The sequence below is a fragment of the Gouania willdenowi genome, chromosome 16, assembly GCF_900634775.1.
Source record: "Gouania willdenowi chromosome 16, fGouWil2.1, whole genome shotgun sequence".
In the NCBI taxonomy this organism is placed as follows: Eukaryota; Metazoa; Chordata; class Actinopteri; order Blenniiformes; family Gobiesocidae; genus Gouania; species Gouania willdenowi.
The window spans coordinates 7,426,239-7,566,769 of record NC_041059.1 but is presented as its reverse complement, the minus strand read 5'-3'; the positions used below and the strand labels follow the sequence as shown (position 1 = coordinate 7,566,769).

General features: G+C 36.5%; 6 protein-coding genes, 2 long non-coding RNA genes and 1 pseudogene across 12 annotated transcripts; 4 read left to right on the top strand and 5 right to left on the bottom strand.

Annotated features, from left to right (window-relative positions):
- Positions 1-473: 473 nt before the first annotated feature.
- ethe1 (ETHE1 persulfide dioxygenase) lies at positions 474-12,141 on the bottom strand. Its single transcript, XM_028469882.1, has 7 exons — positions 11,806-12,141; positions 9,671-9,815; positions 8,420-8,568; positions 6,760-6,889; positions 5,958-6,047; positions 4,112-4,228; positions 474-2,342 (listed from the first exon to the last, which is right to left on the bottom strand). The coding sequence occupies exons 1-7, from the start codon at positions 12,013-12,015 to the stop codon at positions 2,296-2,298; spliced, it is 888 nt and encodes a 295-aa protein (XP_028325683.1). The 5' UTR covers positions 12,016-12,141; the 3' UTR covers positions 474-2,295.
- Positions 12,142-13,745: 1,604 nt separating this feature from the next.
- LOC114477819 (transmembrane protease serine 5) lies at positions 13,746-31,243 on the bottom strand. The gene is made up of 9 exons (XM_028470440.1): positions 30,991-31,243; positions 22,502-22,594; positions 20,908-21,036; positions 18,401-18,572; positions 17,156-17,334; positions 15,920-16,015; positions 15,485-15,610; positions 14,025-14,167; positions 13,746-13,925 (listed from the first exon to the last, which is right to left on the bottom strand). Exons 1-9 carry the CDS (start codon positions 31,241-31,243, stop codon positions 13,746-13,748), a joined length of 1,371 nt encoding a protein of 456 aa, XP_028326241.1.
- A 5,237-nt stretch (positions 31,244-36,480) lies between these two features.
- Positions 36,481-70,324, bottom strand: drd2l (dopamine receptor D2 like). Its single transcript, XM_028469869.1, has 8 exons — positions 70,124-70,324; positions 57,472-57,846; positions 51,786-51,895; positions 46,822-46,958; positions 42,560-42,777; positions 40,266-40,349; positions 39,728-40,082; positions 36,481-39,036 (listed from the first exon to the last, which is right to left on the bottom strand). Exons 2-8 carry the CDS (start codon positions 57,817-57,819, stop codon positions 38,840-38,842), a joined length of 1,449 nt encoding a protein of 482 aa, XP_028325670.1. The 5' UTR covers positions 57,820-57,846; positions 70,124-70,324; the 3' UTR covers positions 36,481-38,839.
- A 9,369-nt stretch (positions 70,325-79,693) lies between these two features.
- xrcc1 (X-ray repair complementing defective repair in Chinese hamster cells 1) lies at positions 79,694-105,239 on the bottom strand. Of its 3 annotated transcripts, none has more exons than XM_028469858.1 (18): positions 105,042-105,239; positions 104,781-104,877; positions 104,600-104,692; positions 103,436-103,543; positions 103,189-103,347; positions 102,101-102,178; positions 99,865-99,988; positions 99,636-99,742; positions 98,299-98,455; positions 97,999-98,230; positions 97,057-97,173; positions 90,539-90,635; positions 90,352-90,451; positions 85,831-85,873; positions 84,357-84,499; positions 82,695-82,785; positions 82,523-82,598; positions 79,694-80,144 (listed from the first exon to the last, which is right to left on the bottom strand). In XM_028469858.1, exons 2-18 carry the CDS (start codon positions 104,829-104,831, stop codon positions 80,037-80,039), a joined length of 1,884 nt encoding a protein of 627 aa, XP_028325659.1. In that variant the 5' UTR covers positions 104,832-104,877; positions 105,042-105,239; the 3' UTR covers positions 79,694-80,036. The 3 variants fall into 3 exon arrangements, with proteins under 3 accessions (XP_028325659.1, XP_028325661.1, XP_028325660.1); XM_028469860.1 differs by having other exon boundaries at positions 97,999-98,209; XM_028469859.1 differs by having other exon boundaries at positions 80,037-80,144; positions 99,865-99,985.
- A 3,779-nt stretch (positions 105,240-109,018) lies between these two features.
- Positions 109,019-111,385, top strand: LOC114477818 (E3 ubiquitin-protein ligase Topors-like; annotated as a pseudogene).
- Positions 111,386-112,943: 1,558 nt separating this feature from the next.
- On the bottom strand, positions 112,944-119,116 carry LOC114477524 (B-cell receptor CD22). Of its 3 annotated transcripts, none has more exons than XM_028469866.1 (8): positions 119,063-119,116; positions 117,210-117,611; positions 116,094-116,405; positions 115,755-116,018; positions 115,167-115,442; positions 113,983-114,094; positions 113,733-113,898; positions 112,944-113,450 (listed from the first exon to the last, which is right to left on the bottom strand). In XM_028469866.1, the coding sequence occupies exons 1-8, from the start codon at positions 119,097-119,099 to the stop codon at positions 113,310-113,312; spliced, it is 1,710 nt and encodes a 569-aa protein (XP_028325667.1). In that variant the 5' UTR covers positions 119,100-119,116; the 3' UTR covers positions 112,944-113,309. The 3 variants fall into 3 exon arrangements, with proteins under 3 accessions (XP_028325667.1, XP_028325668.1, XP_028325669.1); XM_028469867.1 differs by having other exon boundaries at positions 113,983-114,088; XM_028469868.1 differs by lacking the exon at positions 117,210-117,611 and having other exon boundaries at positions 119,063-119,112.
- A 3,709-nt stretch (positions 119,117-122,825) lies between these two features.
- Positions 122,826-130,336, top strand: LOC114477541 (uncharacterized). Its single transcript, XR_003675725.1, has 7 exons — positions 122,826-122,940; positions 123,847-123,917; positions 124,402-124,716; positions 124,854-125,167; positions 128,488-128,778; positions 128,913-128,990; positions 129,815-130,336. It is a non-coding gene; the product is annotated as an uncharacterized LOC114477541 (long non-coding RNA).
- A 1,586-nt stretch (positions 130,337-131,922) lies between these two features.
- LOC114477532 (free fatty acid receptor 3) lies at positions 131,923-133,230 on the top strand. The gene is given in 4 exon segments (XM_074783830.1): positions 131,923-132,021; positions 132,106-132,361; positions 132,363-132,536; positions 132,539-133,230. Coding segments are annotated over 3 exon segments (912 nt in total). The 5' UTR covers positions 131,923-132,021; positions 132,106-132,112; the 3' UTR covers positions 133,028-133,230.
- A 1,030-nt stretch (positions 133,231-134,260) lies between these two features.
- Positions 134,261-136,717, top strand: LOC114477542 (uncharacterized). Its single transcript, XR_003675726.1, has 3 exons — positions 134,261-135,067; positions 135,153-135,247; positions 136,445-136,717. It is a non-coding gene; the product is annotated as an uncharacterized LOC114477542 (long non-coding RNA).
- Positions 136,718-140,531: the final 3,814 nt, after the last annotated feature.

Genomic DNA, 140,531 nt, shown 5'->3' with positions numbered 1-140,531 from the left:
TGGAATAATTTTGTATCTTATGTTGACATTTTGGGTGTTTTTTTACAGTTGTTTTGTGTATTTTTCTGTCATTTTGTGTATTTTTGTTGTCTCCTTGTGTGTTTTGTGAATGATTTTGTCCATTATTGTTGTCATATTGTAATTTTGGAGTCTTTTCTGTTGGTGTTTTTAATCATTTTGTGTGTTTTTGTTGTCATAATGTTTGCTTTTGGAGTAATTTATGTGTCCCATGTTGTCATTTTCTGAATTTTTGCAGTTATTTCGTGTGTCTTTCTTGTTTACTTTTGGGGCCGCACAACATCGTGTGAGGGCTGCATGTGTCACCAGTTTCCCACGTCTGCTCTCTGTGAAGTGAATCAGTTTATGGTGTTTAATGAAGTATCAGATCTTTAATAATCTTCCCTGGTGGTGGTAATGCACAACAGCAGCTCTTTGTCATGGCAGAGACAAATAAAAGCAATGGCATCGTTTGCTTCAACTTTAAAACAATTTATTCAGTCTGTTCCCAAAGTACACAACAGAAACACACAGTAGCTGTACAAAATCCACTTCTACTGAAGCATTTGAATCCCGAAAAGCATTTTTTAAAATTATAAATACAGAAAACAGCAGTAGAGCATTAACAATGTACAGTAGTCAAATTCACCTTTAAAGTCATGGGAAGCAAAGGTTTCTCACTGTCTTTCAGGCACGTTTTATTTCGATACTGTGTCCAAAAGCTGCATCCAAGTCATTTGTAATGGATATTATCAACTCTGAAGTGTTCTCACCAGCAAGATGGTCATGTGACTGCATTCAGGATTTTTCTACAGGTTTATTATTATATAACAAACACCGTTCATCTCTCTTTATTCACATAATTACAAATCAAGACTTGCTAAAATATTTGCTTTACTTTTTCCCTATTGTGTTTTTAAAGCCCACATGTGATTGTTGTGGTGTTGCAAGTATTAATAATTCTTTTATTATGTTTGCATGACATTAAAATCTCTTGAATCTAAAAGCGAAAGTGTTGCATGTATTGGAATATTCAGAATAACTTCTGTTGTATCGTCACTGAAAGTGAAGGTTGGGTTTGTTTGGCCTTCACATGAAAAGTAAAGTGAAAAAAATTGGTCCAAAGACAAAAGAAAAATAAGAATCCTATAGTTAACAAATGACAGAGGGCTTTGTTAAAGTTTACATTTGTATAAAAATATTTTGATGATTTAAATAAAGAGCAATCGCAGGTTATCAATAGAAACATCGCGTAAACATTCTTGGAAGTGCTCCATTAAATTTCATCAGAATTAAAACTTCTTAGACTTCTTTGGCTTCAAAAAACAAGTAGATTTTTAAGCTGTGAAACAGAAACAGCTTTTCCAGGTGATACAGGTGTAAGTTTCCGTGTGTGAGTCACAGTCTGGAGCTTCTAAACAAACCAGTCTTACTGGCTGAGGAGCAGCGTGAACAACACACTCACACATTAGACTGATTTAATGAAGGCGATGATGATGAAGATGAGGCAGTGGGATGCAGTATGAGCAGGGTACTTTTTGATGTTTAGTGCAAATAATAATCCTGTGTGTGGAAGAATCGTTCGATTTATGGATTTTAACCCTCGTATTATCTACAGTATTTTACCCTTTGGGATCAATCTGACCACAGGGATATTTGCCTCTAGAAAACTATTTTTGTTTTAAAGTAAGTGTGTCTTGAAAAACCTATTTTCTCTCATAAACATATGTATTTGCTTATTTTTAGCTCCTTATTGTAACACATTTGTGGTTATTAATTATAAAGTTTTCTGTCTCAGACACATTCTCCTCTATGTTCCACAGCTAAAACAGCTTGGGTTCAAACTGACCCCAGAAGAACACCAATGCGTGCAATATGTGTTCAGCACATTGAAAAAAATAAATCGTCATTAATTGCATGCATAATCAATTGTGCAAAACAAATAAAAAAAAAAAATCATGAAATATGAAGCAAAAAATTAAAGTGAACTATTATTTTTTTTAATGATAAATACTAAATGGGGTCAAAATGACCAAGAGGACAATAGGAGGGTTAAAAATCTACAATACATAAATCTTTATATAAATTAATTCATGTTTAATAAAATATAAAAATAGAAATTTCAACTAAATATACAGATCTATTCGAAGTGCATTTTACACAGATTAAATTTTCTCTTTAAGCATCATTTCTGTGCAAGTAGTTGTGATTTAATGACAGCTATGAAAAACATCTTGTGGTTCATCGTGTTGGATTAAATCTGTGAGTGATGCTGTTGATTCCCCATGTGAAGGATATTCAAACTTCATGTAAACCACAAACAAGATTAGCAGGAACTGAGATATCTGCAAAAGGGAGAAGAGGGAACAGTTTTCAGTTAGAGCAACACCATTACACATAAAGGGTAACAGTTTCATTAAGTGGTAGAGATGGAGGTGATTGGACAATAAAAGGAAACCACACAAAAAGTTCTTATTAGAGATGGGCGATTTTTTTGGCCGATATTTGCCATAAAATGTATTAATTTTCAATTTTCAAAATGATTCCAGTAAGTTCTTTTTGTCTTCTTTTTGAATAATATGTTGTGGTTTCATTTATTCAGAAAAATATTTTTCAGGAAATGTACTTTCGACTGTCAACAGCCAGTCTTCTTTAGAAGTGTCTGCTGATTGCTTTGATGTTTCCTTTGATGTTTCCTTTGATGTTTCCTTGAATTCCGCATAACAATTCCAGCAAGTTCTTTTTGAATATGTTATGGTTTCATTTATTCAGACAACTGTTTTTCAGGAAATTGACTTTGGTAGTTGACAGTCAAAACATGTCAGGAGATCAGTCTTCTTCAGCGGCGTCTGCTGATCGCTTTGATGTTTCCTTGACTTCCGTGTAATTAATCCAGCAACTTCTTTCTGTCTTCTTTTTGAAGACTTTTTTTTTTTGTTTGAAGACAAAAAGAAACAAGCAGATGCCTCTGAAGAAGACTTCTCAGAAAAACAGCTGAATAAATGAAACCTTAACATATCATAGGTATGAGTTTTCCCACAGATATTGAAAACCGTTGTCTAAAGCTGTGCGCTATTGGATTTACTTTTTTTTTTATTTATAGTAAAAAGAAAAAAGTGCTATCTGATAGTGTAAAAGAATATTGTTGGAGTTTCCACACCTGACCTTTCAATATGGGTAATTTCCTCTCAAAACAGGAAGTCCCAGAACGTATTCCCGTCTAAAAAAAATGACTTGTTAACCTCTATTCTGTGTGCTAAACCACAGTCTGTCAGTGTTTTCGGTCAGTAGACAGTGTTTATGATCATTTTACACATAATGTAGATTGTCATTTCCTGTTTCGTGCACATTTAAGTAGCTCACAGCAAACAACTACGGTAAAGCTAATCTTCAAATTCACTGGCTATCTTAATTTGATCTGCACCTGATATAAAAACTATACAACAAAAGTTATACGTGATATATTTGTGGCTAAATATTGAAAGAAAATTTTAGTTTCACATTAAAGATGATAACGCTGTTGTTTAAGACAAAATATTAAAAAAAACAAAAAACAAATTTTCCATTACTGAAGTTTATGTTGCAAAGATTATGTTTATTTGTGGAATATGATCAGTGGGACTTTACCTGTTATTTATTTGAAGATATGTGTATATATATATATATACACATATATATAGTGACCCAAAATTAGGTTGGGGGAGGGGGTCTGTGTATATATCAGTATAGATTAATATCAGAAATCTAAAAACTAAATATTGAACGTCTCTAATTCTCATGCTTTTCATGGCCCAAGACAAAATTGAACAGCTACTTCAGACATGTTGGACTTTACCAACTTAATATTTTCATTACAATATTAAAAAAAATACATAAAAGTTTCCAGTAAACGAACGATCGCATAAACTCCTCAATCTTAATCCTTATTTTGCATCACTTCTAAGTTAATTTAAATGATCATAACTATTACTATTCCGAGCAAATAATAACAGCACCATTTATAATCAGCCAGAAGTTCATGTATGTTGATGTTTTGACTACTAATCACCTACTGTTCCACTTGTTTTTAGCACTAAATCACATCCCCAAACCTAGAAGATACATCAATTCTTACCTATTTTTGCAGGTTTAGGGAGATTCAAGTTGTTCATGATTTTAACAAACTCCTCCAGGCTTTTGGTGAGGCGTGGGTTGAACATGCGTTCCTCACCCACTGTGGAAACCATTCGTCCTGACATGGAAAAAAAATAGTACCGTCAGCTCTATAAAGTGTCGACTACAACAGATGTAACGACAGGAAGTGTCTGGCACTGCAACGAAAAACATGGTCGCTGTGTTAAAGTGGGCTCAGTAACGCTTCACTGTCAAACTAACTACAAACATCCTAGGAGTTAGTAGGAGAGCTCAGAGGGAGAGGAAAGGATAGAAAATGGCGAGATAGAAAATGGCGCTACGAGAGTTGATGCTGAAGTTCCCAGCAGCTCACACTCGACCAGAGCATGTGTGGAACCTAAGTGGACTATTGAGAGAGTGATAAAAAAAAAACGGGGCAAGTGGTGACACTCGGCATGTCCGGGAGGAGGAGGAAGTTGCGTGTGTGGAGAATGACGGGGGATGGACTTGGAGGAATGCCAAAATACAGTAAAAAATCCATTCAACTCTGACCCATATAGCAAAATAATAATAATTTTGCCATCAAAAGCCCGGTCTCAGTGTTGTTTTTGTAGTTTTATAGAAGGAAACCAATGTTGAAATGTCACTAAAGCAAAAAAAATTGCTTCAAAGTCACTAATAGGTTTTTTCAGAAAAAGACATTTTTCTCGGGAACACTTCAAATGTCCGAGCCCACTTTTTTTACGGCATTACCGAAAACTAAAAGAAGCCGAACAGCTGTCGCTAACAACATACAATCCATCACATTACTAAACTTTATGTTACCAAAGGGAGTACTCTGTTTACTTTTGTAGTCTCATAAAATTCAGATGTACTTATTATTTATAATCAGATGTGTTGATAAATGCCGTGGGTACTTAAATATCATATTTTATTTTCATATATAATATAAAATGCTCTTAAATGTTTACTTTTGAAGCTATTCGGTGGGTATCCATGTTTACTTATTTGAACAGAAATTAAACAGTTAAATATTTACTTCTTTTGGTGTTGATAAAATGAGATTATTATTATTTTTCTTATTTTGTTTAAGAAAGAGTTTTTATTTTTGGATGTTACTGAATTGTTACATTTTGTAGCCTCAGAAACGGCTTTATTTTATTTTATTTAAACTGCAAGGTTAGCAAAATAAATGTTACCTGTTTGTTTAAAGTTTGCCTCTGTGTATTTCATATTTTACAATCACTTGATTGAACCTTGGAAAGCAGCATTTTCTTGAACATAATCAGTTTTCATTGTCAACTTTTGTTACTAAGAGTATTGATTTTAATCGAGAATGGGTTCTGAAACGAATCCTCACCCCAAGAATCGGAATTGAATCGTGAGTTGTAGGAAGATGCTTTGCCACGGTTCCCTTGCATACAGTAAACATCTCATGTATAAACTTAAAAAAGAAGAGACTATCCAGCATTAAAGGAACTGAAGTTATTTTCCACAAAGGCATCTGTATAAAATAAAAGATTTGTCAAAAAATAAAATTCAAATTTTTTTTATAAAGAAATAAATAAATTCTCAGGCTCTAAGAATAGCTAAATTTATGAACTCTAAAACTGAGAAAATAATATCCATTTAATGCTGTTTTGGCACCGTGCATTAGTTTAATCTGATTGGTCGGTTATGATGTGATGCATTTGATTGTTGTCTGGTCATTTCATTTTTTTTATAGTTTCACAATGTCCGTTGATCATTTTAAAACAAATAATAATAATAATTTACGTAGTAACGGTAAGAAAAATATGCAAAAAATAAATACATCTGCATTAAGTTTGCATAGGATCATCACCAACCTGTGTAATCATGGGCTGGGTAGATGAGACAATGCTCAGGCAGGGTGAAGATCTTCTGATGGACTGACTCATAAAGCCTTTTAGGACATCCTGATGGAGAGAAAAGATGCTTTGTCAACAGAGGTGAAAGTAATGGATTACACGTACTCACGTTACTATAATTAGACTTAGACTTTCTTTATTGTCTTTCAAACTTGAACTTTACACTACAGATAAGAACAAAATTTCGTTGCATTGGCTCGTATTGCAGGAAAAAACAGAATAAAAAAAGAGAAGCAAGTATTTACATAGAGTAAGTAGTATTTAAAAAAAAAAACAAGGTGCAGATATAAATAGATAGCAAGAGGAAAAGCTATGTGTAAGATTCCTATACAAATAATTAGGTTGCTTTTATGGGTACTTGTATTTTTTTGGGTATATTTGGTGTTTTTTTTTTTGTTTTTTTTTTTAATTGTACATTTTGACAAACCTTTTATTTTATACAGATGCTTTTGCGGAAAATAAATTTACTGTATGCAAGCGAACCTTTGGCAACAATTATTACCAAAAATAAACGTAGGGGGTAAAAGTAACTTTAACTACTATTCAATTAAGCTACTTTTTACTTGTACTTGAGACTTTTATGTATGACTTACTTGTACTTGAGTAGGATATATCAGTCCTCTATATACTCTGTCAAGTGCTGATAGAAACAAAGCTACACTCACGCCCTCTTGTGGACATTAGGAGGCACTACAGAATTGTTTCTGTGCTTGTTTTAAAAGATAAGTGGATTAAGTAAAGGTGTGTGTGTGTGTGTTACCTTGCTGAAAGTCCGTCCTGCCACAGCCTCTGATGAGCAGAGCGTCTCCAGTGAACGCCATCCTTTGGTCATTTGACACCAGCGTCATGCATCCATCAGTGTGTCCTGGTGTGTCCCTCACTGTTAGATACTGCATGAGTGACAGGAGAAACCTCATGTTAATATATCATCATTATTGACACTAATGAAAGACATTTTTTTACACATCAAACCTTTACATACAAACAAACACACTGACTGAATTTGGTAGTTTAAGTCAGTGGTTGCCAAACCGAGGTACGTGTACCTTTAGCATTGTGGCGTACAGGGTATGGAATTAGGAAAATATTATATATAGATTATCATAGTTTGGCCTCGTAGGATAAAAAATGGGGGCATTTTGAAAATGATTGGGGGCCATGGAAATATTTTTAGTTACAGCTTAGATACTTTTATAGATTACGATGTACAGTAGCTTCTGCCAACGCAAATAAATGAAAAGCACAGCCTTTATTTTTCAGAGAGAAGTTAACAAATAGTACAATAGTTATTACAGAAAGAAAACAGATGTAGGGAATTATTTAGCTTTTAAAAACCTTTACATGTTACACAAAACAAAACAGTGAAATGCAGACAGAAGTAAAATAGAAGTTTAATAAACCTACAGTTTCTGAAGAAGCTAAAATACGATATATTACATTATGTATTTATAAGGTTTTTGGGAGCATTCTTGGTTATAATTGAGGACCAAATGGCCCGTGGCCCTGGCTATTTTGGGGTCAATTATACTGTAACTGTAATCGTGTAATAACTGTAATTTAAAAAATCTGTTGCTGTCATAATAGTAATTACATTGTAATTTAGTTATAATGTAATTACAATAATCAGATAATTGACTTTGTAACTGTATTTGTTATGAAAATTCTATTAGAATTGTAAATTTAAATTTCATGCAAAACTGGGGAATCATGCTACAGTTCTATGTCCAGTTCTACACATATGTAAACATTTACTAAAACAGGTTTCATATCAAGCTTTTCCACATTTGACCATAAAATAAAATTTAATTTGAGGGGTATACTGACACAAAAAAGGCTTAGACACCCACACCAAAAATATTAAAACCTATTTTTTCATTGATCAGGGTAACCAATATATGGGAAGAAATTAGATGATAGATAATTGTTTTTAGTGTATTTTAAGGCTGCTTTAGGACATGTGATCAAAATAGAGGCTAAGAGAAAGCTAACACAAGAGGAAGGTTAACTTTCATTAGGTTATTTATTTCAGGCTCAGCAATTGTAATTAATTGTAATTGAACTTTAGCAATTGAGAATGTATTTGTAATCGACTTTCTGATGATAAAAAATAATTGTAATTTAATTGTAATTGGAAAAAATACTGGTCACTGTAATTGTAACTGAATTGTAAGTGAATACGGGTAATTAAAAACATAATTGTAACTGAAAAATGTAATTGAGTTCAACCCCGATGGTGGCATTTCTCTTTAAAATTCATCAAAAGGCAAAGTTCACAATCCAAAACATCAGAAACAGACTTAAATCTACAGTAAATGTTGGACAAGACGCAGGAAAGCGTTTAGATGAGTCTAATAAACGATGCATAACATGAACTAAGGAGTCCTTGAATGATATTGGACAAAAAAAGCTAGTGCTCCTACATGTTTTCCAAATGAGATTTTGTCTCCCTCTGAGAGGTGGATGTCTGCTGAAGCCCCGCTGAACTTAGAGATCGCACTTTTTAGTCCGACCACTCGTTTCTTCATGAGTCCAGTGCTTGTTATGTGGTCTGCATGGCAGTGAGTGTTTACTGTAGTGAAAAAGAAGAAAAAAAACAAACAGTTGCCAACACTACACATAAGGGTACTTTGTAGTAGTTTAAACCAGTGGTTCTCAACCTTTTCAGCCTGATACCCCCAAAATAAAGGTTCCAGAGAGCGGGAACCCCCACTGCACCTGAAGGTGGTTGAACAAAGACATGAACATTGAAGGACAGTATGTGGAGACAGGGCCATTTATAAGGGGGAATAAAGGGGAGAGATTTTTGGGGTTCATCCATAAAGTCACCAAATGATGGTCCATTGTTCTATGAATCTGTGATAACCACATTTATTTACTGATCTGAATAATATCCACTGTTAACCAGGAAGTTTATTATTATTATTTGGGCCCTAGTATATATTCATCTTAAAGATGCAAATCCTTGTTTTAATCAGAAATAAAAGAGGTCAAAAGTGACCAGAAATAGTGGAAAAAGGTGGTAAAAAGGGTTTATATTGGGTCAATATTGGCCTAAAAGTGGCAGAAATGGGGTGAAAAAGTCGGAACAATTAATTTAAACTGACAAATAATGAGCATGACAAATCGTGAATGTGGTTAAAGTGGCAAAAATATGGTGAAAAGAGGTTAAAAGTGACAATAATGAGTCAACATATGTGACATTAGGTGGGAAAAGTAGTGGTAAGGGTTTATAAATGCCAAAAATGTCTTGAAATTGGAAAAACTGTAAAGAAAAGGCATTGAAATATGATGGAGAAGTGACAGAAATCGGAGTAATGTAGCAAAAATACATTAAAAGGAGCAAAAATATGGCAAGAAAAAGTGATGAAAATAGGCTGAAATATGGCATGTTTGTTGTAGTTGTAAAAAAAAGGGGAAAAATAAGCAAAAATGGGCTGTAATAGTTTTTAAAAAAAAAAAAAAAAACTTAGTTTCTTGAAGGCATCTGGTGACCCCCTCCCAGTGTCTTGCGACCCCAAGGTTGAGAACCCAACACATGTGATTCATCACAGTTGACGAGGAGTAGCACTCGACCCAATATACATCAATCTGGTTAACCAATCTATTTTATGCATATACAGTATATACATATATATTTAATCTTCATTATGATGGATTTCCTGGCCCTGTACCTGCCACAGTAAGATTGAGCCCCAGTTCATTGATAAGCTTCAGGTCTCTGTCAATGGTTTCCAGCACAGGATCAATGAGGACGGCGTCTTTAGTCTCAGCGTCTGCCAGCAGGTATGTGTAGGTGCTGCTCTCTGACTCAAACATCTTCAAACAAAGAGGGAGAAAAAACAATAATCACATTTACCTTTGAATAATTAAGGAGACTATTTGTATTTTTTATTTATTAGGATAGATTTTTTCCCCCCTCTCATTTACTTTCTTGACGAAAAAAAAAAAAAAAACATTTCTTATTTCCTCATTACTGTGCAACAATGGAGTGATCCACATTTTACTACAAGTTGTATTGCGTAACCGTGTACGTGACAGATGAAGAGACACTCTTTTGGCACACACACTGGGAGCTCTTTGGCCCCGCGGGTTAAGGTTAGCAAAATTAAAAATTGAAACAAGATCATCAACATGGTTTATCCGTGTGGAAGTCACACATTAAATACATTAAAGGGAAGTTGGTGAAGAGTATGGCTGTACGGCAAAACAAGGCACATTCTTAACCAAAAAGCAGAGTTACTGTCTAATATTCCAGTAAACAATATATTGGTTCCTTCAACGAACAGTGACAACATTTCTGTGAAGACGTACCTGCACATTTTAGTGAAAAAGCAGAAAAGGTTTAAAAGAAATAAAAAATAATCATTTTTAAAAAAAAAAATCGATACGTAGCGCGAGCATATCGATAATCGATTGTGCGTAAAAAAAAATATCGCGATATATCGCCGTATCAAGATATCATCACACTTAATATACATTGAATGTATATTGTAAAAGTAATAATAAAAGATAAATATTTTTTGTGTGTGATATTATGTAGAGAACCTTGTTTTGTTTTGTTGTGATGGCGTAGGTACAGTATAAGCTTTGCATCAACCTACACACTTTCGGCTGAAGAATTACACAATTGAGTGTTGTTTGTTTTGTACTTTTTTGTTTTTGTTTGTGAAGATTGCCAGAATAAAATTCAAATTCAAATTCAAACACGTCGACGAGTGGAACAGGCTGTTGTCCAAACAATGGTCATCAATATACTTGAATAGAGTTGATGAGAATAATGGGTGACAAGTTGTCAGACATTGTAACATCTATTATTTATCGCCTGTATTCTGGAATATACAAAACACCAACTTCTACGTTGAATCTTTAACATCACAAGCTCCAAATATCAGCTTTACACTTTCTACTATCACAATATTATAGCTTACAGTAACAATAAAAATAATGTAGTGCTGAAGACATTTTTAAGTAAAAGTATTTTTTAATGCCATTTAAATGTTAACCTTTTTTTTCTACAAATATGCGTAGAAGTTTCAGAATCATGATTATTTTTTTAGAATATAAAAAAAATACTTTTATTAAATTATCAAGAATGTAATTATTATAAATACATTTAAAATAAATTGTTATGAATACATACATTATTAAAAATAAATAATTATAAATAAATACATAATTAAAAACAAATATTTAAAGAACAACCATTTAAAAAGTCAGTTTATCATCTATGATGAAATGTAAAATCAAAAATTGCATGAAGATTTTACTAATTTACTGGCCAACTGTTGATAATACCAAACTTGTTGTAAAGTCCTGGTAGATTAACCTGCTTCAAATAAATTGGGGAAATGAAAGAAACTAACAGATGTATTGAAATAGCTTAATTTGCATATAATAACTCTTAATTTAAATTAAGAAACCCCACTTTAGAGCTACTGCAGTATTTTGGCATTGTGTGTTTTTTAATACTTCTCTCAGTTATACTCAGCTGAGTACTTTCCACTTTCCAGTATGACTTGATTATTATTTATATCTCATCTCAACCTTGATAAATTCATATTATTATTTGATATAAATATTCCATTTAAAGCTTTATTAAGACTGTACAGTAACAGTGTTGTTAAAAACTGATTTTTTTGTAGTTTAGTTGGGAAGCTGACGTCAAAAATGTAGATGCATAAGGCAATAATTACAGCTGTCATTATGCTACACAAGCTAAAATTCCTTTAACAACTGTTAAATGAGTAAAATCGACACTAAACATACACTGAGCAGTGAGCACTAACAGAAAACAGGTTCAACCCACTTGTCTGAAGAGCAGTCCATCTGTCGTTGCTCTCCTGGAGCAGAACCGTCTGCTGGGAACATCCAGCGGACCAACGCCGACTCTGGAGCCGAAAGAGAAGCGTCTAAGGTCGGGTGCAGTCAGCCTGGTCGCCTCGGTGACTCTCCAGAGACGCAGAGTGACAGCCAGGGCCTGCTGCGTCGGCTTCAACGGACTCAAGAATGCAAACATATTGATATTTGCTAAAGTTCTGTCACAATTTCAAACTCCAGACGACTTTAAATCCCGATGACTACGTGCGATATGTGCCCGCAAAGGTATCTGCGTTCCGCTTTGAATGGTGACCGTTTGAACTGGTGACCTACTTCCGGCTGCATAGGCAGTCCCGGAAGTACACTGGATTTCTACTCAAAATAAAAAATAAAATAAAAAAAATCTTGAATTAGCTCGTATTTTGATGTTATTTTACAGAAAATTCCCAATTTAAAATGGGGTAATTATTTATATATACAATTAGTTATATCACTTTTGAAGTGTTTATCACTTATTAATGTAGCTTGTGATCTACATAAGGTAAATAATTCAACTATAAAACGAAATGCACAGCAGCAAAATGTGCTTTTGAAACTTCTACACTTCTACACAAACATCTTTTGCTACAATTGTGCCCACTACACTTCTGTCAGAGATGGTCTGTCATAAAGTAATTTAACCCTGGGAGAGACAGCAATAATGGGCATATGCACACACAGACAACAAACAAGTTAATCTTTTATTGCCAGTTATCTTTATTGGTTTTCTGAGGAGGTGTTCATCATGGCTGTTGTTGCCATTCCCAATTTCTCTTGTTTGACCTATCGAACATAAAAAAAAAAGAAAAATGAAATGTCAATGTCATTTCAATGATTGATTTTAAACTGCGGCAAATGTAACAAACAGGAGTTTTAAATGATAACTGAACTTTATGTTCTGATTTTTCACTTTAATAGGAGTTATTATTGCACATTTTTTTCAACCAGATGTTGAACTTTTAGCAATATTCTCTAAAGATGTCAGTAGCATGTCCTTCAAATACATTTTTGCTTTTGGAGTTTGTTTAGTTTTCTGGTGAAATTCAAATAACTATGGTCTATGAACATATATGTACAAAACAACAACAAAAATACACAAAATGAATCCCCAAAACTCACAAAATGGCAACTAAAACACATAATGTTACAATAAAAAGTCACAAAAAGGCTCCCAAAACACAGAAAACGACAAAAACACAAAAATAACAACAACAAAAACACCAAAAAATGACAACTATATCACAAAATACACATAACGACAACAAAAACACAGAAAATGACACCAAAAACATTAAAAAAAAAACCAAAAACCAAAACAAGAACAGGAATATACAAAAATGAAAGAAATAGGAACAACAAAAGAATGACAAAAAAACACAAAACCCCTTTGCTATTTTCTGTATTAATGCTTATATTGGTCATTATTCCAAATGCTGACATGAATGTTCTAGTTTTAATGTAAAAAAAACAAATATTGCATGGTTTCTGTGTGAATATTATATTGCGTTGATTGTTTATTCACATTATAGTTTTCAAAATGTTAGTTAATTGAGTCTTTGTTAACGTTTAAGTTAGGAAATCTACAAAAAAAAATTAAAGGGGTATAAGATTAGATATGTTTATACTTCTTCTGACTCCATTTTGTTCATGTAAACTGATCAGATGCATAAGAATTTGAAGACGCAAGATACTGTTTTGTTGTTATTTCTTGATGCTAATTTTGTTTTAAAGTTGTCATTTACTTGATTGAAATAAATTAATAAATCAAAATCAAATCCAATGTCGATAACGAGTCGCTCGGACCAGACAATCACATTTTTGTGGCCCCGCTGTGATAAAAGTTGCTGATCATTAAACTATTTATTTAAAAAAAAAAAAAAAAACTTTACATCAATAAGTGAAATAATCCTGTACCTGTGTGTGTGTTTCAACCCACTGCAGAAAGTGTGTCACTCTGCTGTACACTCCTGGTTTATTAGGCCGTGCACAGCCTTGTCCCCAACTCACCACCCCCGCCATCCTCCAGTCCCCGTCAGCTGTCTCACACACCAGGGGCCCCCCACTGTCCCCCTGAACAGGAAACAATCATGAAACATCTCAGTCCAGACAGTTAGGAGGTCATGGATAGTTACATATTCCTCATCAACCTGGGGTTAGATTTAGTGTCACCTGGCAGGAGTCCACGCCACCGCCCATGCTGCCAGCACAAATCATCCGAGGAGTGATGAAGACCCCGTAGACGCTGTGGCTGGAGCAGATGGATTGAGCGATTACCTTCACCTGAGCCTGCCTCAACTCATCTGACACGGAGCCTGTCACAAAAAAGCAGGAGGCATGCTGGGAAAACACATTTAGGTTCAAGTCGAGCAAGAATTTGATTGAGATTTAAATTTTTCATCACTGTTGGTTTATGTAGCAGTAAAAAAGGAAAAGCACATCAATGCTTTATTATCTCCTTTTATTATCTGCAGGTTTCACCTTTGATTTTTATTGTTCATACTAACTTAGGAAAGTCATGGTCAAAAAGTGAAGGATTGTGATGTTTTTAGTTATGCCTTGAATTCTTCAAAATACTTGATTATTATCCTCAAACATTAGGTACACATTTTAGGTAGAGATATTTGTCTCCAGAAAAGGATTTTCAGAAAATTGTTGACCAAGTTTTTGTGTCAGGCACTTTGTTTATTTGTTGAATACATAAATAACCCCTTCATAATGAAACCTTGACCTGTTCTCTAGCTCCATCATTAGGCCAAACTTAAATTTATCTTGAATAGTTTTCATCCAAATCTTGTCAAATTTAGTGACATTAATTTACCACAAGTGTATGAACCCTGTTGGTTGTGGTGATGATATTTGCAGCGCCACCATCAGGTCAAACTTTCAGTTTTAAGGTGTGTTCACATCGAACATAGTGGCGCTTTTTGGTCACTCCTTCACTTCATTGCTCCAGTGACGTGATGACCAGGGCACAGTGTGTGTGTGTGTGTGTGTGTGTGTGTGTGTGTGTGTGTGTGTGTGTGTGTGTGTGTGTGTGTGTGTGTGTGTGTGTGTGTGTGTGTGTGTGTGTGTGTGCCGGTGACAGGAGAGAGAGAGGGCCGATCACTTCTTCTCTCCACCCAGAATGCAGGCTTATTCAAAAAGTTAACTGCTTTAGTTTTGCTTCGGTAAATTGAGGAAATGTACAGCCACAGCCCTCCGCTGCAGCGTCTCTCTGTAGCAGGAGGGAGGGGCTACTGCCCCAGCACTACAGACAGTGATGTCTGGGGGAGTTGTCGCTTGAAGTTGCTTAAAAAGTTCACATTTTTCCACTTTGAGCAACTAGGTTGTGCAGGACCGAGTTGCCAGAATCGCACAAGTCGGGTCGCATGAAGGGAGGTCACTTGAAGTCGCGTCATTTACGTTGATTTTGAATGTAGTCGAGTCGCTTCAGTTGCGTTCGTGTGAAAGCACTTTTACACTTATTGTATCTTGAAAATCTTTCATTAGAATATTTTTTTAATTTGGGGTGCACATTCATGACTCTCACAGAATGAACCATATTGATTGATGTTGATGACCCCTCCTTTCCTCTCATAAACATATTTATTTACCTATTTTTAATACCCCATTCTTCTCTGCATTTTTACCCATTTTCCCTGGGGTGGCAGTGGGCTGCCGGCTGCGGGCACCCGGGGAGCAGTTGGATTGGGGTTGAGGCCCGGGTGAGATTCGAGCCAGTGACCCTCTGATTGCCAGACCGCTGTCCTCAACCACTGAGCCACCACTCCCCAGGTGTAGGGATGTGAGGTCAAGTTTTACACAGCTAAAACAGCTTGGGGTCAAACTGACCCCAGAGGAACACCAATGTGTGTAATATGCATTTAGCAGATTGAAAAAAAATAATTGTGGTACTTTTATGCTTAACCAACTGTGCCCATCAAATTAGGAAAAGTCACGAAATATGAACTAAAAAAGAAAAAAAAGTATTTTTATTTTTATTATTTTTTGAATGATAAAAATTAAATGAGGTGAAATTGACCCCAAGGATAATAAGATCAACTGATAACAATGGGAGTGTATACCTGCTTCATGAATAAATCCCCAACCGGTGATCCAGCATCTACTTCCAGGGGGAAATGATGTATTTGGACTGGGTAAACAGACCGGACGAACTCCTCCTGCAGACATTACACTGTAATCACATTTATATCTTTGACTTATAGTAAAACAATAACATTTACAGCCGTGTGGTGGATAGGGGTCACAAAAGCAAAGAATCTTTTGGAAAGTATGTTAAACTTTATTTATTCAGACAACTGTTTTTCAGGAAGTTTGCTTTGATCTCCTGACATGTTTCGACTGTCAACTGCCAGTTTTAGTCAGAGGCGTCTGCTGATCACTTTGATGTTTCCTTGACTTCTGCGTAGTAATTTCAGCATGTTCTTTTTGTCTGCTATTATTCAAAACAAAGAAAAAAAAAAGTTGCTGGAATTACTACGAGGGAGTCAAGGAAACATCAAAGCGATCAGCAGATGCCTCTGAAGGAGACTGACAGTTGAAACGTTAGGAGATCAAAGTAAATGTTGTGAAGAACAGTTTTCTGAATCAATGAAACCTTAACATATTATTCAAAAAGAAGACAAAAACAACTCGCTGGAATTATTACGCGGAAGTCGAGGAAACATCAAAGCGATCACCAGATGCCTCTGAAGAAGACTGGCAGTTGACAGTTGAAACATGTCAGGAAATCAAAGTAAGTTTTGTGAAAAACAATTGTCTGAATAAATGAAACCTTAACTTAACTGTGTGGACTCTTAAAAATCACTTGAAGACTTTGCTTTTCAGAAAAGCTTTTGGTTAAATGGATTTTTTTAACCTTTATTATTCTTTTTATGATGTTGCACCTGTTGTTTTAACTTTACCTCTGTTCTGTACAGCACTTTGTCATTTTTATCTGCAAAAAGCGCTCTATAAATAAAAGGTATTTACTTACTTACTTACTATTTTATTATTCAGGCGCTTGCCTTTTTATTTATTCTGATTTAAATGTTGAAGATTTTCCTTGTTAGTTTCACTATAGGCTGAAAGGCTGTTTGCATAACATATATATATATATATATATATATATATATATATATATATTTGATTGCTCTACATTAAAAATTGATGCTAATTGTCTGCAGCTCATCTTTATTCAATGTATTAATGGTTTCCTGTTCCCCTCTTTCATCTTCTTCTACCCCTGTAATCTCTTCTTAATATCAAACAGTGCTAAAATAATTATTTTTAATTATGCTATAATTACAGTACTCTAGTACCTGACATGTCCATGTCAGTGATGGTTCTCAGCAGCCCCACATCGTAGTCATTATTGTGGATGTTGAATCGAGGATGGTGAAGGATCTGCAGAGCTCTGTAACGACTCCCCAGAGAGTTTTGTGCGATGGTGACTGTTCCCGCCACCACCAACCAATCAGCTGCCTCGTACCACTTGTTCCTATGGGATTATAGCAAAAGTTTGTGTCTGGGTTCATCTCAGGCAGCTCATTGAAGAGCATTGATTTCTGTTTGATGAAGTGCCAAAAGCCTTTACATAATCTCATACTGTGCATTATTACAAAACAAAGTTTTGTCAATTTCAAGCATATGAAAATTGACAAAGTCTTAATTAGTTTCAAATGGATTATTGAACGACTGGGACCAGTGATAGTTTTGGTTCTGAGAACTGACCTGCATTCATCTTTCTTTTCACTATATTTTGACATGAGCTTTCAAACCATGTGTGTCTTCTTTTTGTTACACATTTTTGGGCACTCAATTAACAAAGATATCCACATTTGGTACAGTAATTATGGGTCATTATAAAAACCAACAACAAAAAAACCAGAGGATCAAGGATAAACTGAATAAAGTCAATAATAACAGTAGCAATGATAGTAATAGTAGGAATGATAGCAACAATAGCATTACAGAAATAGTCAAGAAAGGCAATAAATACCCATAAGATTAATTTGGGCTGTGCACTTTGTAAATATGTATTTATGTCATTAGTGTTTGGTACATTTTAAATTATTAAGTTACTTAAAAAAATAATAATTTAAAATTAAAGCTTACTTTTGCACTATAAACTGTACACAATATTGATCAAAATAATCATGATTATCATTTTGGCCATAATCATGCAGCCCTAATATATGTGAATATATATGTATATATATATATATATATATATATATATATATATATATATATATATATATATATATATATATATACACATATACATGTATAAATAATAAAGTGAACTAAATTTATAAAATTAATTTAAAAGTGAATAAATGAAACACACAGCATACTGATATTTAAAATAAGTTGACCAAATTTTAATTATACAATAAATAAATAAATAATATAATAGCTGGGATAGGTCAGATTGTAAACTGACCTATCAACATTGGTGGATCTACTGATTTAAAAAAATAAATAAATAAAGAAGACAAGAAAAAACCAACAATGGTTTTATGAATGGGAATGGATGTGAACCATGTGTGTGTTGTTCTTACTCAACGAAGCAGTGAGCTGCAGTGATGACCCAGTGAGAGGAGATGATGGCACCACCACACACATGTTTGCTTTTCCAGTGAAGGCTCACTTGCCAGCCCCATGAGTTCTCTGCCGCTAACACTCCTCCAACAATACGCCGACCATCGCTGTTCAGAAACGGGCAGTCAAGATCTGAAAGGTTTAAACAGAGCAGGGGTTCTCAACTTTGGGGTCAGGACCCCATATGGGGTCACGAAGCACTGGGAGGAGTTCACCAGATGCCTTCAAGAAACTAGAAATATTTGAGCCCATTTTTGCTTATTTCTACCCTTTTTCAAAAATACACCAAACTCACCATTTTTTAACCTATTTTCATCACTTTTTCTTGCCATATTTTTGCTCCTTTTAATGCATTTTTGCTACATTACTCCTATTTCTGTCACTTCACCATCAAATTTCAATGCCTTTTTATGCACATTTCTTCCAGAATTTTACAGCACTTATAAACCCTTTCCACCACTTTTCCCAGCAAATGTTATATGTTGACCTATTATTGTGACTTTTAACTTCTTTTCCCCATATTTAATGCCTTTTTTTTTTTTATAATTTAACCACATTCACGATTTGTATCGCTCATTATTTACCAACTAATTGTTGATACTTTTTAAATTACAGTAAACTGTATTAACAATGATTAGCATAAATTTAACAATTTCAATTTAATGTAGCCAATCAATCAATAACTTTTACATTTATGAAAACACCATAAGATAGTGGGAGTGTCGTTATTATTCTTTACGCCTGGTTGGTAAAATCTGACAAAATTTTGGGGGACATGTTATCGTACAAATATCTGTAATATAATTACACTAATAAAGTACACAAAAAAATAAACATCCTCACTTTATTTTCATAAAACATACCGGGCACTTTGAAAGATTAATGTGGTTACTTTCTTTAAATAAAGAATTTGAGAACTTAACAGAATCAGAATCTGTTGTAGAAAATTTGAACTTTTTTTGTAAAATGTCATTTGACAGTTTGATAATCATATCATTTGTTTTTAATATTGGTACGTGAATTACAGTTAGTTTTCATTTACTTGTTCTTGCAAGTTTAAAAACAATGAAATAAATTGTGTTTCATACAATTTTGTACTTGTAAAGGTGACATTTGTAATTATTGATATTGCGATATATATATCTTGATGTATATGTGAATTGTATCGTATCGTCAGATTAATGGTAATGAACACCCTAATAGTAACTGTAGTAGTACTGCAGGGTATATGGCTATATATGATGACACTATGTGTTTGATTAACATTCTTTAATCTATAATTCTTGACGTTGACGACTTCTTAAACCTGAGAACCTGCATGTTGGATCATCTCTACTATTCAGAGTGCTTAATCACAATCATCTGATACTTTTTTTTTATTGTGCTTTTGATGAAGAGCAAAATGAAGCTGCATTTGATCTGATAAATAGATGATTGAGTTGAAGGATTGGTTGAGGGATGTGTTTTTAATATTTTTTTTTATTCTTGTTTCTCGTATGTAAGCTTTCAAATAGACTTTAGGAATGTTCTTTTAATAGTCATGCTGCAGCAAGTGTACACTACATCAGTGTTTCCCAACCAGGGGTACGCGTACCCCTAGGGGTACATGAGCATATTGCAGGGTGTACATGGAAAAATGAAGAAATCATTTCCAAGATAATGAAAATCATTCTCAGTCATTTCATAAGTCCGTCAATAAAATGGTACGTGTGCACAATGACTTGTTTTTAAAGTTTAAATGCCTGTTTAAAGGGGACATATTCAAAGATGCTCCTTTTGTGATAAATGTCGTAAAAGTTATATATAACACAGGCAGGTTAATTATTTGTTTTGTATTTATTTATTTATATGATTTTTTTTTCTAATTTCAACTTTATTATTTTTCTTTAATAACAATATTATCATAATATATTAGTATTAATAATACAGTATTATTAATACAAAAGTTTACTATAATATTATTTCTTATATTTATCATTTTTATTGCCTTAAAGGAAACATAATTTTATGTTTAATTTGAGTTAAATAAGAATATAATGCCTGAATATTAATTGTTCAATTTAAGAAGATGAAATAAAATAATTTAAACATGTGTGAGTGAGGGGGTACTCATGGTATGACAAAAAGGCTCAAGGGGAACACAAGACAAGAAAGGTTGGGAACTACTGCACAACATGGCTGAAATGTTTTTTACACGCAATTTTGTCCCATTTTTAAATAACATTTATTCCTTATGTTTTATTATGTGCTTTTTCTTCCATGTTGTGCCTCGATTTGAGTGATTTTCCACCATTCTTTAACTGCACTAAGTGATGCAACACTGACTTTTATGGATTATCAGTCAAAAAACATCTTTACTTGTTATTATTATCTCATTGTAAGCATCTTACCAACTCTGCTCTTGCTATTGTGTGTTCTGTACTTATTAAGTGGACATTTATCTTTTGTTGTTGTTGTTGTTGTTTACCTGCTGTGATGTTTCCTGTGTGGTTCAATGGATTCTTGGACAGAAAAGGCGTCTGAGTTTGGACACTGCAGCGCTCACACATCACAGCAGAAGAGTCTCCGAAATCCGAGGGGAACAACAGAAACTTGACTGCAGTGAAGAGACAAGAGAGACATTATCTTTATAGCTCATCATACACATTTAGATTATTTCCACCATGGGATTGATTAAGAAAAAAAATATTATGAATCATTTCTGGGCTTTTGTTTTCAGTGAAATCAATCTTATCTGTATTTCCAATAGTTTTCAGTTCCTAAGAAGATTATTTGACCAATACTCAATTGGCTCAGATGTTATTGTTTAAACCAGACATAGGCAACTGGTGGCCCCGGCACCAAATGCGGCCCTCGTTCTAAGTTTGAGCGGCCCCCAAAGTAAACGCACAAAATGACTCCAAAACAACACAAAATTAGAGAAAAAATGTCTCTAAAATTACAAAATGACAACAACAATACACAAATTGATTTATAACACACAAAACAACAACAGAAAGTGCAAAATGAGAGAAAAATACACAAAACGGCCACAAAAAACAAACAACAAATGACCAAAAATATATGAAATGACAACACAACCTCATTGTTCTTCCCTGTATTAATGCTCAGAACGGTTTTTATTTGAAATGCTGGACATGAATGTTGATAATGTGGCCCTCACATCAGAAAAATCACATTTTTGTGGCCCCGCTGTGGTAAAAATTGCTCACCTCTGATTCAAACCCTAGTTGTTAGTTCCTAAAAAGATTATTTGACCAATTCTCAATTGGCTCGGATGATTTAAACCAGACATAGACTGAAAAAAAAAAAAACTCATAAAAAAATGACAGAAATATGCACTGGACAACATAAATACACAAAACTGCAACAAGACAAAAAACAGCAACACAAAATTAGAGAAAAATTACAAAACGACACCAAAAATGAATACCCAAAATTACAAAATGACAACAATACACAAATTCACTTATGACACACAAAACAATAACAACAAAAAATAAAATGATCGAGAGGAAAATAAGCAAAATTACTTCAAAAACACACAAACTAAACATAAATGATTAAAAAAACCACATGAAATGACAACACAAACTCATTGTTCTTCCCTGTATTTATGCTCAGAATGGGTCTTTATTCTAAATGCAGATATTAATGTTCATAATCACATTTTTTGTGGCCCCGCTGTGGTAAAAGTTGCTCACCTCTGGTTTACACCCTCTTCAACTGATTTTTAAAATATTAATTAAATTGGATTGTAATATTGTAACACAAAGAAGTTCAGTCAAGCATAAATGGGAGTGTGAAGTGTTCAGAAAAGCATTATGTAAATAAATGGTTGGATTTTAATTTTATTCTCCTTGAGAAATTTCAATAATGTTTGCACAGTGACTTAGCACCAACAGTCTTTCATTTAGAGACTTTAGCGAATGGCTCAGTGTAATAAGAAATGCTGAAAGGTTTGCTGATGAGTGATGAGATGATGAAAAGACACTCAGGCTCTCAGTGTAAACCAAAGATTAGTGAGCTGTTCATGAGCGCTTTCTTTTTTTTTTTTTTACCTAAGAGTGCCGTAGTAATGATCAGTTTAATGACTACAGGAACTCCAATGATCACCAACAGCTCACGGGAAACGCAGGGCTGAGAATCCTGCTCTGTGAAATAAGAAAACATTCAGAAACATACAGTATCAGGGTCATTTCAACATCAACACATTTTCAGCACATCCAACGCACTTTGGTCTAAAAAATTCTGACATTTTTACCAATAGTTCCTTAAAAATTCAATAGGCACTGTACATTTTTAGTTTGGTCTGTCAAAATTAGAATAAAGTCATGGTTTGGGGCTGGAACATGTTTGGGCCTTCAGTAAACAGCTTTGCATATGTCTCAGCTCTATGTAGTTTCATCAGCTTTGAGTTATGTACATAGACTGTTCACATCACTAATGTTTCGTTAGATACACGTATTGGTTGTTGGGTGACAGTCTCTTGAAATCTGAAAAAATACTTTTTGTTTTGCTATTTTCATTGGTCCGAAATGTGGGTTTGTAAGAAAATATCTGATATCTGTTTAAATTTATGGTCTAAAGATGACTCTTTCTTGGGATATTAAACAATTTTTCTTTATGTGACTTCTTCATTTTTATTTTGCACTCCAATTTTGGGTTATTTCACCACCCACAATTATTGAAAATTCTTTACACGAGGCCATTGTAGCTTGCCAATTGGCTTGATATTGTGCTAGAAAATACAATTCCTCCTCACTACTTGTATGGCCTTTACTGACAACGAGGGCAGGGTAAAGCTTACACAATGGACTTAAGTGGGACAATTATAAGACTTTGTTTCCATAGCCATTTGAACAATATAATGACATGAATTCAGTTAGAACACCAGAAGAAGAAAAAAAGTCACCTACTCTATAACATTTTGTAAGGTATTTGTCTCATTGGCTCTTTAAATGTTTTATCCAAAGATAATGTTTTAAACATAACGAGTATTCTTCATTCTCCCCCCATTTTATTAAAAACAAGAGCACTCTGAGGGGCGGATTCACTAAGATCTGAAAAAAAGATCTGGTGACGCAGTTTTTTCACCTGCTGTGAGGAATTCACTAAGATTGCAGCAATGATTAGTGCACGTGCAGAAGTAGTGCCGACCACCCCATTTAAATGAGCTTTTGTCAGGCGTAGTATTTTTTCCGTGCTAAAATAATCACAGCAAACAGTTCTAGATTTGATAAATTGCATTTCTCCCACTGCATGAATTTATTTGCATGTCCTCCTCCCATTTTTCTGCGCACCTTACGAGATCCGCCTACTATACATATTCCTCAGAGGGAAATGCGCGAAATGGATTGAGGGTGCATTCTAATGCGCTGAAGACACGCAGTCGTGATTCCCTGGAGTTTGTACTCCTTACTAGCACGTGGAGTGTCGCTGGCACACGTTTTAATATCACTAAACCTTAAGTAAAGAGTTTTTATAGTAATTTTTGTGTTTTTCTGTCATTCTGTGTATGTTCGTTGATGGCTTGTTCATTGTGAGGCCTTTTGTGCATTTCTGTAGTATGTATGTGTATTTTTCCTGTAAAATACTGTATATGTTTTATAGAGTCATGTTGTTTTTTTCATTTTGCATTTTTTTTTTTAGTAATTTTTGTGTATTTCTGTTGTTGTTTTGCTTGTTTGTTAGTACTGTGGGTTTGCAGAATCATTTTTCTTGTCTTTTTGTGTAGTTTTGTTGTCATTTTCAGTGATTTTGTATATTATTCTGAGTAGCTTTGTGTATTTCTGTTGTTGTTTTGTTCATTGTTGTAGAAGTGTTTTTGGAATGTTTTCTGTGTTTTTTATTGTCTTTTACTATATTTTCCTGCAATGTTGTAATTTTTAGTGTATGTATTCTTGTCATTTTGTACATTTACTTTGGGGGCCGCATGAAAATAGACAGAGGGCCAAATGCAGCCACCGGGCCAAAGGCTTGGAAGAAATTTATATTGTCATTAACAGTGATAATGTTGGTCAATATGTATTGGGCACCCCTGTATTTTGCAAAATCGCAATGAAATGCACAATTCAAATCCAATCGGGATGAAACTTGATGGATTGATTGAGGAACTAACCTGACATAACTGAGTCATATTTAATTGAAAAAAAACAAAAACAAAAAAACAATTAATTATGAACTAAGATGATTTTTTGAAGTTTCCCCAATGATGAAAGTTAGGGATGTTTGCCATTGCCACTGATCTAGAATCAGTATAATGATCGGGATCTTCTCCTACATTAATTGAAATATTTCATGGTATAAGCTCTCTTGTTATATTTCTTCCATAATCAGGAATCCAGCAGCTGCTAACAGATAAACAAAAAAACCTTGGTGAGAATATTACCTCATTGGCAGTGCATTAAAGTTCTCAAACAAAAACACAAAATGATTTCAGCAATTTTTGAGTCTCAGACAGAAACCTTGAGGCCCTGTTTTCCTCTAAAAAGAGGCTCGAGAGAGGTTTTACATCACAGAAATGTCTAAACAAACAAGGCCAACAAATACCGACACACGCACAAGCACACAACTGAAATCAATAATTTGTCAGGCTTTTTGATATAACTTCGCATCTACTTTTTTTATAACACATTTCAACAAATACTTTCCCGCAGCTCTTCAGCTTATATTAAAGCCGTGGTTCTCAAGCTTGTTTCACCCTTTAAACCAGTGGTTCTCAAGCCTTTTAGCCCGCAAGCCCCAAAACAAAGGTTCTAGAGCCCGGGGACCCCCACTGTACCTGAAGGTGGTTAGAACACAGACACAAACATTGAAGAACAGTCATGTGGAGACAGGTCCATCTATAAGGGGGAATAAAGGGGTGAGCTTTTTGGGGTCCATCCATAAAGTCAACAATTGATGGTCCATGAATCTGTGATAACCACATTTATTTATTTATTTATCTGAATAATATCCACTGTTATCCTAGAAGTTTATTATTATTTGGGCCATAGTAATTAGTCATCTTAAAGATGTAAATCCTTGTTTTTGGGTTAAAAGTTACAAAAAATGGTGGAAAAGGTGGTCAAATGGGATTTTAAAAACCACAGAAATTGGTAAGAAGTTGCAAATTAGAGTGGCCAAAACTGACAGAAAAAGTGGTTAAAAAAAAAAAAGGGTACAAAATGTCAATAACAATTAGTATGAACAATTAGTTTAAACTGGCAAATAATGCATATGACAAATTGTGAATGTGGTCAAATTTGCAAAAAATAAGCATGAAATATGGTGACAAGAGGTTAAAAGTGACAATAATAGGCCAACCTATGTGACATTAGGTTAGAAAAGTGGTGGAAAGGATTTATAAATGCCGAAAATGTATCGAAAGTGGAAACAAAGGGGAGTAATGTAGCAAAAAATATATTAAAAGGAGCAAAAATATGGCAAGAAAGAGTGATGAAAATAGATTAAAATGGCAAGTCCGTAATTGTAGAAAAAGGGTAACAATAAGCAAAAATGTGCTGAAATTGTTCAAAAAGCATTTGGCGACCCCCTCCCAGTTTCTCACGACCCCAAATAGGGTCCTGACCCTAAGGTTGAGAACCCCTGCTTTAAAGAGTAGAAAGTTTTCAGGTGCCCCCAACCCAAAAACTATTTCAGAAAAATCAGTCTAAAAGTTGACCTTTATTAAAAAACAGCTAATAAATATATATAACTATTTTTCTTCAAACCATATATAAATAACATAGAATGTGCAACCACTTATTTTAGAACAGTAATAATAAAGTAATAATAGTAAATAAAGCCCCATATTTTGAGAACCACTGTCTTAGAGGAATCATTATTTTCTCTTCGCTACAGGCATGACCTCAGGTGCTGCTCAGCTGAGTATATGTGACCACAATGCATTATGGGAAAAAGGAAGCTAGCAGAAGCAGTGCGATACTCTCCAGTATCATGTCATTAGGATGAATGTAAATTAGTTTGTTAAGCTCAGTCCTTCGATAGACAGTAACTCTTTTAGTTCAGAGTGTTTTGAGGAACCTAATAATGTGAAGTTGTTGACGTGTTAAACGGAGGATAGAGCACTTTAATAAAAGAAAGAAAAGTTAAAGCATGAGTGGCAGACACTGCCCTGTAGATAAGAACAACACAACAGTTATTTATTAAGGTCACTGGAGGCACCGGAGTGGAATGTGTAATATGAGTCTCTCTATGGTTCTTTATGAAAGCCTTCTGACAAAGATCAGCTGAAGGAAAGACAAATGATTGTGTTGATATTCTCAGAATTAATGCAGCATTTTGATAATTAGTTTATTCAGTTTAGCTTTAATATTCTTGTGAGTCAATACAAGCTACTGATAATTATAAATATTGAATTTGAAGGATTCCTGTTCACATCAGATGTGTTTATGCTCATTCAAGTCTTTATCTGAAGACAAATGTACAAATATACATATATTTTCTTTACATATGAACAAATAAAAATGATTTCATACACTTTCCTATCTTGGATAAACTCTAATCCAGAGGTGTCAAACTGATTTTAGTTCAGGGGCCAAACAAGGAACAGTTTAATCTTAAATGGGCCACAGACTTTATGCAGAAAAATGAGTAATTCCACCATTATTGTGCCATAGTTTACAGTTCTACGTATACATAAAACACAAAATATGTAAGAAACTGACAATATCCAAGCAATAAGTGATAGATATCAAACAGGATCTTCACTTAGTTAATTTTGTGACAAATTTTTATTTAATTAATTTGAAACTTTGTAAGAATTTTGAGTTTTTTCAACAGTTTAACATTAAAAATGATAAGAACTATAAGCAATGGGAAAACTGTTCACACCTGCAAATATTGTTGAGTTTCATTTTAGACAATGATTCATGTTTTTTCTGTCATTTTTAGTTTTCCCTGTGGGCCAAATTGGATGGTCTAAAGGGCCACATTTGGCCCCCGGGCCTTGAGTTTGACACATGTGCTCTCATCAGTTAATATTAAAAATATAGGTTTGATGTCACTTTTCCAGGCTGTATGAATGATTTCATTAGATTAAATATATTTGTCGTAGAAACCAACAATACAGATATCAATGCAATAAAATGTTCTGTGTTAAACCTAAAAAATAATAACTGTGTATTTTCATCTTCCTCAGGTTCGCATAACAAATAAAAATCAAGCATAAAATGTACGTTGTTCAATGTTTAAGTCTCTCAAAGTATTTCAATCATTTGGTTGTTCTTTTTAAGTAATAACTTTTCAAACATTTAAGCAAAGTCATGTTTAAAGAAGCATTTTTAATCGGTACTCCTTGTTCATTCACTGAATAAAAACAGATATGCTTTTGTTTTTCCGCCATTTTTTATGAGCTGGTTATGTATATAAAAGGAACACCCGGACAATAATACCGCTGTCTAATTAGCATCTGGATATGCCGCACACGTGAGGTGGATGGATTATCCGTCAAAGGAGAAGTGCACGTTGACACACATTTTGACACATTTATGAACAATATTTGCAGTAAATAAATAAGCTTTTTAGGTGTTTGAGTAACTTCAGCTGATGAAAAATGGGAGCAAAAACTAAAGTGCTTTGTTTATGTATTTTGTTGCGAGTACATCGGATCACTCTGGTCTGACATTGTTGTGTGGAAAGCATTTTAAATGACAAATGACAGAAAGGGAATTGGCACCACCCTGTTCGGAGGTTAAATGAAACATGTTCACAAACAGCCAATTTTTCACTCTCACACTGTCTATTCTATGATGAATACAATCATTTCCCTCGCTCGGCCTGCAGCTCACTTCCTGATACATAATGGTCAATAGGGGCAAAGTATATACAGTGAGGTCAAACTTCAATAAAACAGATTACACAGCAACCAAATCCCAAGATAAGAAATTATTACAAAAACTACAAAGAGCTTCCTAAGCACTCTGTGGGGAACCAGTGAGAAGGAAATGACAAATGCTCAGACTGGGATTCGGTTTGCTAGCGTGGTGATGAATGATCCAATGTTAGGATGCCATGCATCACAGTTGTATCCAAAAGAAACGATATGGAACAACACCAAGAAATCATTGGAAGTTTTAGAAGTAGACATGATTGGATACAGTGGACACTACAGACCTGCAGTGGTTACTTTCTTTTAAAGACTGTGTTTGAAGATCTTTGGAAGGTGATGGACCAACAGACATTCTCACAACTTCCAAAAACTTATAAAGCTAATACTTATTATATTACAGAACAGGTGTCACAACTCAAACAGGACACTCTGTTGTTGTTTGCCTATGTGGAAAGGTTACCATTGTAGTTCTAATCCAACCCAATTGAAAATGGTAAATGGACTTGATTTATTAAGTGCTTTATCCCTACACTGAAGTAGTCCCAAAGCACTTCACATATCAGCTCATTCACCCACTCACACACCAATGGGACTGAGCTGCCATGACCACTGGGAGCAACTTTGGGTTCAGTGTCTTGCCCAAGGACACTTCGACACAAAGACAGGTATAGACTGGGATCAAACCCCGCAACCTCTCGATCAGAAGACGACCCCTCTACCACCTGAGCCACGGTCACCTTAAAATGTTGGCTTCGTAACCCTAGAACACTGTTACTTAAATTGTTAATACCATACGCAGAGTTTGCGGGAGGCAGGGGGATCATTGCTTCCCCGTAGTGGTCAAAATTTTTCATTAGTTTTCCCAAAATGCATTAGAAAAAATGCAATTCTTAATATGATGTATATAATATACAATTATTTTAAGTGCCATAAAACACAGTGACGACACAAAATATATGAATTCATTTGGGAACTTTTGAGACTTTAGGTTGGTTCTTCTTGTGTTCCACAGTTCTTCTTCACAATGCATAAATGAAGCAGAAAGCAGGCGCCGGCCTGATTTTATCATGAATTTACAACATTTAATGACGCGTCAACGCAAATTTTTGTAGTCAACATTTCAATTATGTTACTAATCATTTTTGCATTATTGTATACAGGGCTTTAAATTAACTTTATAGATCACCAGCCAGCATGGCTAGTAGATTCTTAAAGTTACCAACCAGATTTTCCACCAGCAAAAAAAAACTACATTATGAGTGCCACAGAATATATTTAGGCATTTGTTTTTCTTTAAATAGTTTTAATTATTTTTAGTTGATTGCAGAAATATATTAAAATGGTAAAAATATGAACATTTAATTTAAAAACAATGTTATAACAATGCCTAAAAGTTGCAATATGGAACTTTGGGTGTGTCAGAGAAGTGAACCTTTTATAAAGTATATTCTCATAACTTGATAAACAAACTTGACTCAGATGAAAATTGAATCCCTGGAACACTGTTTGAAGTTAGAAACAACAGAAGTAATCAGTACTAAGAATTACATGTACTGTAGAGAAAACATGTTTTACTAACATGCATGCTCTTCAAATGTAAACAAATCCCACTCCCCACAAACTGTATAGTTTGCATTTTAAAGGTGAACAAATGGTCGATTACCAGCCACTCACCCGACATCCATTTAGTAATAAAACTCCTCAATTTTTTCTTCATTTCAGACACCTGATAAACATTTCCACGTTTGTTTGGTTTTTTCCTAAATAATTTTACAACTTAATTTCAGCTATTATTGTTTGTTTTGTGACACAGTCTATATAATTAAATCTCTTTTTTCTGTCCAGATATAATATACCCAACTCAACAAAAAGTACTTGTCATCAAAATATAAAAAATACCACAATACATGACTAATAAGAGTAGTAAACAATATAATATATCCAAGAAAAAGTGCTATATTTTGATGACCTGTGGCTACTTTTTATTGGGTATAAATCATGGTTACCAATCTTTTTTTTTTTTTTTCCTTTGTCTGCACATACTGTCAGAGGTCAACACTACAAGAAGTGCAATCTTTTTGAAACAGCAATGCATGTGTTTGCAATCTTAGTCACGAGTCCCTGGGTAGCTTTAGCCTCATCTTTAACATTTGCTCTCTATCACCATTGAAATTTCCTCTTGGGTGTTCCCTTCCAAGGACGCCACAGCGAATTTAATGAGAGGTTAATGTAATAAAGATAAGGAGAAACGAATCAAACAAATAAGTAAAAAAAACAAAAAAAAAACTAACAGACTAAACACAACATACAGAAACAAAAACTAATTTAAGAAATGAAAGTACCACTGAGGCATGTGATATTTATGCCTGAGATGTAGCTGTATCTCAATGTCAGGCCCAGTCATGAACACTGGTACAAAGACGAAAAATGTTTGGACAATATCGCCTTGGGACAGTCATTGTCAATGTTTTTTCCCTCTAAAATAACTATAAGTCACTGTTGAGTTTGGTCTGTTTGCTGATTTTGGGGTCTTGCCTGAACAAGTCATCAAAACTAACCGATTATTATCTGGATCTGTTTCAGCATCTGGAAAAGTGATAATAAAAAGGAGGTTTTTAATGAGTATATAAATAATTTAATTTATATACCTTCACCTTTAGATTGCTTAGTTTATACAATCAATGCAATGTCAAGTAATGTAACACATTGCGATACCTTGTGCTTCACCATTGTGCTCTTTGGGGAACATGAGACTTATTGATCCCTCCTCCAGTGAGACTCCATCAGATGGTTTTTTTTGCCTAACTTCTTCAGCATTTTCGGCACTAGACAGTGTTGAGGTCAGGAAGTTTTGATCTTGAGACTCTGAAGAGAAAAACTGAGGTAGCTGATCTTCTGAGGTTGGATGAGATGAAGATGGAAGTTCTGGATAAAAGTTTCCAGTCGGTGTGGGTTGACAGGTGGGCATGATCGTAAGCACGGTAGGACAGACCATAGAAGAGACGCTCCACACCTCATGCTTCGCTTGACTTTGATTGGATGTTGGAAGGCCGTGTTCATTGGATGAGTGATTATTAGACAAATCCAGGGAGTTTTGGACTTGTGGACTGTTGGTGCTGCTTGTCTCTGTATGCATACTTGCAATGTCATTGGCAGCAGTCAGAAACACCAAGGTGTGGGTGAAGAAATGATAGCTGTGCCGACCAAAACTTCAGCAGAAATCTGCGTGAGAAAAGATAAATGAAGATAGTTTAGACAGGAGCAGTATTGTTCAAAGGAAACTGTTGATCAGAGAAGAATTTCCCTATACCGCAAAGTGACTTTATTACTTTAAGTCAAGTGCTCCATGGTCCTAAAAATACTGGTTTAGAGAGATATCCTAAATGTTTATTGCAACAGTTCATTTGTAAGAGTTGCCAAAAAAGTTGGTCTCCCCCCTGCAGATGTACTTTTGCAAATGAAATAGAAAACTGGATATTGCAAATTGCCTGGTTTAGTCTTGCAGGTAGTGGACTGATGCCAATGCATGATGAATTAAGGGCAGATCTATGGTTCAGGTACCTGATTGGACACCTAAAGTTATTCTCTCCACTTTCCACCCAGGAGATTGAAACATGATTACATGCTGTTGCCTAGACAGATGCCCCTTCAAAATGTTTCTAGGAAAATGCTTACACTTGATTCTTGTGAACAAATTTCAAATCTTAATCTAATTTTGACATGGCAATGTCTAACAACATGAAAGACTTTTATTTAACATTACAATCTTGAAGCTACACACTTTATTGTATACTGTAGGACAGAGGTGGGCAGCTTGTATCACAGCAGGGGCTACGGACATGTGTTTGTTTGATCGAAAGGCCACATTATCAACATTCATGTCAGCATTTAGAATAATGAGCAAATTGAGCATTAACACAGGAAATAACAGTTTTATAGTAATTTTGAATGCATTTCTGTAGTTCTTTTGCATGTTTTTCCTGTAAAAAATGTTTTTTGGAGTAATTTTGTGTATTTGTTGTCATTTTGCATTTTTTGGAGTATTTTTCTATGTATTTCTGTTATTGTTTTGCTTGTTTGTTAGTACTCTGGGTCATTTCTGTGGTAGTTGTTTGTGTTTTTGGAGTATTTTCTGTGTTTTTCTTGTCTTTTACTGTATTTTCCTGCAATGTTGTAATTTTTTGTATTTTTTTTTCAAATGTAATCTTTGTTTTGTGTATTTTTTTGTTACTTTTAAACTTTTAAACCCACCTGATAACACTTTGGTCAACCATATTACTAAAGTCTAGTTCTACCACTGCTTTCAATGCCAACTTTGTTAGTTAAAAAATCCTTGGTGGTAATCTCCTCTGGCAATTTGTGTAAAAGGCCAATTGTGTGCAAATTGAGGGAACGCCACTGTTTATTATGCAACCAATCCTTGTTCTGATTCACTTCTCAATAGTTAAGTAGAAATGTAGTCAAACTATCAAGGCAACTCACCTGGTCATCAGCTGTAGAGACCTGTATTCACCACATTCATTGATTAGTCATTCACCTCAGTCTCCTCCACTTATTCAACCAACGGACACCAAAGGTTGGAGAGGGAATGCATTATGGGAGCATCCTGCAAAGGCACCCAAAAGCTCCAGTGCATCGTTAATCCACAGATGTCTCTAACTGTGATCCATTGTCATCATCATTTCCACAACTTTCGGCAGTTTCTCAGCAACTTCCCTCTTAGCACTAAACACCTGATGCTGCCATCATGTTTGACCTTTTCTTTCTAGTCTTTCCATTTTACCGTACTCTTCTTCCTCTGGTCAGAGACCAGTGAAGGCAGCGGCAGTCGGGTCAGTAACAGATATCTGTGCTCATTATGGCTGGCCAATAAAATATGTATAGGGTCAATTGTGAGCTTGGGTCAGAGTTTAAAAACAGAGGGTAATGTACACCACAAGCACAAAGAAACACAAGGACGCCCATGGGCATGAGCTCATAGAGTTGTGTGTCAAACCGCTGCTGGATATGTATTCAATAATCATGCTTTCATGATGAATCTGAAGGGGTTACTTAAATAAGTAATACCATCACTAACGCCGGGTGATTTTTACCTAATATTTCCAAATTAACAAAAAGTCATCAAAAAATATCACAATACATGACAAATTAGAGTCAGCGTTCCCACACTTTAAAACTTATCCAAAATATTTTACCAAAGTTCCATAACTTTGTTCTGAACCACTAAGATCTCTTCTACCAAAAATGGGCGGGCCTTTCCAGTGTATAGTGTAGCAGAGCTCTGCGAGTGTGCCGTGGTTAGTAGCAAAAATGTGGCACAGGGCATGCAAGTTGTGTCCATAACTTATCAATCATTTAGCATCGTACAATGGTCCAATTGCTCTTGACACCCATTTTGCAATATTTTTTGAATAACGATGCATCAGCTCTTTAATGTAACATTAAACAACAACTAAGTGCTACCATGTTTAATTATAAGATTACAATTTAAAGTAGCAGACACGTTTATCCAAAGTGACGTACAACACAATGTGTTAGGGTTAAGGGACTTGCTTAATGTCCCATAGTAATAGCGAAGGTTGGATTTTAAAAATTAAAATAAAATAAGCTATATTTCCAAAACCTTTCCAAAACAGTTAAATTATTCCATGACTTTTCAAGACTGGAAAATCAGTATATCATATTACCATAACTTTTCCAGGAATTTCATGGGGACCCTGTAGAATAGTAAACGATAGAATAAAAAGTGCTATATTTTGATGACCAGTAGCTGCTTTTTATTGGGTATAAATCATGGTGATACTAATCTTAGCCATGGGTGCCTGGGTAGCTTCAGCCTCGTCTTTGACGTTTGCCCTCTATCACTATTGAGATTTCCTCTTTGTTCCCTCAAGGACGCCACAGCAAATCATTCACATGGTTAATTAAACCAAACATGTGCCTGTTGAAAAAAGCAGCTTATGGAGTAGGGAAACACCCACGCCTTCAAAGACAACGCTGAAGCTACCCGGGGACTAATGACACTCATACAAAAGCAACATAATTAAAATCATTTCAATACATTTGCATGGGTGAAAAACATTCTGGAGTTAAAAATAAAAAGAATGAGGAAAAACTAATTAAAAGTTAAAAACTAACAAATTAAACTGTATTTCAATGACAGGCCCAATCAATGACACTGGTACAACGACAAAAAAAAAAAAGGTTGAACATCATTAGCTGGGTTTCCATTACAGATTTTTTGCAAAATAAAAGTGATATTTCCAAATGTCGACAAAGCATAACGCTTTTTGAAAGCGTTTCCTTTGAATGTTGTTTTGAGCAGGAGCCTCGTAACTCCCGTGAAATATCCTTATCCTTATCTAATGTAGCAGTTATCATTTTATAGTATAATGCTAAGAAGTATCCCGGTCTTCTCTGTTTACATGTACCGTGTCATGTTTTCTCCGAGATCAGTGGTCATGTGACACATTTCAATCTCAAAACGTCTGAAATACCTCCTCATGAAAGTGTCAAAACTTTTTTGCAATATTTGAGTGCTTTTTTGAAATTCAGGTCTTTCCATCACCAGTTTTTATTGCACTATTTAGATTTTGCGCAATTCCAAGAGTAATGGAAATCCAGCTAGTGTCAACGTTTTTTTTTTTTTTCTAAAATGACTTTAAGTCACCAAAGGCAGTGCTGAGTTTGGTCTGTTTGGTGATTTTATGGTCTTGCCTGAACAAGTCATCAAAACCAACCAATTATTATCTGGATCTGTCTCAGCATCTGGTTATAAAAAGAAGGTTTTTAAAGAGTAGGCCTATATAAATAGTTGAATTTAGATATCTTGCAGTTTAGATTGCTAAGTTTATATTATTAATGCACTGTCGAGTAATGTAACACATTGCGATACCTTGTGGTTCACCATGGAGCTCTTTGGGGAACATGAGACTTATAATGGGGCGTTTCCACTGGCGGTATCGGCTCTACTGTCCTTTTTACATTTTCCACCAGGAAAAAGTACCTCCTCCGTGGTACCTGGTGCTGCCTTTTTTAGTACCTCCTTTGTTGAGGTTCCAAAAAAAGCAGCCCTGGTGTAATAATGTGACGTAGGCACAAAGCAGACACTGATCGGTTCAGAGAACCATCACAGGGTAGAGTCATTAACTTACACAGAGAGGAAGCATTTGGCCACCATTGATTTGTAGCCGTGTAGACATTTTTCATCTGTTCTCCAGGAGGTTTTCTTTGCTTAACTTCTAAAGCATTTTCAGCACGAGACAAGTTTTGATCTTGAGACTCTGAGCTGAAAGTGAATGAGTGTCTGAGTCTGTGTGTGTGTGTCCTCAGTAATCTCACAGCCTTTCCCATTCCCTTTACAACTTTATGAGACAGTGCATTTGGCCTGGAGCAAAAAGAAGCCCATCATTGGATTTCTTCTTTATGCCTCAGTGGATTAAACAGGCAATAAAAGTCAAGTAGGCATCATCAAGAATGTTGTGGCATTATATTGCCAAGTGTGTTCAGCCATCTGCCTCCACAACCACATTACAGTCATCCTAATCAGTTCTAATCCCCAGGGCTTGATATCGAATTGGTAAACCTATTGCAGCTACAGGGAAAATGCTCCAACCTTTTTTTGGAATGATTTCCACAAGGTTAAAGAGTGTCTATTTCCTCCAGGGACTCTTTTCTGATACTGATGTTGGAGGATGTTTAAGGTCAAAGAACTCTGGCCCCTAATCTCTGCTATAACTCCTCAAAAAATGTACGTGATTTAGTTGAGACAAGTTCCTTCTTTGGCAACTCATTTATCAATTTTTTGGACCTTTCTGATGAGCATAAAGAAGAAATCCTAAAACGGTTGAAAATTTATGAGAAATATTTTGGTCAGCTGAAACTGAAACAAAGGAATGTTAATTAGTATTTAGTAGTAGTGGGACTTGATTATTATTGTTTTTTAATTCATTAGAGACTTAATCTCAATTAATTGCCTAACATTACTATTATTATTACTAACAACAATATTTGACATGAGAAGCAACATTTTCCAACTGTATGACTGAATCAATGGAAACACAATAAATGAGCTTAAAGAACAAAATTGTGTTTATTATTTTCACTGAGTGCCAACATGACTTGCAATTTGAATATAGAATATTATGATTGCATTCTTCACAAAGCATAAACTTAAATTTAAGGTACGTTTTTTTTTGTAAACTTTTTAAAACAAATGTTTTTGTGTATTAAAATAAAAACACAGCACTTATTACAGAACATTCCAGAGAAGTGGAAACTGCAAAATAGTTACAATATCCGTGGCATGAAATAAATAGACCAACTTATGTAGGGTTAGCCCTGATTCTAGCCCCACCCACATCATCCTCTACAACAGAGTGGTCGACTGTCCACTACAATAATTCATTCAGTGACTTTGTTCATTTATCAGTCATGGACTTATTCATTTTGGCTCCGAACCCCGTCATCACTTGAGTGTGGAATGACGACACTGCCTACTCCGACTAGGACCGTTGTCCATGCTAGCTGCTACATGTTTAGCATTGAGATGGTAGCGAAGGCTGAAAGGCTGCAGGTGGAAGAGCTCCGGTGATCTGCAAACTCTTTCTTGCACAATTTGCACACAACTGGGCTTTTGTTTTCCATCCGATGTTGGTTTTTTTATAAACTAAAATGAACGCCCACGAAACACAGGAATGAATTATCCTCAGTTTCTACTGTTTCTTGTGTTGTGGTCCATGCATCAGTATTATGGATATACCAAGAACTCGTGCAATAAGAAAGGTATTTTTCTTTCATGATAAAGTCCCAGCACTTGTACTTGTTTACACTAAGATATTTTTTCATGTATGTATTTTAACTGCAAGCTCTATTAACTGTAGGTTTAGTCTGGTCATTTTCTTTGACCTTTCATTTAAGTCCTTGTAGAGCATCCAGGAAGAACAAACCTGGTCGTCATGGAGACATGGTCACTACCATGTTGCTCAACTCAGACGCCTGTAGCAACATAATGACCTTGCATTAGCTGTGCCAGTGACTCACTGTGTTGTCCATAGTAATATATAAAAACGACCTTAAAGACAATGTGGAGAAAAGCATAACAAAAACATACACAGAAAAGAAAATCAGCGAGATCAGGTAGGAGACAATGTCGACACTGCACCGCAATCAACGAATCACATTCGGCAAAACATGGCTGCTCCCAATGACATATTTTAAGGTGTAATCATTCCAAAAAATACTTCAAATGAGTGTTGTTGTTTTTTTTTTGTTTTTTTTTATAAAAGTGCACATATTTTGTTTATTGGTAATACATTAAACACATTTTATGTTATAAACGTGACTAGTACAGGTACCCTCATAGTATTTGATGACAGCGGTGAATTGAACACCTTGCACACCAGTTTAAAGCAGCAAAATAAAAAACATATCACTGATTAAAAATCTGGGTAACACTTGAAGATTTATTCATAAAGGCTGACATTCCACTAGCATTATTATGACATGAAACCTGTCAATAGTATGACAGTTTCTGGCCCATCCTCATCCGCATATGACAGCTTGTTTCACTGTGTAGTGGATCAAACTGTGACATAGTATGAAAATGTAACTAAGTCCATATTTCTAGAGCAATATAATGTTTCACCTTATCGGAGCGCTGCACTTATTCCAGGGTTAGAAGTGGGTAAGACGAAAATTTCAGGGCTACTCCACCCACAGTGCATAACTGGGATGAAGGCGCGCAGCGACTGACTTAAGTACAGTGGGAAAATAGCGAGCAGCCAAAAATAGCGCCACTGTGCGGCTTTTTGGACTTAAGCACATGAGAGAATAGAGCCCTTAGCAAACAACACTTAATGACAGTCTTCATGACACCTTATTCATCATAATGACAGATAATGACAGCATAATGTCAGCCTTAAGTATAAAACCAAAATCTGTTTTGTGGTAAATCCCAACTCTTTGTTCTGTAAAATGAGCCCACTGAGTGGAACGAGCACATGCAAGCAGAGGAAACATGTTTTTCATCGAGTTTATAAACTATCCCTCATCCTTTATATTTATCATTATTATTATTGTTGCTAGGTTGTTTCTTTGTTCTTTGTTTTCTGTTTTGTGCACCAACTACCAAGACAAATTCCTTGTACTGTCCTAAAAACTGTACTTGGCCATTAAAACATTTCTGATTCTGATTCTATTACATCATCATGTTTGTTTAAGTGACATATTAGAGGAAGTCTTGCTGCTGAATAATGAAGCTTTGTATTGTGATGCTGTGCTGGAATTCAGAATTCATAGACATTTCTCTTGCTGACTACATCTGTACACAGTGACAGCATTTATTATATTGGTTCTCCGTGTCCTTGTGCTCGCTTCCCTTTTCCTGTTATCTCTTCTTTCATTGCCATTGTCTTGTATTCACTGATGTCCTCTTAGCATCTTTTTTATTCTTATTCCCTCACACAAATTATTCAAAGATGTTCTCCAACGTTGACGACAAATCCGTGCCATGGTTTTTCCCATTCCCACATCCGACTAATGCAGTTTCACTAATCACTCCGGTTTAGCAGTGCAGGATCTTGATGAAGGCTTTACGAAACTCAATGTTAAAAGTGGTGTAAATAACGGGGTTCACGGCGCTGTTCAGGTACCCGAGCCAGGTGACGGCGCTGTACAGCGAGGGTGAGATGCAGCAGCTCCTGCAGTGTGCCTTCAGCACGTGGGTCAGGAAGAACGGGAGCCAGCAGATGATGAACACACCTTGGAGGCAAGAGATGGCGTCAAAACAAAGCTGTGGGAATGAGGTCATGAAATGTTGAAACTACCATATTTTCCGGGCTATTGAACGCAACGCTGTATTGGCCGCATTCCAATAATTTAGCAATTTTCCAAGATAAATTGATCAGGGTGCCCTTCAAAAGACTCGGCCAATCAGAACGGGCAGGGAGGCAGGCTGCTATCCTCCTGTTAACGGAGGTTTCAGTGGATTTCCGCGTATTGTAATCAGTTTCAAGGGACGAGTTTTCTTCTCCACATAAAGTCTCCTCCTCACTATCTCACGTCTGCACATCAGTCAGTTTACAGCTTTTTATGCTATTTTTACTGGTTCCAGGCTGATTTACGACTCCGTCGCCTCAGGAGAGATTACGGCGTGTCCGGACTCTGAGTCAGAATCAGGACACGGTCGCTTGGTCGCTTCGTCATCACTGGCTTTTCCAGCAATTGATGGCGAATATGGTGAGAAGTAGCGTGCCATCATGTGTCACGGTCAATAGTTTGATTTGTGATTGAGACATTTAAGACATTCCTGTCACTTTTTTGAAAACTAATTCACACTCTAGGTTTTCATAGACTTATTTTGGTGTGAAACTTTGATTGAATAGACATTGGACTATCTTTGTGTTCCAGCTTTAACCCCAAAGACATGCGACGTTGAAATAGTTTTGCTCACCAAGCACAATAGCGAGCATCTGCGTTGCTTTCCGCTCCTTCTGCTGCGACAGTCGTCCTCTCACCCTGTCCTTTGTGATACCCCATCTATCCTTCCCGCTGTTGCGCTCCCGCCATCCTTCTCGGCCCCTCATGCCATCCTCCAGAGTCGGGGCCCGAGGTTCGAGGGTAGATCGTGCCACAGAGTCTGGAAGAACGGGGGCAGGTCCGACCGAGATGGACAGGGAGATCCGAGCACGTCCCGGGTGGGAGGAGGTCTGGGGAATGGGGGGAGGATTCAGGCTCTGCTCGGTCTGAGGCAGGAACCGACCTGGCTCCACCTCCAGGGGGTGAACCACCGCTTCCTTTACCAACGTCTGAGGTGCAGAGAGAGAGGAAGTAAGGAAGTGATACATGTAGACAGCGGTTTACAAAAAAGGTTTGGATTCTTGTGCAGACAAAAAGATGATGAGAAAGTTTGCAGGTCAGTAATGAAAACAAAAAAACAATAACACTGTTGCAGCTTATAAATGTAATTAAAAACCATATCCAATTCTCACCACTTTCTTGCGCTGTGGGGCAGCAGTTGCTGGTCTGAGGATGAGAGTGCACAACTTCACATCTTCAGGCTGCGTGCATTTATTCTGAAATGAAAGGACGCACAGGGCTGAACTGATACGCAGACAAAAAGGTTGATACTCTTCAACCAAAAGGCTTCGAGTATGTATGTGTGAGTAATTCCTAGAATCGCATGTTTCCAGTTTCAATCAATCAATCAATCAATCAATCAATCAATCAATCAATCAATCAATCAATCAATCAATCAATCAATCAATCAATGTTTATTGTCAATGTCATTCAAAGCACAACAGCAACATTTTGGTTGAGCATACAGCTGTACATTGTATATTGTAGAGTTTACTTCCTCTTTTAAATGGTTCATGCATTGGTTTCTTCAATCCTCACCAAACATTATTCACCATTCACGACAATAAATACTTACAGAAAACTAACCTCAGGCTCCTTCCTTATTCCTTATTTCACTGCGCAATTATTGTATCGATCCAAAAAAAAGTCCAAATAAAATGTTTTAATCATCTTTTTTAATGAAAACAGCATTTAATTGTACTAACATATGCATAGCATGAAAACGTGCGGTCACTAGGTGTCAGTGAATGCTTTTTAGCTTGGTAGATGATTGCACTTTACTTTAAGAAAACATACTGGGCACTTTTATAGACAGAATTTAAGAACTTAACAGAAACGAAGTCTGTTATACTAGCAAACGTTAAACTTTTTTGAAAAATGGAATTTGACAGTTAGATAAACATACCACTTGTTTTTTATATTCGTACTTGATTTGCAGTTAGTTACCATTTACTTGTTCTCACAAGTAAAAAAAAAAAAAAAAGTCATACCATTTTGTACTTGTAAAGGTGGAATTTGTAAGTAATTATTGATATCGCAATATGTTAAATGGTATATCGTATTGTTTAGTATCGGGATATATTGTGAATCGTATTGTTTAGTATCGGGATATATTGTGAATCGTATTGTATAGATGGGTTTCCGATGACGTCACAAATTTCCCACAATTCCGTAGTCAGCCATTTTGTGTGGCAGCTTTCATTGTTTACATCCTGACACAATACATTTTTGTCCCCTGAAGCTTTCAAATTGACGTCAAAACTGGATAAAAATAGCCAAAAGGAATAAGTAATCTACAGAGATAGTTTGAATGCAACTTGTAAAGCGAGGTATTAACGGAAACGAGTGAAATCAACGACAAACGTCCGTACGAGATCGGGAAAGGAGAATGGGTGACCGACGTAGATACGTTCCCGGCCGTTTTGTATCCAGACATTGTAAACTATCTGGTGAACAATGTGTAAGTGCCTACACATATAGACGTATAGCAACGGGTGTGTGAGGACCTTTGACAAGCTAACAGGATCGTTTTTGCTGTTGTATTGTTTTACACCTGGTCAATATGAGGCTTTAAAGGTAAAATGACCTATTACTGTACCACTTCTTCTTCTGTGTAGTTTTACGGCGGTTGGAAAACCAAGGCAAGGAGCATTACCGCCCATATTACTGTACTTTTCGATTGATCTGACATAAGCATTGATAACTTTGGCTGTGGTTGTTGGATCGTTAAATGGTTTATATGGCTTCAATCGCAAGAATCGTAGCTTTCCAGTTACATGCAGCCTGAATGGCAACGTAAACATACGAGTTGTGTATTCATAACATCATAACATCTCGGTGGGCCGACAAGAGATGCATGTATAATACTGTATATTCACTTGCCAGTGATGAAATGATCGCTACAGAATTTATGGTGTCTTTTCTGTGTCGAGTCGGAAAGCTTTCCTGTTGATGATGGCTAGCCATTTGTTTCTCCGTTCTATGGACAGACGTTCTGTTAGTTCTCCTCGACTAGTTATTATTTTAGGAATGCAATAAAACTGTCTTTTATTTTCCCCTGGCTTCGCTCTGTTTGAGCAACCCCACACAATACATGTATGCGGCATGACACGCATCTGTGACTTGGGTTACCTGCTAAGGTTACAGTGCCACACAAGATAGCAACGCACGCAGGGGATCATGGTAGTGGAAACCCATCTATAGTCAGCTTCATGGCAATGCACACCCCGTAGTATGGAGCCATAGCTTAGTTTGTTTACTCTTTATATGTTCTTTTTTTTTTGCTAGATATTGGACTTTTTTAAAATGAATACAACAAACAAGTCTATAATTTAGAGGCTCATAATAAAACAGAAAGACAAACACCATATAGTCGTTACATCTGTGGTTAACATTGGAAAAGTCGATAAAGAAGCTCCGACCCTACCTTACAGTGTCTATGGTTTTCTCCTGCTTCTGCTCTGCCTTGTGTCATCAGACTGTGTCTGCGGCGTGGAGCGGTGCGTCGGCCTCGTTTACGCAGCACCACACAGATCTGAGCGTACACCAGCAAGGTTACAATGAAGGGGACGTAGAAGGAGGCCACAGAGGAGTACACAACGAAGGCCGGGTCAGCAAAGCTGCACGTGGTGCCTTCACGACTAGCTGATGGAAATACAATCACAGAAGGAAAGAACTGAACATTGTTGACGTTTATGTTTCAGTTTAGATTCACAGAACTCTAACTTGCATAATCTGATCTACATAATCAATCAAATCCATCAATTAACCAAATAATATTAATTTAGGATTGAACATAGAAAACTATACTAAGGTTTCTGGTGCTGATTTTTCACAGAAGTCCATCGACGCCCCATTCCGAACATAGTTGCATTCGACCCTTTCAAGCTGTTGCTACGTGTCATTATTTCACCCTGTAATGGTTTCTCTGTTTTTTCTGACCTCTAACAGATTTACAAGACATCTCAGATTTAAAAAAAAAAAAAACCTTCCATAATTAGGCACTGCTTCAAAGCTGTGGAGTGAGAACATTTTCCAAAGGCAGCTGAGAATGTTTTTTCTGGTATTAGAAAAGGACATTTTAATATCCTGCAATAGCTGCTGAATCATTTGTAGCCCAAAAGGCAATTACTTTCATATTTGTGTGGTTTCTTTAAACCTATAAAACAAGCTGTATAGATACCTACAGTGGCTTTTATACACATACTGTGTGAGATACATCAAAGTGAAATATAATCATTTCTACAGCCATGACTGACAGTCCAGTACATTCTACTACTCCAACGAAGATATGGAAAACACAACTGACAAAAAATGGAAAAGTGTCTCAACAAGAGCCCTATATATTGTTGCCCATGTAGAAAAGTACTCAAACATTTCTCTGTGGAGCATAGATAGAGAGGAACAGCAGTGAAAATGTAGAGAAGAGCCACTCAAACAATGAAATACACTCATTAAAACATTCTTCAGGGCATTAGACTTGGTAAATGAACTTGACTTAACACTTAAACTAGAACCAAAGTAATCCCAAAGCACTTCACAACATCTGTCATATACTGGAGAGCACAATAGGAAAAAAGTACATCTACTTCTTCAATAACCTGATACCTACAGCATAAAAAGTTTAATGAAAATGAAGTTCCTGGGTATAATCTATGGCTGGACATTAGGGGTGTGCCAAAATATCGATACAACGATATTTCGTCTTGCGGTACGTTATCGATACACTGGCGCCGAATATCGTTTTTTTTATCGATTTTTTACTTTTTACACAAGTTAAGCACAAGTTAAATGTTCTCAGCTTTTCAAGTTTACAAAGAACAAATTGATGTTAGTATTAGCACCGAAATGTATGTGCAGTCTGCACATGATGGTAAGTATAAGTTAAAATGTGTGCCCAGGTTTTCATAGACCACCGAGTTGTTTATATTATAATGCACTGACTGAAATGTTTATTTTTCATCTAGTTTTCATAAAACAAGTTCATATTGCTTGTTTAGCAGCACGAGTATGTGTCCCTGTTTACAGAGAAGTTGATAATAATAGCACTGAAATTAGTATAGTCTGCATTAATTTTGTTTTTAATGATCTAAAGTTAATTTGCACAAACATTATTTACAGTATTTTGGTGAAGCATTGTTTTGTATGTTATTAAACATAACACAAGGACATGTGATTAGTTGTGGTCAGTGTGTGTTAAGAAGAGTCACTGTACAGTATACACTTTGTTTTACTTGGATATAATTCATGTGAAATTGATTAACAATGTTTTGCAATTCCTGTGAAATTAAATCAGTCGAGATTAAAGTTAAAAATTCGAGAATAAAGTTGGAATATAATGTTGACATTAAAGTAGAAAAAACTAGATTAAAGTGGAAATTTCCAAAATGAACACAAAATACAAAATACAAGATTTGCTAGTGAAGTCAAATCTACGTAGGTTGACGAGGGCCAATTCACCATTTGACAACAAACAGCAGATCATAGCCATCTACAAAATGTTGTGTATCAATGAATGCGTTAAACTATACTTCACAATAGGGTTTAATAACAAAAAGATTCTTTCTCTTTTAGCTCATGAACACGGCTTTATACTTTGAAGAGATATTGCCAAAAACTGAATCTGTTCAGATGGAAAAACCAGTCAAGTTTGGAAGAGTTAGCCACATTGAGGAGCTGTACGGAAACAGATCAGGGCCAGTTTATGATTGTCGTATAATGTGGTGAATTGGCCCTAGTCAGCTTCCATAGATTTGACTTTATTAGCAAACCTTTGACTTTTATCACAATATTATGATTTTCAAAATTCCCACTTGAATCTCGTCTTTAATCTCCATATAATATTTCAACTTCATTCTCAAAATTTGAAATTTATTCTTGATATTTTGACATCTTGATTTGCCCAAAATTATTTTCTCCATCAAAATTGGCCCTAATCTGCTTCCCTAATTGAGAAATGCATGAGTCACATATTTTCCACAACAAGAACTTCATAGCACAAACCATACCTGCCAACTGCTCTGATATCTTCAGCTGCAATAAATAAACATCAAGACCCTGTTTTCACTGCTAATTAAAACCCTCCTACCTGTGGAATGTCTCGCCCCACAGTTTTATTCCACTACGACTCCCTGCAGCAGATGTTTAATTAAAAACAAAACAAAAAAACTACATCCAACAGAGCCTAACCACTGTTTTCTCTCTCTTCTCCACTGCCAGCCGTTATCCAGATTCCAAGTCCTTGACGTCTCAGATATTTCTCCAACTATATAAATTTCACATTTCTGCCATCCCCCCGTCTCTCAAAAATAAAACATCAAACTTCTTCAAATCAACAGCAATGAAACTGAGTTCATAGGAACTAAAACCACATGATCCAAAGCCCACAGATTCTCTCTGATGATTGACAGCTCCGCTGTTTGCCCCTCCCCTGAGGTTACGAGTCCTCTGCAGCTCCCTATCATTAACAATATAAACCTTTCCAGCCCCTCCCTCACCCCACATACCACCTCCACCTTGTCACCTCCAGCAGACAATACCGCAGCTCTTTGGTCTTCCTGAGAAAAAAATCACCAGAAGTCCTTCGTTTCAACACATGTGTATATGTGTATGTACGGTATATAGATGTAAGATACATAAATATGTAATAAGATATAGGACACAAGACAATAGATCTATGTGTGTGGTTTTGTATGTATGTGTACTGTATATAAAATACACACTGTTGTATGTGGTATACTGCGATAAGAGATTCAGTTTTAAGTATATATCATAAATACAGTGCAGCTATGTACAGTATATGATATTATAGATGTAAAATATTGTATGTAGAAATATATACGTATATGTTTTGCATGTATGTGTACAATTAGGACAGACTGGTGTATATTGAGATAAGATAAGTTGGTTTTCCTTTTTTTTTAAAATTTCTTTATAAGTTTTTTTCTGTTTTTGTTTTTTTGCTGGAGAAGGTGCTTATGTTTTTCATATGTACAAGTTTATTGGACCGCAGGACAAAAAAGATACAGCTCTTCTGCAGCCAATGGGAATCTTAATAAACTAAACTTAACTCCAGTCCATCCGACTGCATCAAATGAAAATAACTCTGTAAGCATTTATCTGTACTCTTTAATCTGACATGTAATATCAGCCTCTTTAGGTTAACGAACAATTTTTTATTCCATTAGCAAAGAAAGTTCAAAATCACAAATAAATGAAGAATTATATTCAAACAAAGCTCTTACTCAATGGACTGTGTGAGATAAACTGAATCCCTGTGGCTTAGAAAAAAAATTACATAGGGAAAAAGTTAATTATTCTAATTTGCTGACCAGCTGGAAACAAATGAATTATGAATGATATCTTTCTCTAACACTGCCAAAATAATTAGCTTATGTGTTTGAAGTGCAAAGCACAAACATGTTTTGGAATTCATTGAGTAAATTCTTCAGTTTGTCTGAGATTAAATGCCTACACACATTTCCACATGTAGCTGTTAGCCTTTAATACACACGTCTGACGGCTAGTGCTAACTAAATGCTAAATATGGATCCACATCTGTTTGGATGCATGGAATCAGAGTGCCACTAACTGAGCTGTATGAAGTAAACAACACCCAATGGTAACTGGAGCGTAACACGAGTAGACGTATCAGGTGATGCTGTTACCTGTATTGTTTTTTTTGGTTACCTGTGTTGTTGAGTCCAAACAGTAATGGACAGGAGATGGCAAAAGAAAGGAACCAGACCACAGTGATCATCACAACCACTCTCCTCCTGGAGCTGTACCTGGTGTTATAGAGCAACGGCATGGCCACGGCTGTGTATCTGCAACACACATCAGCGTTGGGGTCAATTATTATTGTAATCATGTAATAAATAATTAATTACAATTATGGTGTAATTATAATTGTAATTTAAACAATCTGTTGCTGCCGATCTTCCTGTACTTCGTTTTGTGTGATTTATTAACAGTGTTGGGAACGTTACTTTTAAAAAGTAATTAGTTATAGTTACTCACTACTTGATCCAAAAAGTAACTGAGTTAGTAACTGAATTACTCTATCATAAAAGTAACTCATTACCAAGGAAAGTAACTATTTGAGTTAATGTTTAAAAAAAGAAATTGCTATATGTCACAGAATTCAGATTTTTTTAGATGCGTGTGTTGTTGTTTCATTAAAGTAGAGTTGCTTACAACGGATGTGGACAAAGTCTTCACTCCTGGATACAATGTACACGTCACATACACGTTCTTGTCTTTGACCACAATTAATTTAAAGTAGTGTTTATATCGTCACCTTAAAAATGCCAACTGCTGATTCATCAAATCTGTAGTGGTCGTGTGTGTGTGTGTCGCGTGTGCTGACACGTGTAAAAACACTGGCTCTGATTGGCTACCATGAAACATGACGCCGCCTTAGCCAATCATAATCGCTCAGCTTCTTTTTAACCCGCCTCCTCACTACAGCTGCGTATGAAGCCAGGGGTGTTTTCGGATAACAGTTTATTCAATCAATGCATGTAACGCACCGCATTTAACGTTCAGTAACGTTAATGACATTGTAACGGCGTAAAAAGTAATTAGATTACCCTGTTACTGAAAAAAAAAACGCCGATACCTAACGCCGTTGTTTTAAACGTTATTCCAAACACTATTTATTAATGACTTACACTTGTGTTTACATCACACTTGTTTGGCAGAATTTAGCTAGTTAATGCAAGGCTAATGCTAATGCTAATGCTAACGCTAGGCTAATGCTAACGCTAGGCTAATGCTAATGCTAGGCTAATGCTAACGCTAGGCTAATGGTAATGCTAGGTTACTGTTAATGCTAAGCTAATGCAGTGTGACGCAGGCCACCACCTGCATCCTCACTTGCATTTTCTTCAGGAAATGCAAATATTCTCGTTCATGCTTCATTTTCCTTTATTAACATAAGAGTAGCTTATAAAAAAGAACAACGTATGTATAATACAACTGATATTGTTTATTAGAACACTTCAAATTGGTTTATTGATTATGTTTATTAAAAAATACATGAGAAGAGGACCTTGAAAAAATAATCGCTTCTTAAATCACTATCGCAATATTGAGGGGAAAAAACCATTCAGCCTAATCGTAAGTAAATTGTAATTTTTTAAAATGTATTTATTTAAAGGAACAATGAATATTAATAAACATACAAATGTAAATATGCCAGAATTAGCCAATGGCTACTTTCCATCTGGCAGATCAAGAAAGACCAATGTACAACATTAAAGACAAAAAATCATCACACAGATCAATTACACAATTAAAGTTAAGACATAAAACATAAGGATTCTATAAAAATTGTCAATTTTAATTTCACGCAAAACTGGGGAACCATGTTACAGTTCTATTTACAGTTCTACACATATGTAGTTAATTTTTTCATATCAAGCTTTCCCACATTTTACCATTAAAAAAAATTAAATCAAGGGGTATACTGACACAAAAAAGGCTCAGATGCCCACACAAAAATATTAAAACCTATATTTTCATTGATTAGGAAGCCGAGCAAGGTAACCAATAGATAGGAAATAAATTAGAAGATATATTTTTGTTTTTAGTGTATTGTACAGCTGATTTAAGACCCGCTATCATAAGAGATGCTAACAGAAAGCTAACACAAAAAGGTTAACTTTTTTTAGGGTTATTTATTTCAGGCTCAGTAAATGTGATTAATTGTAATTGAGCTTTAGTAATTGATAATGTAATTGTAATTGAATTTCTGAGGATAAATAATTGTATTTTAATTGTAATTGGAACGAATGCTGGTCACTGTAATCGTAATTGAACATGGTAATTAAAAACGTAACTGAATGTAATTGAATCCAACCCTGACACACAGACACACGCACGCACGCACATGCACACACACACAGACACACGCACGCACGCACACACGCACGCACGCACGCACGCACGCACGCACGCACGCACACACACACACACACACACACACACACACACACACACACACACACACACACACACACACACACACACACACACACAAGCTCTGCATCAGTATGCCTCTCACAGGTCCTCTGTCGTGACTGAGACGGTTTAGAAAAGCTGCATTTGAACAGATAAAAGTAGTACAAACACTGATGCACCTTCAGACTTAATTATACCACAGTCATGTCTGTGCATAAATAGACTGAAACTAATCCTGCTTGTTTCACACTCAGAAAGACACAGAGCAACTCACTGTTGGCATGAAACACTAAGAATCCACTGCACATCCGTTTCTGGCTATACGATTAGATTAGGGATGCAACGAAATGAAAACTCTTGGACGAAACCGAACACCGAAAATGAGAAAAGCCAAGGCCAAAATCTGAAACACTGAAAGATATGATTATGCAAATGATTAGTCCCATTGCATTTATGGCTTTGAATGTGTACTAATCTCACTAAAATTAAAACATTACATATGTATAAACACTTCACTTGAGGTTTTATACATAACGGCTGACATTATTATGACATGACACCTGTCATTAGCATGAATAAGGTGTCATAAAGGCTGTTATTAAGTGTCGTTCGTTATCCTAACCCCTAACCCCTAACCCTACATAACCCCACTAGATCCCTCCACCTAACCCAAAAAATGCCAACATAGCTCCAAAGGTGTCATAATTTAGCAAACGACACTTAATGACAGCCTTCATGACACCTTATTAATGCTAATGACAGATGATGACAGTGTAATGTCAGCTTTATGTATACAACTTCATGTGTAGCGTTACCGAAAATATTTATTTACCACTGACATTCCAACAATGCACAATATTGAGCAATGTGTCGGCCAAACAAACAAAAATGCACTTTTGTGCATCACGAGTTCAGATGTGTAACATAATGTAGTTGTATAACTGAATTAGATTGTAGCAGCTCATGGGACATTAAATGGATTACAAATCTCCATGTAGTTTGGTGAATTGAAATTTCACAAATTATTCTTGCAACTGCTAAAAAAATAAACCCAAAATGTATGTAAACTATTTAAAACAATGTCTTAAAATAGGGATGCTCCAATTGATAAGGAAGCATAAGGATATTAATTATAGTGATGGTAACTGACATGTTAGTACAATGAAATTCTTATTTGGGAATTTATTTTTGATTTATTTTGATTATTTAAAATAAGTTCATTGTTTGAAGGGATGGGGATTGGGAATGTGACTGTGTATGTCTGTTCATAAACAAAAAAAGACTGTAGGTATGATGCTGTACCAGTTGTAATGGAATTATTTGGCAAAAACAAAATAATTTACAAAAAAAAGAGACTTGTGAGTGTCCAATATTTGAGTAATTCCACCTGTTGTGAAAAAAGTAAGCAGGCTTTTGATTTTTTATTGAATTGGATTTGCTTCTTTACTAGATATAATTTGTTGTAGCTCAGTGTGCTGCAGAGTAATTTATTTTCATTTTATTACATTTTGTTTAACAAGACAGCTAACAGCACATGAATGTATGAGTTATGTATAACCGTTAATAGACATCAAAGTTGAAGTCTAACAAAAAAGAAAAGTTGAAAATGTATGTTACTTTAACGTCTTTTAATAATAGCATAAGGTAGTTCAATGAGAAATAGTGCTGCGCAACACATAAAAAAGCCTTATTTTGTGATTGGTGATTGATATCAGCTGGTGCAACTTTGACTAATTACCCCTCACAAGCCTAATCCAAGTACTACCATCTTAAACCTTATAGTTCACATTTAAAGATTAAGAAAAATCATCAGAGAACAAGGTTTGACCTTATCTGATGTAAATTAAATCTAATAGTTTGTCAATAATAATAAGAGAAGGCTTTTCCTCAGGCTGTTCATCATTGGTTTAACCTCACATCCTGTCTCATTGCAAATTGCTTGCATACTGGGAAGCTTTCCAATTGATTAATTTCTGTTCTTAATTTTCATAAAATATTAATACTCATTACACAGTTCATGCCAGTTGTGTCTCCTTAATGTGCCACTTCTTCAAAGTGACCGCAGTTGCAAATGAGCAGCGTCTGCTCTGCACTCCGAACAGGTCAAACACCACTTCATCAAGCACAGACAGCAGCTGAGCGCCAACTTCGTCTGTTGTTAGTGTGTGTGTGTGTGTGTGTGTGTGTGTTTCTATCTGTGTGCGTGCATGTTTGGTTTATTCAGCCCGAGCATGTTAAAACAGAGTCCTACAGCAGAGCAATGCACTCTTGTTTACTTTCCCTTTCACAGCGGACACTTCTGTCCGTTTCGGGACACAGAAGCGTGCATGTGTGTGTGCACACATGCACACATTACTTTTCATTTTTTTGATACACAAAGTTACCTATGCAACATATAAAACCAACACAAAAGCACACAAAATGAGAGAAAGATATACAAAACAACAACAAAAACACAAACCCTTTGTTCTTTTCTCTATTATTGCTCATCCATCATGATTCTAAATGCTGACATAAATGTTGATCATGTGATTCTCAGATCAGAAAATCCCCTTTTTGCGGCGCCGCTGTGAAAAAAGTTGCCGATCCCAGTTGTAAAGTGTTACCCAGTGTTTTTTGTAAGAGTTTGACAGGAAAAAGGAAAGGGAAAAACATGATGATAGGTTGTAAAAAAGGAACAAAGAACGCACCTGTCAATGCTGATGGCGCAGAGGTTGAGGATGCTAGCGGTGCACATCATGACGTCCAGGGTTAGCAGGATGTCACAGTGGATGAGACTGAAGCGCCACTCCCCGACAACCTTCAACCAAAGATAAAACCAGGTGAAGGCCTACTGTTGCTCATGTATGCTGATGACTTAGCTATCTTCTCCACCCAGCTGTGTTGGATTTCAGGAGCTGCTGAATATATGTTCTGATTACGGACAAGCATACAATTTTGATTTGCAGAACAAAAGGGGATAAGGATCCAAACTTTTCTCATTTTTACCTGGCAGGACAGGTGTTGAGTGTGAGTACCAAAATCAAGTATTTAGGTGACTTAAATTGTAATGAAATGAAGGACGATGATGACATGTACAGTAGGGTTGGTGGTTGACAATGTGATGGTATGAGTAAAGGATTTCAAAATTTTGCCAGATTGCATTTTTTTTTTTTTTTTTTACTTTGTTCCGATAGACGATTTGAAGATCTGTACCAAAAATTTAGCCAATATAACGTTGGTAAAGGGTGGCACGCTTTTTCACAATTTTTATTGCTCAACCGAAGAATGCGTAACTTTCACACATATCAGAAACTTTAAAGCGACGGCATGCAACTTTTGGCCACTAGGGGCACTAGACCTGAAACTTTCACGTCACGCTTGACCTCGTCGGTCAAAGTTGAAAAATTTGAAGCACAACTCTCCCGTCCTTCACTGTCTGTAGAGCCGAGTGCAGACAGCTGCAGCGGAGGGCTGTACGACTGTACTACACGTCCTCAATTTATCGGGGCAAAATTAAAGCGGTTAACTTCTTGAATAAGCCTACATTCTGAGTGACATCATAAGGGCTGTAAACATACGGCCTGAGAAGAAGGAACAGTAGTGATCAGACTTCTTTCTCCTCTGTCACTGCTTCCACACACACACACACACACACACACACACACACACACACACACACACACTGAGTGACCAAAAAGCATCACTTAAGAGAAAAATAATAGCAAAAGCCTCAGCTCCACGAGTATATCAGAACCTGTGGTCACGTGACTGCCGTAAAATGAAACGTTCTCCAGGCATTCTCCAGGTCACATGATGGTCCGTTTTCTCCAAACTTACAAGGGCGGTATTTCAAGAGGGCAGCCCTGCTGTATATTGGCATGAGTAATCATTTAAAATAACTCATACTGTATGCATCAACTCTTTGGCTCCTCTGTGGCTTTAAAGAAAAAAAAAAAGGAAAGTTTGGATATTAATAGTCTCTCTTTGTATTGATACTAAATAAGTCAGAACATTAGAACAGTTCAAACGCTATTCCTAACAATAGAAAAAACTTCAAAATTGTGAAAAAAGTGTGCACCCCTAAATGTGCCGCGATTGTAACAGATTCTTACAATGTCCGTTGGAAAAGCAATCTGGCAAAATTTGGTAAAAATTATTTTGTGAACCACCCTAATGTACAGGCAATATTGAATGTTATATGCCCAGGTCAATATGTTGGCAAGAACATTTTCAATGTGCTCAGGAAACATTAAAAGACTTCTAAATCTGTATAGCTTACTGTAATCCTCTTTATACTGCCTACTTGTGGGCTAGCTTTAAATAGGCTAGCTTACTTAAGCTCCAAGTAGCTTATAACGAGTCCATGAGGATACTCTTAAAAATGCTTTGATGGACCAGTGAAAGTTAGTTATTTTGTTATGTAAGAGTTCACACTTTTGGTAGGACAGGGGCGCTCTGACAGAAAATGTTTGGTTTGGTGAAGCTAACGGAGATTTATTAGTATATACTTATCCAGCATCGCTGTAATTTTTGGAGTCCTTTTGTCAATTTTTGTTGGTATTTTGTGCATTTGGGTTTTTTTTTTCTTTTTTGTGTGTTTTTATTGTCATTTTGTGTGTGTTAGGAATGATTTTGTAAGTTTTAAAAGAAATTTTGTATGTTTTTGTTGTTTTTTTGTGTGGGTTTTGTTTTGTTGTTATTATGCAGATTTTTGTTGGTTTAATGTGGGAGTTTGTGTATCTTTTTGTTCGTTTGAATAGTTATCGCTTTGCATTCATAATGCACTCATTGAAACTGAGTCTAATCTGTCGATTGAGGAATTCTCAGAATTCTGTCATCCAGCTGTTGCCCAATCTGCGTTAAAGCTCTGTTACCAATCATCTTGGTGGCGACATTGGTGCGGTTGTCTTTTATAACAACTGTTTTCATCCGTTTTATATGTATGTGTTTTTATCTTGTGAATACTAATTGTGTCTTTGTTTTGAAAAAGGACTCCTGAGTCTGAAATAAAGGATGATTCCTTCCAGTCGATTTGTTCCTGTTTATGTCAGATTGGTGTTTGTTTAGGGGTTAGCTTGTCTGTCATGCAGCTTTGGTTTGCTTTTATGGGTTCATTAAAAAGTTTTATGCAAATTCAGCAGATGCCAATTCAGGTCAAGCCATCAAAGACAGACTCAGTGTCCCAGCAGCACCAGCACAGCTCTCCTAACTGGGCTTTTATGTATTCTACTTCAACTGGAACCAAAACTATATGGACCATCCTATGCATTTCTTGCCTTGGGTCTCTCTTTTCTTTTATCTCTGTCTCAATTTTTATTTAGTTGGAACCTTGATACTAAACTTAAAAATGTTCATCAAATTACTGTACATGCTTCATTGTTTTGTGTCGTAATTCCCAAGTTTAAAAAATAATTGCAAAAAGGCCTCTATGTATCATAATGATTAAAGACTACTAAAACTTCTGTAGATTATGTTTTATGCTGATAAATGAGACTCTTGGACCAGAACACATAATCCTTAATTACTCTCTGGTAAAAAGACTTGGTTTGGAGATAAATGACTTGACAACTGATTAAATATTTATGAAGCAAAATGCAATTATTTAATGGGAAAAAAGACAACAGAACACAATTCCATAAACTAAGTAGAAATTAGAGATGAGTAAAGATTATATCGATGTTTGTTTTAAAAATATTTTTTAAAGAACATTCTTTAAATCCTGTTTTACTTTTACTTTTTAGATCTCCACTAGCTTTGGCTAGAGTCATTGATACTCTAACTGGAGTCTTTTTTTATTTTTACAATATGCTTTCATACTCAGAAGTCTCTGTTTCCAGCAAAAAAAATAAAATAAAGTGGCTAAATAGTCAGAAAGAGAGAGAGAGAGAAATTTTTTTTATATATATATATAAACAATTTCAAATATATTCAAATCTATTATCTGGCTGTAGGATATAGCGGGTCAACCATGTATCAAGTATGCTGTTTAATATTTTGAGTTTTGAAATTGTGCTCTCTTCAACAACTTAATGTTAAAAGTTGACGTATTTTCAAGCAATTACTTTATCTTATTTGTTCATAAACAAATAAATTTCAATATTTTATTTATGTTTTTATTTTTAAACTTAGAGTTAGGGGGTCAGAAGCAAGCTGGAACATGTTCCATCTTCAACTCCAAGCAGGCTGTAATGAATCACCTAACTGATGACTGACTGACTGACAATGCACCGGCAAACACTCCTTTAAATAGGGAGGGAGGGTAATCGGGATATTAGGCACACCTGAGTAATTCTGCGTTCGATTGCACTCGGAACCCGAATAAATCTGACAGAACGAATTGAAAAAGTGCAAAACAGTGCCGCACACTGTTAGATGTAAACAGTCATTTTCTCCTCAACTTTTACTTTTATGTGCCGTCTAATTTGGCATGTGTGTTACTAAAAGTGCAGAATAACTGTGTAGTGGTATTTCCATTCACAATGCCGCTCTGTTCCCTAATGATACCCGTATAGTCCAATGCACTCTGTAGTCTATGGTTCAAAGAAGCTTGCAGGATCCCCCCTGCTGGTGCTTTCAAGTCTTACTTACAGTGTATGACGTCTCTCTCTCTCTCTCTCTCTTACCCTCAAGGAGCTAATATATTTCCCTAAAAGGCATTTTTGCTCCTCGAAAAATATAAAAACATACATCAGCTAGCTGTGGCCGGTCATGTTTTCCGAGCATACTGAATAAAAAGCATTAACCTCGGAGGTCAAAATTGACGACCTGGATCTTTCTGGGTTCCGAGTGCAATCGAATCGAACAAGGCGGGGCCTTGTTCGATTGTAGGACATACAAACATGACAGGGTGTGTAGAAACAAACAGGAATCCATGACTCTCAGACGGAAACTGGGAATAAATTGAACACATACCATAATAATAATAATAATAACAATAATAAAACAATAAAAGACATACTAAGGCACATGTGTCAAACTCAAGGCCCGGGGGCCAATACCGGCCCTTTACAGCATCAAATTCGGCCGGCTGGAGAAAGTAAATATGACAGAAAACACATGAAACATTTTGTAAATGACGAACTAATTCAGTCGTAGATATCTGAGCCCCTCCAAATACAAAAATTCACGTAAAATCCACAATATTTGCAGAGCTTACTTTCCACTTCTTATATCACAAGACGGCAGTCATTTTTAATCTTGAATTGTTGAAAGAACTTTCAATTTTTCCTCAAATTATTCCACAAAATTTCCACAAACTTCCAATATCTGGGGAATTTAAGTGAAGATTCTGCAGGTACTATATACTCACATACTTTATCATTTATAATTGGAAGTGCAAACCAGGGCACATTAACGATGAATTTGCTCTTTTTTCCCACCTAAAACTGGTCTATATTTGGCCCCTGAACTACATGAGTTTGACACCCCTGCCCTCAGGCAAATAAACATATCATGTCAAGTATAGGTTGTCACATTACTCAGCATTATTATTATGTTCTTCTTCTATACATTTTCGACTCTTCAATAGAAATAACTTATTTTAAGCCACAACTACTTTGTTTTTGAAATGTGAGCAGAAACCAGACTATTAGGTGAATACAGTAGGTGAACTCATTGATTGACTGATTTTGCAGATTATTGTGTGCAGACCAGGGTTGGGGTCAATTACAATTATGTTTTCAATTACCCATCATAACCCATGTTAAATTACAATTAAATAACCAGCTTTTTTTTTAAAAATACAATTAAATTACAATTATTTTTTATCCTCAGAAAGTAAATTACAATTACGTTCTCAATTACTAAATTTCCATTACAAAAATTAATCACAATTACCGAGCCTGAAATAAATAACATATAAAAAGGCGAACCTTCCTCTTGTGTTAGCTTTCTGTTAGCATCTCTTATGATAACATGTCCTAAACCAATTGTAAAATACACTAATAACAAATATATATAATCTAATTTCTTTTCCATATAATGGTTACCTTATTAGGCTCCCTAATCAATGAAAATAGGTTAATATTTTTGGTATGGGCGTCTGAGCCTTTTTTGTGTCAGTACACCCCTAGATAATGATAAAATAATAATATTTGTAACATATTTTAATAAATGTTAACTACAGTACATATGTGTAGAACTGTACATTGAACTGTAACATGGTTCCCCAATTTAACGTTACATTATAATTGACATTTTATAAAGAATTTTAATGGCAAAAATTACAATTCCAAAATTACGATTACAACAGCAACAGATTTTTAAAATTACAATTACAATTATAATTACGCCACAATTGTAATTAATCATCAATTACACGATTACAATTATAATTGACCCCAACCCTGGTGCAGACAAACACACACACACACACACACACACACACACACGTACCTCCAGGTAGACGCCCCATGGCATGACCAGAGTAGCCAGCAGCAGGTCAGACACAGCCAGTGAGACGATGAGGTAGTTGGTGGTGGTCTGCAGGGCGCGCTCACGAGACACGGCCACACACACCAGCACGTTACCAAACACCACGCAGAAGATCAGCAGCACCAGCAGAACAGCGTAGAAGTTGTAGCGAGGTGACGGCGCTGATGGGGAAGTGGTGCAGTTGGAGGAGATCAACACCAGAAAAGGCTCAGGGGAGTAGGACGGGTCAGGGTCGACAAAGACGGAGAAATTACGCTCGAGGGAGGAGAGAGGGGAGGAAAGGAAGGAGGACTGGTTGATGGAAGTCATGGTCTTCCTCTAGTGAACATGACCAGGCTGGAGATTAGAAGCATAAAGAGAAAAACACAGAAGTAATTACTTTAGGAACCCTATAAGCTTATATATATATATATATATATATATATATCAGAGATATTGAAAAATTGTAAAGGACAGTGTTTTACTGTACTCTATGAATAATATTAAATACTTGTATGATGTGATTATATAAATCCAAACAAGTAAAAAAAAAAGATATATCTCGATATAGTCAATACTGTCATCTTTTATATCGCCAAAATATATTATTTATATATGTATATATATATATATAATATATTGCCCAGCCCTACAGTTCATCATAAGTTAGACGCAGAGCAGCTGTGGTTACAGTTGTAGCTTGCCTCCACCAGGAAGAATATGATGTTAGAGAATAAAAGTTGATGAAAACTGATTTGTTTATGTTTTTTTAAAACATTTATTCCCTTAATGACTACTTTAGGTGTTCAGTTGATGTTACTTTAATCCGTCTAATCCTCAATTTAAATGCCAATTAACAATTTTTCTGGGATTTTCTTTTAATAACATGTAAACCCACTGCTTTTAGTAATGAATTTTATTTTTGAATATATATATATATTAAATTTTTGATTTGGGGCCCCAAAAGAAAAAAAGAAAGAAAGTGGATTTCTCATTTATTTGCGAGTCAAATATTACGATGATTGATGGCATCAAATCATTGGCACATACCAATATATAAATGGGGCCCATTACCCCGTACATGTGATTTGGCGCCAGGGGACCCCATTTTTCAAATGATTACTTCTTGTTAGATCGGTATGCAGTTTGGTATGAATACTCCATGAATGAATATGATGAGACGCTCGGAGACCTTTTTTTTTTAAAATGGGGCCTGGGGGCCCACCCCCCATTTTCAGTAATTTCCAAATTTATTGGAACATAGTCGTGTGATATATCGCTTCAAAGGTAATTTAACGTAGATTACAATTATGCCTCACACAATTTGATTAGGGATCCGAGGAGTCTTTTTTAGGCAATTTCCATTAACATCGTTTTCTCATTTATTTGTGAGTCAAATATGGCGACAGTAGGTGGTACCGAATCATTGACGCATACCAATATATGAATGGGGCCCATTACTTCGTATGTGCCACGGGGGTGCCAGGGGGTCCCCGGGAGCTGCATTATTTAAATGACTACTCCTCCGTTAATGCTCGTTGAATCGGGCTGTAATTTCACATGGATATTCTATGAGCGGATGTCAAGAGCCTCTCAGAGACCTTTTTGAAAAGGGGGGGACAGGGGCTCACCACCTTTTCCGGCAATTTCTAAATTTATCGGAACATAGTCATGTGATTTATTGTTTCAAAGGCAATTCAAAGTAGATGACCATGTTATGTCACACATTTGTTTTACTCTGTGGAACCGAGTCATTTCACTGAATTCTTGAGGACGTACTGATCGTTGCGCGGGCCCGGCTGTAGTTCATCAAAACGTGTTGAATAATATGTTACATTTTCATTTATTCAGACATTTTCTTTCAGGAAATTTACTTTGATCTGCTGACAATCAGGTCAGGAGATCAAAGTCAATTTCCTGAAAAAAATGTTGTTTGAATAAATGAAACCTTAACATAGGGTTGCACATGAATCAATAAAACAATGAGGGAATATGAACATAAAAAACCCAGACATCATACAGATGTAGGCAAAAAAAATCAGGTTGGAGTTATACAGAGAAATACCTTCTATACATTCTGTTTGTTTGTGTTGTAACTCGTTTAGCCATCTTGACAGAGTTACTCCTAAATGACATGTTGAGCTCAATACACATTTTAATTTGGAAAAACAAAGAATAATAAATTGAAAAAATGATTTGCACACATGGTGATTCATCATTATTCCAAATAATTGTTTGCTGAATTTAATTAAATGCTCGAGTTCCAACTGTGTGAAAGTCTTCGCATGCACAATTTGTGTTTGTCTTTTTTAAATTAAACTGTTATCGCACTTGAAAACCCACAATGATAAAATAATAAATATATAATAAAAGCCAGATAGAGTTAAAAAAATTGACAATTTTACTGCAATTACAATAAATTAAACAGAGGAAAACAGTGCTGCACCATGAATGTTAGCCATGCATCCACACATTAAATAAGATGCAGGTTTAAGCATCCATGTCCTTCATTTGTGCTTGTCACCATATTTTTTTTTCTTTGTTTTTAGCCAGATGTACTATTGATACGTAATACAGGCAACAACAGTATCAAAGTAGAAAAGGGCTCCTGGTGCACAGAGCAGATGTTGTAATGTTTTATGATGAGAGCCAAAAAAAGACTAAAGGCCCTAAAGGGATAAAGTTAAGCACTGCATTAAATTAAAGCAGTTATCAACACTATGACATTGTTTGGAATTATGGCTGGTTTGAGATTCGTTCAGCAAAACAGATTATTTAATCGCTTCAAAATACTGTACAAACACTGAGTGTAACTGAGCTGCATGATATGTAAAAAATGTTCAAATATGTCCAATAAAAATTCCAATACAAACAACATATACAGTATACATATATTGTACAGTATATTCAGACTTTTCTTATACATAATCAAACTTTTATCATATATATTCAAACTTTTTGTGTATATATATATACTTTCACACGTTTCATTCATTTGATATATTTCCAGTCAATAAATACATATTTAATTTCCTAAACGGCTTGTCATAGTATAAAAAAAATATATATATATATATATATATATATATAATATGGGATTGGGACACCCTTAATATACTGTATTATTACCAATAAAAAACATTTCTGATTACTTTATTTGCAAACTGTCAACTTTGTTGAAAAAATATAAAGCCTCCTATTGTCAGACACATAATTAAATGGCATTTTACTGCATAAATAAATCCAATTCAAATACAAATACATACTATAAAATATGTTATTTGTTTTTTGCTAAGCAAAAGTACTTTAACCATTGAAGATGCCTCTGCGATTAACTTTTGTCTCCAAATCCAGGGGTTGAGAACCCCTAAAAATAGGTCATTTCTGGTATTAACTATTCCAAGTCAAGGAATAAAAATGATAAGATATTTGCCTTAGAAAATAGGTGAGGTACTTTTGCGTGCGGTGTAAGGACAATATTAGTTATTTTTAGGTTTACTACAGTATTTGCTTTTTAGAAGCACAATATTCTAGGAACCCTGTGCTTTAATAATGACTGACTTCCCATTTTCTGTCTACCCAGCAGCGTCTATCATAAAAATGGCACTTGTAAGATGTTAATGTTCTGCACTGCAGTCAATCACTGCCCTGGAGCCACTTAGGTAACAACTCAATTTGAAAACAATGTCAAGGACGGAGCAGCCGTTCTGCTGCACAGTGAACAAGCGAGGGCAAGCGCTCCATCGTGGAAACCTTCAGTCAGAATTTCTCGTCCCTGTCATGAGACGGGAGGTGGCGATTTGTTGGAAGGAAACACAGACAGAATATAAATCAGGCATCGAGGAACATTCTGCATAATTCAAGATATTCTTTAGAATTTCTTGGAGAAAACGTTAATGTCTTCTTTCAATCCAGCAGATGTTAACTTCAAGTTATTGTGAGGTGGAACCTTCTACAGCCGCCTTTTAAAGCCTGAAAGTTATTTACAAAAACATTGAAATATTTTTTTTTCTTTGAATAGGTGAGGGGAAGTTTTCAAACTCCTCATACCAAAAATGTTTTTTTAGGGTTTTTCTAACAATAGAAATGCAAAGTGAAAGCCAGATAAATTATTGTTGTCACGAAGCAGAAAGATGTTTTCCTGATCCCTTTGAGCCTAAGGCTACGTTCAGAGAACAGGGCTGAATGCACAGTCTGAAGTTTTTTGAGAAATGTGATTTTTTTTTATTTGTGTGCATGCTCATTTTGCAAGTTAAATGTGACTTCTATCAGTTTAGAGCAGGGGTGTCAAACTAATTTTAGTTCAGGGACCAAATTCAGAGCAGTTTAACCTCAAGTGGGCCACAAATTTTATGAGGGAAAATTAATGTGCCCTAGTTTACACATCTACGTATACAAAAAATAGAAAATATGCAAGAAACTGACAATATCCAAGCAATAAATGACAGATATAAGTCCCAACAGGATCTTCACTCTAAATTTCTTACCTTTTGTGACCAATTTCTATTTAATAAAGGGAAATATTATGTAATAATTTAAGGAAAATTGAAGGATTTTGTAAGAATTTTGAGTTTCTTCAACAGTTTAACATTAAAATGACTGCAATCATGCGATATAAGCACCAGGAAAATATTTTTGAGTTTCATTTACACAATGATTATGTTTTCTCTGTCTTTTTTTTTAATTTTACTTTCTCCTGCGGGTCAAACTGGATGATCTAAAAGGCCGGATTTGGCCACCGGGCCTCAAGTTTGACACATGTAGTTTAGTGTATAAATTGAATGCGACCCTGACCCCCCCACAAAAGGTCCTGAGTTACTACGTGACTACGCAGCACGCACTGCCATTATGGATGTAAAGATGGAGGCATTTTGTCCCAGCATGTGTGTGACACTGACATATAGAAATATTCATTAATTCTGAGACCTCACTCTCCACTGTGTATTTTTCACTCCATCTTTCGCCATTGCTGTTTTTTCCCGCTGCTGCTCCTGGGATGCGGAATTTTGACGTTTATTGCATTTCAATATGTAAAGGTCAGATAAATGCGACCTGGCCAGCTGTTGCATTGCAAAATAGCCGATACATATCAGATATGGGAATACATATAGGTCGGATCTTGAAAATAAAATAACATTTGAGCTGTGTCTTTAACAGAGACAGGTCGCATATGGGAAAAAAGAATATTTTCTTGCAGTCTGAACTAGCATAAGACAAACATTAATGGCACTTTTCCATTGGCACCTCACCTTCTTTCCTTTTTCTTTGTATAAAATTGAAGGTATCTGCCATGATGGCATGAGGGAATAAAAAATTATGACCGTTGATGATTAATTCATGTTTTTTTTCACTCACAAATCCTGTCCTTCATTCATTCATTCAACTTCTGACCCGCCTTATCGTGTCCTGATCGTGTGCTGATCTCAATGGCCAGTAGTCCCGTCCATTGCAGCGCCTTAAAAAGTTCCACAGTTTTTTTTATGTCCTTGTATGTCACAGCAACAAAATAGAGAAAGAAAGTGACGCATTCCCCTCATACTATAGTTACTGACGGTACTGTAACACTTTGCCACATCTACGCACTGATGATTTCTCTTTGGCTGTTCCCTTTCAGAGTTTATTCGCGTGGTTATTTGGCAAAGGTTTTTAAGTTGGATGTCCTTCCTGACTTATCCAGGTTTCTGACCGACACAAGGAAAACTCCGGTTTGAGCTCCCTTGAGGCTTCAGAGCCTCCAGCAACCAGCAACCCTCCAGTTCCAGAGTCCACTTCCTCAACCGTTAGGCCAGCACTGCCACTGAGCACTACACGCTAAACTGAAGAAATACACATGTTAATGGAGTGCAATGACAGAGGGCTCTATCTGTAATAAAACATGATCAACAAAAAGCAACTGAATTATTTTATTTTATCGTGAAAACAATGACAAGCAGGAGGTCTGGGCTATTTTATTGTTTGTTTGTGTTTTGTTTGAGGGATAAACCTTAAAAAGTGATTTGTTCTCCTCTCTAAACTGTTTGGATTCCTCTCTTCTCATATTTGTATTTTTCCACTTCTAAAAGTAGCTCTGCAGGCACATACAGTACATCAAGAGACTTTTATCCACACAACTTTATCAACCTTTGAGGTTAAACTTCTGCTTGAAGAAACAAAAGCATCATAAGTCTCTCTCCTCATGCATTTTTATGTTATTCCAGTATGTCTTTATATTTGACCTCTGTTTCTGGAGGTAACACTGGCTTCTTGATTTTAAACAAAACCTGTTACAGTAAAAGAAAAAAAATCCTGTGATGCGATTCTTGTTCAGGTTGTTTTCTTCTTTTACATTTCAATATAGCATGATCCAGCGGTGGACAGTAAAGTAAATCCTTAACTACTGTATTTAATAGTACTTGAGTATTGTTTTTTGGGATACAAATGTATTACTTTCACTCCACTACATTTAAAATTCCATGGATGCCCTTATTACTTGCAATTTTTTCTCTCCTGTCAGCTCATAAGTTTACCTCATTCCTTCGGTTCTAATACAAAAAAGATTTGTGTAGATCCTCAAATGGGTTCAGAAAATAAGATAGAGGCAAGTTGTGTCAATATTAGGGGTGTAACGATTAATGGTAAGGCAGTTAAAAACCGATTCACAGGTATCACGGTTCACATCGATACTCAAAATTGAATCGCAGTAATATATTTATCCTTCTTTTGTAGGTGTAGCCAGCAGAGCGAATCTGCTACTACTTTCTTTCTGGCCGCCTTCTACTCTTAAACATGTTCATAAATGATTCCTTACCCCTTTAGCACCGAAATAATATCTCTAATATTACGTGAATATCTGTAAAAGTCACGTTTTTCTATTAGCTCTGTATGCTAGTGCATAGCATCTCTTCTTCACTGCAAGAATATCTGCATGCCAACCGACCACTGGGTTACCAGCGCCCTCTGCTGGTCAAAACAAATATCTGATGTAAATACAGTGAAATGACTGTTTGTTTTTTAAGTCCAATTGTTAAGACACAAAAAAAAAATTCAGTTGCACTTTTAAAAAGAAAAAGAACTATTATGCAGTTTTGCATTGTTTACCATAGAACCAGAATTTAAATTAATAGGCTTCTTCTTCATTTGTATTATTCCTTTAATTATTTCATTCAAGATTTATTTTTAGTTAAACTGCATTATTTTGAACAGTTTATCAAGGGATTCTTTTGACAATGAAAAAAAAAAGGAAAATATGACAGTATTTTCTAGTTTTTTTTTTTCCCCAAAAAAATAAAGCAATATTTTTCAGTCATCATTTGTCTACAGTCCCATTTTGTAAAATAAATCGTGAATCGAATCGTATCGGGAACCCAGTATCGTGAATCGAATCGTATCGGGAGTTGAGTGAATCGCTACATCGCTAGTCAATAGCGTTATTTGGACAATCGCTCGACAGAGATTGTCCCTTAAAAGAACAAAAGAAACTCCATCCGAGCATCCATGGCCGTATCTTAGTATGAAGGTAGATATGTTGCAAAATGTGAAAGCTTGTAAATTGTGATGTGAGAGCTTGTAGAACGTGAATTTGTGTATAAAAAATCTTCTTCCTGCATTAACATTGGAATTGATGTAATTGCTATTGTTGAAAACAGCACTTTAGGGGGTTTTGTTATTTAGCCTAATTAGGCATACAAAGTAGCTATTCCTTGTGGATTTAGCAGCATATGTGATATGCGATGGATATTAAGTCATCCTGCATTGTTTTTTCAGTTTCTTCATGGAAGAGTAGATTATGTTTTGTTCATTTATAATAAATGTTTTTGTTTGAAGGGAACATATGTTTAAAAGAGGGTAATGTTAAATGGAGTTAAAACACTGTTCAGTTTGTGTATTTATGAAAAGAAAGAAGTTTAATGGATGGTTACTCTGTCTTTTCTTGGAGGTCTGAGACATTTGGTGATGACGATTAGTGGACTGACTTTGTGATGATTTTATAGGTGTATTTGGGTATTTGGTTTTCTACATGTAGAGGTAGTCATGTGTCTATGTAAATATGTGGGCTTTGTGTGTTCATTCTAAAAAGCTCAGCCCATTCCCAAAACAAATTGAAAATGTCAGTTGAAGTAAAATTGTGGCTCTTCGAGGACGTTTGGAGAATAATGTGCTGTTATAAGAGGCAGCGGTAAGGGGGCGGTTCATATAGAGCAAGGGGCGGTCAAAGTGATGAGTAAGGCTGAGTCGGTTGTGTACTGATGAGGTACCGGAACATCAAACATGTAATGTATGTACGTGTTGGATAAGGTGTTCAGTGTGTTATTTCATATTAATCAAACTTTTTAGATCCAGGGACTGAAAAATTTCTTTCTGACATTGAAACACAATTTACTGCTATTTGTACCCCTATATATCATAGGAATGATCTATTCTTTGAATGTTTCCACCAAAACATTTAAGATCTTTATAGTATAAATTAATTTAAAGAGTAGTTGTAAAATGTGTCCAGAGTATTACCAATAAACTCAATTTTTTATTCATGTATTTCGAGCGAGGCAATAAAACAGACACAACAAAAAAGTAGTACAAAAAATGAGATACAATCGGTACAAATCAAGTCTGTATCTGGCTTATTAAACAAGATACAAAAATAAAACATAAATGCTGAAATGGAGTGGGATGAAGTAAAACTTATTTGAATCCAACCTAGTGTCAAAAAAGTACATTTGATGGGAAAAAACAATAATCATTTCTTAATGAAACTAAATAATTTATTTATTTATTTTTTTAAAGTATTTTTCTGCACAATTTTATATCCATTAAGACAGCCATCAGACTATACAGTGATACATCAGTGCTTCATGTTCAGTATCTATATAATGTACAGGTAAAGTATGTTTGTTTTATTGGTGCACTGGTCCCCATATGTGGCTTTTGTAACGATATTACATTCATTATTGTGCTTTTTTATTATTTTATGGACCCCCCTGAGCTATGGCTTGAGGACCCCAGTTTGAGAACCACTGCTTTAAACTACCAAATAATTCTAAAACACCTTCAAAAGTGGCATTGGTACCATTTTAATTGCCATTTTGCATGTAAAATAAAAAAAAAACTATTTCATTCATTACAAGCTAATTGAGAAAAGTAGCAGTTAGAAAGGGACACAATCTTTTCTATTTAGGGTTCTGTCTTCTTCCGTTGCATCTCTGGGGTTTTTCAATTAGGTGTCTTTCCTCCGTAGAGGGAGTAATACAAGTTGCTGCAACGCCTTGTGAGAGAGATTAACAGAGCAGTAGCTTTGAAATAAGAACATATCACCATAGGTGTAATTGTCATTTTCTATAACGCCTAAAAGAGAAATCACCATACATCGCCCAGACCTAATTATTAAGTGTTGATGACAGGATTTTCCTGACGACAGGAAACATCAGGATAACTAAAACAGGCTGTTCCATCAGTAATGCAGGAATTCATTTGCTTATTTAACTCCTTACTATACCATAATTTATATTTATCAAATGTATCAAGCATTATTTTGCAGATTTTGACAGGTTTTGTTAAATCCTTGTTTAAAAATTGGTAAATATATTTTCTAATAAGGCACGAGAGGAGATGAATGTGAAACCTTCCATTTTTCTCTCAGCTTTACTAAGGCTTCTAATAAATCTTTCATTTCTTTCCTTGGAGGCAGTAATGAGTCTCAGCCAGGGGAGCTGATCTATCGTAGACATTTGGCTCTGCTGTAGAAGCAGCTCTTCAAATTACATAAAATCAGAAAATGTTAAAATACCAACCACCTAAAACTCCTGACTTCAAATCAGTCCCAGAAGACTTCGATCCAACATCATTTTCTACATGTTTTCAGAGAGCAGAAAGGCAATATCTCAATCATACAGAATATGGATAGAAAACAAGCAACTTTTATTGACGTTAAACAAAAGTTGAGCAACTAATCGTAACATTAAGCCTATTGTTTTATGGCAGGCAATCGTGACACATTATTTTAATTTCATGGCTTTGGGTTTTACTGAAAGGAAACTAAGGAATGGAAGGAAGACAATACATCTTTCTTTTACATCCCTGCAGAGGAATATTTGACTTAAGACAAGCAATCATTATTAAATCTCCATTTAAAACTCATTTGCACTAATAAATCTACTAGTGAGATTTATAAAAGCCTCAATTTAGTTTTTTGGTAAAGAATAATGCCATGTAAAACGCTTTGAGTGTCCAAAAAAAAGTGTTATATCAATCCAATGCATCATTATTATTATCAATAATATTATTGTTAAGACTGGCAGTCGACAGTCGAAACATGTCAGGAGATCAAAGTACATTTCCTGAAAAACAGTTGTCTAAATAAATGAAACCTTTACATATTTTTTGAAAAAAAAAGATAAAAAGAACTAGCTGGAATTAGGAAACATCAAAGCGATCAGCAAACGCCTCTGAAAAAGACTGGCAGTTGAGAGTCGAAACATGTCAGGAAATCACAGTAAATTTCCTGAAAAACAGTTGTCTGAATAAATGAAACCTTAACATAATAAGAAGACAAAAATAAGTCGCTGGAATTATTACGCAGAAGTCAAGGAAACTGTTGTCTGAATAAATGAAACCTTTACATTACATTCACCCTGAATACACGTGATAAATATTTTCCTTTTAATCTCCTGTTCTGAACAAACTTGGCAATCAGTGGGTCTACAGGTGAAATTACAACATCAATCTGAGTCCCACTAAGTAACAGGTGCAGATGCTCCAAACCAACCATTACCGGTTTTAATCTACAAAGCCATTTGGCATGTTTGGCATCAAAGTGAAACATGGCAGCATTTGCAGGACAAGGATTTAAGACAGAGATTAAACACATGACACATTAAGTGTTGACGTAAAAGTGCTTCTGTGCTTTGTGGAGTAAAAAAAAATCCACAAAGGAATAATTCTCTCACCTGGCTGTCACTGAACACAGATGGCATATTACCACTAGACACAACCAGAGTAACAGCCTTCAGACACCTGTTGCCTGTATAAAACTCAAATATCTCACACTACGATCCGTGGATCGCACTGTCCTCAGCTGAGCAGGGACACCATGATGAAACATAAATACGGACAAAAATGGGAACATTAGGAGAAGAATTAAATTGTAATTTATTTTCTTTCCAGGGAAGCATCAGAACATCAAGGCTAAAGTGGGCAAGCAAACCAATATTACAATAAATAGAGCAACAGGTACTAAATTACATTAGAGATGCTATATTCCCCTAGTTTTACCCCTAGATTAATTAAATTAATTATTAATTATTCATGAGTGGGCGTGTCTATATATGGGACACTGACTTCCTCCTCCCACCCACTCCGTAGACGAGCTCATGCTGCTTTATAAACACGAGACAGAGCGTTGGGGGCGGGGCATTCGCCAGTACATACATAGACTGTAGAAAATACATACATAGCACTGTGCGAAGGACGCTGAAATGCTCACCTTTGTGATTTGTCAATCACGGCAGAGAGCTTCCTGGAGGCGCGGCTTCTCCAGCTCAGTGCTGCGTCAAATTCGTCATCAAAGTGGGAACGCGTCATCAAATTGGAGCGAGGTTTTTGGGCTCACCCTGCAGTAAGAAAGGCGTAAATCACCCTCTAACGATTGAGAGAATCAATGAAAAAAACACTTTGGGCATGTGTATGAAGCCCTAATAGCACTTTATCATGTTTAAAGCACAGAAAAGTGGATTTAGTTTAACATGAGCCCTTTAACTAGAATAAGAAAATCATATCTGTACTGTTAGGTAAAATGCATACAACATGTAGGCCAATTATTAATCATGAATTTTCCTTAGTAACTATAATAAGTACATCCTTCCATCACCAGCATTCATACCAAAGTGTACGTTATCCACTAAAGACTATAGGGGAGGAATTTTGGTGGGAAATCAACAACAAGAATTACAGTCTGTAAACTCCCTGCATTTAATCTCACAAATATTCTTACTAAAATACAAGTAAGCCATCATTAATTAATAAATTCTCACATTCATTCCGTCAGATGGTCATCTCTTTACTTTAATGTATCGTCATTTGCACATTTGTTGTTGTGTTGTTTTTCTGCTGTTGCTTTTATATTTTATTTTATTTTTTTGTTGTTTTATTTTATTACTATTATTGTTTTTATTTTCTAATTTGTTTGTCCTACAATATCAGCATGAATCATACATACTTTTATGACTTATTTTGTAGTGTGGAATGTTAGAAAAGGCTTTATCAAGTGATGTTACTCAAACAGAGAACAATAGTGTGAACCACAGTCCAAGTGCTGGATGTTATTGTAATGAGATACTAAGTCATAATTAGTATAATAGTACTTATATTGAGATAATAAGTTATAATTAGTATAGTTATGACTTAGTATCTGATAATTATGAATTAAGATATGCAATTATTATTATTATTAATTATTTTTTTTTACTGGCTGGAATAAGACACATTTTAATTCTTAAGGAAATTAAAAAAAAAATTTAAATAAAATCCTCAGTATTGCATTAACAGAATAATCTACTAGTTTTCACAAATATTAATCAAATTGTTCCAGTTTTATTTGATACATTTTCCTCTCATTCAAGTCAACAGGAGTGTTTCGCGGTCCTTTTAATGAGGTTTTACTTACGCGCTCACCGTGCGCTCTCAGGAGGATCCAGCGGGAGTCAGAGCTGCTGTCAGTCCGTAGAGTTCCATCACTGACCGGCCACCGACCGACCGCCGACCGACGCTTGACCTAGAGGCTGGAGGGGCTCCCATACACCGGCTCCAGGATGTGTTGCAGGTCGCAGCTGGACGTCACACAGATGAGCTCTGGTGCAGATGTGGAGACTGGTTTTATTAGAGAGAAGAAGAAGAAGAAGAACGGAACAGCTGGTGACATGTGAGAAATACTGCTTCACTATTGGCTGCAGGGAATATAGGGGCGGGGTCAACGAGACCCCCCTCCCATTACCTGTTAAAAACAAATCGTGACACAAATGGGGGTAAAATAATAAATGTGATATACATTTTTATAAAACATGTTGCCATGGGATACAATACGTGATATTTAAATGTACACATTAAGTAGGAAAACATTTTGTGGGTTTTTTTTTTTGCAGAGAAAATTATTCTGAATGGTTTTTTTTCCTATTGTGAATTTGCGCATGCTACTTTACAATAGGCGCCCCACATAATAAACAGTAACTATTTGCAACATTTAGCAAAAAAAAAAAAAAAAAAGCGTAAAAAAACGTGTAATTTTTTTTTAATTTTATTCTTTTATGTTACTTTCAATCAGATTTACTGCAATATTTGTAATATTTACTATTCTCGTAAAAATATAATCTAAATGTTAAATCTCAATGTTAAAGTTCAACTTATTTTAATTTCACACTTCGAGCCCTTTGTACGGTGGCTTTATCTTACAAAACAGTTTGCCAGTAAGAATTGTTTCTTGTTGCACTTTTAAAATATCAGTGTTTATGTGGTTTTCAACCAATAAACACACTTTTAGGTCATTTTGCAGCCTCATGTTTCACCTGAAAACATCAGCAGACAAAGAAGAAAAGCCTGAGAAGCTTTTACAAAATGCTTTAAGAAGTATAGCTGCTTCATTAAATGACATCTCTATTTTACTGCTGGCACAGATTTAATACCAAAGGTCACCTTCATTCTTTTGGAACCTTTGAAGCATAACAGAAATACAGAAGAGGTTGGATAAATATTTTATAAACCAAATCTAATAAAAACGTAGATATTTATTTCATCAATTCTAATGACTTTTGTGATGTTGCTTCTTTACGTGTTCATATTTTCTGCCTGATGACTTCACATTCCAGTTTTACTTTAATACGAGCTCGAGTTCACAATGGAAAACTTGTTCAAAGACACTTCATAGAATATCTGTCACGATCTGCCATGATTAACAATAAAAAGCAGTGAACCTTGAGGAGAACTCTTTCATAAGCCAGTAAGTTTTAATATTATAACAAACATTTTATATCAACTATCAACAACTTCAAGAGCTGGAAAGGAGAGTGCAACAACTGAAATGATTTTGTCAAGAACAATAGTTAAAAGTTTAATGGAAAAGAAAGTATGAACTTGTTACTTTTAGCAGCCAACCCCAAATAGACCAACCAGATCCGGCCCACGGAAGCCTTATATCTGGCCCCCACTGACCCAGTGACAATACTTCACCAACTGTCATCATTACATGGAAAAAGTGTGAGGATCAAATGTGTTCGTCCTGTCTTCTTTATTCATAATGACTTCAAGACTAAATGTTGTCACTTGCTTCCTCGTGTGATGCGTTAAAAACAACTGATCAGGCCGGGAGACTCAGTTCGCTACACACACTGGGAGCATAGAGGTGTGGCTTGCCCCCATCCATGTTCACACACTTAGTGCCATTGACAAGATAATTTGTCATTTTAAATCCAAACGCTCAGTGCCATTGGCGAGAAAACTCGTCATTTGCGTTTTATCACGGAGATTACTAGAATACACCCTGGCAGATACCAGTGCAGTGGTTAAGGATGCTGGGCTTGTAATCAGAGGGTTGCTGGTTCAAATCTCACCTGCGCCATCACTGTGGAATGTTGAGTAAGTCCCTTAACCCCTAACTGCGCTGCAAATGGCTGCCGACTGCTCCTCAGGGATGGGTTAAAATACAGGACAAATTTCATATATGTAACAACATATATGACCAATAAAGGCGAAAGCCCCCCTGATTTAAAATAATAGGTGACATGTAGGTGGTAGCAGCGCACCTTTGGATGAGAGATCACCCGTGATGGTCAGAGCTTAGAGGGAGAGGAAAGGAGTTTACGAGACAGAAAATAGTGCTACGAGAGTTGATGCTGAAGTTCACAGCAGCTCACACTCGACCAGAGCATGTGTGGAACTAAGTGGACTATTGGAGAGTGTGGCGATGGGGAGATAAAACGATAAAAAATAAACACGGGGCAAGCAGTGACACTCGGCATGTCTGGGAGGAGGAGGAAGTTGCGTGTTGGGAGAATGACGAGGGAGAGACTTGGAGGACGGCCAAAATACAGTAAGAAATCTGTTCAACTCTGACCCAGATAGCAGAATAATAATTTGTATTATTTTTATATAAGGAAACAATGTTCAGATGTTAGAGTTGTCACTAAAGCAGAAAAAAAAAAGCTTTAAAGTCACTGACAGGGTTTTTTTAGAAAAAGGCTGTTTTCTCAGCTTTTTGCTCTGAAACTGAAGATTTGTGTAAAACTTGCTCTATTCAACGGCTGATTACGGGATAACGAAACAAGACAGAAACAATTGATGAAAGTAGAGGCTTCAATCTTTCAGAATCTGGTGTCAGATTTCAGATAGTCATAGTACAAAATATTCTGTGGGTCTTTGAAAATCAGTGAAATTTCTCAAAAACGGCTAGCACTCGGCCATTTCCAAAAAGTGTGTTCTGCGCCTCCAGCTGGCTCATTTCAGACTGTACCACTAAGAGAGGCACATTTTTAGACTCAGGAGGACCAGACCTGCTGTATCCACTGATACCAGGCCCAATCCCAGCTCTGAATTTGAATTTATAACAACAATTAGACCATACATGTCAATATATCAAAATTATAGTTTATTTTCTATTAAAATTCTCTTATTTTATCGTGCCACTAGTATTTTGGGTCAAAAGTGTGATAATTTGACCTCATCGCACACCGTACACTTGACCACTCTCCCAATCTCCCAACATACTCAAAGAAGAAGATACCTCGCATTTAGGAATGGGATACACGTTATTGTTGAAAACAGCACTTTAGGGGGGTTTTGTTATTTAGCCTAATTAGGCATACAAAGTAGCTATTCCTTGTGGATTTAGCAGCAATTATTATGATTTTGGTTGATTGCGATGGATATTAAGTGATCCTGCATTGTCTTTTCAGTTTCTTCATGGAAGAGTAGATTATGTTTTGTTCATTTATAATAAATGTTTTTGTTTGAAGGGAACATATGTTTAAAAGAGTGTAATGTTAAATGGAGTTAAAACACTGTTCAGTTTGTGTATTTATGAAAAGAAAGAAGTTTAATGGATGGTTACTCTGTCTTTTCTTGGAGGCCTGAGACATTTGGTGATGATGATTGGTGGAATACTGACTTTGAGATGATTTTATAGGTGTATTTGGGTATTTGGTTTTCTACATGTACAGGTAGTCATGTGTCTATGTAAATATGTGGGCTTTGTGTGTTCATTCTAAAAAGCTCAGCCCATTCCCAAAACAAATTGAAAATGTCAGTTGAAGTAAAATTGTGGCTCTTCGAGGACGTTTGGAGAATAATGTGCTGTTATAAGAGGCAGCGGTAAGGGGGCGGTTCATATAGAGCAAGGGGCGGTCAAAGTGATGAGTAAGGCTAGGTCGGTTGTGTACTGATGAGGTACCGGAACATCAAACATGTAATGTATGAACGTGTTGGATAAGGCGTTCAGTGTGTTATTTCATATTAATCAAACTTTTTAGATCCAGGGACTGAGAAATTTCTTTCTGACATTGAAACACAATTTACTGCTATTTGTACCCCTATATATCATAGGAATGATCTATTCTTTGAATGTTTCCACCAAAACATTTAAGATCTTTATAGTATAAATGAATTTAAAGAGTAGTTGTAAAATGTGTCCAGAGTATTACCAATAAACTTAATTTTTTATTCATGTATTTCGAGCGAGGCAATAAAACAGACACAACAAAAAAGTAGTACAAAAAATGAGATACAATCGGTACAAATCAAGTCTGTATCTGGCTTATTAAACAAGATACAAAAATAAAACATAAATGCCTGAAATGGAGTGGGATGAAGTAAAACTTATTTGAATCCAACCTAGTGTCAAAAAAGTACATTTGATGGGAAAAAATAATAATAATTTCTTAATTAAACTAAATAATTTATTTAAAGTATTTTTCTGCACAATTTTATATCCATTAAGACAGCCATCAGACTATACAGTGATACATCAGTGCGTCATGTTCAGTATCTATATAATGTACAGGTAAAGTATGAAGTAAGCATTTAGGAATGGGATACTCAGACTTTCCCTCACTTGAGCCCGAACGTACTCAGAGTTTGACCATAACCCACTTTATGGAATACCCCTCAGGAGTAATTCGCTGAACAACGAACAGAATCGCCAAATTTGCCAAGAAGCGCAAGGTTTAAATCGGACAGGACTGATCAGTTTGGCTTTATTTTACCGGTCCATGCCAATGTTAAACCAAGAGGTTTAAAATGCATGCCAACTGTCGCTGTCATTAAAGCAGAAAATCTAAAGTGGCGATTCAACACTATGCATGCCAGTAATATAAAATAATTAAAATGCTGATGTTGACGTATTTTATTTCAAGAGAGTAAATTTTTTTGTCTTGTGTGTGACTCTCAACACAGACTGACTTACACATGTGATTCTACTAAAACACTTATTAATAAGATAACAATAATGGTGGAAACGACATCTGTACATCTAAAAATGTTTACAAGTCAAATGGAAAAAAAACAGACACTTTGGCCCTTGACATGGCAACTATTGACATTATGTGGCCCCTGGGTTAAAGTCATTGGGGAACCACGTTACAGGGCCTGGGACCAAAAGTGGCTGCTTGTTCCTTCAAAGCAAGAGTGAGCTGAACAGAAATACGTCTTACTAGTTTTAGACACTTTTGACAAAAATATTACGTCATGGGACAACATCAATGTGGAAGACTGTGTTAAAAATAACACTGTACCTGCACCAAAATAATTGCTCGTCATAGCAAAAAGATTTGCTAGTAGTGCTAAACTTTGGCGCCTAGCTTAAGCATTAGCATTAGTCTGTAGCTTAGAATTAGTGATCGTAAATGTAACTATATCATTTTCATTCACATTTTAGGTTTTTCACCATCTCGTCTAATGTTTGCAGTGTTACTTTTGACAGCTAAATTTTGATAAAGTTTTAGTAATAGTCTTTTGAATAAATTACAACTTGGTTTTATTCAAAATGTAGTCATCAGGACTATTTCAGTTATGTCGCTCCTAGTTGTTACAGTCGACATACAGTATAGTATATAGTCATATATACTGTATATAGTCGATATAAAGCATGAGATATTAAGGTTTCATTTATTCAAACAACATTTTTTCTGGATGTTTACCTTGATTTTCTGACATGTTTCGACTCTCAACTGCCAATTTTCCTCAGAGGCGTCTGTCGATTGCTTTGATGTCTTGCTTAGCAATCAGCAGACGCCGCTGAAAAACACGGCAGGTGACATGTTTCGACTGTCAACTCACGTTATTGTCATTGAGCTGCTTTAGTGGGTACTTCTAATTCAGTAATGTTACTTGTGCTTAGGTACATTTTAAAATAATTAATCTGTTACATTTCTACACCCAATCATGACTGAGTAATTTTTTATTTTTTTGCTTTAAAATGATCAACAACAAAAAAATGACCAGACAACAATGAAATGCAGGACATCATAGCCGACCAATCAGATTAAACGTAACGCACGACACCAAAAACAGCATTGAATGCTGGTTATTTTACCACTTTCTTGGGTTCAGGTTGTGGTTTCTACCTATTAGGTTGTTACACACATTTAGCATGGCACTGTTATACAGATCATAAATGTATCTATACTTAGAATCTGAGGATTTTTTTTTTTTTTTTTTTTTTTAAATTTTGAATGGAATTAATTGTTGTTATTTTATTTAAGAAAAGAATTGTACATTTTGACAAACCTTTTATTTTATACAGATGCTTTTGTGGAAAATAAATTAAGTTCCAATTGTCTCTTCCTTTATCTATGAGATGTTTACTGTATGCAAGGAAACCGTGGCAACATTTATCACCAAATATAATCATGCGTGGTGAAAGTAACTTTTACTTTGAGTACTATTTAATTGAATACGTTTTTACTTGTACTTGAGTATTTTACGTATGACTTACTTGTACTTGAGTACAATTTCAATCAAGTAAGAGCACTTCTACTTGGGTATGATACACCAGAACTCTTTACACCTCTGCTGACACCCAAGTTTGAAGGTTCTATTAGGTTTCCAGTTATTATTTGATCTTATTATCAAACTCTACAATACATCTCTGTAACTTGACAGCTTTGATCATTGTATATATCTGTATTAAATTTGTATATTTGTATTACGACTCATCTTATTTTATTTTTTGTTCTACTGTAACGTGTGCACTTATTTAATTAACAGCTTTTTTTTTTTTTACTTCATTATTGATGTTTTCTGTCTTCCTTCTTTTTGTTTATTGTTTATTCTTTTTATTTGTAATATTTCTTGAGCGGCTGTAACGCAAGTAATTTCCACGGCCCTGGGATAAATAAAGTACTTCTGATTAATACGCACTGGGAATAAATAAAATAAATATATAAAAGCAGAGGTTTTTGGACTGTGTGAGCTCCACTTAAAAAGGTCACGGTTGGTATCTGAACCCATTATCTTCAATCTGTGAGTCAGCATGGCGACGCTGCCTTCACTGAGGTTAAACAAAAACACACTGTCTCAATAATAATGAGAATTTCATGTTTTTGTCCAAACAGAATCCATGCAAAACCACATGGGGGATTTAAAAAAAGAAAAGACACAAAATAAATCTACCAGGAGAACCTTTGAGGTGACGAGTGTAAAGTGGAAACTGATGTTTGACCAAAGTGACCTGACAAACGTGGCAATGTGAAAGCAGCTCATTGCCAAGCAGACAGATAGTCATTTAGGTGAAACACGAGATGCTACTCGATTGAGGCCATTAGGTGCAATAAATCATCTTTGCTTTCAGAACCAAAGGCTTTCACCTTGCACTTCCTTTTATGTGAAAAAATGTGTCATTATACATAACATGTTTGTGAATGGAAAGCTTGATTATGGTATACAATTTGATACAAAAGATGTATTTATGAAAAATAACATCCCTGAAACCTGCTCTCATTGGCAAAATATCATATACACCAGTGTTTCTCAAATAGGGGAACGTGTACTTGAGAGAGGAAAATTAACAAATGAAAGCATTAATATGAGCTTTTATAATGTTTATTTTTAGTTAAAAATGATAGTCATGCTAAATATTACCAGCAACACACAAAATAAGAGAAAAATATACTGAATAATAAAAAGAACAACAAAATACACAAAATTACACCAAACACACACACACACACAAAGAGAGAAAAATACATACATAAAACGACAACAAAGGGACTAAATGAGAAAAAATATACAAGATCACTACAAAATGTGCAAATATAACAGAAAAACATACAAAATAACATTAGAAACAACCAATTGACACCAAAAAAAAAAAACACACGCTGAGAAAAAATCATTTAAATGATACCAAAAAGAAAAAAATAAGAGAAAAATATATTCAATAAAATAAACAACATTATGAGTGAGATGACCAAAAATCATTAAAAAAAAAAAAAAAAACTATAGAAATAAATATATTCCGAAGCCACTGAATACTGTTTAATTCCACTTATTTACAACCTGAAATTTTTTTGATGTGTTTTATCACTCATTCAGTCCATTATTATTATTATGCTCTATAGTTGTTTTTTCACAGAATTCTGACTAAAATGTTGTAGTTGGACATAAGGGAGTACTTAGATGCAGAAATAAGAGAAAGGGGTACTTGAGCAAATAAAGTTTGAGAACCACTGTAAATTGTGTATAGTATTTTTTTCTCTCTCTTTCTGTATTTACAGTATTTCTATACCTGTATGTAAATGACTGATGTGAAACACGAGACGTTTGTATGTATACATACAGTAACTCAAGTCTCTTACTATGTTAATGGCATCTTTTGTACATTGTATTAATAAAAAAAAGGAAAAAAAAAAAAGGTTTCCTGAAAGTAAGGCAGTGACGGTTTCATTTGTTTATGCAGGCTCCGCTTCCCTCTCTCTTCTTGAGCAACAAGCCCACCCACCCACCCACCCTTTCTGTCCCTCACTCACACTAATCCCCTCAACTCGATTGCTCCGGGGTGGAAAGCAGCAGGAGGAGTACATTCAAGTGAAGAGAAGGCGAGTGCCTCTTAAGCAGCAAACACAGGGAAGGCTGAGAGCGAAGACAGAATATTTAAAAGGTTGGTTTTTTTTATTTGGAAAAAAAGCCCAGTTAAGTCATAAGAAAACTTACATTAAGATGAAAGCAGTGTTGTAAAGCAAGCAGGCATTTTAAATATGATAGTTCCAGCGAGATTGTTTTTTAACAGTATGTTATTGAGGTTTCATTTATTCTGACAAGTTTTCAGGACATTTTTTTATCTCCATTTTTCAACTGTCACATGCCAGTCTTCGTCAGAGGAGTTCTGCTGAGCGCCTTTGATGTTTCACTGGACTTCCATGTAATAGTTCCAGGAGGATTTTTTTTTCTTCCTTCCCTGAAAAACCTTGTCTGAATAAATGAAACCTCCACTTACCATACTGTAAAAAATCAGCAGAACTCTTCTGACGAAGACTGGCAGTTCTTCTTCTGTGAAGTTTTACGGCGGTTGGCAACAACGGCAAAGAGCGTTACGCAGTTGACGGTCAAAACATGTCAGGAGATAAAAAACATTTCCTGAAAAATGTTGTCTGAATAAATGAAACCTCAACATACTGTGAAAAAAAAATAAAATGAATCTTGCTGGAACTATTACATCTAAGTCAAGTGAAACTTCAAAGGAAGCATCAAAGGCAATCAGCATAACTCCTCAGACAGGAGATAGAAAAATGTCCTGAAAAACTTTGAATAAATTAAAAACAAATTAACAAGCATTTGAAACAAACTCCCAAATATAACTGTTGATGGATTTATTCGACATAAGAGACCGTCAGTAATGTAAATCAAGGTATTTGAAAAACCTTTGAACACTTTGTCCAAAAATATACTCAAAATACTGAAAATTTCAGAGAAGTTTACCAAATTTTGGGATCATTTTCTCACCTGGTAAACCAAACTATGGTATAATTTGGCTTAATGAGTGTCACTCTAATCTATTAAGTAAATCAAAAACTATTTAACAAACACAAACAACATAATGAACACAAAACATGTTTAAAAAACAACTGAGTTACTCTCATTTAATGTAATTATATAAAAAAGCTATCTATTGTTTCAATAGATAGCTAAGTCTGCGCCTTAGTTTTTCCTCTATGAGCTTTACACACGTCAGAGCCTTTATCAGCATCAATGGAAGTCAGGAGAGGATGATAACTTTATAGGCAAAGTCAAAACACAGCAGCACAAAGATATCGAGATCCAAACAAGTCCGAATCGTTTATCAAAGTCCAGGGATTGACAGGCTAATGGAAACTTGTGAAATGAAACACCCAAGGGCACGGGCTACGTAGAAAAAAATCTATCACAAATCTTATAAAACACCATCAACGGATGTCATTCAAGAGTTATTCTCAAGCTGAAATAAGACCTGTGGAGGATTCAGAGGAAAATGTCAGAAGTTCAGATTAAAAGAAAACTAATGTCAAGTGTACAATAACACATTTATTGCTTTTTTGCTTTTCCTTGGTGGGTGGACCAGTTCAGGGAACGACAGCGTAGGGCTGGTGGGGCAGCATCTTCTGGCGCTCGTTGATGGCGTAAATCCACGTGGGTTTGACAAAGTTCAGATTGCCGTTCTCCATCAGCGCCTTGGATTAAAACAGGGGTGTCAAACACATTTTAGTTCAGGGGCCAAATACAGAGCGGTTTAATCTCAAGTGGGCTATGGATTTTATGCTAAGAAAACGAGCAACTTCAACATTTTTGTGCCCTAGTTTGCACTTCTATGTAAATATAAAATACAAATCATGTAGGAAACTGGTCATAAATGACAGATATCAGTCCCCACGGGGTCTTTACTTTAAATTTCCTAGATTTCTTGACCGATTTCTATCTAATTAAAGGTCTAGTATTATGCTATTTTTCACCCATCTCCAATTGTTCTAAGAACCCCAACTATATAGTATTTGAGATTTATTTTCCCAAACTCACCTGCTTTCTGAAGTTTCAGCCCTCTGAAAAGTCACTTTCAGACCGCTTCTAAAAACAGGCTGTTTTTTGGGGCCTTCATGCATATGCATGTGTAGGCATAAACATACACACTGCTTCAGTTCATGTGTTTATCACAACAGCTGCAGCAGCAAATCATTAACAGTCTTTCTTCTCCTCCTCCCCTCTTTTAACCACAGAAATAGTCCATTGTTTTGTCCTAGCGCTGTGGGGGTAACAAAAACGTCAGATCATCGCATAAAAGCGATACAAGGCGATATAATGGCTTATAAAACTGAAACCGATTGTGACTGCTCGCGCTGCGCTGCAGGGACGTGAACTCTCAACTATGAGCTGCTTCAAACACTCACATGAGCTGCTACGTCACTTTCTAGTTGTCCTCACTTCTTCCAATCACAGAAATAGACTATTTAAAACAATAGTCCATTGTGTTGTCCGACTGCTGCGTCTCATTGGGTCATAAACACGTCAGATCATCCCATAAAGACGATACAAGGCGATGTAATGGCTACTAAAAATGAAACTGATCGTGAGCGCTCACACTGCTCTTCGAATTATCTTTAAAGTGAACATAAAGATATTAACTAAGATATTAACCTGCCTTTGATATGTTTGTTTAACCTTTAAGATAGTTTGAGAGGGAGGAGCTCACATTCTTGGGTAGGAGGAGCCAGGATTGTCAGGAGGAGGAGTTTCCCCATCATAAAGTGTTTGGAGATAATTTTTTTACAAAATGTGGAATAACAAGGGAGGGTGGAAACAAGGGAATGTATATCACTAGGACAAAACCATTATAAAGTGACGTTTTCATCATAATACTGTCCCTTTAAGGAAAATATTATGTCATAACTTGAGGAAAAACTAAGAATTTTGTAGAAATGTTTAGTTTTTTCCAACAGTTTAACATTAGAAATGATGCAATCATGCAATATAAGCACAGGGAAAACTGTTAGCCCCTGCAAATATTGTTGAGTTTCATTCAAAAAGTGATTCATGTTTTCTCTGTCATTTCTACTTTCTCCTGCAGACCAAATTGGATGCTCCAAAGGGCCGGAGTTTGAGACGTGGATTAGAGGGAGAAGAAAGAGAGCGCGCTGCTGCTGCTTTCACCAAACCTTGTAAAACTTCATCACTTCAGAGACGCAACACGGAGCTCGTCTGTAGCACTGTGACATGTTAATGAAAGACTTCAACTCAGTGAATACGTTATAGCGCTTCCTGCAGTTGGATGATAAGTGTTTACAACCTAAAAAGAAATCCAATTTTCACAGTGTCACTGTGTTTAAAGATGTTGGAGAAAAACATAATTATTTTATCAGATAATAAAAGCGTCTGCCTCATGAGTCATAATAATTTCAAGATCATTTACTCGGAAAAAGATGTCAAGGGTTGAAATTGCTGCATGAAAGTTTGTTTTCATCTACATCGCAAACAATAAATTGGCGCAAAAGTTTTACACATTGGATTGTGGGATGTGGAGTCCCGCAGACGGATAAATAGAAGTGTTTTTAATTTATTCTTACTGTGATTTCTTGTCTTTCTTCGTTTGTTCCCAGTATTCCCCATGATATCACCTCATTCAATTTCAGCCGAATTTGTTTCTTTCCGTGTAAACCAAAAAACAAAAATCCAAAGATGTGTTGGGAAGTCACATTGGCAGAGTTTGTGGGGGCAAACACAAAAAATCGCAGTAAGAATAAGGTTAAAAAAATTGGGCTGGGACTTAAATGATTAATTATTGCTTGGATATTGTTGCCGCCTTACATACTTTACATGACGTATAAATCATACAAAAAGTACAAACTTGGGTACATTAATCAATGTTTTTTTTTGTTTTTAATTCACATACCCCCCATGACAATTTGCGTACCCCTGAGGGTACCCGTACCGCACTTTGGGAAGCCAGGCTTTATATGTTACACATACATAACACAGTACAGACCTATCTAATCCCACCTTTTCCTGTTCACTAAAATAATACTTTATCAACTTAATTAAAAGCTCAAACTCGACTCACGTCTTCAAACGAGTCCTGCCATCCGTCACTGGTCACCACAAACTGAACCTTCTCTGTCATGTAGTCCTCAATCACTCTGCAGTAACAACACCAGAGCAATAAGTGATTACAAAAACCACATTTAAAAGCAGCCAATCACACAACAGGAGAAAAGGGAAGAACTCTGCCTCACCCGTTGAAGGCAACAATGTACCGGAGCAAAAGTCGTCTTTCATTGTTGGGGAAATTGCCGTAGAGGAAAAAGTACTTTCCGCTCAGAAAGTCTGTAGGAAAGCACAAAAAAAAGAAAAGAGAATGTGATAAAAAACTAAAAAAAAAGGTTTGAGTTATGAAGTCTGAGTGATTGCGTTTGTTTGCTTTGCTGCTGTCAATCCAAACACTGCGGGTGGAAAATGCATCTGAACGCTCGTCATCAGCGAATCGAAATGACTGAACAATGAGATGGAAAAAAGATCATTTCTATAAGATGAGCACAAAAACCATCAGTGATGCTGTCAGCAGAGTCGAGAACCTTTGCCCAATGTTCTCCTTCCCTTCTGTGAAGTTTGGCCCGCCTGTGGTTGTTCTGTTGGGTTGTCTTTGATTTGAAGCAAATCAGTACATTTTTGTTATCAAAGGTTTTTCATTTCATTCATTTCACCTGGTTCTAACGGAGATTTCTTCCTGTTAAAAGGGAGTTGGTTCTTCCCACTGTCGCTAAATGATTGTTCATGTGGATCTTGTTGGGTTTTCTCTTTCTTACTATTAATTTTATATTTTGATAAGTGCATTGAGATGACTTTGAATTGAATTTATCAAATTACATGCCATGTTTTCCCTCTTGAGGAGTTGTGTGGCCGTAACATTTACCATTCGTCTAACAGTGTTTTCCAACCTTTTTTGGGTCGTGACCCCATTTTTATATCACAAATTTCTCTAGAATTAGTTTTTGATCATGTTTGTTATGCTGGGTTACAAATACAGAGCGGCCAGGATTAGTGCACAAAGTGACAAGATGAACCACCACAGATATTTGTATACTTTTTAATTTCTATCTATTTATTTACATTTTATTTGAACTACATTTATATTTCAGAAAGTGAAAGTATAGAATACAGTTGTTTGAGATTGTATTCTACATGAAAACAAATAATACATATATGTTTAATCAGTATTTTTCTTATCATTTACAAGACATTTCATTTCAGGTGACCCAAAGGTTGAAAAACACTGGTCTAACATCTTAAACTCATTTTTTTAACTGATGTTCTTTCTTTTTTCTGATTTATATTTCTTTGTTTTCATCACTGTAAAGCGGTGGTTGTCAAACTTTTTTGGCTTAAGTAGCCCATTTCTCGTATTTGTCAGACTACAACTATTTCAAACAATTGTAGAGCATAATGATATATATATATATATATATATAACTGCATTTTAGTTTAACTAGATTTATATTTCTGAAAGTGAAAGTATAGAAATATGAGATTGTGTGTTTTTTTAATGCAAAAAAAGAATGATAATTCCACATATCAGGCGACCCCACATGGGGTCCCGACCCCTAGGTTGAAAAACACTCAATAGATTTATTTCTATAATTTTTATCACTTCCGGTCACTTTATTTGTCAATTTTCCACTCGAATTTGAATCGCGTACCCCTATTTGAGAAACACTGCTGTAAAGTGTATGAGTTTCTTGGAAATCACTTTAAAATAAAATTAAATAAACTTAAAATGATATTATTATTATTACACATTCACAATATTAAATAACATCTCATCATACAGGGACTAAGACACACAAAGTGTCTAGGAGGTGTTTTAGGGACACTGCCATAGGAGGCACAGTGAGACGGACCTGGTAGATCAGGAATGGGATGATCCATTTCAGCTTCAGCATCTGTGTTTTCATCCGTCGAACCCCCGTATGGATCATCCTCTTCTTTCACAGCCACTTCTCCTGCTGCAGCTGCTTTCTTCTGTCGGCTCTTGTTCTCCACCCTTTCACAGGGACAGCAACATGTAACATGTGACCATTACCGCCCTTAAACAATCAGCTTTTCTGTCTCATCAACTAGTCAGTCTTCTATCCGTTAGAGTTCACTTTATGAAGCCTGCTGTAGAGATTATATATACTGGTACTAAGTAATAAGAAGTAGGAAAAAAAAAGAGGAAATATCCGGTAGAAACTTCCTTTGGAAATAAGCCAAATATTGTGAAAGATTATTTTGAAAACCTACAAATGCATTTCTTAGGAAAATCTAATCTACATTTGGCAGGAGGGTAATTTGACAAATTTTCAGGACATACCACACACTTCGGAATTTTTTTACCAATTGCTCTTTAATAATTCAATAGGCCCACTATACGTTTATAGTTTGGATGAATACTTTTTGAGATACGGCCAATTTAATGAGGGGAGAATGTGTCGATTTTCATGCATCCTTATTTTTCTTCCAATATCTCAGGAACTACATCACATAGGAAACTGAAGTTTGGTATAGTAATACAGCTCCACCTACTCTCTCAGAAAGTACAAACATATCTGATGTAGAGTATATTTTATATGGTGGACATGCCAGCTCCTCAAACCTGGATGTTTGTCGGGGTTTGGGTCTGGAACGTGTTTGGGCCTTCAGTAAACAACTTTGGCTATGTAATTTGATCAGCTTTGAGCTATGTACATAGACTGTTTACATCACTAATGATTATTTAGTCACATATATGCATTGGCTCTTGAAATCCAAAAAAATACTTTTTTTTCCATTGCATGTGGGAATGTAGGAGAAAATCTGATCTCTGTTTTAATTTATAGTATAAAGATTACTCTTTATTGGGATATAAAACGTTTTTCATTATGCAACTTCTTCATTTCTAAATTTTTATACCAAAATGCATGGACAATGATGATGAAATAACATGGAATGACACAGGAATCATTTCATCTGTTTTTTGGCTCAGCTTGTGATCATACTTTGGACAAAAAAAGGAGAAAAAGAAGCAATCTTCATATCTAATACATCCCCCAAGACGGGAGACAGACAGGGTGACCATGAATGTGCAGCTTGGTGATGAGAAAGATGCAAATACTGGGTTTGTTTATTGAGGCATGTAAAAGAAAAAATATGAGAAGTTAGTTGGACTGAAAATAGTAAAGCTGGAGATCTATGGTAGTCACAAAACACCAACGTGCTCATCACAGTTGATGGAAATACACTTTAGAACTGTTAGTTTGAAACCTTCAACACAAATCCCATCATCACATCGTGTTCCAAGTCAAAGGCAGAGGGAATAAAAGGCATTCCATCAAAGTCGTTAATTGTTGTTGTTACCTTTGCAGCTCATCCTCAGTGTCCCCTGCAGAGTCATTAACCTCTGTGGAAAGAAAAAGGCATTTGTTTCATATTAGTCTAAGTCTTGTAATGGTTCCAGCAAGATTCATTTTGTCATCTTTTTGATGTTTATTTAGACAAGGTTTTTCAGGACATTTTTTTTAAACCTCCCGACATGTTTCAACTGTCAACTGCCAGTCTTCGTCAGAGGAGTTCTGCTGATTGCCTTTGATGCTTCCGTTGAAGTTTCACTTGACTTGCGTGTAATAGGAAGTCAAGAAGACTGGCAGTTGACAATCGAAACATGTCAGGATATCATTTTTTTCCCTGAAAAACTGTGTCTGAATAAACAAAACCTTAACTTAACATACTACTCAAAAAGAAGACAAAATGAATCTTGTTGGAACTATTACATGGAAGTAGAGTAAAACTTCAAAAGAAGCATCAAAGGCGATCAGCAGAACTCCTGGCAGTTGACAGTCGAAACATGTCTGGAGATTAAAAAAAAATGTCCTGAAAAACCTTGTCCAAATAAACAAAACCTAAACTTAACATACTATTCAAAAATAAGACAAAATTAATCTTGCTGGAACTATTACATGGAAGTAGAGTGAAACATCAAAGGAAGCATCAAAGGAAATCAACAGAACTAGTGGCAGTTGACAGTCGAAACATGTCAGGAGATATAAAAATGTATCTTGACGATAAGATTTTCACACACATGCCTGGGTTGAAACGTAGGTTAAATGTTTGTTAAATATCAATTGTTTTGAAACACAGTGGTTATTTTGGGTTTCTTTTTTATGGCATAATCAGAAATTAATTTTTTTTATTTCTAGTGTTAAATGTTTTTTACTAATTCACAAGCTTGGCACTAAAAGTTGCCGTTGAAAAGCTAAAGAAGCAATCCGCCACTTTACTTCGGTCGCTGCATTAACATAGAAATAAGAATCATGCACAAGTCCCTCCACAGTGATCATGTACTGCCTCCCTCCTCCTCCTCCTCATCATCCTCTTCTTCCTCCTCCATCACTCGGTGTGTTTTCCGCTCTTATGATGATGTTCTTGTCAGCTCATCTGTTTGAGTGCTCCACAAAGGTTATCCTTTTGTCTAATCCCTGGCTACTTTCAGTTAATTCAAACCTCTTCAGCTCTAGTGTGACCCTCTCAATCTGAGCTAAAACAATGTTTGAGTCAGAAACTTATTCCCCAAACTGGTAGCGTTCAAACATTTGATGTCTATTTTTTTTGTCGTCTTCCGGAAGAGGCAAATGTGCACTATGTGAGCAGTCGAATTCAATAAAAACAGGGTTTTTTTTCCCCTTTGATTAAAATTAAGTCACTTTTTAGGTCTTATTATTGAAATTATAATGGACAGTAATAACAAGGGCATAACTATACTTGGCTAGGGTTCCTGCCTACAACACAGGAAAGTCCTAAGGGACCTTTATTCCCCCTTAAACAGTGCGCAGCTGACACAAAATCACAGACTGTCACGCTTACATTTTTACAACAAAATTAGCTAAATTTAAACACTGACTAAAATGTCAAAGGTTGGACAAGAATCACTACTTCATACCAAAACCAGTTTAATTTTGGGGTTTTGCTACTCACAAATTATTTGGCAGTAATTTCAAATAACTGATGCCGATAAGTTAGATGATCCCTTTAAAATTTACAGTAAAATTTTCACCCCTTCACAACCTTAAACAAAGGTCAAATAAATAAAATAAAAAATCACTGTGATAGTGGAGAAGTTGTAATGAACATGTGTGAATGATGAAATAAGGCATTCAATTGTTAAAAATGCTGTTCTATCAATAACATTTCAGGTTTTTTTTTATGTGAATAGTTTGATGTGAACGTTTTAACAATGCATTGATTTATCATAAATTTTGAATCTATTAATAGATGATTATGGCATCTGTGGTTCTGAGGTAAAATGAGTTTGACACTTTTTCTCAAACGCATTAACTTAGAACAGAGATAAGCAATTTTTACATCACAGCGGGGGCCACAAAAACAGACCACATTATCATCATGTATGTCAACCTTTAGAAAAATTACTAATTTGTGCATTAACACAAAAAATAACAAGGGGATTGTGCATTTTTGTTGACCTCTTCTCTATTTTCCTGTCTTGTTGTGCGTTCTTTCTCGGGGTCAATGCATTGTTGTTTTGTGTGTTTTTGGAATCATGTATATATCATTTTTTTTCCACTTTCCTTCATTTCATGTTTTTTAGAAGATATTTTGTGTGTGTTTAAAGTCATTGTGGATGTTTCTGGAAACATTATGCACATATTTCTTGTTGTTTAGAGAGTTAGGAGTCATTTTACACATTTTTGTTGGCTTATTGGGTATTTCACCTTTAATTTGTGCAACTTTAGACTCATTTTGTACGTATATTTTTGGGGCCACATAAAATTAGACTTCAAGCTGCAGTTGTCCATGTCTAACATCAATGGAAGTGCTGACCTGCTGCCTTATATGTATAAATATATCAAATCAAATTTATTCTTCCATGTAATCCTGTTTACAATATCTGCATTGTAATTGACAGTCAGTACTTTTCACATATCAGAATAGGAGCATGTTGAAGACCGAGTCTTATTATACATGCTCCTTTTTGTTAAATAAAAGAATGTCCAAGTGGATGGTCGCCGATCAATTCTGCAAGACTTTTTTTTTAACATTATAACAGGTACAAAGTTATTAAATTAATTATGTTATCAAAAGGTGCAGATCTTCAGATTGATTTATTCTACTTTACCTTTACGTTGTCATGTTTCTTCTGTTCGTCTCAATCTGTTGCGCGTTTGTTTTGCACAAAATAAATCAACCATGTGGGGGCTTGTCCCATTAGAGTAACCATGGAGCTTTCAAGGCCATTTGTTATGTTTGCCTTCTATTTCCGTAACTCTTCCACAACCAAGAGCCATTCAGGAGCTTAATACTGATTTAAGGAGGCCTAACGGATGTTTTGGACCTCACCCTGCTCAGTGTCTCAGGCTCGTAGTCGTTTGATTGGATCTTGGTGGAAATAGCTTAGGGACGCTGAAGAACAAACAGCGATTTGACCAAACTCATGCTGAGTTTAAAATGAAAATACATAGGTCCTAAACAGTAAGTTCAGCTTTAAATATTGTAATACTCCATATCATAAAATCTGTGTACATATTAGTAAAGTTTTATAAAGTAATCATTCAAACAGCTGCTGCCTTGGATCGTGAATTTACGAGAGTTTTAGTTGAACTGGCTTAAAGGGCGACAGTTAATTTCATCACATTTTTTTTATGATTTTAGCTAAACCAAAACTAAAACTTAGAATTCTGATTAAAAATATTATCAGATGCTTTATTAATGATGTATGTAGTAATTTGAATAAATTACAAAGTGACAGTGCCATAAAAGCATTGGCAGCCGTGTTGATAAAGAAAATGGCCTCGTGATAAAAAAGTGAGATGAAGCATTGATTGAATACGCTTTCTGTTCCAGCAATGACTGTTAATATTACTTGACTCACACACAGAATGGCAGCATTTAAAAGAGAGCAAGCGGAGGATGGAGACCCTGGAGGAAAAATATCATGATATTCAAATTGTGGAGCTAATCACATGGCTATTACAGAAGGCCTTTCATTAGTTTCAGCACTGTGGCAGGAGAACTTCGAACTGAAGCCATCAATAGGAGTGAAAAAAAAAAAGAGTTGAACTACTGAATCTCTAATTATTTTTCCATCAGATCTTTACACATTATCTTTTTTTGAATATGCTAAAGCAGTGGTTCTCAACCTTCTCAGCCCGCGACCCCCAATGTACCTGAAGGTGGTTGAACACAGACATGAACACTGAAAAACAGGGAGTCAGGGCCATCTATAAGGGGGAATAAAGGGGAGAGCTTTTCTATAAAGTCAGCAAAATGATGGTCCATTGTTCTATGAATCTGTGATAAGCACATTTATTTACTTATCTTCATAATATCCACTGTTATCCAGGAAGTTTATTAGTATTGGCACCTTGATATATAGTCATCTTAAATGCATAATTCTTTGTAATAATCAGAAATAAAATGGGTTAAAAGTGGTGGTTAAAAATTGAAAATTAGAGTGGCCAAAAATGAAAAGACAAAGTGGTACAAAGTGTCAATATTGTCTTAAAAGTAGCAGAAATGGCTGAAGGGGGGGTTTGGAGTAATGTAATTTAAAAAGTGGGAACAATTAATTTAAACTGGCCAATAATGGTCAAGACAAATTGTGAATGTGGTTCAATTGGCAAAAATAATCATGATATATGGTGAAAAAATATTAAAAGTGACAATAATTGGGTCAATATCTGCGACATTAGGTGGGAAAAGTGTTCAACCTTTATATGCTTTCTTTGAGTCAAATTCCACAGATCTGTCTTTTCACTGGTTCCCAGTCAGCCTTTAAGTAGACTTTACAGTTCTTTAGGTATTAGAAAACCTCAGTTATGTTTCCAAACTAAAATATTTTATTCTAAAAAGATGATGTAAGTTAACCTGGCTCTTCCACATCGGTGGAGCCTCCGTAGTCGTCGTCTTCCTCCTTCTTAACTGGAGTCTTCCTTGGAGTGGTTTGTCTCTCAGTCTTTCGTGGAGTCTGCAAACACAGCAGTGTTCATGCAAATCCTCAATTGCTGCTTCTTAATGTACTTTGATCTGAGCTCCCTTTATGATCTTTATTTACTTCTTTTCTTTGTTCCCTCTCCTCTTCCTCCTCCTCGGTCTGCTCGTCCACGTCCATTTCGCTTTCTGAACTCGACTCTGCACCGTCCATCAAATACCTGCAGAAAAGTAAAAACCAAATCAATTCTGAGTATCAGGATGATATAAAATTAAGCACGAGGGAGACGTTATGCATGAACACAAACGCAGCATTTTCTAAATGAATGGCGTGATGATTCAAAGTGCAGCATTAGGAGTGGAACAAAAGGAATCCGTTCTGCGAAAGGCAGGATTTTTTCAACTGGAAGTTTAAACACTGATCATTAAAGCTTTACCAATGCTTGCGTATTACACACTTTACATAGCACAGTGTTATTAATAAAGAAGTAGATAAAGCATGGAGAGCCTGGTCAAATTTGATACATCCATTTCTGGGTTGGGTTGAAATTGGGAAATGGTAATTTTCAAAGTTGAAATCTATTAAATATAGTTGGGAAAATATATTTTAGCATTGTCTTGACTGAAATAATCTGATTTCATTAAAGTATACTTGAAAATATCTCGAGTATTGAAGCCACGCCCCCTTGCCTTAGCCTAACCATAGTTTTAAATGAGTCTGGGAAACAACTAATATTTTACACAACATTAATACATTTGTTGTGAAAGAATTGATTGTTTAATCAAATAACTTATGAATAATGTATGATACAGATGTCTAAAATTACTCACAAAAAGAAACATTATCAGTACAACATTAGCAAAAAGAGCATCTAAATCAAAGCATCGATATCAAAGCTGAACAAAGATCAATCCCTGAGAACCTGCCAATAAATGGCAGCACCAAACCCACACAGGGTTTATCAAGGACATGACATTTCACTTCACAAACTCCTCCAAAACTCTACAAACATCAGCTGAATGTCATCAGCTGCCATGTGGAGCGCTGATGTTGTGCTGTAATTGTTTCTGCTCACAAAGAAAAGGCATTTTACTGACCTGAGCTTAGATGGTTAATAAAAGTGCAATTGAAGATGGGAAGGAAAAAAATAATCAGTCTTAGGGCAATAAGAGTGACACAGAAACTGCTGCTGCTCACAAGAAAGTTATGTTATCTCAGCAGCAGAGAAAAAAAACTCAGGCTGAACTTTGTGTAAAAACAAACCAACCAACCAACCGCAAACACAAAACACGAACATAAAAAAGAAAACACACACACAAACAAAAATGCAAACACAAAAGATAAAACAGGAATGCAAAAAAAAAAACACACAAAAAGGAAACGCGAACGCAAAAAGAAAACACACAAAAAAGAAAACACAAACATAAAAGACAAAACACACACACAAAAAAGACCACATCATCACTACAGCATTAACAAAAAAAAGCATCTATATCGAAGCTGAACAAAGACCAACAGCTGCAAATAAATGGCAGCACTGCGCCCACACTGGGTTCATTTATCAAGGACATGACGTTTCACTTCACAAACTCCTTGAAGTCTCTATAAAGCTGGATGTTATCAGCTGAGATGTGTGGAACGCTGATGTCGTGCTGTAATCCTTTCCTACGGTGGCTGAGAAGTGTAAAGCACATTTACAAATACCACAACACATTTACAGATTTTTGCAACAATTTTACAAATGCCACAACAAATTCACAATTTTAAAAACAAATATACATAATAAATTAGAAAAAAAACAAATAGTAAAACAAAGGCACATTGTAATTGTAAAAGTGTTTTGTTAAATTGTTTTGACCTTTTGTAAAAGTGTTGCAGTAATTTATAAATGTATTGCTGTCATTTGTTAATTTGTTGCGGTTGTTAATGTGTTGTGTGAAATCACAACGGAAAAGGAGGAGATTTTTTTTAAAAATAAAATACTCTGTTTTCAAGGCGGATTGACAGAAGTTACCCTGAGGAAAACACCGACCTTCCGGGTCCTCTAGCGGACCCATTTCAGACTCTATCCGAAAACCAAGCACTTCATCCAACCAGTTAATTCAGAACGCTACAGCCAGAATACTAACAGGTACCAACAGGAGAAAATCTAGAGTAGAGTTTAAAATCCTCCTGATAGCCTACAAAGCTCTACATGATCAGTATATCTTAAAGACCTGTTAGTGTCCTATCGTCCAGGCAGACAAACAAGTGGGTGTTGAGCTCAGTGTTTAAAAGAGGACAGGCTGTCTGCAGTCACACAGCTAGCGGTAGTGCATTCCAGAGGGTGGGAGCTGCCACAGAAAAGGAACGGTTACCTCTGGATTTTAAAACGGAATGAAGGACGTCTAAAACTATCTGGCTGGATGACCTCTGGAGGGCCGATGCAATGAAAGGAAGTCAGCCAGGTACTGGGGGGCCAGCCCATTCAGGGACTTAAAAACCAATAAAAGAACCTTAAAATCAATCCTATACTTCACTGGAAGCCATTGCAGAGCAGACAGTACAGGAGCTGCATTTTGGACAAGCTGGATGTGGTTGAGCTCGGACTGATCAATGCCACTATAAAAAGAGTTACAGTAGTCCAAGCGTAACATAATAAAAGCATGAATCGCCTTTTCAAGGTTCCTATTGGCAGGATATGGTTTTACTTTTGCCAGCAGTCTTAGCTGAAAGAAGCTGGACTTTATCACTGAGCTGACCTGTCTTACTAATTTATAAGCACCATCCATGAGAAAACCAAGGTTTCTAGCCCAGGGAGCAGGAAAGGGCCTGCACCTGGTCAGGACGATCAAATAGGACCACCTCAGTTTTATTTTCATTCAGAGATAAAAAGTTCAAATCCATCCCTTAAACAGTCAACCACATCATGGAGAGATTCTGTTGTTGGTGTTTTTAATGACAAGTAGACTTGTCGCAAACACAAAAGACAAAACAAACACAAAAAAGAAAACACTCAAAATAGAAAACTCAAACACAAAAGACAAAACAGGAATGCAAAAAAAAAAAATGCACACAAAAAGAAAACGCAAACACAAAAAGAAAAGGCAAACAAAAAACAAAACACAAATGCAAAAAAGAAAATGCAAACGAAAAAGAAAAAAATGGTTTTTTTTTGTCATTTTTTTTAACTGTATTTATGATTTGGAAACTTTTCTTCTATTTTCATAAATTATATATTATTGCTCAACTTTGCATGGCGATAAAGGAAGTTATGTTTATGAGTTCAAACAGTTTGTTAGAAGAAAATAAATTATTGTGAATTTAAATAAAGGAATACAAATCTGCATTTTGACTATTTTTTAATCAAGTTTTTCCTCCAAAATATAATCTCTATGTATTCAAATTGAAAAGCGTTTAATGCATCATTACATCTCAATCTCTGAATTGACTTTTTTAAAAGTGGGATTTGAATCGTTGGTCGAATGTATCCTTACACCTCTAATTGACCTTTTGCAAAACCCCGCCCACAAACTGTCATTGTCCAATCATACGTCCGAGCAACCGTTACTATGTAAACAAGGTCCGACATGCTCAGAGCAGGCACAATGGTGAAGCGGTGTGCTCATGGCTTGTGCAAGTCGGATACCAGGTACCCCAAAAGTTTGGCTGGGAAAGTTGTGTTCTTTCTGTTCCCAAAGCCAAAAACACAACTGGAGCGATGTCTACAATGGACTATAAAACTATAAAACGTCTCAGGGATGTGTGTCTGTCAGTAAGCGTGTATGTGTAGTATGGGAGATGTGTATATTTTTAACGTTCTCTTATCTTGTCTGCACTACTGTGTATGTTCAGCAAAATGACAATAAAGCTAGATTTGATTTGATTTTGACTAAATAAAGTGACATAACGATATATTCACATACCTAGAGAAAAGCTGGTCACCTGTAGGTTCAGCTAGCTATAGCTAATGTAACAGTTTGTTTTATTAAGATCCCCATTAGCAGTGGTAACGCTCTTATAGCTTAAGGAGGATATGAACAATATAATATAAGAAAACTTACCCAGCAGTGCAGGAGCATGACTGGTCTAGTATACTTTCGCTTCGAAAGTTATAATGTCGCCTTCGTTGTTTATTTTAATATGTTAAATATATCCCTCCACAGTATATTGTAACCCATTTTTCCTGGATCTGGAGGATATCGCGCAGGTATCGCTCCGAAAAGAGTAAATAACACACACCGGTAGACTTCTCCCAGCCATTACAGACGGGGCCAACTCAAGAACATGACGGACATCACAAAAGTAAATAATAGGGGGCGGGGCTTTTGCAAAAGGTCAATTAACACATTTATAATTAAAGAATTGTATATGGTTCATAACAGTTCCGACAAAATGCAAAATTTTAAAGCATATTGCAACTCTGATAATGAAAGATATTACAATAACAAGTCATGATAACACCAGGAAAAACAAATGAGTGGTAGTAAATGGTAAAATGGTAAATGGACTTGATTTATATAGCGCTTTATCACCACACTGAAGCAGTCTCAAAGCACTTTACACATCAGCTCATTCACCCAATCACTCTCACATTCACACACCAGTGGGACAGGACTGCCATGCAAGGCGCTAGTCGACCACTGGGAGCAACTTAGGGTTCAGTGTCTTGCCCAAGGACACTTCGACACATAGTCAGGTACTGGGATCGAACCCCCAACCTCTCGATCAGAGGACGACCCACTACCACCTGAGCCACGGTCGCCCTAGTAGAAGTGTCCCGATCCGATATTGATATCGGTCCTATATCAGCCAGAAAATGAATATAGGATTGTATCGGACTGCATCTAAAATCACCGATATACTGTAAGCGCTCCGATAAAACGTTCTGCTCCAGCACTTCTATCCATTGGTGACTGTGGTTCATCACAGTCACCTATGGAGGAGGAGGAGCTGTAAAACGGCACAGCCTTAGAAATATGATACAAAGGAAAAGGTGGGAAACAACATCTTGCATTATCTTTAATGTAATGTTATGTATATATCCAACAGGTCAGGAGCTGAAGGAAGCTTCACGTGCTCAGCGAGAAAATGTTTGTGTGCATAAAAGGCGCTACAGTGAGTGGGCACCATTTGTTTAAGGGCTTGATATTATCAAAGTAAGAGGCCAGTTTAATTACCCATAGCAGATGCAGCTTTTAAATAAAGGATGCATCATCAAAGCGACGCACCGCACTCCACGTGCTGCACAATAACACTGCTGGACCGGATGTGTGTGTGTGTGGGTGTGGGGGGGAGAAAGGAGGGGCGGGGCAGAGAGTAATGGTGACACTTCTATCTTTGATTGAATGAAGAGATGGAGCATTCACAATAAAATGGCAACACAAGCTGAAGCAGTGATATTTAGGTTTGTCAATTAAAATTTAAATGATAAAATTGGTTTTCATTACCATTAAACAGCTGTAATTTGGGACACTCTGGGACAATGTACCACATATCACAAGAAACTGGCATATGGCAGAATTTTGGAAAATGTCCATGGGAATTACCAGTAAAAAAGAATTTACAAATATCGGATATTGGTACTTGAATTTGTATTATTACTTTGTCACCATGAACATGTTCAAAGTTTAAAGAAAACAAGTTAAAAAAAACAAAAAAAAACTGTATTTCATACCATTTTGTATTTGAAAATGGGAAATTTGTAATTATTGATATTGCAATATATCAAGATGCATATTGCATCGTTTAGTATTGGGATATACTGTATCGTGACATGCAAATCATGTATCGTATCATCAGATTCATGGCAATGCACACCCCTATTAAGTATGGTTGCATCATCTAAAATAGCAGCATCACTTATTTAAAATTACTCCTCATTTTCAGTTAATTCCAAAAAATTATTCTCATGAAAAGTTCGTATTTTTAATTATTCCCAAAATTCTTGTGCTTAAGTTCACCTGCAAATTTACTTGAAATGTTCCATTCATTTGCAATTCAAATATTTGTTTAATGGTTACAATGTTTAAGCACCACAGAAAAATCTCTCGTCTTATTTTATTTAGATTTTTCACACTGGTCTTAGTCAAATTATTTTCAGACATGTTTCAAGTAACAAAAACATATCAATTACCTTTAATAAAAGGACATTTATCCTCATTACGTCCCAAAGTTACAAGTAATGTAGTAAATTAGAAGGAATTCCCACAGTTATAAAGCCTTTCTACAATCAAACACAGGACTATTTCATTTAATCGAGACTTTCCCGGCTTCACGTCATCCATTGAAAAAAGCCCTTGATGCTGCAAAAAGCTCCAACTATTATAATGAAGCATGTAATTAGAGAGCGCCTGGAAAACGGTGGGAGGAGACTGTGGATCAGCAGCTCAAGGTTACAATGTTCTCTGCAGCGAGTGGGCAAAGCCAAAGAAAAGATGTATTTTTGGAAGCTTCAATCAGTGTGAGAGGCTCGTGCACAGATTGGAAGATGGAGGAACATGGAATAAAATCAGGCTGTAGCAGTGACTAAAGTGCTCTTTGAGAAAACAACAACAACAACTGAATGCCATGTAGTTAAATGTTTCCAGATGGGATTACACACCCAACATCAGAACAACAAAAACAAAAAGGCAAGTTGTATGAAAAGAATCTTTTCTAACCTTTTATAGGAGATCTTCTGCTTCCTCTTATGGCAGTCCAGCACCCACTCCTTGCGTACGATGATGCCCCCCGCGGATTTCACCTGGCTATACTTGGGGGTGTTGGCAAAGGCACAGCTGGAGGTTGACAGAAACACATGTTTACATTATGCATGAGCACGAGTGGTGACATCATGGAAGAGAAGTTGAAAAGTGCTTTCAGTGAACTTTGAGGGATTGATTTGTAATGGAGCAGAAATGACGCACGTCAATAGCGCCGTGAGTGAGAACAAAGCAGGAAAGAACATTAGGAAAACAACAAATGTAATCTCTCTGAATGGTTTGCATTTGGTGGTGGGAGAACCTCAAGCACAGAGAGGACATACAACTGTATTTAAAGAGGAACTCAACCCCAAACCCACTCTTTTCTGCTGAATGCATATGTAGTTAAAGTTCATTTTGCGTATTTAGTTGTAAAATGTCAGATTTAATGGACTCTAAGGGTTGAACGCTGACTATTACAAGTGAACTTTAAAATCTTGTTAAAAAAAGAGTACTGCGATCCAATTTCAGAGTATTGATGTGAATCGTGACACCTTTGAATCAATTTTTACGATTAATCGTTACATCCCTAGTCCTAAGGGAATTACACATGTACCGGTAAGTTAAATACAATGGGATTAGTTTCCTTTACATCCCTATAACTCCTAATGAAGAAATAGTGAAGTTCCGAGTAAAAAACGAAGGAATCAATGATTAATTTAGTAAAAATAAATAAATAGTCACTCATTTGTTTGAACTTAATTCTGCTATTAAAGCAGTAGCTCAACTTCTCAGTCATAAAATTGATTAGTTTCCTCTGGCTGTTTGACCTTCTTCCTTCTGTATTAAACTTAAACAACCAAATCTACCTTATTTTCCTGAGTTTTACAGCCCCATCTGTAGATCCTGTGAGGAACTTACATGAGGTGTGTGGAGTTTGGGGTCCAATCTGTTTGGTATTTGGCCCCCATGTCCAGCGCCTTTTCCCGGAGCTCCCCTCTTAACGGGTTCTGGAAGCCACTGAGGACAATCACCACCCCCTGCAGGGTGCAGTTAAAGGGAACCTGTTGCACAGTCCGAGGCTTGGACTTGGGTTTAGGTTCGGTGTTGGAGGAACTCTCCTTCTTTTTCTCTGCAGATTTATGAGATGAAACTGCTTCAGAAATGGTACAATTAGGACAAAAAGTGGAGGAGGGTACATTTCTTGTGGTCCTGTGTTACCTTTGGTAGTGCTGGGCAGGCTGGACGGACTCGCCTTGGGTCTGGGGGTCGCAGCTTTCTCTGGGGGGGAACCTCCTGGGCTTGGTTTCTTTGAGGGAGGGGGGCCGGCTGCAGATTGCCGCTCTTTACTAAACTCAAATTTTCTTTTTGCTGGAGGCTGAAAGTCAAAGTGAAGATCTTACCTTGAGAAACACACATACGCATGCAGAGAGGGATTTTCCCCTCGGAGATTTTTAAAGTATAATCAATCAATTTCAGAGTTCAGAATGAAATTACATTTCCTTGTGCAACTCAACCAACACATCATTTCTGTATATCCAGGGGTGTCAAACTAATTTTAGTTCATGGGCCAAATACAGAGCAGTTTGATCTCAAGTGGGCCACAGATTATATGCTGGAAAACGAGTAATTTCAACATTATTTTGCAATAGTTTACAAAATAATGTTGAAAGTATTTTATGTATACATAAAATACAAAATATATAAGAAACTGACAATATCCAAGCAATAAGTGATAAATATCAGTCCCAACAGGATCTACTTTCAATATCCTAAATTTTGTGACCAATTTCTATTTATTCAAAGGAAATATTATTTCATAATTTGAGGAAAATTTAAGGATTTTGTAAGAATTTTGAGTTTTTTCAACTGTTAACTTTAAAAATGACTGCAATGACACTGGCAAAACTGTGAGCACTGTCAAATATTGTTGCGTTTCATTTACACATTGATTCTTGTTTTCTTTGTCATTTTTATTTTCTCCTGCAGCCCGAATTATATGGTCCAAAGGGCTGGATTTGGCCCCCGGGCTATACAACATATCACTACCTCTAATATTACAATAAGACCGTCGCTTAATCTTGCAGTAAAGCTGAGAGTGTATTAAACATTTAAAAACTTTCATTTTTTCATATCAAACTATGGAGTGAATAAATATGATTAACAAGTTTTCCAAAGCTTTTCTGAATGGAGTTTGCATGTTCTCCCTGAGACTGTATAGTTTTTCTTTACTTTGATCAAAAATATTTAAACATGGATATTCTTGCAGCTACTTTTGAGATGGTTGAAAACTTGTTGTATCCAGAGACTCAAATGGCCACAACTTCTTCAAATAATCTTTGATTTCTATGTGTGTGACACCATTGGAAAGCTTAGAATCCACACTTTTAGATTCTGTAAATAACTTGGAATGACTCATTCCTGGTTTTCTCATGGGGCGTCACAGTTTTTATTTTCTCATTGTTCTGGGTTTCATGTGTCCAAAAAAAGAAGCCTCTCTGACCAGCTTTCTGCCCACGGCTGAGGAAAATGTTGGGTATGTTGTATGTGTTTTCTACCTGTGGTGAGACAGAGTTGGAAGACAAAGATGGAGCTGGTGTGTGGGAGCTGCCACCTGTTTGCAGAGTCGCAGCAGCATAACTCAACTTCTGGCTCTGAGGAGACGCTGCAGAGAGAGAAAAGTCAATGTCTTATCTTGCTCAGTTTGCTTTCCATTGCTTAACAAACTCTGTAACAGGCCTTGAGCCACGGTTTTTCTTTTGACCAACAATACAACAGGACATTTACCTTTGAGTGGGGTGGAAGACTTCGATGCATTTTCTCGGCTGAAGAACAGGCTGCCGGGCTGAAGGCTGGGCCCCGATGTGGGGGAGTCGTCTTTTATCTTAAACTGACCCAGCTTCGTCAACTTCTGACGGGAGGACAAACAAGAGCAGAGCAGAGCACACTCTGAATAAAAAGCTTTAAAAACAAAGGATTTAAAGGGAAAAATAAGATTTCATTAAATGTTCACAATGCTTCATATTGTCTTTGGGACAAAACAATATTGTCACCAAAATGAAATTCTATTAATTCACGTTGGTTCACGCATGCATTTAAATAAAAACAATGTTTTACTGTAATTTAAAAAGTAGGAACAATTAGTTTAAACTGGTATATATTGGGCATGGCAAATGGTGAATGTGGTTAAATTGGCAAAAAATAAGCATGAAATATAGTTAAAAAAAAGGGGTCAACGTATATAAAATTAGGTGGGAAAAGTAGTGAAAAGGGTATAAGTGCCGAAAATATCTTGAAATTGAAAAAAAAATGCAGAAAATGCATTGAAATTTGATGAAGTGGCAGAAATGGGAGTAATGTAGCAAAAATGCATTAAATGGAGCAAAAATATGGCAAGAAAAAGTGATGAAAATCATTTAAAATATGAAAAGTTTGGTGTAGATGGAGAAAAAAGGTAAAAACAAGAAAAAATGCGCTCAAAATGTTCAAAAAATATTCTTAGTTTCATGAAGGCATCTGGCAACCCCATGCCAGTGTCCTGACCCAAAGGTTGAAAACCCCAATATAAAGGACTAGACAAAACCACACAAGACAGGATGAATGAGGTTAAAAATCAAAATAAAAGTGGAATGACAAAAAGTACAAAATAAAACATAACAGTGCACCATTAGATGTGAGATTAGCCACTGATGCTACCCAGCAAAGCAGGAAGAAGCAGGAAAAAGGGAGATTATGGCGCTACAGAGTGATATTGTGACGTATCTAGCAGCTCACAGCTCCACATACTAACACAGAACATGTGTGGACCTGAGTGGATTATTGATAATGTTGTGATCGTGAGATAAAATCCTTAATTAACCGGGCCAAACGGGTCATCCCTGTGTGTCAGGAGGAGGAGGGAGTAGGGGTGGTGTGGAGGGGGGTACAAAATACCCCCAGCCTGTGAGCCAGATAGCTAAACAATAGGTGACATGTAGGAGGTGGCAGCGCACCTTTGGATGCGAGATCATCCATGCTCCGCAGAGGTCAGAGGAAGAGAGGAAAGGCGTTTATGAGACAGGAAATGGCGCTACGTAAAGAGCTGACATTTCCAGCAGCGGATACTCGACCAGACTATGTGTGGAACTCATGGATAGTGTGGTGATGGTGAGATAAAACCATAAAAAAAACGGCAAACGACGTGACACTCTGCATGTCCGGGAGGAAGAGAAAGTTACGTGTGTGCAGACTGACGGGAGAGAAAGTTGGAGGAACGCCAAAATACAGTAAGAAATCCATTCAACTCTGACATAGATAGCAAAATAATAATTATTTTGCTATCAAAAGCCCGGTCTCAGTGTTTTTTTTTAATGTATAATAATATATATTATTCTATATAATATATAAGGAAACAATGTTCAGATGTATGTTAGTTGTCACTAAAGCAAAAAATAGCTTTAAAGTCACTGACAGGGTTTTTTTTTTTAGAAAAAGGCTTTTTCTCAGATTTTTGCTCTGAAACTGAAGATTTGTGTAAAACTTGCTCTATTCAACTGCTGATTACAAAAGAACCGAGACAGAAACAAATGTTTTTTTGTTGATGAAAGTAGAGGCTTCAATCTTTCAGAATCTGGAGTCAGATTTCAGATAGTCATAGTAGAAAATATTCTGTGGGTCTTTAAAATCAGTCAAAATTCTCAAAAATGGCTGGCACTGAATGAGTTAATTTGGACTGGGTTAAAAAACCAATTTGAATCGACTTTCCATTGGATGGCCTGTTATCGATTCATAAAATCTTAAAATTGCCCATTTAATACATATTTTCTACCGTGTGTAATTCAGTGTTGTGATCTAAAAGCGACAAAACAAAAACAAAAGACATGATTTTATTCCTCTCTATAATTTCACTGCTTTTTAAACCGTCTAAGTCCTTTTTGGTGTTGTTTTCAGTGTCACGCCGTGATCGAGCACACTCAGCTGCTCAGTGTATGAAACGCACATGCACTCACACACGTTAAAAAAAAGCTGCTTTGTCGTTACTTACAGGAGAAGATGTTGGAGGAGAATCATTTTTGTCCGGTGTTGAGTGAAACTTGACGAAGGCCAGGCCGTAGGCAATGTTCTGACAAAAGTGCAAAAACAACTATTATTATGATTTCATTCAGTTTCTGACTGCAGCAGGAACAATGATGATCAAATATCAACCTTCAATTAGATGCGGGAATAAATGAAGAAAAAGTATAAAAGCAAGTACAAGATGCAACCTTGCTGCAGAGATTAATGTTAAATTCATCATAAGTGGTTTGGGATGATTTGTAGCATTGCTGATTAATTAACCAATACAGCAAACTACTGTGAAAAACGTATATGAGACACAAAGGCAAGCTGCAATGGCCTCATGTAAAGGATTTTCAATATTCGTAAGTGGTGAAAAAACCAAAAATTGGGGTTCGAAAATAAGATTGAAAAAGTTGCATAAAGAAAAAATGTTTAATATCCTAAGAAAAAGTAACATTCATACAAAAAACAAATAAAACAGATCAGATTTTTTTCTTACATTCCCACATAAAGTGTGGGAACGTAAATAGTTGGGGAAAAAAAAGTATTTTTTTGGATTTCAAAAGACTGTCACCCAAGAACCAATGTATATACTGTATGTGACTAATCATTAGTGATGTGAACAGTATATGTACATAGTTCAAAGCTGATCAAATTACAGGGAGCTGAGACATATGCTCAGTGGTTTACTGAAGGCCCAACCATGTTCCAGACCCAAAACCCAACAAACTTTTTTCCAAATCTGAGGTGCTGGTATGTCCACCAGATAAGATGTATAGCAGATATTTTTGTATATTCTGAGAGAGTAGGTGGAGCTGTATTAGTATACCAATTTTCCTATATGATGCTGAAAATGTAAGGAAAATAAGGACGCACAAAAATCCACACATCCCCCCCCCCCCACTAAAATAGCCATATCTCAAAAAGTTTTCATCCGATCAAATTAAAGATGTACAGTGTGTCTATTGAACAATCACGGAATAATTGGTAAAAATTTCAGACTTTTTTAGATCGAAATGCGTGGACCGTTTGTTAAAATGACATGAAATGACCCAAATAGAAACAGGCTCTCACCTTACTGTAGGGCTGAGTACATACTATCTTCACACGGTCCCATTTCTCCTGAGCCGTGCTTTTCTGCAGCTGGTTGGGCCCAAAGAAACGTACTCGGTTCAGGTTGGTGCCGTTGCGGCTCTCGGTGGGAGACATGAACGAAGACGTGACCAGAATAACCTAAATCATTAAAAAATGCGAATATGAAACTTTTAAACATCCGTCTACGTAAAAAATTAGATAACTGTTGATTTAGTTTGACAAACACCTCATAGTCTTGGTCTCGCACTGCGGAGGAATTTCCGACCAACACCTCTATGAAAGCTGAGCCTTCATTTCCGATGTCAATGCTGTGCACCTGCTCCTCCTTCTCAAACTAAAGAGTGGAACATCAGTGAACATTAGAAAATCATAAACATAAACCAAGGACAGTTTAGGCAGGAGTGCCAAAAGAAAACTAAAAAACATTGATTTATAATTTTATTAATCAATTTAATTCAGAATAGAAAATACAAAGAGTACAGATTAAAATTCTTTCCTAATACTTGGTAGGCTATGTAGTTTTGTGCAAACCCCACGAGTAAATGTAAAAAAAAATGACTTCAAAAATACACAAGACGACTTTAAAAATACACAAAAAATAACAGACAACTACACAAAATGATGCCAAGAACACAAAAGCATCCCAAGTGAGAGAAAAATATATTTAATGGCACCAAAAATACATTAAATGAAAGTAAAAAAAACAAAAAACGACACCAAAAACATAAAAAAAATGACAGAAAAATACACTAAATGACAACAAAAGCCTACAAAATGACAAGAATACACAAGATGAAACCAAAAACAAACTGAAAGAAAAACATACAGTAAATGACAGTGTTGTGTAAGGGTATAAGAACAAATCGATTTGCCGATATATCATGATATTTCACTGCACGATTATTGTATCAATCCAAAAAATGTCCAAAGAGATTTTTTATCGTTTTTTTTTTTTTTTTTTTTTTTTTATGAAAAAAACTATTAATTGCACCAACATATGTATAGCACGTAAATGCCTGGTCACCAGGTGTGAGTGAACCACAGCAGAGCCAATAATGAGTCAACAAATGTGACATTAGATGGAAAAGTGGTGCAAAGGGTTTATAGGTGCCAAAAAATTTATTGAAAGTGGAAACAATGTGTAGAAAAGGCATGGAAATTTGATGGAGAAGTGGCAAAAATGCATTAAAAGTAGCAAAAATATGGCAAGAACAAGCAATGAACAACATAACATTTGGTGTAGTTGCAGAAAAAGATTAAAAATGGTTTAAACATATATGTTCTTATTTTTTAAGGCATCTGGCGACCCCCTCGAAGTATCTCGTGACCCTAAATGGGGTCCAGACCCCAAGGTTGGGAACCCCTGGTGCAGAGGAAAAACAACACATACCTGCAGGATGACAGACGTCTGCTTCTCTCCTGCACGTGCTGCTTTCCACTTCCTGTAGGTGTCAGAGCTCAGCAGGTTCTCAGCCTTGTGTGTCTAATGAAAACAAAGCAGTAGTAATGACATTATTTTACAAATGACTTCATGGGTCAAAATAAAATACGTTTAGCGTGAAGTAACTCACGGAGTCCTCGGTGCTGCAGGACACCACGTGTTTCAGTTTGATCTCCGGCATGTTTGTTATGTTACTACGCGATGGGTAAACAATGATTACAGCCCGAAAAAAAAAAAACACAAATAAAACTTACTTTTTACAAGTTACCTACAAAAGCAACGTTTAAACTCTGTTAAATCTCCGTAAGTGGTGATTATTTGGAGAAACGTAGACTTCTGTTACAACTTGACAGCAACATGCTAGCAAACAATAGGCAGTGTTGTGTCTTACTGGTGATCCAGGTGGTTTTAACGCTCCTAAAAGGCTTCTGCCAATTATTCCTCCACACTGTAATGTCATCCACTCATAACAGCAACTTTTTCTTTCCAAAACAAAGAAGGAAAAAAACCGCAGAAGCTATTAATTTGAAGATATTCGTACAAAAGCACTCATTTTCCCACCAAAAGTATGTACGCGTGCTGACGTGATGCTACTTCCGGGCAGCGTAGATTATCAGCCAATCAGGAAGCTCTGCCGGCTTCTTCTACGACGTTTTTGGAGCTCATTAGCGCTACTCTACGAATATTGACAATTTAAATGTAATAACATGATATCTATAATTTAGAGACGACTGTAGACATATGTAATAATAACCTTAAAATTTGTCTTATTTTCAACCTTTTTTGCCATTCACAGTATTTTGTGATAAATGCATAAATTCCCTGTTTTTCTGCTGGCATGACAGCAAAATCCTGAAGAGCTCCACAGCCCTTCTGGAAGTGTGCTGTGGTATCTTCTGCACAATATTAACTTCTTAATTTCTTTAAGGCATTCGTTTTTTTTCTTCTTTAACACTAAATACTGTTAATAATTAATTTAAAAGAAGTAATGTAGCTAATGTGCTGACTTTTTCAAAGTAATAAATATCAGTAATAATTTGAATTATTGACCTTTTTTGTAAAGAACTAAAAAAGTCGTTCATATCAGTTAATACAAGTATTTTAAATGTAATTATCATTTAGTTGTTATATAGTAGCAATATGAAAAAATAAAGCTGTTAGATTTACAATTTATTATTTTAATACTTTAAAAAAATTATTTCTAAGGTAAAATAAATACAATGGTAGGCTCCTCTGCTTTAAGTCCCATATTTTGCACTAAGTGCTGTGGTCTTTATTATTTGGAATTGATTGACCAGCTAAACCCACCTAGTGTGGAGGTAGATTTAAGTCTTTATTATTCAATCAAAAAATTATTTCCAATAAAAAAATGACTTGAATAAAAACAACCTTTTCAATCAAAGAAAAAAGTGTTAGAATACAATCATTTGGGTCTCAAATATTTTCTTGCATTTAAACACTTTTTTTTTGATTGAAATTTTTTTTATTTTGATTGAAGTGATTTTTTGTTTTGATTGTTTTTTTTTCTTGTCAAGGGGATTTGTCTCTTTCCAAAGAACCAATGAACAAATAAAGCAATCAAAAAAATTTCACAGTATGTGAGAAATGTGAATTTTGTGATATTATTTTCTCATTAAAATAATAATGTCAATGTTACATCTAAATCTGAATGTTAAATATAAATATTACATATACAATCTAAATGTTAAATATAAATCTAATCTATAAAACACCTCTGTTTGTGTGTGTGTCTGTGTCTAAAATATCTCAGCGCATCAGGATCTGCCTGACCTGAGACTTTCAACATGGCCGCAGCTTGATTCAAGAATGTGCAACGTCAGATTTGTTTGGACTGCAATTAAACTGTTCATAAATAATTTCATAAAATTGTCTTAAATGCAGCTTTGCAGAACAGCTCAATGTTGACAGGTAGTCATGGTAACTCAGGATAAGTTGAAAGCTGCGTATAAACTTTGCAGAACAGCTCAATGTTGACAGGTAGTCATGGTAACTCAGGATAAGTTGAAAGCTGCGTATAAACTTTGCAGAACAGCTCAATGTTGACAGGTAGTCATGGTGACTAAGGATAAGTTGAAAGCTGCATAAAATATGCAGGAGTAACTGCACAAACGTCTTTTAAAAACGACTAAAATGGGTCCAGTATTCTAAAAAAACTACCTCATAAATATTGACCTGCAGGTGTCCTCAGTGAGCAACGTTTATAACTAAGGTGAATAATAATAATAATAATAATAATAATAATAATAATAATAATAATAATAAAGTGTGTGTGTGCATGCGTGTGTGTGTGGATTTAACTTTTATTCTGAATGAAAGAAGAATTAATGCTCCCATGTTAACCATACATGAACAAGCTACTTAACCCTTTTACTTGCTGCTGCGGCCCGAATTGGATGCTCTTAAGGGCCAGATTTGGCCCCCTGGCCTTGAGTTTGACAGTATACAGTCTACAGTGTGCCTTATTCCACAATATTTTATCAAACCATAAAAGCATAATGATTACAGCTCATCATAAAGAGACTTAACACTCCTTTCAGGATGATGTCACTCTCACTGACCTCTGAGGGCTAGACCACACCGAGACAGTCGATGAGAAAAATGTGTCTCATCAACGTGATATGCTTCCACATCTGAGAGGAAAGCATTCCAGTAATCATCTGGATTCATTATTACTGAATTGGAAGTGTCTAAGAAACTTAAAGAAAATGAAAAAATAAATAAATAGAAAGTACAAATCAATAAAAAAATATCTGAAGTCCCACTGGTCTGCACTAGGGCCATGAAGGGGCGATAAAGTTCTAAAAAATTTGCACGAGAACTTAAGATCAAGAATTTTGGAAATACTCAAAAATATAAACTTTTTATGGAATAATTTATTGGAACTAATGGGAAATTGTAATAAATTATATAATAGCATACACTCAAAATAATACAAATAAACATATTAACTAGGGCTGAAAAATTTTGATAATTTTACAGAGTTGGAAACTTTAACTTTCCATGGGAATTAACAGGAAAAATACGGTTTTAAAATTGAATGTTGGCTATTAACATGGATGTTAATTATATTTCAGCATCATTTAAATATCACTGTCAATGACACCTAAATATTCTGTGCAACTGCATTTCTTATGTAGTAACGTTTTTTTTTTTTTAACGTTACTAAATTAATTCTGTAATTTATTCTACGTGTACGTGTATTTCAGTAAAAGTAACAATAGCAACGGGGGTTGTCCGTACGGCAACCGTATGAATAGACACTTTCTTTATAAATCAATCATGACAAATGTATTTGAATGATCAACATTGTTCTAGAAGATCAGCAGAAATAGTTACAGGTTTTTAATATTAATATTTAATTAAGAGAAAACATGTACAGTGATTGTAAAGGGTGTGTTTAAAATTTGTGATAACTTAATTTTTTTTTTTTTTTTTTTTTTTTTTTCAGATGGTGGTTATAATAATGTGCATGTGATTTACAATACTCCTACAGTCATTAAATGTAGCTTTGCAGATCAGCGCAATGTTGTCATGGTAACAGAGACTAAGATGAAAGCAGAATCTACAGTGGCACGTTAGAACCCACTAAAGTAGCTCCAATAGTATCCATAAAACAACCCGTAAAGACTGACCAGCAGATGTTCTCGGTTAGTAACGTTTGTAACCAAAGTAAGATTTTTCTAATACTTTAATGACTAATTCAGTGATATTCCTGAACAGCTCAATGTTGACAGGTAGTCATAGTAACTCAGGATAAGATGAAAGCTGTGTAGAAGCTTTGCAGAACAGCTCAATGTTGACAGGTAGTCATGGTAACTCAAGATAAGTTGAAAGCTGCATAAAATCTGCAGGAGTAACTGCACAAAAGTCTTGTGTTGACTAAAGTGGGTCCAATATCCTAAAAAAACTACCCCATAAATATTGACCAGCAGGTGTCCTCAGTGAGCAACGTTAATAACTAAGGTGAGTAATAATAATAATAATAATAATAATAATAATAATAATAATAATAAAGTGTGTGTGTGCATGCGTGTGTGTGTGGATTTAACTTTTATTCTAAATTAAAGAGGAATTAATGTTAATATTCCCGAATCAAGTTAGCTTGAAAATCATGTATTTATATGTTCAGTGATAATCCTTTACTATTTAGTCAGAATTGCCCCAAGTGGGCCGGTCCTGTCCGGTCTGGTACGGTTTTTGTGTTTTGTTTTGTTTTTTTAGCGAGCGAGTGTAGACAGACATGGTAACAGGTGGCAAAAAATGGTCCAAAAGTGGCAAGAAAAGAGTGAAAAGTGACTAAAATGAGCCAAAAGCAGTCAAGAGTGGCCAAAACATGGGCAAATAAAGATGAACCAGGTGGTACTGTATGTTAGGCAAAGGGTAACCTAAATGGGCAAAATGTGGCAAATAATTGTGAAAAAACAGCAAAACTGTGAAACAAAAAGAGGTTAACTGTAGGGGAAAAAAGGCGCCAGTCCATTACAGGAAACAAGAGGTATTTATTGGGCAAAAGTTAGCATATTGGGATAAAAATTGGTCAAACAAATGACAGAAAGAACCAAAATGTGATAAAAGTCTAAAAAAAAACCTTCAAAAATGGACAAAAATAGGAAAAAATGTATATTTGTTGGCAAACGGTAGCTAAAGTATGAAATATATATATTATATTTATTTGTATTCATTATTATTATTATTTTTGCATCTTATCTTTCATTAGCACATTTTCTTTGTGTTGTCTTGCTAATTTTTTCTGTGTATAATTATTATTATTAGTGTTGTTTTTTATTATGCCGCTCTTTGCCATTGTAATTACCCCTCTGGCTCGGGGATGAAATCAGTTTTTTCTTTGATTCTGAATAACAAAAAATTAGTAGATCCTCAAAAAACACTCAATAAATCCAATTAAAACTGTATATTGGAGATTTTAGATGCAGGCTGATATAATCTCTTTGTATTTTGTTGGGTGATATCAGACTGATATCCGATATCAATCTTGAATTGGGACACCCTTTTATGAAGTGTTAAATAATTTTGACAGTTTTTTAATGTCGATTAACTGCCATCCTTTCTATTCAGTCAATTCTCACAAATTTTGGACAGATGATCTGTTTTGTACATATTTATTTGGTAAAAACAAAAGCATTATTTCTTATACCACCGGTACCACCTTCACGTTTTTAATCCCATGTTGTTATTTGTCTTTCCATCAGAACACGTCATCAGTCAAGTTTGCCCTGCAGCAGAATCAGAGGTGTGGAATTAGAAAACTGAGCAAAGCCTAAAGCCATGTCTGCAGAGGCGTCTCCAGACTCCAGGTGTCCCATCTGTTTGGACACCTTTAACAACATTGCATATGTGGACCTCTGCATGCACAAGTTCTGTTTCCTTTGCATCCTTGAGTGGTCCAAGAGCAAAGCCCAGTGTCCACTATGCAATCAGCAGACCTATTCAATCTATCACAGCATCAAATCAGAGCAGGACTACAAGAAGATCAACCTGACGAATACGGCTGTCACTGGAGTGCATGGACTGATGAGAGGACAAGATTCCTCAGGTCCTTCTAACGGAATAGTGTTTGAAATTTCAACAAGTATTCCCCAACAACGGCAAGCTGGTTATATCCGGTCCATGATGGTGAGATTAGCAGCCAACAGAGAAGCTGCCAGCGAAGGCAAAGCTGTCAACAATGTCACAGAGCAAGAGATGGTAAACTTCAGGATGGAAGTGTATCGACGAGGTGTGAGGGTTCTATACGTGTGTGACGGCAGCCTCTTCCAAGACATCTCAGCTGAGCACTACAAAGCATTCCCTGCTAGACTGTGTAAACTGATGCCCTGGCTGAAAAGAGAGCTAATGGTGCTTTGTGGAAGCTATTTATGGGATCAAATTCAATACGCCATCATTTCACACATTACAACACACGACATGGAGTCAGAAGCTATTGTAGATGTGCTCAGGCCTTACCTTCTAACTTATACGGAGCACTTTCTGCACGAATTTATTAGCTTTGCCAAATCGCCCTTTACCATGGAGGTTTATGACCATCATGCTGTCTATGACTGCCCAGATCCTTACTCCAGCACCGCTGAGCAGAGCAGAACTGAGCATCCGTCAGTGCTGGACTCTGACGTAATCCAGGGTGAAGGTCCTCCAGGGGAGAGTGTGTCCTCTGACAGTGATGATGACTGTGTGATTGTGGGTTTTGTTAAACCTGCAGCAGAGAGGACTCCTGAGCTGGTTCTACTTTCCTCTGCCATTGAATGTGTGCGTCAGGAAGCACCTCCTTCATCTCTACACATCCAAAAGAGGCCTCAAAGATTGAGAAATGCATCCAGGCAAAGGCACCGGTCGAAGGACAGAGAACAAAGATCGAGGAGGAAATCTAGAGAGCACTGGCCTTGCAACAGATCACTGATCCCCCACAGCAATTATTCAGCTGAGCACAGTCACTCTTACTCCTGGAGTCGCAGTAGGGAGTCATATCGACGAGAGAGAAGTCGCTCCCGATCCAGGAGTTGCTCCAGATCCAAGAGTCGCTCCCCTTCAGTCAGAAGAAAATCCCACCACATTAAACCTGGTGTTAGGAGGAAATACAAAACCAGCCAAATGGAGGAGTTTTCCCTGCATGAGGAAAGTGACTCGCCTGTAACAAAACGCAGGAGAAAAGCTCCCACCATTGATAGTGACAGTGATTCCTTGCCAATAATGGTTTGATCAAGGGCAGCAGCGCTATTAATGAGAAGTGTACCACAGTGGACCCAGCAGCACCTGACCCTGTGTATTGAATACACTGATGGAATTAGTCATAATCTGAATCATCAGAAAGTGTAAAAATACCATTCAAAGTATTGATTGTCAAAAGCCTTTTCAAAGCACCAGTATTTTAAATGTGTTAATACACCTATTTGTGTTGCTTTTAATTTGTATTCTTCCATGTTTTATTAAAGAAATGTTGTCAACTAAATATGTGTCTTCTTAATAATAATAAAAATAATACATTTTATTTGAACATCAGCGCCTTTCAGGTCACCCAAGGTCACGTAACAGTGCATAATAAAACCACAACAGCAGAGTATAAAACCACAATAAAATTTAAGCTAAAACAGTATAAAAACAACAGCAAAAGTGAAGCTAAAACACAGGGACAGAGCAGGGGAGGTCAGGTGGGAAATGCTGTTGTGAATAAATGGGTTTTGAGTTCGACTTTGAATTGTGAGAATGACTCCATGTTTTGGTGATGATGCGGGCAGCTGAGTTCTGGACTTATAGGTACCGTAGGCTATCGGAAATTGAAAAATAAATCATTTATAACTATATTTTAATTATATTATAACTAAAACAAATAATCAAAGTATCAATTCACCCTTGGGTAGGCACTGCCTCCCTTGCCTACCATGACTGCACGTCACTGGAAACATTCAATAATGCAAAAATGATTAGTAACATAATTGATAATGTTGACTACAAAAATGTTTGTCGACGCATTGTTCAATGTTGGGTTCTTTCTGTGTGGAGTTTGCATGTTTTCTCTGGGCTGTTTGAGTTTTCTCCAGGTTCTTCTGCTTCATCCCACAATCCAAAAACACGACTGTTAGGTTAACTGGAGTCTCTCGATTGCCCGAAGGAGTGAACGTGAGTGTAAGTGGTTGTTTGTGTAATGCTGCGATGGACTCGTGCCCTGTCCAGGGTGTACCCTTGCCTCACGCCCCCATTACCGTAAAAAAAGGAGCAAGCAGGTCAAAGTACGGATGGATGGATGTGAATGTAGGAAAATAGGAACCATAAAACATCTCCCTTTGGCATTGCCATGTGAGGTGTATTGACTGCTTCATATGATATTCATTTAATGCAATATACTTTTTCACCTAAATTTGAGTGTTGGCCTTTTTCATGCTTGAACACGTTTTCACAATTGAACCTAGCCACCACAAAGGCACAGTTGTTGGAGTGTTATATTGACCCTGGAACCAGGAAAGTTCCTTGGTCCAGTTCTTTGACAAATAGGAGCTTTACCACCTTTTAGACCACAATAAACTCTTTCTCTCTTTGTGTCCAAGCTAAGGCTAATTTAGTGAACATATGATGTCTGCAAACCCTGTGAAAGGGATATATGCAGTTTCTCTCCTGTTTTTCCTCAGAGTATGATTTGACCCTCGATGCGCTTGTTTGAATATACTTTGTATTACTTTCAAGTCAGTTTCAATGAAGACCTTTTTTCCACACTACACCTCTTTTACATCCACATCATCACCTGGGGGAGTCACGACACATGTAACAGTAGCTGTGTATTTTTTCAAGTTTGAAAAATAAAAAAGATGCACATTAAAGCAGAAAAAGCATTAACAATCTTGGTTTTTCATACAGTGCAGAACATCTCTTTGTGTCTCCATTGGAAATGCAGCTTGAGATATCGAATATCAGGTGACGCGTGCAGCGGCATCACAGAGGAAAGGATTAAGCTTTTCTCACCACTTCATCATACACAAAAGCATGTGGCACTAACCTAGAACCCATTGATTGTCCATGTCCAAAAATCAGTGTATAGAGATGTACATTATTTACAACGCCTGAAACCCAAACACACATAGATAACCATTGTTATGAGAAATCGTCTGCAATGAAATGCTGAAAGGGAAGCTCAGAGGATCTCCAGGTAGATGGCCGTGTCTGCGTCTGTTCCAGGAGGATAATGTTCGTCCTTGATACCAACTCGTCTTTCTTTGCGTCCACCTTCTCCACCTCTTCGTCTCTCTCCACCTCTTCTGCCCATCGGCCGCATCTGAATAGAAAGGAAAAGCTCATCCTCAGATTTAGATAAAGGGCTTAATTAAATGTTTTTAGTTATTTTGCTTAATTTTTTCCACGCATGGTAGTTTTACTTTTTCATTTTGTTAGGCATGGCATAGTCAAAATAAAAGAACACAACTGTAATTTGTCATGTATTGTCATATTTTCATATATTTTGATGATAATGACTTTTTATTGGGTATATTATATGAAGTAAAAATCACCTGGCGATAGTGATAGTGTTAATTGAGGGATGTTTTTTTTTTCCTAATACCTGTTTGGTATGAACAAACAAAGGTGTGCAGTTCTGGTACACAAGCTGGTAGCTGCCATTGGTGTAAACGTGAGTCACTTCTGTGCAGTTGAGGTAGAGCGGCGTTCTCTCCTGATAGATTCCCACTCCTCCAGGGTACACAGTGGGGCGTCTGCCTAGCACGCGTCTGCAGGGAGCAGATGGTGTGAGTGAAGCTCACAAATAAGCAGGTGTGTTGAATATTAAGTCGACACGAATAGGCCTCGCATACTTTTCACTTCTCCTTCGGCACCAGCAAAAAAGAAGAGAAGAGAGGGTGACGACACCCAAACAGATGGCCACAGCTGGTATCGTCATCCATAACAAACGGGTCATTTCTGTAACTGAAGATCGACTGTGAAACACGCTTCATATTTACTAAATCCAGTGTTTTTGAAAGGAGAATTGACCAATCCTTTATTCATTAGGTTTACTTCCACTTTAAGATGTGAGTAATATGTTAAGGTTTCATTGCTGGAGAACTGAGCAACTTTTCTTTGAAATTTCCTTTAATCTCATGACATGTTTTGGTTGCTAACTGTCAGTCTTCCTCAGAAGCATCTACTGATCGCTTTGATGTGCCCTTATGAGTTCGTTTTTTTTAAAATAATGTGTTATGGTTTCATTTATTAAGTTTTTTCAGGAAATTTTCTTTCACATTTTCTTTGATCTCTTTCCACTGCCAACTGTCAGTCTTCCTCAGAGGCATCTACTGATCGGTTTGATGTGTCCTTATGAGTTATTTTTGGGGTGGCCAACTTGAGATTTCTGGTCTCTGGCTTCAAGCACAAAGAAGCCATCGAGAGTCTCAACATCAACAGGAATGAGGGAACATTTTCTTCTCCAGAGACCAATGGCTGACAGGGGGCGTGGCCAGCCTGACAGAACTGCCATTTGGCCAACCTAGAAAGAACTCATAAGTGTAGAAGCCTGTTTACGCCACACACACAAAAAAAAAAAACACTAAAGAAATAAAATCACCACAGTAAGTCATAATTATGAGTCAGTAAAGTCATAATTATGAGAAAGAAAGTCATAATTATGAGAAAGAAAGTCATATTTATGAGAAAGAAAGCCGTAATTATGAGATAAAAAGTCATAATTATGAGATACTGTAACACTTAATGGATACTGTGATAACTGCTCGAGGGTGCCCTGCCCGAAATGAAAATCATATCTATGGGAGGCATATCTAAACACTGACAGTTTGCAGTCGAAACATGTAAGGAGATCAAAATAAACTTCCTAAAAAAAAGTTTGTTTGAATAAATGAAACCTTAACATATTATTTCATAAAGGAAAACACAATACACTTGCTGGAATTCAGATGCTAGTAGGTTGCACAGTTGCTACAGCAATGAGGTATTGCTGTTGTTGCCTTTGTTTGAAAGAGGGAAAAAAGAGCTTTGAACCTACCTTCTCCTCCCTGCAGCAACACCAGAGAGTCGTTTCCTACTGTGTTGAAAGCAAAGCAGATCACCTTCAAAGCTTCCTCCATGTGGCCCCTCAGTGTGGCCACATGCACATCAGGCTGGGATGTAACAGACACATTAAAATCTTGTGTTGTTGTAACTGTCCCGTTGATGCTCCAGGTAACAACAGGTGAGGGGTTGGAGTTCACGAAGCAGTGACACGACAACTCAGAGTTCTCCAACGTACAGGAGGAGGAGAAATGGAGGATAACAGGTTTATCTGCAGGAGAGAAAAATACTTTTTTTTTCTCGTGATTGTAACATCTTCATTTATTCTGGGGTTTTATTTGATGATATCTGATCTGAGTTTCTCACCTATATCTATCAGTAACACTTACATAATTTCCAATGTACAAATATGTAAAAGGTAAAATATGCTGCTTGAAAGTTTGTTTCGATCCTAACTGCCAACACTCTCTTTTTTACATTGTCGGAAAAGTTTTGCTCATTGCATTGTGGGATGTGGAGTCCCGTAGACAGATGCATAGAAGTGTTTTTACTTCATTCTACGGAGAGTAGTAGATGTATTTACATTGTATGTTTAATGAGGTCATTTGGGACTCTCCTCGACCAATCAGATTCCGGGCTGAGCACTTCACCCTCAAGTCCCGAGTGACATTGTACATCCGGAGCGTATGCGTGTGATGGCGCAGGTGAAATGTGAGGCTGTGCTGTGTGTAGGACCAGTGGTACTCTGACACTGGGGGGTCGGCCTTGCATGAGCACATCAGCAGGACGCTGCCCCCCTCCTGCACAGTCAACGACTGCACCTCCACCTTCACATCTTTAGGTGCGACTGAAAACATATTCAAAACAGATACAATTTAGCGGAAACTCGATCGAGAACTGTAAGTATTTAGTGAAATCTTACATGTCACATGGAGTTCTTTTGAGGCAAATACAGGTTTGATCCCTGGGTGGTTGACCTCGCACTTGACTCTGGGCTTCACCTGGTGGGACACATTGAAGAACAGAGAGGCCACTAACACCAGCCCATGGGCATCTGTGTACACACTCTGTGTTTCCTCCAGTTGGGTGCTATTTAGCCCGGTTCCTCGATCCCACCTCCACTGTAGGGTGGGGGGCCTGGAGGGGCAGTGGTAGCTCACAGAACAGTTTAGCATCACCCGCTGTCCCTCTGCGGCAGACATTGGGCCGCTAATGGTTGGTGAGTCAGGTGTGTCTGTTAATGCAGAAGGAGACAAGAAGTTTCAAAAGTGGGAACACAAATCTGACAATGTACTGACCCTTGTCATTCTGGGGCATTTCATCTATACATAGTCCTCTAACAGGTGCTGTCCAGAAAGACACGGTAGTGACGGGGTTGTAATTCAACCCCCACTTCTGACCCCTGTAACATACCCACTACACTGATTACACATCATTTACACTGATGTCCACGCCACCCCATACTCATTTCCATTCCACTCACACATGGTCTAGCACCAGGTGTTTCTCCTCACCCTTCTCTTTCTTTTCTGTTTCAGGTGTCTTGACGCTGGAGCTGGCAGTTCCTGATCTGTGGTTCACGGCTCCGCTAGTCTAAGACACGCTGATGTTCTTTCCTTTCTCTATCCTGTTCTGTTCTTCTCTTTCTGTCCACTAACCCCAACCAGTCAAAGCAGATGGCTGCCAACTCTGAGCCCAGTTCTAACAGAGATTTCTTCCCGTTAAAAGGGAGTTTTATCTCCCCACTGTAGCTGATGCATGTTCATGTGGAATTGTTGGGTTTTTTCCTAAGAATATATTTTGATAAGCGCTACGAGATGACTATTGTTGGAATTGAAAGTATATAAAAAAAAGTTTAATTGAATTGAATTATAAAAGCTAAGTAAAGGGGAATAGACTCCACAGTACAGTAGGTGGCGATATGCACCTTTTCAATTCAACACATCAATAACCAAGAAACAAACAACATGGACTTCACAGAGCTGAAGAATTCTCTTGGATGAGATGACCATAGAAATTTTAGGTTATCCTTCCTTACTGAAAACATCCAGGTTAAAACTTGTGGGCCTGCCCCACAGTAAGTCCTCTTCTGCTTTCAGAGCAACCTCAAAAACACGAGGGTCATCACGTCTGATCCTTTCGATTTTAACCGAGCAGTTTCCATCTGCAGTCCGGCCAACTAGAGATGCCCTGCCTTGAAAGTCCCGGCTCACTTGGTCTCGGTCCTGGCTGTTAAAAGCCGTGCTCCTTAGAGGAAACAGATAGGCCCCACCCCTGAACCTTAGCCGCACATCAGTCTTCTCCTTCCTTCCCTTTGGAGGGCGAGGAGGTGCAGGTGTGAAGGAGCAGGGAATGACCACACAGGAGCCGGCCAGAGCTCGGACATGGTTTGGGACCGAAGGTACGGGAGAGGCTGTATGCACCCCAGTCCACAATGCATCTGAGGAACAAAAATAAATCACAGTGTGGACGTCTCAGACATATCTGACTTTTCTTTGTTTTTAGATATTGGAGCAGAATATGGAAACTGCTTCTGAACTACAAGAACTTTGATCCCTTGCTGGCCCTGAGCCTTACTAGTTTACTTGTAAATACTCATGTTTACAAAGTCCAAACTAAGTTTTTTTTTTTTTAAAGCTCTGATGTTCTTTAGAGTCAACCACAGGGAGAATAGGATGGATTGGAAAACAGAATTTTGCCTGAGGCAATAAAGTCAGATTTAAGAAATCATTTCCCTCGAGTGCAAAGTCAAATAAAACATCCATAAATGATATTGTGGGTAAATATTCTTCCTTTGTTTGAAAGAGGGTGAATAGGGTCAATAAACTTGATTTGTATTGTGGTTTACTCGACTGCGGCACAGACACATTTTGCAATCCACCATGTTTAGAAACAGGAAGAGGGAAAACTTCATAGTTAGTGGAATAGAGCTTTTAAGCTGTTAAAACATATCTGGAATCATGAACCTAAAAATAAAAATACTAATAAATAAATAAGGCAATGGAAACTTGTTTTAATTAAAAACATATTATTTTGTCCCAAATAATCTACATTTTCACTCCCCCAAATAATGCAAGACACAGTTGACCATGTCCAGACAAAAAAAGTACACAAATCCAAGAAATATACCCAAAGACATCAATTTTAATTATACACCTTACACCTTACAGTGGACATAGCAGCTTTATATGCATTAAAAAATGTGCAATTTATCACAGTTGACTAAAAATCTTTCTCAGAGTTTTTGTTGACTTTATTTTTAGATGACAATAATAAGACTATGGCTAATTAAAACAATTTATGTGAACAAAAACTTTCAGAATATGTTGATATTTTCTTCAACTGATGAAAACTAAACTATACTTTGTCACATGGGAAGAAATCCAATCAGATATCAAGTGATCATGTGGTTTTATGCACTGATAACAAAATCTGTCTGTGTACTAAAAAAGGCAACACTACTGTACTACATCTGTAACGGATTTAGTTGACTAAAATCTTAATGTCATTTTAGCGCACTAAAACTTGACTATAACTAAAATATTTCTGATGACTAGATTTTGACAAAAACTAATTTGCATTTTAGTCAACACACTATGACTACAGCTAAATCAAAATGAACAATGAAAAAGGAATGGAAACTTGTTTTTAATTTTGTCCCAAATAATCAACAATTTCACATTCCCAAAGAATATAAGACACAGTTGACTATGTCCAGACAAAAAAGTACACAAATCTAAGAAATATACCCATAGACATCTATTTTAATAATGCACCTTACATTAGACAAAGCAGCTTTATTGTGCATTAATAAATGTGAAATGTTTCATAAAAACCTGAGTATATGCACAAAAATAGTATTTTTATTTTTTTTTAATCTTATCTACTTACCCAAAAAACATAAAGAAAAGGGAGACAGTGTCCACATGCATGACTGGAGTCCAGCTCTGCTGACAAAGACATAAGATGGATGGAGGAGCTCAGAGGAGGAAGTTGCATTGTTTCGTTGGTGCTGCTTCCACTATGACTTCATTTTTATGCCTTCTCCAAACCTTTTATTTACTTGACTTATTTTGTATTCACACCAAAAAAAAAGAGGAAACCCTTTTTTTTTAAATCATTGAAACCATTTTTCAAAAATAATGTTGTACACTTCAAAATTGTAAAGATGATTTAAAACCTTTAAAAGAATGAATTGAATCAGTTTGGCAAGTCTCAGCGTTCTGTGTGTAAGGAAAGACTGACCTCAGCACCAAACACTGAGATGACACATGACACTCAGTGAGTCAGTCTCATGCTTCAGCATTTCCTCAAGCTAAATGTACTTCTCCCTCATTTTCACACAGCCTGGGGAAAGCAATGTTAAAGAAATAACAGATAATACCACAGTATTATCCATCGTCATCACCAATTATACTTACTGTAAGATAGGGGAATAAAGCAGACAGCTTTCATATGCAAACACCGCCGCCCTCATCTCCTGTCTTGCATTTAAATCCATCTTCAGGTAGTCCAGTTTGTTCTCCAGGGAGCGGACGTTAGAAAGCAGGATGGAAGGAAGCGGCATTCTCAGAGGATTAGCTTTTAGCTTGGTTGCTTGCTTCTGCTCCACAGGTCGCTGGATGTAGCCGGCGTAGGAATTCGAGGATCGAGGTCCAGAGTAGTCGCATCTAACGGACTATAACTGTTTGATTTGCCTGAATCTAGGATTTCCTGTTGGTCGTATACTATTTTAGAGTAACTATGCTGCAGGTTCACTGTGAAATTACTAGAACTGCCTGAGTTCTCTGACGATATATCCGTTGCTAACACGACCTACAAAGTTCTATAAGATTTAAGGTCTTCCGCTGTGTATGGGCTTGGTGAAATCCAGGTAGTTGATGATGCATAATAGTCCAGATTTTTGCCTCGGGGATCCTAGTTTAGCTTTGCTAGCCACAAGCGCCTCCTTTCCTCTGATAACTTGTGAGATTGTTCTCCCTGATTTGTGATGATTTTTGGCAATCTATAAAATTCCCAATGTGTCTCACTGTGTGACCGATTGGTACAGTCAAAAACACAGCAATAGTTAACCATTTTGTTTCTTGTCTGCTGCTGTTTGTAGGCCTGCTGCTTTATCTCCAAAATGGCGACTTCTGGGTTGATGACAAGGTTAATGATCCGCTGTGAAAACCCTAAATAGAATATATAATTTAGGGTTATATAACCCTAAATTATATATTCAGAGATCTGAACTCATGTGCATGTGTTCAGATCTACGGGATGCTCTGGAGCAGCACCTCCATGGATGAATCAATCAATACACTATAAGCATCATACAGACATGGAACACTTTTAATGACATCAGCAAACACTGAAAAGCCAAAGTAACTTCTGCTCTATACAGTCTCTCAAAGCTCCAACACTGCCACCTAGTGAGTATTTAGGCTATAACTTTGGGACATTGTATTTTATTACAAGCCAACTGTCAGTCCTATTATCATTGTGGTCAATTTGACCCCATTTAATGTTTATCATTCAAAAAAACAACAGTTAATTTTTTTTTTCTTTTTGCTTCATGCTTCATATTTCATGACTTTTCCTAATTTGATGGGTGCAACTAATTAAGCATACAATTACCATGAAGATATTTTTTCAATGCATTAAACACACATTACACGCCTTGGTGTTCCTCTGGGGTCAATGTGACCCCAAGGTGTTTTAGCTCATCTGTGTGTGACCCATGTGACCTTAAATCGATCCAGGATGGAAGATAAACATGGAGCCCTCCATGTCCTCCTGAGAGGCAGCGAAGGCGGCCGACAGTACGTTCCGAGCTGGGATGACAAAGAGCTCATCCTCATCATCCACACCTGAGAGAAGTGGGTCGGAGGAGTCTTCCTCAAACTCTCCACAGTCTTTAATAAGGATGTCCTTGTCAAGTAGGGAGACATCTGTCAGGTTCAGCTGAGAACCCCAGCTGGAGCCCTGAGCAGCTGCAGCGTCCAGGAGAATCACCTTTTCCCGGTCCACCACGGCAGGAGCGCCGTGCGCAGAGGGAAAGGGGCCCTGCTCGAGCCTGTTCAGAAGACGTACCAGTCTCCTGTGAAGGCACCGGGTGTTGAACACCGTGCAGTGACAAGAGCCCGGGGAATTAACTGCAATTCGGGCATGTTCAACGCCCAGGCAGCTCGAGCAGGCTTCGTGGCCTTCGTTGTTGGAGATTCTCCCACCACATGGACAAAGGCGAGCCACAGTGCATCTCGGTGAGAGGAGCCTCGGCCTCCATTACCGCTTGACGCAGGCAAGAAGAGCAGGTGGATTTGCTTGCGCTACTAGGTGGTGGCTAACAAAGGTGCTAGCGAGGATGCGGGCCAACGTGAGCTGGAACGTTCAAGACGTTGGGGACAGGGGAAATGTTTTCGAATGGCAGCCGAGTCGCTGGAGTTCGGAAGCTTGGATACTGTGGTATGGAGCTGGAGCTGGACCGTACACCGCAGTGAGGGCCCAGGAGGAAGAACGACATGTGCAGGAGCCCCGGAGGCATCGAGGGCAGTGGTCAGAGACGACAGCTAGGTGTGCTGAGGTCCTTGCGGCACGGAGCTAGCAGCGGGACTGTCACTGAAGTGAGAGGCCGCTTGAGACCAATGTGTGCGCTGAAGGAGCAGCGTCGGAAGGAGCAATCAGCCAGAGGTGACACTCAGAGGCTCCACGTGACTTGCGGCAGTAAAAACAGCACTCACCGAGTAGCTCTTACCTTGAGCTGTTTTAACCACTTCTCGGTGTGGCCTCAAAGCAGGCGATAGTCCTGCCAGCGTCCGTCGACTGGAAAAGAAGAAAATCCCATCTGCGTACAGTTAAACTGGGCAGAACTAATGCGCGAGATAGCTGAGAGGAGAAGAGGTATTTGAATGGTGCACACCTGTGCGTCTCCTCCTTTTATAGGAGGTGGGAGGGTCTCCTAGTGGACTGTCGCACTTCACCGGCCAATCAGGATTGGCATAGTGAAATAGAGTGCTTCTGAGGAATTTAGACAGAGGTCACATCCCATAGTGAGACATCTCACAAAAGATTATGAAATAGAACACTCTTTAAATATGCATCTGTGTATGACTTGTTCTTTTATCATTAGTGTGTTTATCTTCATTGAAAATGTCATAGAAACAGGCATCATTTAACATGGTTTTAGCACAATTTGTAAAATTGGGATGTAAAGTCATTTATGGTATCAAAGTTTTTTTCTATACTGCTTTGGCCTCTTGTTTTAAAAGTTGTTTTGTTGCTTTAATTATTTGAGCAAATCTCCCATTTTTATAGTTTTTAAATTATTTTCCCACTATTTAAAACAACCAAACCTTTTGCTGAGAAAGGCCAAAAACAGAAGTTGTTCAGTCTGAGATGAACAAGATAATGAAAAGTACAGCTTCACATGGTGTTAGTTCTTCTTATTTGTGCAACTGAGTCATTGGGTTTGAAGGTTGTGGCATTTTTTCAAAATGAAAAAAAAAAAAGCAGAAGCTGAATATGCATTTAATTAGCATTTACTATTAAAAAACCCTATCATATCATCATCAAGTGTTTACAGCATATTCACAGTTTCAGAGATAAAATATGTGTGAAAAAAGTGGGTGGAACATTGAATTCCTACTCTGTGGGTAACAGAAAGGGTTTGTATGTATATCCCCTTTTCTTATCACACACTCATTTGTGTTAGTTCTTCAGTTTTCCATCACTAGATTCTTACAAACAACCTCATCGAGACACCTGAACTTTTTACTGACAGAGGCAACGTAAGTATTATTATTTTATGATACGTCACAGGCAGAATAAAACTGTAATAAAGCCTTTATGAAAGTTATTCTTAATTTAAATTGTATTTTTTATGCACAGGTTCATTAAAAAACAAAACAAAAAACAAAACAAAAAAACAATATAGAAGTCATAGCTCTCAAAAAGGTATAGAGATTTGGAGAGGTAGGCAACTTTTATCACAGCGGGGCCACAAAAATGTGTTTGATTGATCTGAGGGCCACATTATCAACTTTCACATTAGCATTTAAAATAATAACCAATCATTAATACAGGAAAGAACAAAGTGTTTTAATAGTAATTTTGTGTTTTTCTCTCATTCTATGAATGTTTGTTGTTGTCTTGCTCGTTGTGAGGCATTTTGTGCATTTCTGTTGTTCTTTTGTGTTTTCCTGTAAAATATATGTTTTTTGGAGTCATATTGTGTATTCGTGCTGTCGTTTTGCATTTTTTGGAGTTATTTTTGTGTAATTTGGTTGTCGTTTTGCTTGTTTGTTAGTACTGTTGGTTTGCAGAATCATTTTTTTGTTTTTCTTGTCTTTTGGTGTACTTTTGTTGTCATTTTGTATATTTTTCTGAGTAATTTTGTTTCTTTTTTGCAGTACTTTTGTGTATTTTTGGAGTACTTTCTGTGTTTCTCTTTTTTTTTTTACTGTATTTTCCGGCAATGTGGTAATTCTTTTTATACATTTACTTTGGGGGCACATTAAATTAGAACAAGGGCCGAATGTGGCCCCCGGGCCGCCAGTTGCCTATGCCTTGTAAATGACATGTAAGTCTTCAGTTCAAGTCTTTTGATATACTGTTAGGGCTTTGTATAATTAATGAGTAAGCAAATACAAAACAACATACTTAATTAATATTATTAGTATTACTTTTTTTTCCAGGCACCTTTGAACTACAAATCTCACAGGGAAGATGGCTCCAACTTGTTTGCTTATGGGCTTCTTACTGCTTGGTAAGTTCATATTTCATTTTTTTTTTAAATAGGAACAGTGAATATTTAATGTCTAACTTGTAACCGGGGGCCACATGCGGCAAAGACACACTAAACAACCACTTGAACACAAAATGACTAAAAAAATACACAAAATGACAACAAAAAATAGACTGTATATGAAAAACACAACATATCTGAAAACTCAAAAAACACCAAGAAAACTCACACAAAATGACTACCAAGGACAAACCCCTTTGTTCTTTCCTGTATTAATGCTCAGATTGGTCATTATTCTAATTACTAACATAAATGTTGATAATGTGGCCCTCGGATCAGACAATCACATTTTTGTGGGCCACCCTCTGACAGAAGTTACCCATCTCTGCCATAAAACAATTAAATTTACTTCTACTGAAAGCTGTGAACATGAGCTGTTTTTTTCTTCTATTTCTACATGAATTTATTTCTGTTTAAATTTGGTTTTTACTTTGGTTTATTTCAGGGGTTTGTTGTGGGGACTTTAATGTTTCTGTGCCGCAAAAGATCGAGGTCATGAGGGGATCCTGTGTGACCATCCCCTGCTCCTTCACTATTAGGAGTGATCATGAAAATAACTTTCACAATGAATGTAAAGGATTTTGGTATAAGCATGAGGATCCCATCTTCCATAAAACCATGACAGCAGTCGTTAAAGGGAAAGACTGCACAACCAACATCACCAGTGTTAATCACACTGACAAATACGCATTCAGACTGGATTGTGAAAATAAACTTAAATATAGTTTTTATAAGAACCCTGTTTCTATTGTGGTCCAAGGTTGGTTTTTCATCTTTACACATAATAATAATTATTTAGCCAGTTACATTTATTTCTATTTTATAGAATTATTCAATCTTAAACAAGGGTAGGTTGAGTAAAGACTACTGACTCATCAAATGTTTCTCTGTTACCAGATCATCCTTTAAACCTGACACTGACTCCATCCACTCTGTCAGTCAGAGAAGAGGTACCGTGGTGAACTTACGGTGCTCAACTCCAGCTCCATGTTGGCCTCATCTTCCAACACTGACCTGGACCCCAGGGCTGGGTAACAGTCAGGAGACACTGGAGAACAACTCAGACAAAACTAAAGTCCAAACCTCTGTTCTCACTTTCACTGCTTCTTACAAACACGACGGAAATGAAATCTGCTGCACCGCCGTCCACAAGAAGCAGGATGGTACACCTGATGTGACTGTACGACAATCAACAACCATTTCAGTCTCATGTGAGTTTGTTTTTTCATTATTTTATCACCGTCCAGTCATCTGAAGACTAACTCACTGTTAAACAAAGATAGAAACCATGTAGGATGGGAAATATTGATTCTAAAGGAGCAAAAAGAAGCGGGAATGGAGATGATGAACAATATTGAACAGAAGCAATCAAACAAAAGTTATCTACAGTTAATTTTCATGCATTCAAGTGCAATATGCAAAGTAATAAAACAGTCATAGCATTAAGTGTCGTTCATTACCCTAAACCTTCGTTACCTAAACCAAGGGTCCCCAACATGGTGCCCGCGGACACCATGTAGCCCACATGGACCATGTGAGGTGCCCTAAGGAGCTCTAGTCACTATGAGCTCCATTTATAAAATCTGATTACTTTCCAGGATTCAAACTCACAAAGATAAATAGATATGACAGATGTAGTTAGTACTTAAATACTGCTGCACATGATTAAGTTGTTAGCCCTAAATTACCATCTTTAAATGCTTATTTTCACTCAAAAATTTGAACTAATGTTTTTAAGTGCTCTAGATTTAGTGTATGGTCAGTGGTATGTATGTTATATATACCGGTAATTGGAGTCCAGTGTACGTATGTGACTGAATATAGTTACAGTTCATCCATCCATTCATTTTGGTGCAATATGCAAACAAATGAAACAAGAGCACTCACAGCAAACCTCCACCAAGTGCCAAATCTCCTCTTTACCAGATATTGGCAGTTATCTAGATCAATGATCCAGATCATGGTACCATCACCATTTACACTTAAAGAAATTGCGATGAATGCACAAGCTGGATCAGAGCTGTATGGAACGCAGTGAGGTAATTGAGGAACTAACCCAACATAACTGAGTCAAACAAAAACATCAACCAATTACAAAGAAACATATTCATTTTTGAATTTTGCCAGTGATGAGAGATCGGACTTTTTAGATTTTTCAAACTGATCCTGAATCAGCATATTGATACGGATCTCCTCCAAATTTTAATGGAATCTTCCGTGGTGTAAGCCTCTATCTTTGGTTCAAATTTAGTCCAAATACATTAAGTACTTATGACATAAACTGCAAACAGACAAACAAACAGATAGACGGCAGTGATAACATTACATAAACAAAGTAAATGCAAAACTTTCCAACCAAACACCCTCCATCACACACACACATTCAAAGATCAGATGATTAATATCCATCCAAACTGCACACACTTTCACTCTCTGCAATTCTGCCTCAGCAAAAAATATTCTTCCATTCGTGTGTATTTCATTTGTTCTTGATTCAGATTCACCCAAAGACACAAAACATATTGCTGAGTTCATCAGGTCCAGTAACAAAGAACAGCAATGTGACTCTGACATGCTCTAGTCTTGCTAAAACCACCAGTGAGAAATACAGCTGGTTTTGAAGTTGAAGACAAAATGAGACTTTGGTTGGGACTGGAAAGACTTTGAAGAGTAAAGTGTCCACAAAAGAGGAGGATGTGGCTTTGTAAAGCTGAGAACGATGATGGAGTCGGACGCTCCACCCTGGCCCCTGATGGAAGTCAAGTGTACGTATGTGACTGAATACAGTTACAGTTCATCCATCTATTCATCCATCCATCCATCCATCCATCTTACAGTCCTTTGCAGAGCTAACAAACAGATAAAGACACAGATTACAGATGCACATTAATATTTACACTCAACCTAAACCAATAAATACTGTAATGATTATATTGTTTTATTCATGCAGTTTGTATTGCTGATTGACTGACTGTATTGTATTTACAGTACGTACTTTTAACCCCTGTGAATAATGTTTGTTTTGTCACCTGCCAAGGGACAATAGATGCAAATAAGCATTTTTTTTGCCAACTATGGCACATTTACATTATGTGATTTTTTTTTTACATTTGTTCATCAATGTGCTCTGTCCATTTTCAAATAGAATTAAATAAAAACATAATAAACCAATGAATCTGTACACAAGCAGATACGTATCTTAAAGCAGGTGTTTTCAATCTTGGGGGATAGGACTACATTCGTGGTCATGAGAAACTGGGAGGGGGTTGCCAGATGCTTTCAAGAAACTAAAAATAATTTTTTTTAAACAATTTGAACCAATTTTTTGCTTGTTTTTACCTCTTTTCTGCAACTATACCAAACTTGCCATTTTTTTTTGCTATATTTTTGCTCCTTTAATGCGGTTTTGCCTCAGTACTCCCATTTCTGCCACTTCTACACTTCAGCACTTATAAACCATTTCCACCACTTTTCCCACCTAATGTTGCATATGTTGACCCATTATTGTCACTTTTCACCATAATTCATGCTTATTTTTGCCAATTTAACCACATTCACAATTTGTAATGCCCATTATTTGCCAGTTTAAACACATTTTTCTTAATTTTTGAATTACATTACCCTACCCAATTTCTGCCACTTTTAAGCCAATAATGAAACTTTGAACCCTGTTTACCACTTTTTCTGTCTGTTTTTGGCCCCTCCAGTTTGCAACTTTTAACCAATTTCTGTGGTTTTTAAAATCCCATTTCACCATATTTTCCACCTTTTCTACCATTTTTGGTAACTTTTAACCCATTTTAATTCTGATTAAAACAAGGATTTAAATCTTTAATCTTCACGGGTGACCGTGGTTCAGGTGGTAGAGGGTCGTCTTCTGATCAAGAGGTTGGGGGTTCGATCCCAGTACCTGACTATATGTCGAAGTGTCCTTGGGCAAGACACTGAACCCTAAGTTGCTCCCAATGGTCGACTAGCGCCTTGCATGGCAGTCCTGTCCCATTGGTGTGTGAATGTGAGAGTGATTGGGTGAATGAGCTGATATGTAAAGCGCTTTGGGACTGCTTCAGTGTGGTTATAAGACGCTATATAAATCTAGTCCATTTACCATTTACCATTTAAGATGACTACTATGACATAAATAACAAACTTCCTGGATAGCAGTGGATATTATTCCGATAAATAAATAAATGTGGTTATCATAAATTCATAGAACAATGGACCATCATTTTGCTGACTTTATGGATGGACCCCAAAAATCTCTCCCCCTTTAGTCCCCCTTATAGATGACCCTGTGTCCACATGACTGTTCTTCACTGTTCATGTCTGTGTTCAACCACCTTCAGCTACCGTGGGGGTCCCCGGGCTCTGGCACTTTTATTTTGGGGGTCGCGGGCTGAAAAGTTTGAGAAACCACTGTTTTAAAAGTACAAATTGATTCAAAGCAGAATATAAATGTTTACATGGCAAAAATGTTGGTTTTCATATCAAATTTAATCTGCAAATAAAATTCTCTCTTTCTTGGTTGCAGTTCCTCCGCTCATTCTGTCGTTTCCTGACTGCAAAAAAAATGCAAGTCAAGTCAAATGTATCTGTAAAGCAATGGGAAACCCTTCTCCCACACTTGATTGGCTTTTAGATGACAAACCTATTGATCCAAAAGGAAAATTTAAGATCAACAACAAGTCTCCGAACAGCTTGACCACAAGAAGCACCATTACTTTTGAACAGCATCTGGGGACGGATCTGTCAACTCTGCTCTGCCGAAGCGTCAACTCACTGGGATCTGTCACTCAAGGATTTAGTGTCCCTAAAAATCAAGGTTTGTACTTCTTAATATTTCAGAAGTTATCATTAAATGGAGCCAACACTGAAAAACAGGGCTTCCTCTTTGTGTTGGTTGATCTTTAAGAAACCTTTGGTAATGATGATTATTTTTTTGTTTTTTGTGTTTAGGTCAAGTGATTCTATCCATACTAATCACTACAAATATCTTATTCTTCCTATTAGTATGCCTTCTACTGTTTATTTAAGGTAAGTTATTACACTCTGAAACCTCCAGATGACTCTTATAGGTTATTTGATTTCAACCAATCTTGTTGGTTTCATCACTTATTTGGACAATCAAGAAATTTTCAGAAAAATTTAAGGAAATTTCACACAATTTGATTTGGCAACACATTTTCATTAAAAGTAGCGGTGTAACAATTTGTTTTAGCACCATTCGATTTGAATCATTGATTCGATTTAAGGAAGATATTAAATAATTCAAGATGATTCGATCAAAATTGATTCAATAAACTTTTTAGCAAACATAATAATTCAACCAGAGTGAAATAAATACCTGAATACTGTACAGTACAAGTTAGGTTTCATAGATTCCTGTTGTTTCTTGTATCAGAACCGTCTATACATTTATTAGGGACATAAACAAACAAGTAAACATTTACTGGCAAAAGTATTTACATTTTATTGAATAAGTCCAACCAACACTTCAGTTAGTTTAAATTAACAGGATGTTAACTTTTCTAATCTAAATTTTAATTTACCAATGCGGTATTTCCTTTTATCGATACAATTGATTACCTTTTAAAACAATTTTAGATCAATTAATGTCATCCGGAAGGCCAACTAGCCAAGCACAGATAAATCTATTCATCGACCTAACGGATGAATCATTACACCCTTAATTAAAACTCATTGAACCAAATAAAAATGTAGTCGTAGTGCTAATTTTTAAATCAAATAAACATTGTATTATTTACAACAATTACAGTTAAACTGTTTGCTTTCACATCACACAGTGGTTCAAAAACATTGTTTTTAACCTACATTTCTGTGTATTATGACTTTGGAAGGAAACAAAAGATCAATACAACCCCTTCAACTCAGCTTGAAAAGGAAAATGAGGTGTCAGACACTGCAGAAGCAACCAATGATGGATCACTGATTTACTCCAGTGTCAAGTGGAAAGCCAAGAAGCAAAGATCTCCTCCTAAGAGCTTCAGTCTGGAGGAAAATCACAGGAAGGTGGATTCTGGCCAACGTTTTGTGAGCAGTGCTGTAGAAATGGGAAGTATGTATGCAGTGAAGCCCAGGGTGTTGAGGAAGGAAGCAAACTGTGACTATGCTCGGGTTAAATTTAAAAACAAGAGTGCTTCTCGGAAGTAAATGGAAAGTTCTGCAATACGATGCTAAAAAAAATGCTTGTTTGCATTTAGTTTGACTCAACACCTTCTTCTTATCTATAACATCAAATGTCAATCAGCAGCTTATATCTATACACGCAGCATAGTTGTGATAATCATAGACAGGAATAACTATTTACCACTAGTTGACTCAATGTCTGTATATGTTCTCAACCTTACAATATGATTTTTTCAAGTAATGTCCTGTTTTGAATCTGCAATGGCTTTATAATGTTTCTCATTCTTTTAAAAATTTTCTGCAAAAAAAAAAAATTAAAGTTATGTATTTGATCAAAAATAAAAACAAAACAAAACCACTGTCCAGTGTCCCTTTGCTCACAATTTACTGTTGTATAGTCTGGTAGTTTACCTCAGATGTTGGTGAGGACAGACCTAAAAAAAATGTTCTGTCATCCATGTTTGAAAGTGTTAGTTTAAAGTGTAATTTAACAACTTTTGGCAGTGCTTCATGACTGGAACTATGTGTTAAGAAAGAAAAATGGATGAAACATCTTAGCATTGAAAGGTTTAATTAATTCAGACAAAGGAAAGACAAGCACAGGACAAGGCAGAACACAACAAGACAAGACAGGGAACAAGATTTTAGATAAGACATTATAGGACAGGCCAAAGTCAAGACAACAGACAAGAGAGGCGCAAGACAAGACATGGCAAGACTGGACAAAACAAAACAAGAAAGGAAATTACAAGGCACAACACTAGAGAGAAAACAAGGCAAAACAGGATAAAGATTAGATCTGATTAAAGATCCTTGAGCAGATGCCAGTGGAGCCTTAGTCCTGAATCTAGCTCAGTATACAGGTTATTGAGAGGTTAGTTGGGGTAGTGTTGTGCTCAAGACCACATTATTTGAGACCAAGACTTGTCCAAGACCACAGTGCACAAGACAAGACCAAGACTTTTGGGAGTCAAGATTGAGACAAGACCAAATCGAGACAAAACGGAGGCCATAAGAATTCATATAAAAAACCATGACAATGTTGACCAGTTAAATAACATTCTCTCTGTGGTTTTGAAATAATTTGAAATACATTTGACAGACATTTTTCTCCTTATTATAACATTTGTAAAGCTGAAGAATAGCAGAAATCAGTGCTGGTCTTGAAAAAAAAATTCAGAGTTTGGACACTATGAGACAAGACCAAGACCTTTAAAATCTGGTCTGGTCAAGAACGGTCTCAAGTACTACAGCACTAGTGGTGGGTGAGGAACCAAAATGGTAAGAAATATAATGATGAAATAATTAGTGTAAACTTAATGACCAGTTTATTCAGAGCACCTCCTGGATTCTCCATACAATTTATTCTATCACTGATAACCACCAAGCGTCAGGACTTCCACACTGCATTTACAAACCCTGGGGCATGTTTATGTAACTTCTCCATACTGTATAAAATACTGTGTACCACACACCATTACTTTTAAGCACATTTATGTTCATAGGTCCAGTCCTTGACCAGGTCTGTTGTACTACCTCTTAGCAAGAATGAGTTGACAAGGATGAGCAACTGTAAAAGTGAAACATAACCAAAGAACAGTAGCTTTAAAATGATTAATTAAAGGTATTTTGATAGCTCAATGAAGTACAAATATAGTCCAGCACAGAGCCCTTAAGATAAGGACCTTAATTTCCATGTCTAAGATATCAGATACTGTATAAGTCAACATCAGGCATTGCAGTGTCTCATAGTTAATGATAAACCAGCTGCTCAGTATAGGACTGACAGACTAGTGTGTGACACCTACTTTAACTATGACTTGCTGCTTCCGGGGTGTTACTATTTTTATATCAACTCATCTTTGAACCGAGCAGGTATAATCTGTCCTTGTCAGGCAAAGAATCACCTGTATTAGCTGTGAGTACATTTAATTTCCGCTTTGTTATGATGGTTTTACTGGGACATTGTGAGTTGACATGTTTGTTGTGTACTTTGGTGTAGGTTCCTTATGGAGGTAGCTGTGCAGAGTGAGGTCATCCTCTCAGTGAACATAATATCCTTCCTGATAGGCTTTCCTGCCAATATCTTGGCTCTATACGCCTTCTCTGTCAAGATTCACTCTAAACCTCTTCTAACAGACATTCTTCTCCTCAACCTGACCATCTCTGACCTGCTCCTCCTCATAATCCTACCCCTCAAAATGCACGAGGCCGCCTCCGACATGAGTTGGACTCTGTCAGATGTCATGTGTTCCATCAACCTCCTTTATCTTCTTTTCCACCATTTACACAAGCTCTCTGCTGCTGTCGGCGGTCAGCGTGGTGCGCTACATCGCGGTTGCATTCCCCATCACCTATCACCAGCTGCACAAACCTGCCTATGCCGTAGTTATCTGTGTTGTTATCTGGCTGATGTCCACAGCACACTGCAGCAATCACAGTCATCACACAGCAATCACCCAGCTCTGTCCAGTGGAAACATCAGTATGTGCTATGAAGACTTCTCTCAAAAGCAGCTGGAGGTTCTTCTTCCTGTACGCTTGGAGTTTTTCATTGTACTCTGCCTTCTGCCACTGGTAATAAGTGTTTACTGTTACGTGAGCTGCATCCTAATCCTGTACAGCCGCCCGAGGATTTCCAAGGCACAGAAGAAGAAATCCATCGGCATGGCTTTGGGGACTCTTGCGGTGTTCCTTATTTGTGTCCTTCCCTATAATATCTCTCATGTATGGGGTTATGTGCATGGAAAGAGCCCCGAGTGGAGATACTACACTTTGTTGCTCAGCACTTTCAACACCTGCATTGATCCTATTATCTTCTTTTTTTCTTCATCTACATTTCGTTGCTCAAGTAAAAACTTTGTGCTCAAAAAAGTCGGAGCAAAATTTTTGGAAATGCAGAAGCCAGACACAAACACCGGATGAGGCATAACTTTACCATAAATTTGCCTTTGACATTTAGAGCCACAGTATCAGAATATGGGAGACATTTTGAAGCTTAGTGTTCAAAATGGCATACTAACGTACAACTCATACTAAGTCTGACATGAAAATAAGTATGTAGCGCATTCACATTAGATAGCATGGAAAGATTGAGTATGTGAGAAATACCTGGATGTATACTATATTGGGACATTTTTGAAGTATGCACGGTGAGCACACTAGTCATACTCAACTACACCATGATGCATTGTGAGCGGAATGTAAAATCGTCCTGGGACCGGCTTCAAGCTAAAAGTCAAACATCCCCTTTTCAAAACAAAAGCATCTCTTCTTGTCTTCCATTAGTTTTTGTAAATAAGACTCTTGTTTTGAAGTTAACCGGAAGGTTTGTCAGTAGCACAATGGAGGGTCTCCAACAATCTCCAAAATGAAATGTGTTACCTCGAGTTTTAAGGATCAAAAGACCACATGTTGATATTCTATTTGGTCACTTTCTGGTTTAAAATGCATTCAGAACTTTCAAAAGTGGAGAATCAACAGAAATATTTAACACTGTGTGCTTCAGGTTTTTGTCATCGTAGTTTCGAAATGCATCTTGGGAAACTTGGAAGTATACTTCAGTGGGTACTGTCATCATCCTAACTATACTTATAGTATATAGTAGACAATATATACTCACTGAGTTTGTAGTGTATAGTGCGGAGTGTGCCATTTCGAACACAGCCTCTTAATATCTCAGTTTGTTAGCAATGATTGCTTCATTGCCAACTAAAGGGTGAGGAGTGTCAGTGTTCCAGTTTTTGTCAAATGATAAACTCTTTAAAAATCGAACGACTCCTGGATGGAAACAAACGATTCCACGGTTGTTGAGGTCATTCGGTTTTGAACTGCTTGCTTATACTTGTAAGAAAAAAAGGCTTCTTTGGGTGTAATGCATGCCACAAATTTTATTAAACACCAGCAAGTTGAACTTTGTAGCCGTTACACTTTTTTATATCCAGGTTTATGTTTAACGTGGGCCGGCCACTCTTCTACACTCATGCATTCTGTATGCACACATGTAGAATATACCTGCAATGTTACACAGAAGACAGGGAAAGGGTCAGAAAGCAGTCTTTGCAAGTATAAAAATCTAATTTGCACTTTATTTATGAATTAGTAAACAAAAAACTGTATTTGTTAGATCATTAAAATGTACCTTTACAGGATTAAACGTCCATTTGCAAGAATGCATGGACCGTTCTTAAATGCAATCTCAAAATGAAAATTTTTTTCCTAAACATGTGAAACTAAACTTTATTTGACTCATATTTCAAAAAGCTGAGCCTAGTCCCACCACTGAGAAAAAACTGGGGGTAAATGGGCAGTTTTAGGAACATAAATGCTTTTTTTAAGTCACTGAATGAGTAAACAAACCTGCAAAGAAGGTCATGAGCAGAGCACCCAGCCTAATATGTAGGACCAAGAGAAACGCCAGTCACCAAATCGCTTGCCAAGGAAGTTCACTGTCACCCCAGTATAGATGGCCATTGCAAGCAGCACAAAAAGAGCTGAAACAACAAGAAAAAGTAGCATTATTATGTATATTTTGGCTGTTTAACGTGCAAAAACATAGAATAAATCTAGTATACAGAAATGCAAAATTAACATTTGTAATATTGAAGGTGGCGTGAAAAAATACATTTAAAATGGACATTTCTGAGACCAGGCTTTTCTCACTTGAGACAAAGAACATAATCCCAGCAGCAAATGAGCGGTTGTTGAACCTCTCAAAGGCAGAGAAATGGGCAAAGGAGAGGATTCCTATGATGATGCCAGCGAAGCATGACATGGCTGAGAGAATCATGAAAGCCCGGGTGGTGGCGTTCCAGTAAGCTGAGGAGGAGGAGGAGGAGAGGAAGATGTCACAGAGGAAACATTGAGATTTTATGGTAGTTTATAGTGCAAATGATTGAAAAACATGTTTTTAAAAAAATCTGGAACTGAAAACTGGCATTCCATTCAACTGAGTTAACATTCATCGTGAGTGAGTTTGTATAAAATAAACTTTCTACATTTTAACCCAGATTTCTGTTGGATGTGTAATACATTTTCTGTTCAAATTTAGGTGAAAAAGTCAAAGTATTCAGAATCCTACAAATCTAATGTATTGATGGCCACAAGTTCTAGAGTTCATCCAACAACTGTGACATACAGTATGAGGTGAGTTGTCAAATTTGGTACTTTCTATCTTCCATTTCCCAACAGACAGTTTCTCACCGAACATTTACCCACCCCAAAATATGAAAAGGGGACAAAGCAAAAGCAATCAGAGAGCGCAAACCTCCACCAAGCACCAGATATCCTCTTTGTCAGATATTTTGCAGTCATCTCGATCAGTGATCCAGATCATGGGTATCATTATTATTCACATTTTAAAGGCTTGGAAGAAATTTCGATCCCCATTAATACATTGGTTCCCACAGGCTCGTGACCTCCCAGAGACGCCAACTTTGAGGGTGGTGGGGAGAAGAGTACGGCGGTGGCAGCTGCTCCTCCAGCCCATAGACTGTAGCTGTGGCGTGAGCCAGCCCCGCTTCGCCCCCCAGCCCGACCGACCCAGCCCTTAGAGCCATCCTTATCCCGAAGTTACGGATCTGACTTGCCGACTTCCCTTTCCTGAACTATCGCTGCGATTAGTGAACCATTAACCCAACACGAAACTAACATATTGTGCTCTTTTGACTGTAAACAGAGGACAAACTCGTTTCAGCTGCCCATAGCAATGGCGTCAGGTCGGGAAATGCCCGTATGTTGTGACGTCATGTGGGAACTATGTATAATGATACAGTAGGGCCAAATGTATGGGCACCCCCATTTTTACCCAAAAATCGTGATGAAATGCACAATCCAGATCCGATCTGGATAAAACTCGGTGGAAAAATTGAGGAACAAACCAGAATCAAAATTTCGCCAAAGATGAGAGGGGCTTTTCAATATTTGAAACTGATCCAGAATCTACATATTGATCCGGATCCCCTCCAAAATTTAATGGAATCTTCCATTGGCGTAAGGTCTATTATTGATTAAATTTTGTCAAAAGCTGTACAGTACTTTGACGTTGTCCCGCTAACAAACAAACAAACAAAATAAATGCCTGGTGAAAATATTACTTCCATGGTGGAGGGTAAAAAAAGTCATTAACACTAATTGGGTTAAAACTATCCAGTGAACAACTGTCCTGCACCTTGCCAAGTATTGAAATAATTCTGTAAAACATCAGTAATTCTATTGACATAATGGATGTATCTCGAACTATTTCAAGAGTGGTTCAGACGATAAGTCAGATGAACTGTTGAACTATTCGGACATTTGGAACACAAAACACGTGACCTACCAATGCTGTCTGTCTGCATGTAGCACTTTCCAGACATGCAGTACCTCCACAGACCCTGATGGGCGAAGCTTCCTGACAGACGGTACTGCATCCAGTAGTCGGTGGCCGTGGAGACCACCAGCAAGATGTTCCCCACGATGGCAACAAAACAGGCCCCCCTCCCATGAAGCTGTACATCATGAGTGACGCTATGATGGTGGTTAGGGTTTTATGCACTATGTGGGAAATAAAAAAGAAAAGGGAAAGTGAACATTAAGGATGTGAGCGGGCTTGAGGTTACAATAAAACAAGATGAATTATAGATGGAACGATAAGTGTGGAGTAAAAGAATATGAGTGACCAAAATAAGGCACTATATAAACCCAATGCATTATTATTGCTTAAATAACTGTATATCAATGAATTATTGGTGTAATGTCTCCTTTCTGTGTGTGAATAGGTGTATATTATGTGAATAGAAATGCACAGAAATTAAGTAATAATACATTTTATTTGAAAACCAATGCCTTTCAGGTCACCCAAGGTCACTTTACAGTGCGTAGTATAAAACCACAATAAAAGTTAAAAACAACAGTAAAGTTAAGCTACACAGAGACAGGGCAGGGTGGTCAATTATTATTCACCTATTTTATAGTCATTATGTGTATATGTATTTAAGTAGCTCACATTATATTGCAGTCATTTATTATAGCAACCATTAGATGAGTAGTGGATATTAAAAAGGGTAGAATTATATACGTTTATACTTCCTCCTACTTCTTTTCGAACATGTAAAAGCCTTTCTTGCAGGATTTGGTAATTGGTTGATTCTATACTTTTTCCTTATGGTATAGACAGTGTTCGTGTTTGAAATAAAATGAAAAATAAATTAATCATAATAGGCAATTTCAATTTAAAGTTTGAAGATATTTGAATGGTTTCTCGAGAGAATAAGAGGACTTGATGCAAACGATAAAAGCATAAAAAACTGTTCTGAATTTATAATGTCATTTACAGATTCACCAGGAAGGACATCAATATTCCTGCCAGTGTCATTTAACCAATATACATTATTGACAATGCTCGTGAAATTTGCCAAATCAGACCATATCTTTTCAAATCCAGGGTTTTTATATTTAAGTCTAGTCATCTGACCAACAGCACATTAAAGCTTTCTCTGTCAGGACATACAGTATTAGGCTGGAGAATCCTCTCCATGCAAGTGAGTGACTTTACATTCACGTAAATACAGCATGAAACAAACCTATCAGCAAAGACAATCATGGACAAACAACTTATACCAACTTTGCTGTAAACAATTCAAAGCAACATGATTCTATTTTCATTGCATCTCTGTATTCAAGGAGACAGTGGTGTTGAATGTATAGGCCGAGGAGTAAATAAAAGGGTTACGATAAAGAAGTTTGGTTTCTCTTGAGATTCATGTTTTTACTTTTATATTGAGAAAGTCTTCCTACTAGAATAATTCACTAATTGCTCAAGTTTAGCAAATAGAATAATAATGAAAGGCACTTGTTTGGTAACATAAAGATAAGCAAATCAGGAAAAACAAAAGATAATTCAGGATATTCAGCCAATAACAGCAACAACAAACAACTCCTTACCTAAAATCCTCTGGATAAATGTACTCTCTTAAGTGTTAATCTTTCCTCAGGGAAAGAGTAAGAGAGAGTGCAGGCCAGCACTGAGCAGAACGTCAAAGAGGAAGCACTGGGCTGGATTCCAAAAGGTTATCCCCCTCACTTTTCTGTTGATGGAGGCAAAAACCTTTAAAACAATCAGCACCCAACAAATGCACTTGAGCTGATGGGCTATAAACGTCACGTGACTCTCTCACATTGAACTGCATGGGAGTTTTTTAGGGGTCCGGGGTAGAGAGAGGAGAGGGGATGGGCATTGCTGGGGTGGGGTGGGGTAGGGGGGTGGGGGGGTCTGGGATGGGATGGGGAGCCTGCGTCCCGACCACAGTCCGTGTCTGTTGTTCTATGAGGCGTTCTGGGAAACTGTGGATGTGCAAAGGCTTGCAGTACTGCGTTGGTCAATGAAAACACGCTGAGGCTCACACTTTGCTTTCAGTGCAGCTGAATGTGTGGTGATACATGACCCAAGAGCCTGCAACATGCAGTGTGTGTGTGTGTGTGTGTGTGTGTGTGTGTGATGGTAGGAAAACATGCATGTGTCCAAATAAAGAAAAAAAAAGCCAAAAGCAATGAACAAGTGAACAAGCTGCCTGTTCGTCACAGGGGCAAACACAATGACCTCGTGAGGTCAAACCTCTGCTGAGAGTATTTAAAACTCCTAAAACTTTACACTCACATGGCTTTGCCTGCATTTTGAACATATTAATATAACTTAGTCCCTCGAAAGAACATTTTGCTACAGTATACAGTCAATTCTCAGCTGTTTTGTGACACAAAGGGTTGTGCATTTAGAAATGTGTATTTGAAACTGGCCTAAATCTATTAAATAGAAGGGTGTTTATACATTGTGATACAATCTTCCATGCTTTAATTGATGTGATTGCATTCATCAATCTAGGTTGAGTAGAACAACAATAGATACGTTAGTATTTCTACACTCCTCCAACATGGCATTAAGACTAAGGAACCACGTGATTGTGGATTTTTGTGAAAAACTCCACATTCTAAATGAAATGAGCATGTACTGTATGAGATAGTCAAAGCCAGTGTTCATTTTGTTGAGTACATTTTTATTAAGTGAAAATAACAAGATAATGACATTTATTTTTGTGTGAAAAAAAAAAACAATATCAAAATATATTAATGTTTTTGTCAACTAATAAAAATTAAACTATACAGTATGTTCATCACATGAGACAAAAATCAAATCAGAACTCATGTAATCATACGTATTGATCACATTTATAAACATTAATACCACCCATTATCAGGTTAATAAATGCTAATTGAATCTTTTTAAAAAAAAAACTGCATAAACTCTTAAGATTTTATATTTAGTCGACCATATCTGTAGATTTAGTCAACGATACAATCTTAATGTCAGTTAGTTGACTAAAACTAGACCATCACTACATTTCTGACTAAAACTAAGTTGCATTTTAGTCATAAGACTGTGACTAAAACTAAATCTCGATTTGCTGTTTAAAGCAGAATGTATAGCTTTGACCCTGTAGAGGACGCCAGTGAGCTACATAAGGACCATCACAGACAAACTAATTCATACTCATTCACTCTAAAGAATAAATACTTGTGCCTAATACATGTTTTTTAACTGTTGTAGGAAGCAGACATACACAGAAATGACCTAAACAAGTAAAAAAAACAATGAAAAAGAAGAGGAAAACAAGTAAAACACCAAACACTTGTGTATTATCCCACCCTTAGCAAAAAGTAGTTTATTCAAGTGTATTACAAGTATACTTATTCTATAATAAAACTGAGGCAATATACTTTAAGTGTACTTTTTATTTACCATATTTTATATGAATTTAGTGAAGTACACTTAGCTTATATTGAAAAGTATAAAGAATAGTCTAAGACAAAGTACATCAATACTTAGACTTACACTTGTACTTTAATAATAAAACTTACTCTTGTACTACAAGTATACTTATTTTATACTAAAGCTGATGCAGTATACTTGAAGTTTACTTTTTATATACTATATTTTATATACTTAAGAAATGCATAGTGAAGTACACTTGGCTTATATTGAAAAGTATAAAGAATAGTCTAAGACAAAGTACATTAATACTTAGACTTACACTTTAATACTAAACCTTATACTAATTTAGCTCATAAAAGTATACTCTAGGTATACTTTAATAAACTAAAATGTGGACTAGAAGTATATACCTAGTATACTAGTAGTATATAGATGAGTATACTTGTGCACTTGAAAGTGTATTTTGTAAACTTAAAATGACCTTATAAAGTATACTTAAAGTACACATTTATAAACTTAAAATGTTCCAATTTAGTCTAAAGAAGTATTAAATCAGTATAATTTCTAGTACGCTACAAGTATATGGTCCATAGTATACTTGGCATACTTATACTCAAGCTTAATAAAATGAACTTCAAGTATACAGTACTACTTTTTGCTAAGGGCAGGTTTGCACTCTGGTAA

Coding starts and splice junctions, on each gene's coding strand:
- ethe1 (XM_028469882.1), bottom strand. CDS start 12,015: ATGTTTGCATTCTTGAGTCCGTTGAAGCCGACGCAGCAGGCCCTGGCT. Junction 8,569..9,670: donor GCTCAATCTTACTGTGGCAG/GTACAGGGCCAG, acceptor TTTTCACTACAG/TAAACACTCACTGCCATGCA. Junction 2,343..4,111: donor CCCTAAACCTGCAAAAATAG/GTAAGAATTGAT, acceptor TCCCTTTTGCAG/ATATCTCAGTTCCTGCTAAT.
- LOC114477819 (XM_028470440.1), bottom strand. CDS start 31,243: ATGCCCACCTGTCAACCCACACCGACTGGAAACTTTTATCCAGAACTT. Junction 22,595..30,990: donor GCACAATGGTGAAGCACAAG/GTATCGCAATGT, acceptor CTTATTTCACAG/AGCAGGATTCTCAGCCCTGC. Junction 16,016..17,155: donor CACTGACATGGACATGTCAG/GTACTAGAGTAC, acceptor TAATGTCTGCAG/GAGGAGTTCGTCCGGTCTGT.
- drd2l (XM_028469869.1), bottom strand. CDS start 57,819: ATGACTTCCATCAACCAGTCCTCCTTCCTTTCCTCCCCTCTCTCCTCC. Junction 51,896..57,471: donor CATGGGGCGTCTACCTGGAG/GTACGTGTGTGT, acceptor CTTTGGTTGAAG/GTTGTCGGGGAGTGGCGCTT. Junction 42,778..46,821: donor GTTTGGACTCAACAACACAG/GTAACCAAAAAA, acceptor TATTTCCATCAG/CTAGTCGTGAAGGCACCACG.
- xrcc1 (XM_028469858.1), bottom strand. CDS start 104,831: ATGCCGGAGATCAAACTGAAACACGTGGTGTCCTGCAGCACCGAGGAC. Junction 103,544..104,599: donor AGACGTCTGTCATCCTGCAG/GTATGTGTTGTT, acceptor TCCACTCTTTAG/TTTGAGAAGGAGGAGCAGGT. Junction 90,452..90,538: donor AGAGGGAACAAAGAAAAGAA/GTAAATAAAGAT, acceptor CTGTGTTTGCAG/ACTCCACGAAAGACTGAGAG.
- LOC114477524 (XM_028469866.1), bottom strand. CDS start 119,099: ATGTGGACACTGTCTCCCTTTTCTTTATGTTTTTTGG. Junction 117,612..119,062: donor CTTTTCTTTATGTTTTTTGG/GTAAGTAGATAA, acceptor TTTGTTCCTCAG/ATGCATTGTGGACTGGGGTG. Junction 116,406..117,209: donor TTTTAACCTGGATGTTTTCA/GTAAGGAAGGAT, acceptor CTGCATTAACAG/ACACACCTGACTCACCAACC.